This window comes from Elaeis guineensis, chromosome 5 (assembly GCF_000442705.2).
Source record: "Elaeis guineensis isolate ETL-2024a chromosome 5, EG11, whole genome shotgun sequence".
Lineage (NCBI taxonomy): Eukaryota > Viridiplantae > Streptophyta > Magnoliopsida > Arecales > Arecaceae > Elaeis > Elaeis guineensis.
The window spans coordinates 7,859,951-8,004,129 of record NC_025997.2 but is presented as its reverse complement, the minus strand read 5'-3'; the positions used below and the strand labels follow the sequence as shown (position 1 = coordinate 8,004,129).

Genomic DNA, 144,179 nt, shown 5'->3' with positions numbered 1-144,179 from the left:
TTTAGATCTGAAAATTATATAAAGTATTGTTGTTTCTGCCTGCTGAGTCGACTCATTTTGATTTGAGTCGACCCAGTGCCCTGGTTGGTCGGATCAGCTTCCTGCTAAGCTGACCCAGTTTACAAAGATAAAAAGTAAATGTTATTGTTTATCTTAATAAGCCGACTAAGTTCAAAACTTAGTCGACCCATTGTTGTGAGCCAGCTCAGTTTAGGGATGAGCTGACTCAATTTTCAGAACTAAATGTTCATGCATAAAATCAATATAAAGAAGTTTACAAATTGTAAAGGAGTTTACAAATTGAAATAGTTTTAATTAAAAATTTTAACCAATGTTAATGATACATTTAATTAAGAATTAAGAGATGAATCCTTAAATCTAGAATTGTAAATTTAAGATTTAATGATATTGCATAAAACATGAGGCATGGGTTAGCTCAGATCAGTTCCTTTTAATTGAGTTAGATCTAAGATTAGAATCAAAAATTTAATAGACTAAAAGAGTAGTTGATCAAATCTAACCAAAAATTGATTTAAATTAGGTCAAGGACACTCTAGATCAAATGCAATAGTTATAGTTGATCAAGTCCATATCTTTGATTAGACCAAAAGGACCTTTATTTTAGCTCAGCAGTTGAACCCAAGTCTATAAACTAATCGAATTGAAACTAATTAACTAATTGATATCTAAGATAAGTTTAGCAGTCTTGATCAATGATCATTAATTGAGAGCTACTCTCATAGATTAGGTGTATGGCGAGTTGATGGCATATCTCTCCTATCGATCTCACTTACCTGACCAACATAGTGAATTATGTTTTAATCAGATCGCTTAGTAGTTCGGATTGACCCACGCTAACTAAGAAATTAGTATGACTTATTTAGATATCTCTAGTTCGATTTGTCTTAGTCCTCTTTATGACTTGATGAAGTCAGTGAGAGTATTTACGACTTGTCAGGTTGATCAACTAGTCTCTAGTCCTCTCATGACTAAGTGAAGTCAGTGAAAAGATTTATGACTTGCAGGTCGATTTCTATCTTTTAAAATATATTGATTAAATCCTCTAAACTATTAGATCCTTAAAATGATAATGTTATGGAGATAACAGAGTCATAGCCTCCCATTAAGTTAAGTGATAATGGGTCCATTAGTTGGATGATCATTGGATGGCCCAAAGGCCTAATACTCATCTGCTATTAAAATTATCATTCATAATATGATGACTCAATCGAATCTCTCTGACGGTGGTCAGGATGATCGATCAAAGTCGGATCTGATCATTTGTTAGTTAGATTTCTGAGTATGATCATGTTAATAGTTTGACCTAACCAGACCTTTCAGTGGAGGACAAAGCCTACTGTTAGGAATCTGGGACAAAATCAATTACTAGAAGCTGTTTGGTGAAATAATTAGTTAAGAGCCTACCCATAGATGCACATGGATGAGCCGGCCAAAGTCAGGCTCGTATGTAGTCTGTGTGGATTCTAGTACCTATTAAGGAATTAAAATAATTTTTTGAATTGAAGGTAGAGGCTACCAATTCATATAAAATAGTGAGAGAATCTTTAGACTAAAGTCTAATTCTTTAGACTGAATCATTCATAAATATAGAGGTCTGTAACTAACTTATAGGACCCAACTTCGATAGTTGGTATCAAAAGTTATAAATAGTTCTAAAGTACGAATGGATCCTATATATGATTATGGATCCAACACCTTATATTCCCATACCCAACACATGTGATGAAATCAGAGACACTTATCAGAAATAGCTAAATGATCAAATCATGGTGCGGTATAATATGAGAGCAGTGATGAACGATGAATTTAGTTATAAATTTGAGAATGCTAGCCCAAGAAAATCCTTCAAATGTTGAAGGAGTTCTTTGGCACCTCTGAAAATGTATCTTATAGATCCTAGAGTAGGTTGATTTATTGATCAGATCATATGCATGTTAGATTAATACGATTAATCTAGTTACTTTATGCTGCAATCTATTTTAAAAAATTTTAAAAACATGTATGAAATCATCTATATTTTCCAACAACCATGCATCTCTCTATGGAAATAGAGAGATGTATCCGGATTCGATCCGGATCCGGATAAATTCTTAATCCAGATCCCGATCTCGATCCAATCCGGATCGTGATCAGGATACTGGATCGAATTTCAACCCAAATTTTGATCCAGATTCGATCCGAATCTCAGACCAGATCTGAGTCAAACCGAATCGGACCCGGATCGAAATCCAGACTGAATCTTGGATTCGGCTAATCCTAGTTAAAATATTAAATCATAATCACAATAAAATATAGGAACTAAATAAGTAAAAGCATTAAATCATAACAAGCAAAAGCATTAAATTATTTTTTTAAAAATAATATTTTATCATTATTTTAAAAATATTACTATTTTCATTATAAAAAATAATTTATTTTTAAATATTTTTAAATATTTTATTTTATTTTATTTATCATTATTAATTTTTAATACTTACTATTATTTTTATTATTTTTATTATTATTATTTTAAAAAATAATTTTTTATTTTTTTTTCCTTTCTTCTCCCGCACGCCACAACCCCCCCACCACCACCATCGCTCCCCGGCTTGTCACCACCGGCCCAACCCCCTATGGCGCCCCTCCGGCCCCCACCCCCCGCGGCCCCCCCTGTCCTCCGCCCCACCCTGTGTCACCCCCACCCCCTGGCCCACCCCGCTTGCGACCCCCACAGCCCCCCATCCTCCCTCCACCCCCTGGCCCACCCCGCTTGCGACCCCCACAGCCCCCCATCCTCCCTCCACCCCCTGGCCCACCCCGCTTGCGACCCCCATAGCCCCCCATCCTCCCTCCACCCTTGGCCCACTCCACTTGTGGCCCCCACCCTCCATCCTCTGCCCCACCTCGTGTCACCCCCACCCCCTTGGCTCGCTCCACTCGCGCCCCCCACTCCTGTGGCCCCCCACCCCCCCATCCTCCATCCCACCTCACATCACCCCCACCCCTTGGCCTACTCCGCTCATGCCGCCCACCACTCGCGGCCCCACCCCCTATCCTCCGCCCCACCTCGCGTCATCTCCACCCCCTGGCCAACTCCACTCGCACCCTCCACCCTCCGCAGGCCCCATCTATTGAAAAATATATCCTAAAGCCAATCATCTAGATTGTAAATAATTGTGCTCCATACATGTATATGAATTATAAAATGATAAATGTTATCCGACAAATTCATCATAAGGAATACATCTTCCTAAACAGAACTTATATGTTATGATGAAGTCCTTAAAGCTACTTTCAAAATGATACAGGAGGATTTATCGTGTGGTTCTTAAATCCTGCTCGTGACTAAATGATATAATTGTTATAAAAATGATAATTGTATCGAGTGTAGGTTATTGTGTACCATATTAATTGGTTGTCCTCTTAACCAAGATGTGTAGTGACACGGGTATGGCATATAGGTAAAATATAGGAGTACATTTCACTGAACATGACCAACTTCGAAGCACTCTACTATCAAGAGTTACTCTGATGGAGTATGGATATAAGTATCCCTCTAACCTAAGGCCACCTCGGTAACTTGCAAGTAACTTACTGTACTTTGATACCGGACTATCCGAATTTCTAATTCGATGATGGAAGGTTTTTAGGTACAGTCAAGTACTTATGAAATCTGAGTGCGAGTCAAGATGGGATTGATCGCTTCAAGTAAAATTAGAGATGATGCAATACTGTATTTCAATTTAGCAAAATTTTAGCCAAAGTAGTTCTAGTGAGGAGTCACAGAATTTTTGAGGTTGAGACACAATATGGATCACTCATCCAGAGTTGACAGTTTAACCTTAAGTCATCTTTGAGCATCGAGAATCAAAGAGATGAATTATACGATAACTATATCCACGTAGATTCTAGAGTGTTGCTAGGCAAACATTCAGCCTATCCGGATGTCGGGTCTTATTGTTAGATGGTTACATCCATTGGTATAAAAATTATTCTTGTACTACCGACTTAGGTTCGAACCTATGAGGTCACACACATAGACCTGTCTGATCAAATGGCTGATTGATGATTATAAATCATTGAAAGATTTAATTATCGATGTGATTGATGATTAATCCTATGCAAAGATTGTAATAAATTATTTACTAATTATTGATAAATTAAAAAAATAATTAATTAATAATTTGATTGTCAATTGGCTCAATTTGATTGAGCAATGGAGATTGGATCAGATCTAATTGAACTGGATTCAATTAGATTTACTTTGGATTGATTGGATCCAACTCTAATGGATAACAGAGCTTGTTGCAATTGATCTTAGAAATGCAAATCAAATTTTGAGTTCAATAGAATTCAGTTTAATTTGATTTAGGTTTGATTAGATCAAATCCTATTGGATAATAAGCTTGATTGGATCAAGCCCTATTGATCAAAAGCTTCTCTGATATCCAATAAGATGAGAAGAATAAATTTCTAGATTCATGAAGTTTTAATCTAACTAATTCTCTAATTGGATTAGGATCTAATTGATTTCATAATTGGGCTAGGACCTAATTAGTTAGTTTGTTATAACCAATTCCCAAGTTAGTTAGGATTGGATTCAAGAATTAGTTGAAGTTGGACCAAGAATCATGAGTCCTATTTGGAATAGGACTTAACCAACTCATAACCATCCATGTGCTATATATTCTCTACACCGCACTCCCTTTCACCGTGAGAACCCACACCCCAATGGACCCAATCGTTAATCCTCAAGTCCTCTAAATATATGCCATAAGTTTTTTATTTTCTATAAATTTCATGAAGCCTAAAAGCTAAATTAATTAATCCTTTATTGGATCTGCATCATCAACGCTACGTTGGTTCTAGTTGGACTTACTCAAGACTGTATTTAGATAACCCCAGACACACTTCTACCAATCTCCACCTAATCCAAAAATTTGTTCTTGCGACTGCACCAAACAAGAAACTTCCATGGTGACATTGATGGATTCCTATAAATTAAAAGTGGTTGACATCCTTTTTTTTTTTTTTTTTTTTTTTTTTTTTTTTTTTTTTTTTGTTTCCTGTGGAAGCTGATGGGTGCAATCATAGGTGGTATCTCGTCGACAAGCGTGCTGCAATAATGCCCGGCCCCTTTTGTCATGTACAATAAACTACTGGTGTGGCCCTTTTGGAGTAGTCTCAACAAGTCCACACCAAATGAAACGGAAGGATTCCCACGGTCAAAAGCCAGGGCCTCCGTATTGCATGCACCAGGTGCAATTGGACCGCGCAAATCCCACGGTGAATAACACGCCACGCAACCACTTGTATTTCATCGATTCCCGATTGCGCTTTTTTCACCGTGCATATGCTCCGGAATTTGCTTTGGTTCACTTGCACCTGGTGCATGCAATAATTTCTCAAAGCCAGGGGCTTAGCTTGTTTCCGCGGGACCGCAGCTTCCCACAGAGCATCCCATCCACCGCGTCAATCGCAGGTGCCAGCCCCAGAAAAAAGAAAGATAGAATTTGGCATACTAACAGCTGGTGACTCAGCTGAGTGGCACCCATCTTTTCTTTTCTTAGGTTCAAATTGGGAGGTGAGAAGGATGCAGATCATCGGGAAAAATAAAAAATGCAGAAAAAAAAAAAGTTTGGCGTGTCCTGCACGCGGATAAGTGGTGGATCCACGGGGAGGTGAAAAGGACATGAGTTGAGTCACATCCTCAAGTCAACGGGTTTACAGAGGGCACGTATTTGTCATTTTTCAAAAAATAATTATTTTATAAATTTTATATTTTTAATAAAATTTTTATTTTTATTTTAAATTTTTAAATAATAATTTTATTATAATTAGATCATCAAATTTTTAAATATTATAAATTTTTTTTATCTTCTATTTTCATCCAACGATCATGAATAAAATGATCACGTGCTGTCATGCGACATATGATGGAAGCTGAATATGGCATGAAATAATTAATATAAAATTATTGTAAATTTTTTTTTCTCTCTTTTTCCTTCTAGTTAGGATTTAGGCTTTCTAAAATCCCACAGCCTCCTACATCACTATTAGTATTTCTATCTCTATCATCATTAACTCCAAAATCCCACGACCCTGAACGACGACGATTGACGGAGCTGCTGACAGCTAATGCCGACATATTTGCTTGGTCGACAGCAGATATGTCGGGCATCCCCTCAGAGATAATAACCCACCGACTCAACATCGACCCGACGATGAGGCCGGTGAGGCAGAAGAAAAGGTCCTTCGCTCTAGAGAGACAGAGGGCCATCGACGAAGAGGTGGACAAGCTACTCGAAGCAGGCTTCATCCGAGAATCCACGTATCCCGATTGGCTCGCCTACGTTGTCATGGTCAAGAAAGCCAACGGGAAGTGGAGGATTTGCATCGACTATACCGACCTGATCCGAGCCTGCCCAAAAGATAGCTTTCCACTTCCAAAGATCGACCAGCTGGTGGACGCGACGTCCGGATTTTGACTGCTCAGCTTCGTGGACGCCTTCGCCGGATACAACCAGATCCGGATGGCGCCTGAAGACGAGGAGCATACCGCCTTCGTGACTCCCAAGGGCCTCTACTGTTATCGGGTGATGCCCTTCGGACTGAAGAACGCCGGCGCCACCTACCAACGACTTGTCAATAAGGTCTTTAAAGATCAGATCGGACGCAACATGGAGGTATACGTGGACGACATGCTGGTGAAAAGTGCGCAGATCCCGGATCATGTTCGGGATCTCGAGGAGACCTTCCGCACTTTACGACGACATCGAATGAAGCTCAATCCGACCAAGTGCGCTTTTGGGGTGACCTCAGGGAAGTTCCTCGGATTCCTCGTTTCTTAGAGAGGGATTGAGGCCAACCCTGAGAAAATAAAGGCGATCCTCGACATGCGTCATCCGAACACCAAGAAGGAGGTCCAACAGCTGAACGAAAAAATCGTCGCTCTCAGCCGGTTCATTTCTCGATCAGCTGAAAGGTGCCTCCCGTTTTTCAAAACTTTGCGGCAGGCAAATGGTTTTTCTTGACCGGATGAGTGCCAACGGGCCTTCGAAGATCTGAAGAAGTACTTGGCCTCCCCGTCGCTACTCGTAAAGCCGCAGGTCGGGGAGACCTTGTATCTCTACTTGGCCACATCTTCTGAGGCGGTCAGTTCGGTGCTCGTCCGAGAAAACGAGAACCGAACCCATCAGCCTATCTACTATACCAGCAAGGTGCTCCACGGCGCCGAAGCCAGATATTCGGAGATGGAAAAGATGATTTTCACCCTGACCGTCTCCGCACAACGACTCCGTCCATACTTCCAGGCTCATGCCATAGTGGTTCTCACCAACCAGCCCCTGAGGGCGATATTGCGCCAACCGGACACGTCGGGACGACTGGCAAAGTGGGCGACGAAGCTCAGCGAGTTCGACATTCAATACCGACCGTGGCCTGCCTTGAAGGCTCAGGTCCTGGCTGACTTCATCGCCGAGTGCCCGACGACCGACCAAGGGTCGGGAGCTGTGGACCCGGGACGAGACGCGATCTCCAAGCCAGATCTGTCTCCACCTGGGTACTGCACATCGACGGAGCTTCAAACGCTCAGGGGAGCGGGGCCGGGTTCCTGCTCACAAATTCGGATGGGGTGGTCACCGAGTACGCCCTCCGATTCAACTTCAAGGCCTCCAACAACCAAGCCGAGTACGAAGCACTCCTCGCTGGCTTGAGGATGGCGAGGGAACTGGGCGTCGATAGCCTCCGGGATTCTCCGATCTCAGCTGATCGTGGGGCAGGTCAAGGGCGAATTCGAGGCACGTGATCCGACCATGTCAAATACCTTCAGAAAGTGAAGACCTCGTAGCACGCCTCATGTATTTTGAAGTTTCCCACATCCCTAGATCGGAGAACGCCCGTGCCGACGCACTCTCCAGACTGGCGACTTCGGCTTTCGACTCTTTGGGTCGGATGTTCTGGAGAACCTTGAGCAGCCGAGTATCGATCGGGTCGATGAGTGCTACAACTAACGACCGAACCAAGCTGGATGACCGATCGTTCGGTATTTGACCGACGGGATCGACCCCGAGGATCCTGCGGAGGCCAAGCGGCTCCGATGGTCGGCCTCCCAATATGTAATCAGGACGGCCGACTCTACAAAAGTCGTTACTCCCATCCCCTTGGCCTTATAGTGCTTGGCGGAACCCGCTCACCCCGACGCCACCTATGCCTCTCCGAGAACGTGCACGAAGGATTGCGGAATCACTTGGGGGGCAAGTCCCTAGCCACAAAGTCCTGCGACAGGTTACTACTGGCCCACTATGAGAAGGACGCGGCCGATTGGTCCGGAGTGCGAACCTGTTCAGAAGTACGCCAACGGTGCAAACACCGATCGGCCAGCCAACATTCGCTCCTAGTTGTTGCTCCATTGCTGTCCCCGCCGCTCGTGGTGCGGTCTGACATTCTCGGTCCTTTTCCCTCCTGCATCGGGGTCAAGAAAATCATAGTCCTGTTCGCTCGAGTCGACTACTTCACTCAATATGGTGAGCCCGAACCCTTAGCCGCCCGAATCACGAGCGAAAGATGGAGACTTTGTCCAAAGATCCATCATCTTCAGGTTCGGGTTGCCGCATACTATCATCACCGACAACGGGCGGCAATTCGACAACCAAGACTTCAGGATTTCTGCGCAAGGTTCTACATCACGACCGACTGACTCAGTCGGGCACCCACAGTCCAACGGCGAAGTCGAGGTGACCAACCGCGGACCTTACTCCACGGACTCAAAACCCGACTAAATGAAGCCAAAGGCCTCTGGTCGACGAGCTAGGCTCCGTCCTGTGGGCTTACCGAACGACCCCCGCATTCCGACCGGAGAGTCGCCTTCAGCTTGCCTACGGGATGGAGGCGATGATCCCACTCGAGGTTGGACTGCCGTCTTCAAGGGTCGAGCGGTATCAAGAGCCGCGACAACTCCGATTGTCGGAGGGCCGACCTAGACCTTCTTCCGAACTGTGAAACGAGGCTCAAATTCGCATGGCTTCGTACCCCAGAAAGTAGCTCGGTATTACAATGCCAAGGTCAGAACCAAAAGCTCTTCAGGCCTGGCGACTTGGTCCTGAGGAAGGCAGAGGTCTCGAAGCCCCTGGACCAAGGGAAGTTGGCTCCAAACTGGGAAGGGCCCTACAAGGTAGCAGACACCTATGGTCCGAGAGCCTACCGACTGGAGACCCTTGAAGGGAAACCATTCTCCGAACATGGAACGCCAACAACCTGAAATTGTTACTACCAATGAACTTTATACTTGTCCAGTCGGAATACAAAATCCGGTTTTGAAATCTCGGAGTTTTAACTCTTCGACTAACGATCGGCGCTCACCAAGGTCAAGCGCCGACATGCCGACTTGGACTTGGTATCCCGCCTGAAACCGACGACCCTATCGTCGGTAACGCATCGGACTCTTACGAGACCGATATATCTATATGGACGGGAGCTACACTCCTTCGACCTTCGACACACATCGACTCTACGAGGACCGATATATCTTATATGGATGGCAGCTACACTCTTCGACCTTCGACGACACATCGGACTCTTACGAGGACCGATGCATCTATATGACGGGAGTTGACACTCCTTCTACGGGTCGAACTTTCGGGCCAGACCATCGGCTGACATGCCGGTCGAGCCCCGACCAAAAGAAGGCGAAATGCCTACGCGACCGACGTCGCGACTCCCGATCGAGCTACAGTCGGTCGAAGGGTATTCGGCATGCCACCGTCTATCGTACAATACGACCTCAGTCGCATTCACGATTCACCGACCGGGCTACGGCCGGTCGGAAGATATTCGGCTTACCACCGTATATCGCGAGTCACAGTACAGATACCCGATACAAGGGTATCGGGGTCCGACTTATCGGTGCTCCCTCGACTGAATGCGCCGGACGACATTCGACTGAAGGCGTCGGAAGGGACCCGGCTTCCGACTCAACGAATGCGCCCGACTTACAGCCGGAGGAAGGACTCCCGACATAATACTTCGACCATCAAGGGCCGATCTTAAGTCGGGACTTGGCCTACCTTCGTGGCGGCGTGGGTTGCCGAACGTCCTAACCGACCTATATAAATGGCAACTCACATGTTCGGATGCATTCCACAACTCATGAAAGAAAGGAAAACAGACAGAGGGAAAAGTTAAGTTTAAAAACTGATTTCATTCAAAGTCAAAAGAAGTTTACAAGGTCAGGCCGAAGCCCGATTACAAGTGTTCTAAAAAAGGAAAAGACAAAAGAAACCAAAAGTCGGCAAGGCCGCGATCATCCTTCCGAGTCGACCTCCTCGACCGACGGAAGATCGGGGATAACCGGTGTATCAACCACGATCGGCGCTGGGTCAACGACCGAAGCAGGACCGTCGGTCGGCGGGGGGCTGGCAGTCGGTGCCACTTGCTCTGAGGTGGCTTCCTCCGCCACGGCGATGCCTCCCGATGGAGGGTCGGCCATCTCCTCAATGGCTTGCTCCTCGGCCCCCGACGGGACGATACTGCTGAGGTCCAGCTTCGGGTACAAGGCATGGACCGCATCCCCGACCGTCCTCGTACCCCACCCGGTACGACGCGAAGCCGGACTCCAGCATTTCCTCTCGTACTGGTCGGTGGCACGGAAGTCGTCCACCGCCCGGCTTGCCGACTCCTTCGCCGACCTTGCTTCCTCTTCCGCCCGGCCGAGCGCGTCCTTTGCCGACTCTGCTTCTGCCTTCGCTATGTCGGCGTCGGCCTGGGCGATTGACAGATCCTCCTCAGCTTTGGCGAGCTTCTCCAGGCTGACCCGAAGCTGCTCGCGCTCGCCTTCGAGTTCGGCGGCAACACCATCCCGCTCGCACCGCAGACGGTGCACGGTCCGGCCCTTGCGTTTAGCTTCTTTTTTGGCCGACCTTAGCTCGGACCCGAGGCGGGAGACTTCGTCCACCAACTTGGCCTCCCGGTCGGCCGACTGCTTTAGGTGGTCGACCAACATTGCCCGGTCGGCTTCGGCCGCCGCCGACCTTCCTTCCAAGCCGCCCGGACGTTCCCGAACCTCCGGTATCGAGCTTCAAGCTCCGACATGGTGTAGATCAGCTGCTGACGCAAGCGTTTCATCAGGAAAACAAAGTTACGAAAATTCTAAGGAAAAAGGAGGCGAAACAAGACTTACCTCGACCATGGTCGGGTAGAACGAAGACAACATCTCGGTCACTTGCCGAGACCTTAACGCCTCTACGTCGGCCGGGAGGAGGATTCCCTGGCACAGCCTCCTCGCCAGTTGTGGTTGGCCAACGCCGACGCCCCTTCGGGGAACTGTGCGCTAGGCGGCACAGTGCGACTCCCCGACCTTGTGTCATCCGCGGGTCCATCGGGCCTTCCTCGATCGGCCGCCCCGACCGACGGAACCGGCAGAGAGGGGATGCTCGAGGTTGAACCGGCACCCCCCGTTGCGGCCACAGACACCGCCGGATGATGTTCGATTTCCCGAACGTCATCTGGCGCCACTCCCGCCGGTGAGGCCGCCGATGTTCCTTCGACCGCTTCTTCCACCGGCCTCTCCTCCGGATGCGCTGCCGGAGCCGCGAGAGCTATCACCGGCTCCGATTGATCGGTCGCCGACGCTTCGACGGTCGGCGCCGCTGGAGTGGGCTTCTTCGGAGGACGCGAAGGTCCTGCCCCGATACCGGCCTCTTCCTTGCTGCGTACTGCCGGATCTCGGCGTCGGTCGGCCGCATCCTTGGAGGTGTCCCTGCGATACCGACAGATATGTTAATCAAAGAGCCGGACAAAGGGCCGAATGAGAAGAAGACCGGGGGATCGGGCGATACCTAGTCAGGGGACCAAGCTCAGGCCGGCATCATAGAGAGCTTGTTCGGTAACAAGCTCCCTCTGCTTCGGAACCGATATGTCTTTAAGTCGGTGGAAGTCCTCCCGGTCGTCCGCCTCCACCCGGCTGTTGTCGTTTGCTTCGGTTCGGGGCACACCCCAGTGGGAAGGGAAGCCCCAAGGAGAAGGAGATGAGATGAAGAAAAACTGGTTCTTCCATCCATGGATGGACGATGGAAGACCAGTGATGAAGGAAAGACCCTTCCGGGGGTTGAAGAGCCACCACCCTCAGGCTTTAGGGTGGGGTCGGAGCACAAAAAATGCTCGGAAGAGCGAAATACGAGGGTTGGTCGGCAAAAGCTGACACAACAGCGCGAAGCTGATTATCAGTCGGACGGAGTTCGGCGCCAGTTGCGCCGGACAGAGTCCATAGTAATCCAGCAGATTTCGGACGAACTCCGGAACCGGGAGCCGAAGACCCGCGCGAAGATCTTCGACATACAGCGCCAGCTGGCCCGACGGAGGATTGTTAACCCGACCGCCGGCCCCTGGGGCAGAAAGTTGAAACTGCTCCGGGATGCGATACTGCTCCCGAAGCCGATCAACGTTCGGCCCCGAAAGTGAGGAAACCTCAACTTCCGGAGTCGACCGGGAGTCGTCGGTCGGATTTCCCGATCGAGCTCCCCGAGATGGATTTCTGGCCATCACACCAGAACCGAACAAGAAGAAGAAGAAGCAAAAAGGAAGAAGAAGCGAAGAGGAAGGAGAAGAAGAGGAAGAAGAAAGGGAAGACCACGAACCGGAAATAAAACTTTTGAAGAGCGGGAGGAAAGATGACTGCCGGCGACGACGGAGATATCGCCCGGACAGAGTCTCTGCAGCAAAAACGTCAACAATGGGGCCCTGGGTCCAGATGGTCCTATATATATAGGGCCGTCCGACGGCCGAGATACCCCCGCACTGATCGAGGTCTCACAGATGTGCGACACGTGGCGGCTTCCGGACCCTCCTTTCGGCCCGATGATTCGGTGCGCCCATCTCGGGACGGCCGCACTGCCTCCATTTAATGCGAGGGGCACCGGCCCAACCACCTCCGACACATGGCGAAAGGGGCTGCGGTTCCAAATTAAAGCACCCACGGTGATTCGCGTTCCCGATGGGATGCCTGACAGCGCACCGCGCTCCCAGAATCGGTGCTGGGCGACGGTCTGCGTTCCCTAGAAGGCGTCGGATATCCGGTCGCCTGACACCAAATCGTCCGACATTCGACCTCCTGACGACGACGAGACGGGACGTCTGACGACGACAAAACGGGACGTCAGACGACGACAAGATGTGACACCCGACGCCGACGTGACATCTGACACCGACGTGACATCTGACACCGACTAGACGTCTGACGCCAGCGAATCGCTCGGCATTCATGAGACGCCTGACATCGTATCAACCCGCGGTACGGTCGGAATTTGGCATACGACGAATCCACTCCTTTTCGCCCGGGGTTGCTGCCCAAATAAAGGCATCGGCCAGCTCACCGTCCGACTCAGGAGTGGAGGGGGCAACTATTGGGGAAAACCCACCGACCGACCGACCAACGGCCGGAAGGACCGACCGACCGACCGACCGACTGACGGCCGGAGGGACCGACCGACCGACAGCCGGAGCGACCGACCGACGGGCGCCATCACCGGCCAATTAGCGGTCCTTAACCGACTGAGGATGTGTCGGTCGGGCATACTTTTTCCGACCGACTGAACCTGGAAGTCTGATGGCCGACTCACGTAAGACTCACTGACCAACAGAGAGGCCCGAATCTCCACCCGACGCCACTCAGCTGGCCGCCGACCTAGGGTCGGTCGGCTCCTCCGATCGCCGTACAGCCGCCAGAGCTTGTCAGTCCTGACAGCAACATGCGGCACTGCCACCTAGGGGCGTTGTCCCGCCTAGGGTATTGTCAACCCTAGTGATTTGACAGCCCCACGGCGATATGACATTTTACGGCAACTCTAACAGTCTACAGTGAGTTGACAATTCCTCAATTGTCTGCGCCATTAATGACGGCGCCATACCATGCTCCACTATATAAATCGGGGAAAGCAACAGTGCAAGGGACCTCCACTTCTCGACTTCGAAACCACAGGCTCGCCCCTCTCTCTTTCTCTCTCGATTGAGCTCTATGTCTTCATTTCACTGTTGTCCACTCACCTCTCTGACTTGACCGTCGGAGGGTCCCCGCTGGAGCCGCCTCCGGTCAGTGTGGACTTCTCCTTTTGCAGGCGCTCGTTCTCCGGCGATCAGGCGACGAGGCGATTGGCCGCAACAGGACCCAATCGTTAATCCTCAAGTCCTCTAAATATATGCCATAAGTTTTTTGTTTTCTATAAATTTCATGAAGCCTAAAAGCTAAATTAATTAATCATTTATTGAATCTGCATCATCAACGCTACGTTGGTTCTAGTTGGACTTACTCAAGACTGTATTTAGATAACCCCAGACACACTTCTACCAATCTCCACCTAATCCAAAAATTTGTTCTTGCGACTGCACCAAACAAGAAACTTCCATGGTGACATTGATGGATTCCTATAAATTAAAAGTGGTTGACATCCTTTTTTTTTTTTTTTTTTTTTTTGTTTCCTGTGGAAGCTGATGGGTGCAATCATAGGTGGCATCTCGTCGACAAGCGTGCTGCAATAATGCCCGGCCCCTTTTGTCATGTACAATAAACTACTGGTGTGGCCCTTTTGGAGTAGTCTCAACAAGTCCACACCAAATGAAACGGAAGGATTCCCACGGTCAAAAGCCAGGGCGCACCAGGTGCAATTGGACCGCGCAAATCCCACGGTGAATAACACGCCACGCGACCACTTGTATTTCATCGATTCCCGATTGCGCTTTTTTCACCGTGCATATGCTCCGGAATTTGCTTTGGTTCACTTGCACCTGGTGCATGCAATAATTTCTCAAAGCCAGGGGCTTAGCTTGTTTCCGCGGGACCGCAGCTTCCCACAGAGCATCCCATCCACCGCGTCAATCGCAGGTGCCAGCCCCAGAAAAAGAAAGATAGAATTTGGCATACTAACAGCTGGTGACTCAGCTGAGTGGCACCCATCTTTTCTTTTCTTAGGTTCAAATTGGGAGGTGAGAAGGATGCAGATCATCGGGTGATTTTTTTTAAATCTATTCTGTAAATCAATCTAAGTGGTCATAGTATGAATGTGATCGTTACTAGTTTCATGAGCTTTAAGTCTTTCACTAAGGTGTTTCCAATCTCTAAAACCATAACTTGCTAATTGACTTCTACTACTATTATCATTTGATTTAAATAGCTTACAACAAAAACAAAACAATTTGTCTAACTCTTTTGAATATGCTAACCATTTTCGATCATGTTGCTCTCCATTTGGTAAAGTTCGATCATAATGTGTTAAAGAAAAATGTCTATTATATTGGTCAAGAGGGAAGTTTATATTAATATCTCTTTTAGAACTATTTTTAATTAATAAATCTTTAGAATTTGTATCAAGACTATCCCATATCCTAGGATCATAAATGTCAAAAGTATTTGATTCACTTGATTTTTTATTCATTAAATTTTTATCACCACTAATGAGATCATCTGTGCTATTAGTATTATCATTATTAATAATAGTATTATCATTATCTAATTCATAAATAACATTTGTATTTTTATTGACAAATTCACTAGCAATATTATTTGAATTCTCAACTATATCACTTTTTTTACTTATAATAAATTTATCAAGACCTCCTTTTAATGATTGAGTCAATTGTTCTTGTTTTCTTTTTTTCTTAAGTTTTTCATGACCCGAAGGATATTTTCTAGGTATCATTTTGATAAATAAAATAATAAATATTAACTAAAATTAGCAATCAATAAATTTAAAGTTTAGAACAATAGAACCTGATTTAAAGCTTTTTGATAGAACAATAGAACTTGCTTGAAGGCTTTGTTGATGGAACAAAATTTGAGCAAAAGCTACTGTAATTGTAATAAAAATTTAAACCTAAAAAATAAAACATGACAATTAATCAATTATTTTAAGAATAAGATATAGTAAAAATAATAAGAAAATGAAGTGAAACCACAAGCTATCTAAAAAAATAAGATGGATATAAAGACCATAATTATATTTATTTAAAAAAACAAGTCCTAGATGTACAAAATTAAATATATTCCATCATATGCAAGAATACTGACCTATTGATTGAGACTCTCATATAGACGGACCAAATTTCATATACCTAAACCAATTGGATTATAATTAATAAATCCATGTAATTATATTATGTGAACCAATTTTTTTTTTATTGTGTGGACTGTGGACCATCTTTTTTTTTCCTTCTTCTTCTTCCATAGTAAAATAGAGGACTCATCCTCTCTCTTTTTTAACAGAATAGTGTGGATCATCTTTTTTCTTTTTTTTTTATTGTGTGAACTGTGGATCATTTTTTCTTTTCTCTTTTTTTTTTTCCTTTTTCTTCTATGGTAAAATTTTTTTTTTACGGAATAGAGGACTCATCCCTCGTTCCTGAGGTAAGGCCGTAAGGGAGATCCTCCTCTCCGGCCAATACCGCCCACAACTAAAGGAGCGGTCTCCGACGATCGGATGATGACAACCACAGGCTCTAGTGATTTTTTTTTTAATTTTAAATTTGTTACATATGTATAGAGAATGGTCAGAGAAAAAGTTTATCTGGAAGACTCAATGAGCTGAGAACAAGAGAAGCTGAGAGTACAACATATTCAAAGATCTAAAAAAAAAATAAAAAAATTTATATATAAAGCATCAAAAAATCCAATTCAGCCAACAGTGGTCGAATAGTTTTTTTTTTCTTCTTTTTCCACGATAAAACAAGAACTCTTTCTCTCTGTTTTTTTTTTTTAACGAAACAGAGAACTCATCCCTGTTCCTGAGGCAAGGCCACAACCCACAAGGGAGATCCTCCTCCCCGGCCAACACCGCCCACAACTAAAGGGGCAGTCTTCGACGACCGGATGACGACAACCACAAGCTCCGGTGACCGGCGACAGCCTAACGGTGCCGGAAAGATAAAAAAAATTAAAAAACAGGGAACTTGTTGAACTAGGATTTCAAGAATTTTTCTGATAATAAATCGGCAAAAAATCAAGTTTAAAATTCATAGCAGATTGAAAGAGGAGGATTGAAGAGATTTACTTGACTTTTTGACGGATTTTGATCTGATTTTTGATGTCCAAAATAAGGAAGAATCACCGATGGACAGCAGAATAGGATGAAAAGATCGGAGACGGAGGAGGAGGCGGAGAAGAGGAGCTACAGGTTGTGAGAGGGAGAAGATGTTTGGTTTATCCAGAAAAGCCGTTGGGGTGCTGGGATTCGGGAGAAGGAGAAGACGTTTGGTTTACCCAGACAAAAAAAAAAAAAAAATAGGGACCTGGGGCGGTCGCCCGCTTTGACCCGCCCCAGGGCCGGCAGTGGGTAGCGACATCGAACAATGTGGTCCTGTGCCTAAAACGGCTGAACCGTTGGCCTCTGGCCTCGTAGATGACGTTGCCAGTCCAGAGATAAGTTGCAATGAAGGATCTACGCCTCACACCGCGGATCTTCTTCGCAAAGTTGAGCTGAACAGGGTGGGAGGCACAGAATTGTGCGCTGATGACGGCCAATGGCGAACTGCTGCCGCTTGATGTATCCATTTCCCAACAAAAATGGAAACTCTATCTTCTTCTTTAATTTTCTTTTCTCCTCTCTCTTCTCTCTTCTCTCTTCTCTCTTCTCAATGTTCTGGTTCTTGGATATCTTGTCCATTTATATACAGTTCTTTTTGTCTCCTCGTTATGGTCGACCTTCCTTGGGCTTGCAATTCAAACCATAGAATACAAGGAGGCTTGTTGAACCATCTGATTCACAAGAAAAACATGTAACGCGGTGCAAAATTCCGTGTTAACTGAATAACCGTCAAAGTACGGAATCCTTTACGGTATTCAAAAAAATATCTGTCAATGATATTTGATATGTTCAGCTCATTGAATCCGTCAAGATAGAATTAAAAGAATTTGTTACGATAATATTCTTAAGTTGACGATGATATCTTTTTCCTTATTGTGATAATATCATGTAGATATTTCTATATGACAATAACTATTCTCTTCTTAGAATTTTCAACTAAAACATTAGAAAATCTAAAGTGCTTAGAATATCTTGTTGTTTCCATCCATGATTTTAACTTAAACATTGAAATCCTGCAGAATTGCTTGTTATAATTTCCTCTAAATTATTGAAGAAATCATGATTTATTTATCATATTTTCTCTGTGATGGACTTGATTTCCTGGATGTTCAAATCATACAAATGTTAATGATACACAAACAAGTTTTATGGATTACTTAAAAATAAATTGCAGTTTGCTCAAAAATAATCATGGAGTAATGATGCTATATAGCATTGCTGATGATGATGATTTTTCACTAGTATTTAATTTTCTCACCTCTCTCATATTTGCCTTTTTTTTAGATATATAGATTGAAATATATACTCAATTCCTTGCATCATTAGCTAACCCAATCTCCATCTGGTCCAACAAAATATGCTAATCTAGTCAACTACAATCCTGATCATCGTTAACGAATATTATTTCTGCCAAAAAAATTAAAAGAATATTAAACATCCCACTTTGTTTTCTTTCGGCTCAGTTTGAGTGTCAAACTAATTATTCCCTTGCATGGACTGCTGTTATTCCATGAAGTTAAGTTTTGTCACGTGAAATCTCCTCTCCAAGTTTTCAGCGATAGTCATTATCAAAGGTTTGGGTTGTATATTTCGAATAAAAGAATGATTGATCTTCTTCCATAGCACCAACTGTTGGATCACATATTATACAAATTTTAAAGCACTTCAATTTGTTTCAATCATCTATCTTAGTCCAATATATTGTACAAATTTCAAAGCACTTCAATTTGTTTCTGTTGGGTGGATGTCTGGCCAAGACACCACCTCCCAAGATCCTTTCAGTACCACGCGATGCAGCAGGAAGAAAGAAGAAACAAAACAGAAGAAAAAACAATCAAAATACGTGGATCAGCCACAAAAGGGCTCGCCTCCACGGGGCATGCAAACTTCACTATAAAAAAGAAATTTTACAAGAGGAGACCTCACCCTCAACCCTTGTACACCCAATTCTCTCTCACATGAAGTTTCCCTCACAAAAGCTCTCTCTCTCTTGGAGACCCCCCTGAACCCCTGAAGAGCCTGGCGACCGCTGTCCAGGAGCCTCCTGCTCCTTCTCTCACAGCGCCCTCGCCCCCCTCTCTCTCTCCTCTGGTTCGTACGGCGGCGAGAAACCGAACCGCCGTTCTCTGCTGTGTCTCAGGCCTTTTAAAGCCTTAAACATAGGTTAGAGGGTGATTAGGAATCCTTAATCAAGCCAAATCACGTCCCAAGCCGTCCGATCAACACCGGGAGCTCTCTGGACCCTTAGATCGCGCTCCAGTCCACGGAATAGGGCCGTGGACCGCGAGAATCGAGTGGGAAACGTCCACGCGGTCCACAGGCCGCGCCGTGGACCACCCGGTCCACGGTGGACCGGGGATGGGCCAGCAGGCTGCTGGGTCGCGCGTCCCGCACGGGCCTGGGCCTGGGTCGCGCGTCCCGCGCGGGCCTGGGCCTGGGACGCGCGTCCCGCGCGGGCCTGGGTCCCGCGTCCCGCCCGGGCCTGGGTCCCGCGTCCCACGCGGGCCAGCGGGCCTGGGACGCGCGTCCCGCGCGCCGCCGCCTGCGGCCGCGCCGCTGCCGCCCGCCGCCGGTCGCCGGCGGTCCTCCGCCGCCTCGATTTTCGTGCTATCTTCGAAAGCTCGTATCTTCTCCATCCGAGCTCCGATTCAGGTGATCTTGGTCTCGTTGGACTCCGTTTTTCGCCGCGAACCTCGCTGTGGGCTCAATGTGGGCTGAATCTCGAGGCGTCAAATCCTAACAATCTCCACCTCGACTCGATATTCGGCCTCCTCCAAACTCCGAGAGCTTCTAGATCTCCTCGCCCCCATGCCCTGGGGCAATCGCCTGCTGATCATGGATGGGCAAACATGGGAGTCGAGCCAGGCTGCTCGATCCCATCTCCGTCGTATGCTGTGCTCCTCCTGACCTGAGACCTGCTCGGGGCATCATCCTGCGGCAATAGGAATCTTACCTTGCGACGTCGCCTCTCGTCCTCCCGAGTCTCTTGTCTCGTGCCCGATCCGCCTCCTGGAGCTCCACCTCGCTCTGGGCTCCACCTGGCTCCCGATGCTCCACCTCGCACTGGGCTCCCTGCCAGGTAATAGTGTCCTCTGCTCTCCTTCTTCCCCTCCAGCACAATCCTATCGCCGCGTAGCACCCTCAGGATTCCTCCACCAGCTACCGTCCTGTAGCCTCTCGAATCCAGTCTGCTAAGTGAGATAAGATTCCGCCTGAAATCGGGTATGTATCGGACCTCCCCCAATCTCCTCACTGCACCATCATGTGTCCTCCAGCTGACCGTCCCAATGCCTCTGATCGCACAGCTCGATCCATCCGGCAGATATACAGTGCTCTCACTGTTCTCCAGGGAGTCAAACTGCTCCTCTCTGCAACACACATGATAGGGGCATGTAGAATCTAATATCCACTGCTGGGAAGAAGTAGATACCTCGTCAGATATCTCTAGGACATCTCCATCTGAATCACTGCCGGCCGTCGCTACAGCAGCCACCGTCCGATTTTTCAGTTGAGGGCAATCTCTGGCTAGATGCCCCAACTCCTCACACCGGTAACACCTGGTTTTGCTCAAGTCCCTCCTGGACTTAGACCGCCCTCGATGCGATCTCCTGTCGCTCCGTCTACCGCCTCCTGCACCTCCAGAAGCCACCAAAGCTGAGCTATCGCCACCTGAGCTCGAAGCTGGGTTCTCCCTCCTGAGAACCTCGTTCTGGAGTATCGCCGCGGTGACCTCGTCCATCTTGATAGTGCTCTTCCCCACTAGAAGAGCAGTCACCAAGGACTCGTACGAAGAAGGAAGCGATGCCAGCAAAACCAGCGCCCTGGTCTTCTCCTCAACGTTCTCGCCAACGCTGAGAAGGTCGGTGAGGATCTTCTGGAAGTGGCTCAGATGCTCCTGCACGCTCTGTCTCTCAGTCATCCGCAGTTGGTAAAACTGCCTCCAGAGGAAAAGAGTGTTGGTGAGAGACTTCGCCATGTACAACTCCTCGAGCTTCGACCACAGCACCGTCGGGGAAGTCTCGCTCAGCACATGGATCACCACCTCATCCGCCAGGTACATGCGGATGGTACTCACCGCCTGCATCTGTAGCCGTTTCCAATCCCGCACCTCCATGGTGGTCGGTTTCTCATCGCACAAGAGAGCTTCGATCAACCCCTGTTGGATGAGCACGTCCTTCACCCTTGCCTGCCACAAGGAGAAATTGCTCTTACCATCAAACTTGTTGATCTCCATCCTGATTGTTCCTGTTTTCTCCATCTTCAGTCTTGCTCACCACCACTGCAATCTGCGTCCTTGTACCGCCTTGCTCTGATACCACTTGTTGGGTGGATGTCTGGCCAAGACACCACCTCCCAAGATCCTTTCAGTACCACGCGATGCAGCAGGAAGAAAGAAGAAACAAAACAGAAGAAAAAACAATCAAAATACGTGGATCAGCCACAAAAGGGCTCGCCTCCATGGGGCATGCAAACTTCACTATAAAAAAGAAATTTTACAAGAGGAGACCTCACCTTCAACCCTTGTACACCCAATTCTCTCTCACATGAAGTTTCCCTCACAAAAGCTCTCTCTCTCTTGGAGACCCCCCTGAACCCCTGAAGAGCCTGGCGACCGCTGTCCAGGAGCCTCCTGCTCCTTCTCTCACAGCGCCCTCGCCCCCCTCTCTCTCTCCTCTGGTTCGTACGGCGGCGAGAAACCGAACCGCCGTTCTCTGCTGTGTCTCAGGCCTTTTAAAGCCTTAAACATAGGTTAGAGGGTGATTAGGAATCCTTAATCAAGCCAAATCACGTCCCAAGCCGTCCGATCAACACCGGGAGCTCTCTGGACCCTTAGATCGCGCTCCAGTCCACGGAATAGGGCCGTGGACCGCGAGAATCGAGTGGGAAACGTCCACGCGGTCCACAGGCCGCGCCGTGGACCACCCGGTCCACGGTGGACCGGGGATGGGCCAGCAGGCTGCTGGGTCGCGCGTCCCGCACGGGCCTGGGCCTGGGTCGCGCGTCCCGCGCGGGCCTGGGCCTGGGACGCGCGTCCCGCGCGGGCCTGGGTCCCGCGTCCCGCCCGGGCCTGGGTCCCGCGTCCCACGCGGGCCAGCGGGCCTGGGACGCGCGTCCCGCGCGCCGCCGCCTGCGGCCGCGCCGCTGCCGCCCGCCGCCGGTCGCCGGCGGTCCTCCGCCGCCTCGATTTTCGTGCTATCTTCGAAAGCTCGTATCTTCTCCATCCGAGCTCCGATTCAGGTGATCTTGGTCTCGTTGGACTCCGTTTTTCGCCGCGAACCTCGCTGTGGGCTCAATGTGGGCTGAATCTCGAGGCGTCAAATCCTAACAGTTTCAATCATCTATCTTAGTTGCTATTGAGCAATCCAATGGTTGCCGTCATGGAAGAAGGGGAAACGTTTTTTTGCGCAAAAAATCCAATCCGAATCCATGAGGGTCTAAACTCTGATAAACTTCTGAGGGCTAGCTATGATTTGAAGTTGGAATAGCCAGCGCCTTGACCCGTTCAAAAGAGGTTGGCAACAACCATTTCGATCGTGGTGAGTGTTTGCCTTCCATCAGTTGCTGTCAACTTGTACTTTTCTTAGATTCCTTCAGGAGGTGTTTATCCGTGCACCCTTAGCTATCTGAACGAGATAACCCGCAACGCGTCAATATACTCTCTCTTCGTACAATATTCCAAGATGGAAAAGGTAATGTAAATCAAACAATTCGCACGGGTACTTCAAAAAACATTTGGGAAGCTATGTAACAGGGAGTGAAAAATAGTGCATAATTAACATTTTAATTCACATCGTGCGCAAACAAAATAAACAAATAGTATACATCTATTTGGTTTCCATGCTCGGCTCTGATTGGATGTTGGGATTAGTTATCCATCGATAACGCATGCGTTGTGGAAGTAGAGGTGTGAAGGGAGGCGTTTGGTGATAGCAGACTGGATCCATGTTTGCCTTGGATATGTCAACATGGCTGTCATCTTTAATATATTTCAAATTTAAATTTTGAATTTCAAATAATACTATAATAGTTTATAAAATTACATGATACATTAACATGATCATCATTTTTGGTACATTTTAAATTTGAATTCAAATTTCAAACGCCTGGCATATCTTGTAAGTGAGGCAGATATGAATCAAATCGGCTATCATTAAAGAATAAATAGCACAAGAAAGAATATAATCAGACTGATTTAAGAAAATCATCAAACTTGATGTAAATCACTAATTTGATCATTACAAGTTAGACTAAATAGGGGCTAAGAACGGCATTCACCATATCGAAAACTGAATCGTAGACTAAATTTTCAAAAGCTATAACTTGACCATTGATGTCTAGTGAGATGAACTTTTTTCTAAATCAAATAATTTTTTATATGTTTCGATCTAGCTCCATCCTTAAAGGATACAATACAACTAGTGATCAGGATCAAAATCCATCTTTTGGATTAAGAATGTGCACCATTCAGGCCATAATGGTTGCAGGGCTCGAAGGCACCAATATAGCAAGGCTGCATATGGGCAACAAGAAGCAAAACAAAGAGAGAAAGTTTGCTGGGAAACTAGTCATTCAATCACCTAGGCTTGCACGCTGAGTAGACCAAGCAATGGACAAAGGGTGTGGTTGGTCCAAAATATCTACTCACACTATGGATTCAGCGAAAAATAGGCAAGGGTGAAACACGGAGAGAGAAACAATTGAGTTGCTTTATTGTTGATGTTTGATTGGACTAGTTTTTACCATTACTAGTTGATGCTAATGTTGAGGCTTGGGTCTAGATGACCGAGAAGTTGATGGTGAAGATGAGAGCCACAATAGTGATGACAAAAGAAACCCTAAAAATTGATGCCATCTTGACCAAGTAGTCAAGAAAAAAAATCAACTAATTGGCCATCGATCTCTTTATCTTGCTCAACAAAGAGAAGAAACCCTATACCACATAGAGGAGAGGAAAGGGAAATAGTGATGGTAGAATAAGCGAGAGCGGCGACTAAGGTTAAAGCCTTAAAGGCTTCATAAACAATCTCACACACACACACACATCGGGGTGTGATCTACTAGCTATTGATATTTTATCAGGTGACTCAAAAATGTTGGGATTAAAATGGTTGAAGGGGGCTAGTTCTATTTAGTCCTATATCGACTATTTATATATTACTTTCTCACTTCAAAAGAAAGATCCTCACAAGTTCTACCATCAAGATTAGTCTACATGCAAACCATATATATATATATATATATATATATATATATATATATATATATATATATATATATATATATATATATATTAGACTAGCTCGCTTATTCCAAGTTGAATAGTATATATGTGGGTTAATTCTGTTTAAGTTGATTTGAACTTAAACCGAAACTAAATCAATTTTTCTAGTTTCAAAATATTCCAAAAGGAAAGCGGAAAAACCCAATCCAAATCATTGGTTTTGTGGTTTGATCAGTTTTTTTGTGCCTCCTTGTTTGGACTCAGAAACGAACTAGTCAAATCAAAATTTTTTTTTTCAAACACAGCTCCCAGTCTATGAAAAATTAGACAGAGCAACTATAAACAAAATATGTATAGAAATCCATATCTACTTCTTATAAAATTTTATTTTTTTTATTTATTTCTATTAATTATATTTATTTTGAGAAAAATAGATTTATTTGAATTAAGAGAAGAATCCAATTCAAATTGTGTAAGGATCAACCTAACTATTATAAATAAAAACTGTCACGCCCCGAACCCAACACCCGGGTCGGATACGTGATGGCCACACACTCCTTAGAGCAAGCCCTAAAGAATATGCAAGGCCAAATTAAATCATTACAACCTTATCAACCATAATATTTAATTTCAATAATAATTCATAAAACTTTGCATAATTACAATTTAAATTTCTTCAATCCTCTGATCAGGTACTATGATACTCTATCTATCCATCTGCTCACCCATAAATCTAAGCCATAGCCAATCATTAACGTCCTGTATCTCTGAGAAGAAAAGAAAGATAAAGGGGTGTGAGCTTTACAGCCCAGTAAGAATTTCTATATCACACCAATATAATAATATAATCTGAAAATAAAAATAAACAATAACACATAAAAGTCGATGTTCACTGTCCAAAATACTGCAAACATTTATAGATTATCTGTTTTATCAAAAGAGATGCATCATCATATGTTAAATAAGTGAAACAATTTTATTCAACGATTGTTTCATGTCTTATCTTTCTATTTTTTCTATTATCACATCGTCTTTAATCCTTTTCTTTTTGGCTTTAGCTTTAGCTTTGGCTTCGGCTTTGGCTTTGGACTACCAGGATCATGCGACGATCTTTTATTCGGATCGATTTCTGTGATCTTCCTCGGATCGAAATATTCATGATCTTTCTCGGATCAAAGTGGCCATGATCTTTCTCGGATCAAATCATTCATGATCTTTCTCGGATCAGATTCTTCATGATCTTTCTCGGATCATATTCTTCCACACATAAGCCTGTGGGGGCTGTCCCAGGCATAAGCTCCTGGCAAGCTATTCCACATGACAAGGCCAGTCCAAACCATATTTCTCTTTCTTTTTATTTTCATGAAATTAAAATATTTGACTTCATTAATCAATTCAAATTTTGCAATGTAATAAATATGTCATACCCATATAATCATGCCATCAATTGCTGATACATATGTATTGATATAACATATTCATGCTCAAAATCACATACATAATAATGTCTCAGATATAACAAATTCATCGATCTCAAATCCAACGATGCAAAATCAAGGAGATAAAACCAACGGTAAAATAACATATATAATGATGATCATGTACAGGGATTCTTACCTTTATCGGTGACTGATCCAAGCACAAAAATCAATGTTCTTCTTTGATTTATGAATTCTTTAACAAAATATTTCACTCGATATCATTTGCAAACAATCATCTCTTCATAACCCTGATCAAGTATAAAGATCATATATGGAGAAAATTACCGATAATCGATCCTAATAACACAGATTGAGGACCTCTCTTAGGATTAACCAAAATTAGGACTTGTCTATGTATCTGGATCTTCCACTGATCCATAAGACTTTCAGAGAGAGAAAATTCATGAAGAGAGAGAAAATTCTAGAGAGAAAAAGTAGAGATAGAAAGTGGAGAGAGAAACCTTCGTATCCTTTCGATGAGGCAATCATGGTCGAGATCATCAGAGGTCCTATCAGGATGCCTCAATATGAATCAAGTGTTACAAATTTCAAATAGAATCGGACTGGGATCACCTCTACCGCACGAATTTCGAAGCATCTCAAATCATCATATTTTTATTTCAAATTTATCCTAGGATCTGTGATGTAATCAGAGAGAGAGTAGAAAGATTCTAGAGAGATAAAATCCACAAAAAGAGAGAAAGATCTAGAGAGAGAAAATAGAGAGAGAAATTGGAGAGAGAAGGTAGAGAGAGGAGAGAGAAAAATTTTTTTCTCTCTTCTTCTTCTTTTTTATTTTATTTTATTTTTATTTTTTTTCTCTTTTTCCTTTTTTTCTTTTTTTTTTCTTTTTTTCCTTTTTCTTTTCTTTTTCTTTTTCCTTTTTCTTTTCTTTTCTTTTCTTCTTCTTCTTCCTTCTTCTTTTCTTTTCTTCCCGTGGCTTATTTTTGACCGAAACAGGGGATCTTTGATCCCCTCCTTGGTTGGCCTGCCGGCAGCGCAGCCGGTGCGGTGATGGTCGGCAGCCAAAGGAGAGATGATCCGACGGCAAGAGGCGGCCAAACCGGTGGTCGGCGGTGACCACCGGCGATGGAAAACGGCAAAAATAAAGATTTTTTTTGCAACAAAATCCGACGACTCTGGTCACCGGCAAGCGTGCACATCGGCACGGAAAGGAAGGGGAAGGAGAGAGGAAGGGGAGGAGGCTTACCTCCGTCGTCGGCGAAGCTTTTCCGGTGAGAAATTGGACATCACAGTGATGGATCTCCGTGAAGAATTTCCGACGATTGCCGCCGTTTTGCCCCGAGATTTTTGATGGAAAGGAGAGAGGAGGGATCTCCTCCTTAAATAGGGCCGGAGGGAGCTTGTCTCTGACTCCGATTGGGAGCCGGTGAACGGAGGAAGAAGACTCCCTCTGGGAGTCTTCTCCCCTGTTTCTTTCCTTTTTTTTTTTTTTGGTTTGGGCTGTGGCTGATTTTGGGCCGGGGTGTTACATTCTCCTCCCCTTCAAATAATTTCATCCTCGAAATTAAGTTATATTGTTTGAAATATATTTCAAAGTATACATTCTTCATGTCATTCTCAAGCTTACGATAATGTCTTATATATTATTTATTTCTCATGATCTTCCAATAAATTTTATATGTAGATTCTCATCTTAAAAAAAATCTCAATCTTCTATATCAGTTTAAGTAACAATATTAATTTTTTTAAAAAAATATGAGATCTATATTAGGACTTTCTAAGTTTGAACTAATACCAGAATTATCAAGCTATTAATAAACTTGAGATATCTAAAATTTTTTGGCATTATCTACAATGAAACAACCTACTGACAAAAATTATCAGGCTATGATGATCAGATTAGATCAAAATTTATAGTATCCTTTCATTATCAATAAAATCTTTCCTTATTTACAATAATATATTTCATCATAATATCTTTTGATTTTAAAAATTAATATTTTTAATTAATTTAATCCACCACACTTTTGCTGCACACTCTGATATTAATTTATCTAATTATATAAGTCTATCAAAGATAAAAATATCCTCATATATTATATAATCCAGGATAGATCTAACCTTCAAATTTCATATAAGGCTCAGGGCAAAATTTTAAGTTTCTTTATCTTTACTATCTTCGGGTATAGCATATAAAAATTAAGTCTTGATCCACTTTCTATGTTTGAAATCATTACATAAGTTTCATCACTCTTCAAAAATCCAACATATCTAGAATCAATTGGAGTTAACCTTAGATTTATCTTACAATCATTTAGATAATTTCTAAATCAATCTTCCTTTTTAAAAGAATTAATTCTAACTTGACAACTAAAAGAACTCAAGCCAACATCCTTATGAGTAGAATCAACTTGATTATTTCTTATAGAGCTCTCTTTATCACAACCCTTAATATTAATCGATAAATCCATAGAAAATCTTGTCCCTTGTATAAGTCATTCAAAATTTAGCACCAGCAAGATATCTTAATTTAATTTAAAAATCCGAACTTTGACTTGAATAATTAATACACTTCACCATCTTCAATAATCATAAAAAAAATCTAATCCAAAGATAGTAATATGAATTATTAAAGATTTCATCATAACCTGTATATCATACTCTGACAAAATAAATTTTCTTCTTTAATTTAACAACAATATCAAAATACTTTTGATCCACTTAGAAAAGTAAGCTTTTGACTTGAGGTTCAATGCAACTTGAAAGATCAAAGAATCCTATTCAGAATATGATATTTTGAATAACCAAAGATTTCACCAAGATGTGTATCTCATATTCTCATAATAAAAATTCAAGTATATTTTTCATCTAAGATTGAGTTTCATATATGACCTTTTATAGGTTTAGTGCTCAAAAATATTTCTCTCTCATATGATGTAATTTCTTCTTAGACCATACCCTAATTAACTTTCTTTGATAAGTCCAAAATTCATAATGCTCAGACAATTATCATCAAAATTAAAAAAATATCATGATCTTCAATCATATAAGTTTTACATTCCAAAATCCTCTAGTATACTCAACATAACTTATCAATACCTCCCACTTCATTCCAAAGTCAACTCTTTTCATACTTAGGTCAACCTTACCAATTGAAATTTGAGATATAACTCGTCAATTCTATTATAGATATCATATGCCACTTATACATAAATTTTATCTTAATATCTATTGATTCGAAATCTAAATATTGAATCTTCTCTTTTATACCTATCATGTTCCTCATGATCATAACCTAAGTTCAGATATTACTAAAATTATAATTCTGAATAATTATAACTTTAAACTCAAATACCACTTAAATCATATTCTCTAATGATCATAACCTACATTGTAATATCATTCTATTACATCTTTAATGATCATAATCTTAAACTCTGATATTATCAATCATACTCTATTGATTATAATCCCAAAGTTTTGATATCACTTATATGACAATCCCTAGTAATCTTAAACCTTCTGTCATATCCTAATCACTTGTATCATTGTCTCCAAATGAACATAACCTAAGCTCTAAGCTCAGATATCACTCTGTCACATCCTATTGATCTTACATAAAGTTTTGATATCACTTCATAATCTTAGTGATCTTAAACTTAAGCTCTGATATTATTCTATCTCATCCTATCCATTTATATCGTAATCTCCAATGATCATAACCTAAACTCTAATATCACTCTGTAATATTCTAATCACTTATATCATAATCCCTAATGATCATAACCTATGCTCTGATACCATTCTGTCAAGCCCCGAACCCAACACCCGGGTTGGATACGTGATTGCCGCATACTTCTTAGAGCAAGTCCTAAAGAATATGCAAGGCCAAATTAAATCATTACAATCTTATCAACCATAATATTTAATTTCAATAATAATTCATAAAACTTTGTATAATTACAATTTAAATTTCTTCAATCCTCTGATCAGGTACTATGATACTCTATCTATCCATCTGCTCACCCATAAATCTAAGCCATAGCCAATCATTAACGTCCTGTATCTCTGAGAAGAAAAGAAAGATAAAGGGGTGTGAACTTTACAGCCCAGTAAGAATTTCCATATCATACCAATATAATAATATAATTTGAAAATAAAAATAAGCAATAACACATAAAAGTCGATGTTCACTATCCAAAATACTGCAAATATTTATAGATTATCTATTTTATCAAAAGAGATGCATCATCATATGTTAAATAAGTAAAACAATTTTATTCAACGATTGTTTCATGTCTTATCTTTCTATTTTTTTCTATTATCACATCGTCTTTAATCCTTTTCTTTTTGGCTTTAGCTTTAGCTTTGGCTTCGGCTTTGGCTTTGGACTACCAGGATCATGCGACGATCTTTTATTCGGATCGATTTCTGTGATCTTCCTCGGATCAAAATATTCATGATCTTTCTCGGATCAAAGTGACCATGATCTTTCTCGGATCAAATCATTCATGATCTTTCTCAGATCAGATTCTTCATGATCTTTCTCGGATCATATTCTTCCACACATAAGCCTGTGGGGGCTGTCCCAGGCATAAGCTCCTGGCAAGCTATTCCACATGACAAGGCCAGTCCAAACCATATTTCTCTTTCTTTTCATTTTCATGAAATTAAAATATTTGACTTCATTAATCAATTCAAATTTTGCAATATAATAAATATGTCATACCCATATAATCATGCCATCAATTGCTGATACATATGTATTGATATAACATATTCATGCTCAAAATCACATAAATAATAATGTCTCAGATATAACAAATTCATCGATCTCAAATCCAACGATGCAAAATCAAGGAGATAAAACCAACGGTAAAATAACATATATAATGATGATCATGTACAGGGATTCTTACTTTTATCGGTGACTGATCCAAGCACAAAAATCAATATTCTTCTTTGATTTATGAATTCTTTAACAAAATATTCCACTCGATATCATTTGCAAACAATCATCTCTTCGTAACCTTGATCAAGTATAAAGATCATATATGGAGAAAATTACCGATAATCGATCCTAATAACACAGATTGAGGACCTCTCTTAGGATTAACCAAAAATAGGACTTGTCTATGTATCTGGATCTTCCACTGATCCATAAGACTTTCAGAGAGAGAAAATTCATGAAGAGAGAGAAAATTCTAGAGAGAGAAAGTAGAGAGAGAAAGTGGAGAGAGAAACCTTCGTATCCTTTCGATGAGGCAATCATGGTCGAGATCATCAGAGGTCCTATCAGGATGCCTCAATATGAATCAAGTGTTACAAATTTCAAATAGAATCGGACTGGGATCACCTCTACCGCACGAATTTCGGAGCAATCTTAAATCATCATATTTTTATTTCAAATTTATCCTAGGATCTGTGATGTAATCAGAGAGAGAGTAGAAAGATTCTAGAGAGATAAAATCCACAAAAAGAGAGAAAGATCTAGAGAGAGAAAATAGAGAGAGAATCTAGAGAGAGAAATTGGAGAGGAAAAGTAGAGAGAGGAGAGAGAGAAAATTTTTTCTCTCTTCTTCTTTTATTTTATTTTATTTTATTTTTATTTTTTTTCTCTTTTTTTTTCTTTTCTTTTTCTTTTTTTCCTTTTTCTTTTCTTTTTCTTTTTCTTTTTTCTTTTCTTTTCTTTTCTTCTTCTTCCTTCTTCTTTTCTTTTCTTCCCGTGGCTTATTTTTGACCGAAACAGGGGATCTTTGATCCCCTCCTTGGTTGGCCGGCCGGCGGCACAGCCGGTGCGGGGATGGTCGGCAGCCAAAGGAGAGATGATCCGACGGCAAGAGACGGCCAAACCGGTGGTCAGCGGTGACCACCGGTGACGGAAAACGGCAAAAATAAAGATTTTTTTTACAACAAAATCCGACGACTCCGGTCGCCGGCAAGCGTGCACATCGGCACGGGAAGGAAGGGGAAGGAGAGAGGAAGGGGAGGAGGCTTACCTCCGTCGCCGGCGAAGCTTTTCCGGCGAGAAATTGGACGTCACAGTGATGGGTCTTCATGAGGAATTTCCGACGATTGCCGCCGTTTTGCCCCGAGATTTTTGATGAAAAGGAGAGAGGATGGATCTCCTCCTTAAATAGGGCCGGAGGGAGCTTGTCTCCAACTCCGATTGGGAGCCGGTGAATGGAGGAAGAAGACTCCCTTCGGGAGTCTTCTCACCTGTTTCTTTCCTTTTTCTTTTTTTTTTTTTTTTGGTTTGGGCTGTGGCTGATTTTGGGCCGGGGTGTTACAAAAACCATGTATCTCAATTTATGAATTATTAATTAAAGAAAAGAGGATGTGAGCCCTATTTTTGCCAATCTTTTCTACTTTTTTCATAATTTTAAACGGTTCAAGTTTAGTGGGTTGATACAATTCTCTCTTCTCTCCGATTAGATTAGTGTCTCCTTCATCTTTTCTCTCGTGAAATCTTTTTTTTTTTTTTGGGTAACATCTCGAGGAATACTTTGACCTCAAAAGTTTAAGCAGGGATAATGGATCAGCGCTTTCTCATGATCCCTTGCATTTTTCCCCTCCATTGCTTTCGGCGTACTCCTTTCTCACCACCTTGAGTATATACAGCAAAAAGCTTAATCGGGCATCCAGTTGGTGTTTTCCGCTAGGCAGCAGAGCTTCCTGCCTTCTTCTATTAGAGTGAAAGAGGTTGTATGAATGCATTAAAAAAATAAAAGAAGAGCTAAAATTGCCAGGCAGGGGCTTCATGTGTCATTAGTTCGAGGGCCTAAGCAAGGTTTAAAGAAAGGCTTAGTACAGAAGTAGACGTTTAAGGCTAGGGTAGGTTAAGGTCGTTATTTAAGTAATGTTCAGTGGAGAGGACCCATCCTTAATATTATCCATGCATACCTTTTAGGTACTTTCAGCATGAGGAACAAACAAACTGAAGTAACAAATCGGGAAAGTGGCAACTGAGCTTGTATCATTTCATCTGGTTGGCATCTCTTCTCCTAGCATAAAGATATTAGGAATGGTGGCAAGTCCGTATTAGGAAGAGTATTCCATTGGACTTGGAATGTAAGGGAGCCTTAGGAGCTAAAGGAGTTAGCGATAGTTTCACTGATAATTTCACCGATTGCGCCTTCAATTTCATCTCCAATGTCAATATCTTCATGGTGATATATCCCATGAAGAATCACAATGAGCGCAGCAATGAAGCAATAGTCGGTATTTGGATTGATGTGCACTCCACAAATGTCCTCTCTTTGTGGCAAATTTATAGCCTCGTGTTTCTTGCTCATCTGCATTTTAGGACAAAAACCTTTTATTCGAATCAAGTCATGCCTTAAAATCTAAGGTTATTTTGAACCTCATTGTCAAGAAAAGAAAAAAAAAAAAAGAAAAACAAATCAACCGGGTCCTGACACCATGATAATCATGGGCCTTTCTACAACCTAAAGTGGGCAAAGCATGATCATTTATGTGGCCCAAATTGAACAAATTTTTAAGGACCCATACATATGTTTAGCCCTATATCAATTATATATTGAGCAAATGTTGGATACTCATATAAATCATGGAATCTAAATAATATTTTTCAACGAACTTTTTCGAATGAGATCCTATGTTGTTACAATAGTATTAAAGCAAACCTAACCAACAGTTCATATGGACTAAGAAATATTACAGTGTGAGCCTATTTGGATTGATCATAAGTTGATTATGGTATTTGTCAGTAGATTGGTGGTATTTATAATTGGATTTGAATAGATTTATATCTTTAGTATGATGAGGATACCTATACTTAAATGAAAAATATACATGAGGATCCATGTGGGTATGTATTTAACCCGATGTGATGTATTAGATAATATCTTCGATACTTGTATATAGTCAAAAAGTCTAAATAACATCTTGTAGCTTGTCATTTTGGATAAGATCCTGGGTTGTTGTAAAATTGATTACCTTAAGAGCCAAAATTGGATTGTTTTGCAACTAATGAGCAACTCAAATGCTTATTAATGGATAAAGAACAAATATCAGAGATTGGTGGTTAAGTTGGAGAAAGAAGCAGCATCTTAAGAGTTTGTCAAATGCTTCTTCTTTTGTAGCCCTCTTATGTAATGTTAGTGTTTACCATCATTGTTAGATGACTCTTTTGGATTGCATTTTATCTCCTTGCTGGGCGGATGCGCTTTTTTTTTTTCACCAACACTTCCTCAACGAATTTCCGTGGCGCCTCTGCCCCTCCTTTTCAATATATGCATGTATGAACTAATGAGCAGCTCAAGTGCCTAATTTGGTCCTAGGGATCATTTATCTATTAGGCTAGTATTGCATCTTTTTGATAATTAATTGAGTCTTATTGGACTAGAAAAACACCTTTTGACCAAGTAGTTAGCAGGGGTGCTCCTGCGAACCCCTGTATTGTGCATACAGAAGTTGGTCTCCCTAGATTCTATTCTGTTTGGTAGTAAGATATATTGTGATCCACATTACAATATCATCGAAACTCCTTTCGGTAGGTTGGAACAATTTCAATTTTATCCATCAAGAATTATCGATCATCAAGATGATGCTCGACGAGTCTCACAATCTATCAATAACACCTAGCAGTATATAGTGGTAATCCAGCAGAATGAAATATTAAAGCTCTAGGTGCAGCTATCATGTAGCTCGATTCTTCTGTCATGAGTTCCGACGAGATGCAGATCAAAGATAACTCGTCAAACTTATTCGTCCGTCATATGTCAGATTCAACTGACTTGAGTCCATATGAAATCTTATTGATACTCCCTTCCATCATGCACTTACCATGGTCATGGAAAGGACTCAATCTCATAAACTACATAAAACCTCTCCCTATCTACCAAGATTAATAGATCCCATCTTGATGTACATTCTATTCCTACAATGGACCTACTGTAGCCAACATACACTGTAAGATTCCGAATAGCTAGATAACCAAATGATTGTGCAGTCAAACTACAGCAACTCCACTATGAATAGTCGAGGCACCACAAGTCAAAGAACTATCTACATCACTGCAACTTCGAGCAAGTCACCAATAAGTAGGTAGCCATCCTAGTGACTTCTCGTATTGATCATGCTCAGTACTCTTGATCTCCATCAAGCATCTGCACTCTCACTTCAGTGTCCTCACATTATCGACTCGAGACTCGTTTACCATGAAAGAAAATAATTTGTGCACCGATCTATCTAGATCAATCATCATCCTTATGACGATCTATTGATTTTAAGTATTTAGGAATTAACCACTAATAACATATACCTCAAATTCTCAACTCTTGAGAATACATATCATCATCTGTTAATTTTTTAGATGATTCATGGACACAACTAAAACATAACATGAATGAAAAAATAATCTAAATTTTATTTATTTTAAAATTTAATTATAAAATTATGCCTTTAGAATATGTACATGTGTCAACCAATGTAGCTTTTAGGATATACATCTAACAGATGTGACACTACATGTATCTCTGGAGGAGCTCACCTATGTGAAGGTATCTATATTTAGCCATGGCTAGGGACATAAACAATATCTAAAAACTCTCAAAAATAACCAGGATACCTGCACACAGCCATTAGTGTGTAAACTTATGACATGAGCTTCTGTATTATGTGTGTAATAGTAAAAATTTGAGTCCAAAAAATGTAGTTTAAGATTTAGTCCACTCAATTTTCTTTAAGTTGATACTATTAATACTAAGTGAAGTTAAGTCATAAAAGATACTTCACCTATTGCACAGTATATATATCAGTAGAAAATTATTTTATATTGTTAAATTTTTAATTTTTAATTATTTTAAAAATATTGAGTTTTGAGGGAGATTATTGGTATCTTAAAGAGAATTGAAAACTCAAAATTTTCTTCAACAAATTTCAATCAAGCCGCTAAGCTTTGAGTTGCTTAGTCCCATGATGGATAGAGAAAAATTTGAGAAGGGGTTTATATTGAAAACCTTTTTCTCGGGCTTTGTGAAGTTCAGGGCCAAACCATATGCACGACCTAGCTTGGCTCGGATTGCACAACACTCGCATCTATGGTGGGGCCTACATTTTATTTTTCATCTATTTAGTTTTTTCCTTTTAATGACTATCACCATTGTTTCTTATTTAATTCAAGATAAATATCATATTTTAACATCGATTTTTTGCCCATTGAGTTTTTATTTGTTGGTTTTCTACCCGTTGGCTTTATACTCGTTAGCTAGCTAATTTTGTGATTAATATTTTTATAATGTTGGATTAGTCCAAAGAGTTAGTTCTTAACCCTATAAATTAGGCCCTTGGTTGGGGGTCAGAACAAGCAAGAAAAAACCTCTCTCCTCTCTTCTTTTCTACCTTCTTCTTCCAACCTTCTTCTAAGTTCTCTATTTTTTTGATCTTTCATTTACCGGATTGAAACTCTATCATCCTCTTCATGGTTGTGCCCGTAGTGGAGATCACCAATTGTATCTTGGGATGGAGTTTTTGAGTTTGATCCCCCACGAGAATCAAAAAATGCTGTAGGATAGTGCACTGCAAACCTCCGATTTATAAATTTTTAGCTAAATTTAATATTAATTTTATGATAGATTTTGAGTTTTAGTTTAATTGAATCGCAATCAGCTCTCGTGGAGAATGGATTATATTGCGTCTTTCTAACACCATCCTGCAATCATGGACATCCATGATTTATATAATGGCTTGTAGTTGTTAAGATTGTATTGTGATTGCAATGTGTTGTCGCATTTATAACATAGGACCTATACAGTCATGGTCTGTTGAGGACACAACCTATCCAATTGTACTTCAAGTAGAGAGAATCCTGACCCATTTAAATGAATCGGTCATGAGTAGGTGGAACTTGGAGTGGTAGAAACATGCTATTGCACTCTATTAGTCACATTCATTTGCAGGAGGGAAGCCTTCAATGGCTTGCAAGCTTCCCTAGATCTTAGGTTGTCAATTACAATCTCTTTCTTAAATTAAACAAACATCAAGGGTAACGTATGCCTAGTTTTCATCAAAAAAAAGAATGCATGACTGGTTGACGGCAAATTTATGTCGTGCGAAACTTACGTCCAATTCAGGTGGGCAAAGCTCAGGGAAAATTCAAGAGCAAAGGATGTGCAATTTGTAGTGACTATTCACAAGTTGAGCAGCTACCAAAAAATGGAAAGACAAAAAAAAAAAAGAAGAGAAAAACATTAGTGGGTGAGCCACCATTTATTCACAAACTCAAATTTTGTTCACAGGATGAAAATTACACACAAAAATAACATTAATATTATCCATGCATATCTTTTAAGTACTTTCAGCATGAGGAACAAACAAACTGAAGTAACAGGTCGGGAAAGTGCCAACTAGACTTATATCATCTGGTTGGCACCTCTTTCACTCGCACAGAGATATCAGGAATGATGGCAAGTCCATACCAGGAAAAGTAGTACATCTGAATAGAATGTAAAGGAGCCTTAGTTGCCTAATTGTGCCAGCTGACTGATCGTGCCAGCTACAATTTCAATAGCATCTTTAATGTTAAAATCTTCATCGTCACTGTCATCATGTATCGCATGAAGAAATGCAAATAGTGCAGCAATGAAACAATAATCGGTGTTTGGATTGATGTGCACTCCAAAAATGCCCTCTCCCTGTGGCAAATTTATAGCCTCGTGTTTCTTGCTCATCTGCATTGCCAGAAGTTTGATGGTTAGGAAAAAAAAAATTTATTCGAATCAAGTCATATCTCAAAATCTCAAACATATATAAGGTTATTTTGAACCTTACTGTCAAAAAACGAGAAAAGAAAAAAAAAAAAAAAGAAAAAAGAAAAGAAAAGAGAAATCAACTGGATCCCAACACCATGCTAATCGTAGGCCTTCTACAACGTCCTAAATTGGGCCAAGCATGATCAATTACATAGCCCAAGTTGAACAAGTTTTTAAAGACCCATGCATATGTTTAGCCTATATTAACTATATATTGGAGAAATCTAGGAGAATTATATAATAAAAAAAATCTAAATAATATCTTTTAGCTAATCCTTTTAGATGAAGTCTTAGGTTATTACAATAGTATTTTACTACAATAGTATCGAAGCAGACCTAACTAATGGTTCATGTCGAATAGGGAATATTACAATGTAGGCTTGGGTGGACCACAGATTGACAGTGGCATTTGCCATTAGATTTATAGTACTCGTGATTCGGTTTGAATTGATTATATCTTTAGCCTGACAAAGATGCCAAAACTTCAATAAAAAATACATGTGAGGATCCATATAAGCGTGTGTTTAGTTCTATATTTACTTTGCAATAGATAGATCTTAGATATTTATATATGATCAAAAGTCCAAATAACACATTGTAGCTTGCTTTTTTTTTTTATAAGGTCTCGGGTGATTGTAAAATTGATTATCTTTTTCGATATACATAAGATCGATTACCTTGAAGACCAAAATTAGCCCCTTTTGCAACTAATGAACACGCGAATGCTTGTTATTAGAGAAAGAACAACAATCAGAGATCAGTAGTTAAGTTGGAGAAAGAAGTGGCATATTAAGAGTTTGTCTTCTACTATATTGCCCTCTTATATAACTTTAGTGCTCACTATCGTTGTTAGAATACTCTTTTGGATTGCCTCGTATCTCCTACCTAGATGGATGTTCATTCTGTACCAACACCTAAAAAATTTCGGTGGAGCCTTTGCCCCTCCTTTTCAATACTTGCATGTATGAACGAATGAGCAGCTCAAGGCGGAGTCCTAGCCCCTCCTTTCCAATATATGCATGTATGAACTAATGAGCATCTCAAGTGCCTAATTTTGTCCTGGGGATCATTTATCTATGAGGCTGGTACTCCATCTTTTTGATAATTGAGTCTTATTGGACAAGTAAAAGACCTTTTGGCCTAGCAGTTAGCATGGGTGCTCCTGCGAACCCCTATATTGTGCATACGGGAGTTGGTCTCCCTAATCGCCTATCAAATTGCAGTTAGTGGGACAGCCATGTTTGGACTATGGGTGCATTAGCTGGATTAATAATACTCTTTTTCATTTCATACTCAATGAAATAGATGACGAGTTTCTCCTTTTCCCATGAAGAAATTAATTAATAGAACCTGAATGATTTTTTTTTAAAAAAAATGCGCTAATTCATCTTTAAGATTTTTCACCTGGGCTAAAACCATTTGAGAATCTCCCTTGTATACAGTGCACCTCCTCTTGCGGTAGCTCCCCGTGATCTTAAAATCACATACTTTTTCTTCTTTATTGCCTGCCAGGAACACATCAAACTTAGACTTGGTTTGGAACATTGAACTCTTCTTAACACTGAACAATAAATCCCTGTCCTCTGAACTATCGCCAATAAACGCTCCCCAGCGCTCGTGAGCAGTCAGTGTCTGCATGATGAGAAAACGTTTAGCCTCTCATAATCAATACCATGGAACTAAAAAGAAAGGAAACAGAGGCAAAGGTAAGTAGAACAAAGCCTGGCCTTCTCTCGCATAGAAATGAGAGGGTTGTCGTCGGCGTCATGCAACATCCGCTTTCTTCCAAGACCCTGTGTAGGGCCATCCGCACTCCATAAGATAAACTTTCCGTGTATATCGGTAACGGTGACGTGGTTATCCTTCAGCCAAGGAGCCCTTGTAGTGAAGGCAAGATCTATGGGGTGAGGAGCACAGAACTGAGGGCCGACAATGGTGCCCGTCTGGGCTAATTCAGCGCATGATGTACCAGTTCTGAGGCTCATCTTCAGTGTGTACTCTCCTAGCTTGGATTAACGTTTGCAGTCAAGTGGTGCAAGTCAATGGAGCACATAGGTAGATATAACCTGGAGAGGATTGACCTTTCTTCATTTCATAAGGTACGAATTTGATTGATTATTAAACTACTTGTCAAGGTTTGGTTGGCAGATGTATCATTTTCCATCTCTTTATTTATTTTTGTTTGTTTATGAGGAGGAGAGGAGACCTACTGATCTATATATATATATATATATATATATAGGACTTATTTGGCTCACAGAAATAATTTTCCATATTTCATATAAGTTTTTCTTTTGTGTAAAATTTGGGAATCTTATTTCTAGTAAGAAGCAACGTTCCATCTATCTTCTTTGACAACTCCAATCAAATTTGAAATATTTCTAATAAAATTTGAGAATTTTATTCCTGAGAAAAAGCTTTAACCAAATAAGATGAATTTTTTTTCATTTTTTGTTGACCATACCTTTTTCCCTCCACTTTGTATGAACCAAATAAATCCTTGGTTTAGTGGATTAGCATAGTGGGAGATAGCAACTACCATAGTGATTTAGCGCATGAGAGATATCAACTACCATGATTCTCTCCATCATGGGGTGATAGCAACTACCATGGTTCTCTCCATCGTGGCTTCTGGTTCCAAGAATCAGATAATGAGATTAGAAGTTAGAAAAGAATGCTTTATCCAACCGCTGATAACCGTTGTGTCAAAGGCTCTCTTTTTCTCAGACCAAAAAAAAAATGCTCCACTTTATATGTGCTACTTATATATTCTTTCTTTTCCTTACTATTTATTTCATTTTTTGTTGCACATTAACTTATGAAATATTAAAGTAGCAAAACATGAAAATATATATCTTAAAGTATAAGAGCATATTTGTTTCAAAAGATATTAGAAATTTTATAAAAATAAAATTAAAATTTGATATAAGAACAATATTGATAAGCTTTAGTAAGTATCATAGCATTACAATATGTATCAAAATATTAAGTACAACGAGCATATAAAATATCACAAAAAGATTCATCAAAATTAATTCATTAAAATATATAAGAGCATCAAGTACTTTCAGTTTTAACTAACTTATTTGTAAATTAATTCAATATATATCAAACTATCTATAATATTTTTTAATCAATATAAAAGTGGTGGTTCTAATATTACTAATATCAATGACTTTTTCTTAACCATTGCCATCAAATATTACCATCTCTCTATCTTTAGTTTCAAGGATGATGAGTTGAGATTCATTTCCCATTATGTACCTCAAGCATCTATTGTCTAATTACCATCTCTTCTTTAATACATAGGATACTAGGCATACCTATAAAATAATTATTTTTTCAATTTTGATATCCGAACTTTCTTGGATCCTTTGGGGTGAGTAGACATACTTCCTTCTGGAATCCAAATCTTTTCAATTATGGTATAATATATTTTCTTGATATTACAATCATAAGCTTTATGGCCTAATCCATTGCATTTGAAATAAGTTATTGAAGAATTTTCAGAAGAAGCTTTGATAAACATATTGTTCAAAAATTTTTATTTTCTTAAAAAATTAAATTCAATTTAATTTTTATTGAAAATAAATTTTTATCATTCAAATTCATTTGTAGTTTTCCAAACCTGAAGTGACTTTATCTACTATAAGTTTTATTTTCTTAAAGAATTAAATTCAATTCAAGTTTTATTGAAAATAAATTTTTATCATTCAAAATCATTTATAGTTTTTCAAACCCAAAGTGACTTTATCTACTATAGGTCTTAGTTTATTAACTTCCTCTTTTAGCTTAATATTTTTTTTTATCAAATCATTCTTTTTATTTCGAAATCTTTCTTTTTCTTTGGTAGGAATCTAATTTTCTCTTTTAAACTTTTTATTTTTATATCGTATCTTTTTTAAATTATTTATTAATTCATAAAATATATCTTATAATTCTTCAAAAGTAAATTCAGATTGATTTTCAAGACATACTTTACCTCTTTGTGCCATAAAGCATAACTTATTTATTTTTTCTTCCTTGATATTTAAATCTTTGTTGTCGCTTTAGATTTTTCTTTTCTTCTTCTTTTCTTTCTTAGCTCCCTCTTAATCAAAGCTTTATTTTCTCTTATTTCTTTCTTTCTTGCTTGCTTCTTCTTATTCTCGATCTTCAGAAAGTTTTTAAATTTTTGATGATTAATGATAAATCTTCATCTTCATCATCGAATTTTTAAATTTTCATATTATCTTTTTAATTTGAAGACTTGAATGACAATATTTTTTTCTCTTATTATTATTTTCTTCTTCTTAATTCATTATAGTTTGCTCATCGAGAGAATCCATGAGCTCTTCTTTGGATAGTCAATACATCCTGTTGGTGCAAAAATCCGCTGGCGCCGGATGAGCTGGAGTCGGGGAAGTCGCGGTCGCCGCCGGGACCTGCAAAGGAAGTCTAAATCGGAGGTGGGGTTGCTCCGGCAAGATCCTCCGACGCTCAAGTCAGTTCTCTACCTCAACAAGAATGGAGCGCTCGAATGGAGAATTTAGCAGAGTTTTGAGATAAAAAATGAGCTTATAGAATAACGTATCTGAGTCCTCCCTTTTATAGGCGGAGGAGGTAACGGACCGATGGTGACACTTGTAACTGCCTCGTAGTGGGCTGCCTAGGGGTCAGGCGGAATATGCGGCGAAGAGTAGTGGAGTGGACTCGTGACCATTGCTGGAGTGTGCCACGTGGAAGGGAGAATCGTGTGATATCCGTCGCAGGAGGTGGAGCGGAGTTGGGGCCGTTTGTCGTGGCCTGCCAGGCAGTAATGGAGCTGCGCGGGGTCTGCCGCAGAGAGTGGAGCAGAGTTATGGCCGTTGATACAGCCTGCCAGAGGATAATGGGGCCGCGTAGGATCTGCCGCAATGGGTGGAGCAGAATTATGGCCGTTGATACAGCCTGTCGGATAATGATGGGGCTGCGTAGGATCTGCCGCAAAGAGTGGAGCAGGATCATAGCCGTGATTGTGGCCTGGGAGTGCTGATCTGCTGGCTGACGTTCGGCAGCGGCCGGACTCTGGCCTCCGTAGGAGTCCGGATGAAGTCTTCCTGCAATCAAGGTTAAATGCGAAGTCCGGCTCCCGTAGGAGTCCGGACAGTGCTTACCAGCGGTCGAAGTTGAGGACGGAGCCCGGCTCCCGTAGGAGTCCGGGCGGAGTCTTCCTGCTGTTGGTGTTGTCGGCGGAGTCTGGCTCCCGTAGGAGTCCGGATGAAGTCTGTTTTCATCTGTTGGAGTCGAGGTCGAAGCGCGGCTCCCGTAGGAGTCCGGGCGGAGTCTATCTGCAATCAGGGTTAAAGGCGAAGCCCGGCTCCCGTAGGAGTCCGGACTGTACTTACCAGTGGTTGAAGTTGAGGACGGAGCCCGGCTCCCATAGGAGTCTGGGCGGAGTCTTCCTGCTGTTGGTGTTGTCGGCGGAGTCCGGCTCCCGTAGGAGTCCGGATGAAGTCTGTCTTCATCTGTTGGAGTCGAGGTCGAAGCCCGGCTCCCGTAGGAGTCCGGATGAAGTCTTCCTGCAATCAAGGTTAAATGCGAAGTCCGGCTCCCGTAGGAGTCCGGACAGTGCTTACCAGTGGTCGAAGTTGAGGACGGAGTCCGACTCCCGTAGGAGTCCGGGCGGAGTCTTCCTGCTGTTGGTGTTGTCGGCGGAGTCCGGCTCCCGTAGGAGTCCGGATGAAGTCTGTCTTCATCTGTTGGAGTCGAGGTCGAAGCCCGGCTCCCGTAGGAGTCCGGGCGGAGTCTTCCTGCTGTCGATTATGCTGAGGATTTCGGCTGTGGGTATTTTTATACCCAACACCTCCTTTGCCTCTTGAATAGCTATCACTTTGGCTTTCCAAGATCTAGATAAAGATCTTAGAATCTTTCTTACAAAATCAGTATTAATGTAAGATTTTTTTAATAAATTCAGATCATTGATAATGCTTGTAAATATTGAAACTATATTAGAAATATATTCAAAAAATTTTATTTTAAATATTTCATATTCATGTGCTAGCATACTAATTTCTAATTCTTTTATTTTATTAGTACTGTGATAATCCGGCCCAATAGGGCCCAAAACCAGTTCACAAACCCCACCAGAGAAAAAAAAAAAGAAAAAACAGAGCAGGAAGACTCCCGATCGGAGTCTTCCTTTTCCCCGATCAAGAATCGGAGTCCTAGGGCCATTGAAAGACCCTAGGACGAGCTCTATAAGAACCCTTCCCCTCTCCTCTATGGGTAGACCCTGCAGCCACCGATGATTGTCGGAGATTTTTCTCCGATTTTCCCGTTGAAGCCGCGGCCTCCTATTCTTGTGCTCGCCGGAAATCAGAGGCCGAAGACGCCGTCGGAGCTCAGGTAAGGCTCCAACCTTTCTTCCTCTCCTTCTTCCGTTTCCCCTCTGGCCCAAACATCATTGTCGGTCGCCGACTTTGTCGGAAAATCCACAAAGAGCCAAGATCATGTTTTGCTCTGTTCGGTCGAGCCATCTCCCTCCCTTTTTCGGCCACCAGCGCCGCCGTCCATGGCACCGCACCCCTAGGTCTGGACCCCACCTCTCTACCTATCTTCCCCGAAGGTCATGGCCGCCGGTGATCGGCCAATGACCGGAGAAAATTCAAGGAAAGGGGCGGTCTCCTGTTTTTTCCATTTTTTTCTAACTTCCCACCGGCCGAACCTCGCCGCCGGCCATCTCCGGCTCCATCGCCGTCGGTCGCCGCTGCCGGACCACCGGTCGTGCCGCCACAGCCCGCCGGACCACGGGCAACGTCCCTCTAGTCCTCCCCTGTTCCGGCCAAAGAAGGCCACGGGGGGAAAAAGAAAAAGAAAAGAGAAGGAAAAAGAAAAAGAAAAGGAAAGGAAAAGAAAAAAAAAGAAAAAAGAAAAAGAAAAAGAAAAGAAAAAGGAAAAAGAAAAAAAAAGAAAGAAAAAAAAAAGAAAAGCAAAAAAAATACAAAATAGAAAAATAATAATAATAATAATAATAATAATAATAATAAGAAAAGAGAAAATTTTCCTCTCTTCCCTCTTTTTCTCTCTCTCTCTCTCTATTGTCTCTCTCTAAAAAGAAAAAGAAAAAGAAAAAAAATATATATATATATATGTGAGAGAAAATTTTTCTCATCTCTCTCTAAAGTCTTTCTCTCTCTAGAATTGGACTTTCTCTCTCTACCTTCTCTCTATATTTTCTCTCTCTAGATTTTCTTTTTATTTTCTCTCTCTAGACCTTTCTCTCTCATTATGGATTTCGTCTCTCTAGGATCATTCTCTCTCTCTAATTACATCACAGACCCTAGGATAAACTTGAGATGAAAATATGATGATTTGGGACTGCTCCAAAATTCGTGCAGTAGATCGGATCCCGATCCGATTCTTTTTCGAAATTGATAATATCAATCATGGTCAATCTATATTAAGTCACCTTGATATGATCTCTGATGATCTCAATCATGATTGCCATTTTTAAAGGATACGAAGATTCTCTCTCCACTTTCTCTCTCTACTTTCTCTCTCATGACCGACTTTCTCTCTCTAAAAAAAAAGATCTATGAATCCTGTATCGAGTCATGCCTTCATCTTTTAGAAGCTTATATTGACTCTAACAAGATGATCTGAAGCTGCTTTGATATCCGTGCTGTATGACAACCTTATCTGATCGTATCAAAGATCTTTCAAATTTATTATTAAAGAATCCTATTGATTGATCTTGACTTTAATTCGATCTGTGCTTCATGATTTCTTGATCAAGTCACTTTAATCTGACCCTCAGATCAGAGACCCTGAATTGTCCTGATATCTGGATGGACCTACACATCCGGACAATAATCCTCTTTCCTTATGATTTAATCTTATTATATTTATGAAATAGAAATTGATGATGATTTGATATTTTAAATAGGATTAGCTGATTCTTTTAACAAAGTCTGAAGATCTAAGATGAACGAGGTAAGTAGATCTTATGCTCCTTATTTATTTTTAAATGATCATATTTTTATGCAAAGAATTACTATTGATAAAATCAAAATTTTTCATAAAATAAGGATCGGCATATGTGATATGAAAAAGCATGTTTTATTATGAGCATTGATTTCATGAATATGTCTTATGAAAATAAGTATGATTATGAAGCATGAATTTCATTGTTTTTCCATCTATGTATATGTATGCTTTAAGAAAAGATATAATGATTTCAAAGGCTCTCAGATGGCTATGAATGAATTCCTTTGGGAAGGTCGACATCCGGAGCTAGCATCCACACGAAAAATGGCCCTGCCAGCGGGTATAAAGTTGGCACATGAATTAAGAACTCTGTCGATTAAGAAACATGGCCCTGTCACGGGTATAATAGTGACCTTAGCAAGAATGTCTGTGAGCAATGTTTTGAAACATGACATGAATACATGATGAAAATGATTTACGATTCATGATTGTGAAATATACATGATTTATGCATGCATGATGAGTTTATAACTTGTTTTGTTATACGTTCTATGAAATACTTTATTTTGTATTACCTGCTATTTTCTAAATATTGCATTATCATGAAAAACTTATGCTTGATCCGATAAGGAAGTGCAAGTTCTACTTACTGGGCTAGTGTAGCTCATATTCTTTTTGTTTTCTTTTTGTTTGAACAGAAAAATAAGGTTAGGATCGGCAAAAAGGAATCCAAGCTTGAAGATCGGCATAGCAAGCTGAAAAAAAAAATTAGGCAACAGAAGTTTAATTTATTTTATAATCATGGATTTGTAGTTATTTATGAATGTTGAGATTCGGGTTAGTACTTACTTTTGGATTTAGATGCTCTGAATCAATATTGGTTCGATTATTTGATGAATAATAGAATTGAATCTTTTTATTTGATGAATTTTAGATGATTATGATGAATTGGCTTCGTGTTATCGTGGGTTCCATCTTTCGGTAGCATGGCCGTGTTATGTCCCGGATTTGGGGCGTGACAAGTACCTTCATAAATTATTTTCAATATATTCTAGATTTCTTTAGCAGAAGAATATGTATATATTCTATTAAATTGATATTCATAAAGGGCATAATAAAGTATATTCATTGCATTTGCATTCAATTGAGCTAATTTTTTTTATTATTCTATTCATTTTTATATTTAGAAATTTAAACTTTATTTATAATTTTAGTGAATGTGTAGAGACCGTGTACTATAATATTTTACAAAGCATAGTATTATGCTTAAATAAAAATTTTTATTTTAATTTTTCAATAAATATAATCAAATTCATAAAAAAGAGATGGTTTTACAAGTGAGTATCTTTCATCAAAAAATATTTTAAGAATTACCGTTGATCTTGAGCTCTAGATGGTTAAGTCTATAAAAGATTAAAGAACACCTGCTCTAATATCAATTATTACTCAAATAGACAAGTCAAGAGGGGAAGAGGGTGAACTAGATTTTTTTAAAATTTTTATAATCTTAAATCAAGTACATGCTTAATTAAAGTAAACTAAGTAAGTGTACAGTAGAAGTAATAAATATGTATAGCAAAATAAATGATAAATCAATGCATAATATAAGAACTAAAGTAAGCAACATAAACATAATAATTTATAGTAGTTTAATATAAACCCGATATTTATGTCTGCTCTTTAAGTCTTCATATTTGAAAATTCTATTATAATTCTCTTGATTATAGTATGATTGTTTTATCCAGACTCACAATCGATCTAATCAATTATTTTAGTAAGCTCACAATCAATCCAATTGATTTTACATAAAAAATTAATCAAAATCCTTCCAAATAAGTCACTGCTAGACTTAATTAATACAAAATCAAATTATAGGCTTGGATAAGTCTATGTCATAAATTTCTATCCCAAAAAACTTATAAAAAAATAATATATATAATAAAAATTAGAAAAAATAAGTAAGAGCATTAAAAAAATAAAATTTATTGAAGCTCGGTTAAAGTTAATGATGAATACTTGTTGAAACTTGAATTTCTTTTCTTCGATCAATGAAAGACTTCTTTGAAAGTTATTATGAATATACTCAAGATAGCTTACTCAATAAATGTTCTTAAATCCTCTTCTTTTGACTTGCTCAAGAATATTCAATGTTTTCACCAAGAACTTGAGTTTTTCTCTTTTTTCATCTTGGATCCACTCTCGTAGCTCTTGATTATATTTGGAGGTATTTAAATCTTCTAAAAAATTAGACTAGCCATTTTTAGCCATTGGGAACCAAAAACGAGACGTTAAGCCTGTAGTTTGTTTATGACAGACTCCATACTAAGGATAGTTGTCTCAAGCACTAGTTAGTAGGCATGGGATGCACCAAAGCAAAGCATCGCTTATTTTATTCCCTCAAAAATAGTATTAGTTTTTTATCTTAATGAATAGAAATATCCGTTGCTCAAATGGAATGGGTCATCATGAGGAAAAGATGGAGATAGAGGGAGCCATCATAGAGAGGTGAGGTCGTGGAGGTCGATGTGGAGGAGGAAGATGACATCAAAGGCCTTATGGGTGGGATTGGAGGAGGAGAAGGCAATAAGAAGGAAGAGAAAGAGGGGATGGCTTATGGGCAACTTGTAAAAGGAGGGTGAGGAGGGAAGGGAGAAGAGGAGAGAGGATGGCTTATGGACGGCTTAGAGGAGAGAGAGGATGGCTTATGGATGGCTTGGAGGAGAAGGATGAGGAGAAAAGAGAGGAGATGCTCGTAAACGGCTTGGAGGAGGATGAGGAGGAAAAGAGGGGAAGAGAGGGGATGGCTCATGGGCACAGTATGGAGAAAGAGAAAGATGAAGTGAAAAAATAAATGAGAAGGAAGGGGATAAGGAGATGAATGGATCACTGATGAAGAACGATTGAAAATGAAAAAAGCCACCATAAAGAGAAAGGGCTCATGGGCAAGCTTAGAGGAAGAAGAGAAAAAATGGATGGAGGGAAGAGGATGAGGGACAAGAGAGGTCGTCGATGAGGGATAGATGGAGGTGGAGGGAGCCATCATGGAGGAGAAGAAATAGATGAGGAGAGGAGGGAGAAAGAGAGATGCCAACAACAGAGGAGGAGAAGATCAATCGGAGAGAAGAGAGGAAGGAGGTGGAGATAAAGGTATTTTTATCATTTTATAAAATAATAGTATCATGTAATGGTCACATGACATCATTCCATTAACAGAGATAGACGATTAGACTATATTGAAGCATATTGATAATTAGAAGGATCGGTTTGATACTTTTTAAAGCATAGAAAGTGTAAGTGAAATTGGACTAAAGTTGAAGGAATCGAATGTTTCTATAATTTTTTTTAAGGCTCAAACTCTACCATTTTTATGATAGAATTACTTATTTCATGAATTAATAATAAACTCATAGCCTATCCCGAACTACTTTGGGATTAGAGCTTAGTTGAGTTGAATGCTCTACAGGTGCACGCCATGCATGTTAAGTTAAAAACATCAAAATATATTCATAGATTCCAATTCACATCAATATTATGAGTTCAAAACGAATGTACTTATCTATCTGTACCTTATAAATTGTGGGCTGCACACCAAAATGCTTACCACCATAAGTTGACAAAGGAGCAGAAGCAGCGCCAAGCACGACTTTGTTGCTGATTTGGACGATGCCGTGGCACCAGTGATTGTATCACTCGTTGCCTCCATCCTTGGCCACATTACAAAACAAACGAGCATAATGGATTAAAAGAGATCACTGTGGTTTATCACATCAGGAAAACAACTCGCGCCAAGTCCTGATCACCCTAGAAGAACGATGAGTCATTCTGGCCATACTCTTTCTCTGGTTTAATTTGGTCTGCTCCTCCTTGTTCACAACCAGGGTGTTTGGATGACTTTTTTCGACCCACTATGCTTTCAGCTTACCTAAGGTTGGGTCTAAGTTCATGTTACATATGAAACAGTGATGTCTAGTCGATTGAGAGGTACTTGAGTCCATTTATACAAGTGATGTCACGACCATTGTAGTAACGGCCAATTTGCGATATTTTTTTCCTGTTTAATTTCATGCGCTAAAAGTACTGGCTGTGAGTGCGGATCCTTTGCGATTTTGATAAGCAGCAATTGCTAGGAAGTTGGTTTACATGAAAGGATCTTGCACTGACTCTTTATGGACCTATCAATGTTTACTAGAAAATTAAAGTTTATTAGTCTTCCTGATTCCTTTGCTGACACCAGCTTTTTTATAAACAGCTTGTTTTTACCCCTAAAAACTAACAGGAAATTCAAATTTTGTGGCAGTCAATTTGTTGACCTTACCTTCATATTACTATGAAATCAAGTTAAAGAAAATACTACAAAATCAATTTTTTTATATTGGCGACTAGTTTGCTCAACTTAGAGTTTACCAGTCTAGGGCACGTGTATTGCCTGTATGACATATATCTGACCAAAATAAACAATTTAAAAAAAACATATTATATGGTGCACGGTTAGCTTTAATACAAGCAACAATTCATTCATATACCTTTTTGGATTGTAAAACAAAATGATTAAAGATCAACTTTTTACCTCATCAATATCTATGTCTAGTATTATGATGATAAAAGTTTGTGCATGTAAATGGATGACGTGTTTCGTTATGTACATAGCATGCCGACAACCATTAGAACTTATATAATGGCCGTAAATTGATGGTCATTTAAGGAAACACCATTTTCTCACAAGTAGAAGCATTTCACCTTTTTTTCCTTCTTCATTTTTTTTTTTTTTTGATGTAGAAGCTAGGGGACAACTCCCTTAATTACAGACATTAAAACTGCATCCCAGTAGAATCAGCATCCGTGAGAAGATTAAGAGCAGCAGGATAATTAGAATCCAAGACTTCATCCAGTCTATTTAATACGATGTAGAAATTAGCCAGTAGGTTTGCTGGTTGGTTTCCTTCTCACAGCATATGAATGCATGCAAAGTAGAGCATGGTAACTTTAACTAGAATGCTCTGAAGAATGGGGGTGCTGATAATGCGCAAATCCAATCCAAGATTTCGCCCAATCTATTTGATAAGATGATATAGCAGCACGTAGATATGTACTAGCCTAAAGGTGAAAGCAGACCAGCCACGGGCCAAAGAATACAGTGCTTCATTCATCTAAACTCCTGCAAAGGCAACAAAAGACTCCAACCTTCACAAATGTCCTCCTTTCAGTATTCAAGCAGAAGATTAACTAACATGGAACCATTCTTGCCAATTGACACCCACTAAAAAGCATCAAATTGAAGCCACTCAAACTTCTATGACCACACTACATTAATAATCAGGAATACTACAGATTAATTAACCATTGTAGTCTTATACAGTACACTTCAATTGTTTGCAAGATTTTTTTTAAAAAGAAAAAAATCCAGCATGTTAGATTTCATAAGTCATTTCACGATAGAACCATCGCTGTTATAATTTCAGGTGAGCCACATGCATGACTGTCACCTTCATGATTTCTTTCATATATATGTGTGTGTGTGTCTCTGTGTATCACCCTCATAATTTTTGATTTTTCAGTCAAAATGATGAGATCCCTCAAGTCACACAACATGGTTGCTAAATCACCTGACCCTCCAAATTCAACAAGTGTATGTCTGATGCTAATAAAAACACTACTTAGGAAGATTCAAGTTACTGCACATATTGAAGCTCTATTGGCAAACCAAATAAACCAACCAGATGCAGCAGCGCAACCACAGCAATAAATCCAACACTCATAAAAAGGACAGTATTAGGAGACATCTTATCGCCTGTGGCAACATCAGTGTAGAACTGGAGCATTGTGCTTGCACCTTCACCGGCAGATGACCGCCGCCTTCGCAAGCTTGCAGCTGCAGCTGCACTCCCCCTGGGTGGTGAGCAATGGCAGGCATCTTGTTTCTATCTTTAACCTAAAAGGAAAAAGGAACATAAATGATACTCAAGATAACAAACAGAGGTATAATCTAATTTTCAATTACAAAGGCTGATGCGATTGCATGGTACAAGACCAAAAAAAAGAAGTGCTTTGTTGGGCAGGGTGCGGCAGAAGAGTTTGATGATATGCTGCACTGTATTTTGGGTAAAGTTTTTCACATAATAGGCTTAACCAAGGAATTACGGTTGTCTTACAAATCTATGCCACAGAATTTATTACCTTGAGACCACTGCATTCAGAATAATATTCTCATCGTTGATGAATAAGTTGGAGGAAGTGCTACATCATCTTTCAGCAAAACCATTTTCTTCAAAAATAAACAAGAGAAGACCAATTCCACAAGAACTTGATTGTCTGCAAATCAACTTCAATACAGCATTGAATGTTAATTTGTTTATCACTACCTTATGAACAACCATAAGGTATGGCTGACCCTAACAAGGCCTCTTTGAAAAGGAAAACCAAGGAATGTTCATCCTAATCAATCCACTACCGCTTATAATCTCACTTTTATGAATGCTAATAACATAATCAGTCTGATGTCTTCCACAAGTGAAACCATCATAGATCAATCAACCTGAAAAAGGGTACCAACCAAACCAGAACTGAATGGATCAAATCTAGATATAAATCTAAGGTCCAACATGTCAACTCCTTTAATGACTTCACCAGATGATAGATGCAACAAAAAGGCCATCAACTAATTTACCAATTGCAATATACTTACAACACTACACCAAGGATCAACTTGAAGTTATTATCTCCTCCATCTTGTCAAAAATGTCCTAACAGACAAAACTAGGGGGATCAAAATGGTTATTTTGCTTGTCATATGGTATGAATCAATAAAAATTGCCATTGGGAGAGTCAGGCTAGGACTGAGGAACTCTATTTTGGGGGAAAGTGGGGGAGGGATGGTGAGAAAAGAAGGAAGAGTATATTAACAAATATGGCCAAGAGATGAATATAAACTTATGCACAGGTGTCGCCATCTGTCAAAACATTGTGAGTAAATTTTGCAAGTGGTTTTGGTGCATTGAGCATTCAGAGGTTGATTGGTGCATGAATAAAGTAGCCACGAACATGAAGAAAAATGAATGGATGGTAAGAAGATTGAGAGAATTTGATGAAAGTATAGGGGCGCAACCAAGTTTGGCCAGGTCTATGAAAGGGAGAAGTTTTGGACCTCAGATTTATCACCATTTAATTGGATATGGATTATGGAGTCTTTGAATGAGCAGGATTCTAGGGGAAGCACATAATTTGTTGTAGTTATTAACAAACTGCTTTAAAAGAATTAGAAGCAAATGAGCAGAGCCACAAAGAACATGTCACACTATGATATCCTTTCCAAATATGGAAATCATAAGAGAACGGACTGATTATTTATTATGTTTTTTCCCTTTGGAATAAAGTTTCATGTTGAAGTGACCCATGGTGGATAGAGCATGCATTAATAAAGGAGCTTTTTTTTTTTTTTTTTTTTTTGTGTGTGTGTGTGTGGGGTTTCGGTCGGGATTAAAGCATTCACACCCTCCCCCCACTTCTCTCCCTATTTCTCCCTCTCTGACTCACACTCTCTTCCCCTCTGCTTCTCTTTCTTTGGCTCTTCCTATTTCAGTACATCCCAGAACGGCATGATACGGATTCCTACTGTGTCGAACTGATCATTGACCGGCATGTCTTCCGGTATCGATTTGGTGAAGCGGCATGGGAGGGAGGATGCGCCTCTGAGAACTATGGCTATGGCTTCGCCTCTGGGGTGAGTTATGTTATCATAATTGAAAACATTAAAAATAAGAGGTTGAAATCAGTTGAACATTAAGAATAGTTTTATGCAGAATCAGCTGAACCAAAATCAAGAAACATCATCAATAGATCGGAGGTAGATAACTAAGTTCTGTGTCTTCCCAATTCTAAATGCTTCAAAACAACCTACTCAAGCCTAACCTCTTTACAGTATATGATCATATTAATATCTATCTATATCCCTCTAGCTTTTACTAAAAAATTATATTACTTTTTCCGATCTCCTAACATATGCAAGAGAAGATATTTCCACCCTAATATTTTATGCTCTAACGCTCCACAAACCAGCAAGAATGAAACCATAGATTTATGCTGCTAAACATGCATGTTGTGAATTCATTCACTTTGAAAGACACAAGGCATAATGAGCATAAGGTAATCAGAATGGTATCAGGAAAATGAATGGCAACCATACGTCATCTCACCTTCTTTATTAACTAGTTGGAGCATGCACTAACTCCAATTTCAGGTCCTCGTTGTCCTAAAAATTAAATCAGATTGTCTAATCAACCACTAACTTCTTTCAAATTAATGCATCAGCTTTCTCAATTCAAGCAAGCATAGGCACTTTCAAGAAGTGGAGATACAAAACAGCATACTGTCTTGAGAAAGAGAAATATTAAATTTATTGATTTTACCCTCTTTAAACTTCTATCATCAACTGTTAGGCATAAATTGAAATCTCCACAGGTTACCGGGGGGATGCCTTAACCCCCATATCTTTCTCCAACTTCTGGAGCAAAGAACATGGCTTCAAACAATTTTATCCTATTTGTTGCTTGGAGATGTATGCGCTTTTACAGAGCTCACGTTGGAATCAGCTCTATATTTAGTTAACTTTGACTCGAGAATGAAAGATGCAATATTACTTTGGAGATAGATAGAAGCATGTCAATTTCAAATATGTTGCTTATCTACATTTTAACTTAGAACTTGTATAGGAAATTCTTGTTGTCGCATTAAACAATGTAAGTCAACTAGGGAAAGTCATATATAAAATAATATTGATCCGAGTTGCCCTCTAATATTGAAAGGCGTAGCTCTATTACTGCTTTTGCAGCATCAAGAACAGGGAAAAGATCTCAAGTTTGGATCTGCTGCAGTGGATCAAAGTACCAGGAAATCTTGGAATACATGATCCCCGTTAGCATATGCCAATCGATAAAGCATCAAGAAAGCCAAAAATTTTAAAAAAAAAAAATACAGACCGCAGCAAGAAAACAGCAGAGGTCAAGGAGCAGCAAATCAAGGATTGTTGAAGCGATTCAGCATAACTACGCTATAAATATCTTAAAAATAACCCATTCAAATCAGATATCGGTGGGACTCGAAATTTAGGGCAAGATTATCCACGCACCAAACCCTCATAAAATCCTAATTTGAACAAAAGAGAATAGAGATAAATCTGTTCGATCCTCCGCATGGAGGGGCAGCAGAAAAGATCGAGATTGGTGGCGGTGATATCAAGAACATACCTTGGGTTCTTCTCCGGCTACTACTTGCAATGGGAATATCGCCCAACTCGACGAGAAGCCAATCTTCGTCGGTATTTGATGCTCTCGGAATTAATAAACGATTTGCTGCTCTACAACCCCATCCGGCATTCCGGCCACGGTCCCGTTCAACAACGTAACTATGCAAGCCTCCACCTGAACATGATCTGACTCGCTCCTGATAAGAATTAGTTGGACTGTGATTTAGGTTAGACTTGTATGAACTACGAAACATATCAAACTGATTTCAAACCGTCTGGCTGGGATTGAGAGAAGCAAATTCAAACCTTATTATAATATATACCATGCAAGTCTCCACTTGACTTCAAATAAGGAGGGTTTGGTCTATATGCAGCTATAGCTAAAAATCTCCAATATATTTGTTGACGGGGATTTGAAGACTGTTATTAGTTGATTCCCTAAATTGCCGGTTTACCTTGATGGCTCCCAATCTACCTTAAATGACTTAACATTGATGATCTCTAAGTTTGGGTCATTCAAAAATGATCGACGGTTAACCTTAAATGCTACTGATCGACATATTTATGTCAATACCATATAATCATGACACTTTATCCAAAAAAAAAAAATTCAAATTAAAAATAAAATTATATATATGTTCTCTTAAATATTAAAATTTACATAAATATCCTTTCAAAATTGATATGTGTATGTATGCCCTCATAAAATATCTTTTTTTGCATATGTATCCATATTATCTAACACCGTTAAAAATTAATAATTTAAAATTAAAATGATTAAAATATATTTATAGATAGATGTGCAAAAAGAATAATTTATAGAGATATATATGTAAATAGTAATTTTATGATGATATTCACGTAAATTTAAATATTTGAAAGGATTTACACGAAAAAAATTCAATTAAAATTTTTTGTGTGTATATCTTTCTAAACATTCAAATTTACATAAATATTCCTATAAAATTACTATTTGCATATATATCTTTATAAATTTTCTTTTTGCACATCTATCTGTAAAAATATTTTAGTTATTTAAATTTTAAATTATTAATTTTTTAATAATATTAAATAATATGGGTATATATATAAAAAAAATAAGAAAAAAAAGATATACATATAAAATAAATATTTTATTAAAATATATGTATAAATATTAATTTTAAAAAAATATTCATGTAAATTTGAATGTTTAGAAAGATATGTATGAAAAAAATTTTAAATTTTAATATATATTTTTTTGCTACGGCCATCAATTTTTTTTTTAAAATTTACTTGACTGATTTAGGAGACTGGAATTAATGTTGCAGACAGTCACTCGGCCAAATCAACTAAACATAGCAGTGGGCTGGCGGGTGATATTTAGCTTTTTCCTTTCTGAATCGGAACCTAATTCATCTTTTTATGATTGGGCTCCTAACCTAATTTAGATCTTGGTTTCGATCAATTGGCCCCACCCACATAGTTGTAAACTTTAAAACTGGATCAAGTTTGTATTTGGTTGGTTGGGTTCGTAGCCAGGTTAGATGGACAGGTTGAGCTCGGGTTGATGTAGGACGGAAAGCTGACGCTTGAGACAACGATTTTTCTAGGCGTCGGGACCGAGGCCGCAAACGTCGCCGCCGGAGTTGAAAAAAACCCAAATATTTACCGACCGAGCCCTTTAGAACACGCTTTGGTCTTCTCTTCTTCTCCCTCGCGAAGGGTTCCGTTGGAGATCATGAATGCGTCTATCTCCCCGTCGGCGTGGCAGATCCCGGTCGACTTCATGATTACCAAGGCCCCTCTCGGCCTCACCGGAGCCGGCGACCTGACGGTGTACGATGCAAACGGGAATCTTGTATTCCGAATCAAACGATGTTCCCGCCCCTCTCCCCACCGGATCAAAACCCTCTTCGACGCGATGGGCAATCCCTTGATCACCGTCGTCCACCACAACGTAAGCCTCTCTTTTCCCTTGTCTTTTATAAATGGGAAGATTTTTTTTTTTTGATGTTGAAGGGAAATCTCTTAACTAAACTAAGCAAACATTTCAAGATCGTAATTTTAATCTAGTTCACGTCTAAACTATAATTTATCTGAAATGTTCGATATTTTCTTTTGGATATATTAGAAACTTCTCCAGCAGATTTTTCGATCATCTCCGTGATCCGAAACCCTAAAAAATTAATTGAGACTGATCTAGTTTTTGGAGAAAATCTACCAACCAGGATCGAAGTTCTTGGCTTCTACTCCAGGCCCCACACACACTCTTCTGGAGACAAGGAGGGATGCCTCTTCGCTATGTGGACGCCTATCAAAACCCTCCAAATATAAAACCTGTGCATATATCCAATAGCATGACACCTATAGCATATAACCTGAATCTACTAGACTATTTATATAAATATAAGAAAATCTAATACCAATAAGGAACAAAGTCCTCCTCTATCTAGACTATTTAGCACTGCCTGATGCTGTCAACCAGTCCTGCTTCATCTTGGACTCTACTACTTTATCTAGAACTCTATGCTATTCCAACTCAAATCCGACTCCATTTTATGCCAACTAGAGTAACACTGAGTAGAAAACTGGGAATAATAGAAGGTTAACCAAACAGGTTATAATCCTTGTATGACTTGCAATGACTCTTTATCACTTTTGAGCACTTTAATGTTTCCTTCAATGAGATTCAATTGGAGCCAAGCTCATATTACTGTTTATGAGAAATGTAGGCGTGCCAAGAACTTCAAATCATGTTGGTAACAGTTTAATGTTTGACTCCTCAAGCATAAATCCAGCATAATTCTTTTGATATCATCATGAGTTGAATTTGTCACCAATTTGGCATTCATCATTTTATTTTGTTGCTTAATTTTTTTCCCTTTTTTGGAGAACCATTTTGTTGCTGAACCTTAATTCCACAATATTATAGGTATTTGTATGCATCAATTGGCCCTCATTAATTGGCTGTCACACTTTCTTTGATCACATTGGCTGTCCCTCTTTATGCATTTAGGTATTATTTTGGCCACAGGAAGAGGTTTGAAGTCTCACAACCAAGAAGAAAAACCATTGTAGTTTTCTTTCAGAAACATTTGAAGGAATCTTTCATCTTTCCTGTGTCTGGCGATCCATTATCAGGCAGAAAAAAAAAGGGGGAAAGAAAAAGATTATTAGTGTAACCAACATGAGTGCTGGCTGTACATAATCCAGAAGAAATATCAAATATATAATGAAAAATGAAAGAAAAGGGATGTTGCCAACTAATGAAGTTGGTAGAGTCTCTTTGTGTTCATACAAGAGACCTGAGGCCTGGGTTTGATGCGACCCACAGCCCTCAGGTCAGGTTTGAGAAAATCACAGAGGACCTGACAGGATAGGGTGCGCAGAGGTTTTTTACACGAAAGAAAGAAGGGGGAGAGCGGTAGCAGGAAAGGGATAGTCCATGGGGCCATGCATGCACAATCCCCATGGGATGAATTAAAAGATCTCTCAGGTCTTTTTTTTCATCTTGTGGGGATCGGGCCCCATGATGCCCCAGTGCTTCCTTCTTCTCCCCCACTCTCGACCTTCATTCTTCTCCAGCCCATCCTACTGGAGCCAGTGAGACTTGTCTGGATTCTCCCAAACAGATCCTTGGTCTAATATTTGTCTGGGTTTGGACCATCGTAGTACCCCTGCCACCCAAAAAAAAGGAAATAATGGAAATGAAACAACAAAGTTATCATCAGTCAGTATCATGAGTGTAATCCTCATGGAGACATGTATTACTTCCTGTTTGACAGCATAGCAGCAAATTAATTTGGTGATTCTCTATTTGAATGCTAGAACATACATAAAAGAACCTGTATAATGAAACCATATTCAACAAAATACTTGCTGTACAAGATTAGGATGGTAACTCATAAATGTTTGGAGACTTCGTTATTCATGGAGACCTGATTATTATCTGCATCCACAAAATGGGAATGCCATTTCATTGTTGTAAGTTCAAAATTGGCGTGCCTATCCAGATAAAGCTTTACTATGTTTTTCTTAAATATATTTTTACTCAGCTTCATGTCAAACATCTTGAGCATATTTTTCTTGTAGGATGGCTGGCAAGCCTTCAGAGGGAACAACTATGAATGGAAGGATTTGATTTTTACAGTGGAAAAGACATTGTATTCTCCATTTAAAACTGAGCTAGAAGTAGTCTTGCTGGGCAGAAATCAAGGAGATCTAAAACCAAGTTTTAGACTAAAAGGCAACCCATTTCGGAGATCATGCACCATATTCACGGGAGATTCCATTTTTGCTCAGGTAATGAGGAAGGAATGCAGCATCTTGGCTTTAACTCCCATCATCTATGACATGAATGGTATTCCAGATTTATGTGTTTGTACATTATGTTACCCTGGACCCAAATAATTTCTGTCCTGGTATGGAAGCCAATAGATATCCATTGATTCATCACCTGGATTAGATTTCGTTTGACTCGAAACTAATTTGTGCTGTTTCGGAGATTGGCTTCAATTACCAAGGAAATAATAGATCTAATTCCCATACCCTGCATTTTCAAATTGAAACAAGAACTGTGAGATTAATATTGCATTAAATTTGAAAGGGGTAAAATAGTAAGGCAGTAGCTAAATGCTCATATTTTGTGCAGACAAGCCTTTGTTACAAGCTTCAGAAGGTCATCTATTCACGGCGCAAGTTTCGACTCACTGTTTATCCGAGAAACGATCCTGTTCTGGTCATGGCTATGCTTGTAGCTTTTTTCTGGAGGTAGTTGACAGAGAGAATGGCCACAAGTTTGATGCAGTTGTACAATAAACATCTCTGATCACTGCCTATGTAGCATCCAGCATCGGGTGAATAGTAATGTACCAATTCTTCTCGTGAAACTAAAGTTTACCATTGATTTATACTGCAATAACAAGGCTGTAAAATCCTCATGGATTACATGTATATATTGAAAATATTTCAGTTGTCACATGCTCTAAAGCATCTTGTTTCAGATTTTGGCCCTCTTATTCAATCCAGAGCAAGTGGGCCTTCGCTAACTTGCAGAAATTTGATCTGAAACATATACAAATGTGTAGATTTATCACTGCAGTACTGAATTCCTTCATACATTGGTGATGGATGAAAATGAGTATTTGTGTATAAAACATTCAGTTCACCGGGCATGGTCGCTAGAACGAGCTGATGCATAAACCACAAGCCAGCACTGCGAATCTAAGTTTATACAATGATGTAAAACGTACACAGAAGCAACCTTCTAGCAAGAAGACATCTATCACTGCCTTTAAAGCAATTAATTGATTGCTCTACAGGACCTGATGGACCCCGGATCCCACAAAGTGCCTCATGACAGCTAGGGAATGTCATTTTGGTTAAACCTGGGTGTCTTTATTTCTACATCTCTCCAGAACTATTCTGTATACTTTGGCAGGTTTGAGGTCAGAGGTCGGGAGAAGGCGTCAATACCGATAGTAGTGTTGTTGCTGTTCGGGAGCTTGTGTTTTTGGCATGTACCTATAAACCTGTTTGATGTATTACACGTGTCCTTTGATGGCAACATTTCATTGGACAATTCTAGTCACTGTATCTGAGATCTATTTTGTTACATTCACTGAAGCCGGGCTATATACAGCCTTCATTTTCGGAACAAGAGTCTAAAAATCTACCACAGAGCTATCAGTTGGTGAGGTGGTCTTATCTTTCCAGCCTGGGCCACCATGCAATAAAAGCAATTAATTAGTTTCATTACCTTCCTTCAACTGGGACCTCTCCAATAATTTTCTCAAGAAAGAAGGAAAAAAAAAAAAAAGAATCCAACAATGCTCTTGGAGTGCCCTAAAAGGAAAAAAAAAGGTAAAGCGATTATCCAATCCAACAATTCTTGCAGAAATTTACCGGGGAAATATATTGGAACCTGTGATCTGGTGTCCAATTCTTGAAATAGATCTGACTTTGCCCCTATACAGTTTCACTTTTCTACTGCATTTTGATATTAAGTGGATCGCAGAGATGGTAATGATCAACTCGAGACAGGAGTCGAATAGTGCATGCTTGACATTTTGTCTCTGTCAGCAGAAATATGCATAGTATGTAGATGTGTATTACATTATCAATATTTAGGTTTATGTTTTAGAGCAAAAGGTTGGTGTTCCCAGCACATCATTTTACAGAATATTAGAAACAAAAACTTAGGGAGCTAGAAGGGTCTTAAGTCAAGATTACAATCTCCTGCTATTATTTTCTTCTTAAAGCTTTGGAGAAAATGATCTGTAGAAATAGGAGTGAGTTGTTTTCAGAGAGTTCTCAATCAAGCCAATTGTCCACCAGCTTTTGTGGTCATTACATTTGTTCCATCTTTAGTGGTTGAGGTCTATGGATAGCTGTGTCCCCAAGGAACCAAGAAAGTAGCCTAACCCTCAAGTCAATCCTTAAAACTCTTAACTTTGGACTTTCTACAAGTACATATTTGATATGCTCTCAGGACAAATCCTATAGACAAGATTTCACGAATCTCTCCTGTCCAACTTCTTTGATAATGAAGTAATTTCTTCCGTGCAAACTTTATTTTGGAGAGAATCTTTTTGACATCAGGAAACTTCTTTATGTGAAATATTACTATCACCATCACTAAAACGTCTGCAATATATCACATCTAATCCTTTTCTTGCTTTAGGCTAGGATGCATATACTATAACTTGCAGTTCTACATTATGAGAGCTACAAGCTTTAAAAATTATCATCTTTATATTTATGCATATGTTCTTGGATAATAGAAATTTGTCTTAAATCCTAAACTTTTGATGAATCAAATATATTTGAACCCATTTTTCTGAATGGCAACTTTCAGTTTTGAAATACAAAGATGGAAGATATCCATTTCCTCAAGAAAAGATGGAAGATACCTATAGAACCAATAATGGTGATCAGTGAACTACCCAAAGGTTAAAAACTCAAAGAGAATGGACTCTAGATCCATATAATTAAAGAGTTAAATGCACCAACCATGATCTGCAAAATTTTGATTTGCAAATTTGTGTTATAATATGGTAGGTATCACTTGACAAAGCTGGTTATTGCACTATTACAATCTCCTTCTTTTCGATGCATGCACTACTGTAATTTTGTATAAGCTAGATTGTTTGTAAAGCATTGATCAAGAAGAGATGAGGGACAAGCATTGTAAAAATAACTAATAACAAACAAAAAGTTCACAATTTTCTCAAAAATAATAGAAAAGTCAAACTCTTAACCCTGGAATGGGATTATTGTTGGAGACATCAAATACTAAGGTATCAAGCCAAAAATAAAGTTACAGCCTTCTTTTCTAAATACCATTCTTGCATGGCCAGTTTGAGCATCCAAACAGCTTCTGAAACATATTCTAGAGCTTAGCCATTTGGATGCCAAAAAGACTACCCTATTAGTGCAACTGAAGATTTCCTCTAACATGTCTTGGTAGTTTTAGAAATACCAATCAGAAGGCCATACCGGTATTAAAGCTTTGGAACATTCTCTAGTTAAAAAAAAAAGGGGGGGTTTTCCTCTCAAAAAAAGAAAATATGGCATGTAAATGACAGTGAGGAAGGGCGTGTTATATAGTGAATCAATGTTGATATCTGCAGTATACGGACAAACATCCTATAAGAATCTACAGAAAACACCTGTAGGAAATTTTGAGGAAGATATGTTCATTTTGGCAGAAATTTCTCAAAGCTGGTATACATGTTCACTAACCTTGCTTGGGCTCCTCAAGAAGCTAGCTTATAAGCACATCTCATTATGATGGCTGCCCGCTAGATGCTGCACATGATTGAGTGATTGGTTTAGAAAGTGAGTAGCAAGTAAATGAATGATGCAATGACATTTCATGCTTAGATACCATGATCTGAAGGGTGGGGGTCATGGGGAGGGGAGGGGGGTGGTGGGGAAAGGGAGGGAGGGAGGAAGAGAGAGAGAGAGAGAGAGAGAGAGAGAGAGAGAGAGATCCCCCTTGTAAAGCTGTGATTCCATTTAGCTGAAACTCTTGGAACAGACAAACCAACCAACCAACCTTCAGACCTACAAAATTAAAGGAGCACGTTGGCAAAAAAGAGTTTAGGGTTCAGGAATTAATATTTCTTGTGATATCACAGCTTCTAGAACAAAAATCTAAAATTTTTATTTTCCTACAATGGACTTATTTCTGTGGAACTATCACTAAATAAACATCTTGTAGATAGACATGTGATGTGATTAAAACAATTGATGACATTTTGAAATTTGTAATGAACTGTGGCAACAAGACATAACAATCGAAGAAGGAAAACCATAGTACTGGATACTGTTCTTCCTTGTGCTCTTTTATGCGGTTATATTCTTCACTTGGCTTCCAACTTCTGGATCTAAGCAGACAGTGTTAGCACCTGTGTAGGTATCAGAGATCATTGGGAAAAATACTTCACCAACCTCTCTTCATTTCTAGTGCCAGAGACAGTACATGCTCAGAAGCATTTCATGAACTTATGTGCATTATTTTGATGAATTGGAAAACAAGGTATAGGATTTTGTCTGATAAAAAAGGTTGAGAATTATCCTAATATTGATTGACTTTGCTAAGTTTTAAGGTTAAAGTTTGAAAATATCTCACCTGCTTCCAATCAAAAAAGATAAAAAGATAAAAAAAGAAAAACAAAATATCTCACCTGCAGAGCCCGAGACTGAAGAAGCAAAGGACTCAATGATCCAGACGGCTATTAAACCGACAGCCAATTCACCTTTGCTCATAGCCAGTAGGTAGCTTGTATCATCCACGCTATGCTCTGTATAAATTAGATGAGTTTGGCTAGGTGGAGAAGCGAGGCACATGAAGAACTAGCCGAATCCTCTCTTCTATAAGAGGATGTGATGGGTAGTAATGCACGTGCCCTGCTTCTCCACCTTGCACAACCCATCTTTCTCGACCTGCAACTAGAGATAGCAATCCGCTCTTTCATTTATATATAGGTGGATCAGACATTGATCTGATTCCAACTTTTCCACTCTTTTCTACATCATTTTTTTAGCTTGTTATTTTAATAAAGCAAGTGCCATAAAGGGTGGGAGAGGTGGCATGGAAGACACCAACCTCTATCACAAATAGGGTCCATGACAACAATGTAGTGCCAAAGACATGGGCGACAACTTAGGGGCTATTTTGGCCACTTAACCAAAACTAAGCGCTATTGATTAGAACAGTCAATTGAGGGTGGGACTTGGGAGGAGTTGGCATGAAGACGGTAACAACACTAGTATGGTAGGTCCAAGCCAGCGAAGATGTACGTTGATGATAACTTCAAGAGGACCATGTTGATCATTTTATCATTTAATATATTGTAGCAGAATAATAGACATGTCCATCTTCTTACTGAAAAAAAAAAAACGCTATTGCAGCAGTTTCTTTCTTTCTTTCTTCCTTTCTTTCCCTTTTTTTTTTTTTTTAGAATTACAGTGGGAATACCACCTTCCAAGTTGAACTTCAGAACTCTTCTCGGATGAGAGGATTGCCAACCGTCCAAGATATGCTTCCATATAAAACTAATTTGATAAATTGTTTGCAGCGATACAGTTTCTGGGGTTGTACCTTATCTCAAACTGTCAAAAGATATGCTTCCATATATGTCCTTCCTTATGTTGCATCCTATAGATGTGTTAAAGAGAAGCTAATGCATATCATCACCATCATCATCAACGTTGGGCTCTTTTGTGGTCGTGTTTGGTGTTGGTCCATAACCAAATAAAACCTCTATCCCATTCCAAAAGGCGGTATATGTGGCAAGAAGGAAAGTTCAGTCGGCAATCTTCAGTCCATGCAACGGGTATGCTCTCTTGTTTTCTAGTGATCAGCAGCTCCCAGCTTTGAGTACAAGCTGACTTGGTGGCGATGCCTGGTTGTTTTCGAACACAGTGACAGAAGCAAGCAATGCATCCCACATTAGATGAATAAAGCGCAAGAAATTTTTGGACCACTGTTAATAATGTCCTGGTGTGACAGTGGTCCCAATTACGAACCCATCTGCCATGATTTCAGATCGGCAAAGTGAAGGAGACCCACCACTGGACACGCGGGCTGACCTGAGAGATCGAAAGCTAGCTGCTGCCTAACGAGTAATTCACCTCAGTCTGGACCACTTCTAAATGAGTTGTCCCTAATTTCCCTTCAATTGCTCCAAGTTCCTTCTTATGAAGAGTATAGAGTTCTACCTCTTGATTTACAGACAAAGATGATAAGAATTCTCATGAACAGGTCAAAAAAAGCAGGTTGGATACGACATCAGGTGTTCTTTTCGGTTAAGTTTCCAATTCAGAATACTGAAGTTGATGTTATGCATCGCAGTTTCCATATGTTTGTTGTCACATCTGACTGAGGAATGTGGTTGAGCTCTTATCCTTTACCTTTGGACCCTGTGGCTAGGAAGGTTAGTTCTGTGTCTTCGAACTGCCACAGAATCCTCTTTTGCAGCATCATGATGAATTCCATTGTCATCGTTACTGAAGGAATATGTTGTTAGGTGTCATTGCATCGACGGATAGAAGCTTGGTAAAAAGTGTGGCACTCCCACTTTCCTTCTGAAAGAATTAATTCACTGAGAATTTATAACTAAGATAAGGCGGTTGGAGCTGTTTTTCTTGTTCTCTCCCGGTTCCAATAGATAGAAGGCTCTTGATGCATTAGCTTTTCTTTAGTGTGAGAACCAAAGTCCCAGGTCCTTGCTTATATTTTCCCATCAAAAATTTTTTTTTTTGGACAAAATTTTCTCATCAAACTTACCCAACAATAGAGTAGCAATCTCTTTAGTTGGTCTTCTCCAATCACTAATTGAGTGTTCAGTGTATTGGATGACCTCCAACTGATCAGAAGTTGACTCTCCTAGAAGATGCTTTCCAACTAAAGAGGTGAGAAAGCTTTTATTTGGGCATGAGTAGATTTCCAAGTAGTAGATCTTCATCATTGCAAGAAGATTCTCATAATGAGGCATCTTTAGAATCATCGGTGGACAATTAGACCTCCCAGCTTAAATAAATGCAAGATATAGAACAGAGCAAAGAATGTTTCTGTGAGTTAATCCATGTAACCAATGTTGGTAGGTGCTGGTGGACGCGATGATTTTATTGGGACAATGCAGGTGGTCTATTTGATTTAGCGTCAATTGTAACTTGCAATCACGTTGCCTCGAAATGGATTTTTACGTGGGGGATTGACTCCATTCTGAAAAAGTGTTATGGGACTACGTAAAATGATGATTAAATTATTTGAAGCGGCAGTTAGCCATGGAATTAGTGGCGTGCAAGGTGTTAATTTTGGTGACGCCAATTTGGTGCAGGTAATCATTACCTGAGAAAGAGAGGCAGGAAGGCTGGTACCAAAAGATGGTGCTAACCTCTTTTGTGTAATGCGTTTGTCACATAATCCAATATCAATGAACCAGGGCCTAGAAGATTGGATTTCAAGTCAAAATGAGAGGCTCTTAATGAAGAATGTTCGATCTGTCAACATCTTTCGCATCGGCGTTGCTCCACCGTCCCTGTTTTCTCCAATCCTCTATCTCTTTTTTGAAATCAAAGTATACTAGATTTTTCTCAGAAAACTGTAATATATTGGAGAATCCAAGCATAAAATTGTCAGAGGTTACAACTAAATTATTTAAAGAATGTTTGTGATACTGTGTAAGATACTACAGAAATAAGAGGGGAGGAGGAAGAAAAAGAAAATTCTGAGCATGGACCTGTGCCCAGTTTTTTTCGAAGGTACCACAGCTTAGCTTCTAAATATAAGTTCTGAGCACTGATTTTTACTCTTGTATAGCATATTGGATTATCCAGAATTCCAAGATACACCCACTATATTTAATTACTCAAAGTTTCTTTTGAATGCCAATTGAGCTTGAGTCCAATGGTTGGCACTTACTATCTCCATTAGTTGCAACCAAAAGCGACTGGGACAAATCGGCGAGGTCGGGACAAATCAAGTTCAATTTTGCTAGAATGGCTAGTATAGAATGACCTTGACGGCAAAACTGTGGAAGTACTTGGAAGGTTTGATGCAAAACTATATCTAAACTTGCCAGCTCACAGAGAAAACCAATTAGAGACTAGTTGCTAGTGGTTTCGCTAAGTTTCTGCCATATTCAAGTCAAGATAATTTGTTGGACCACAATCTTTTAAAGGTTGTCCAGTATAATTACACCGGTTATTTTGCAAACTTGAATGATTGAGGTCTGTGGCATATAGGCAGAGTACTGGAATGGGAGAATTCTCAATATATAGCAAATTAAACCATTGTATCTTTCATCCCAATGAGGGCTGTGTGATTATTAATATTGTGTAATCAGTTAGCAACAACATAGAAAGGCTTCCTTATTGAGCTTATTGCAGAATGTGATGAAAGATCACCATCAAGGAGGGACATCACGACAAATTCTCATGGCATGTGTAGCTACAAGCTCACAGAGCCCCTCTTCTCTCTCTTCTTTTCTTTTCATTTCTTCAGTGAGAAAGCCCGGTTTCTTCTTCTTCTTCATTGATACATAGTAGTCAAGGCTTGAAATTCTTCTTCATCTCTGGTGGGCAAGGCTTTAGATTTGAAAACAAAGAGATTTCAGGTGTTCTTTGACTTATTTCCCCACTTTGGAAAAATGAAATGAATAGTTATGTCACATTCCTGTGCTGAATTAATATAAAAAGCTGAACTTGTAGTTGATCTGGACTGAACAGAAAAATGATAATACATAAATTGATTGACCACAATGTTTGATGAAATTACACTTACATAATGAAAGTAGAGTGCTAGCATAAAACCCAATCATGCTTGTTGAATTGGAGCAACTAACACAAATGCTGAAGTCACGGCAGTCTTTTGGAAAATTTTAATGTACTTATGTAAATTTTCCAAACTACGTAAAAAACTACAGATAAGAAAGCTAAACCTTGTGAACCTAATGCATGGATCAAAAGGAAGCTAAGTTTAGTTTCTAGAACAATGAGATGCTAAAACAAAGCTAATTGTGGTAAACTATTTGGCTCTATGGAACACAAATGCTGCAATTTGTTTTGGACTCATACACGACTGGTATTAGCAAATGTGATGCACATCATCCAGTCAATTCTTGAGGAGCACATGATCCCATAAATCATCATTCCGCATAGAAGATATTAATATACTTCGAATTTCAGTTTATCTACTTACTCTTGTTTCCACAGAAAGGAAGTGAGACCAGATGTCATGAAAAGTAGTGGTAAGAAAGTGCATGGGAAAAAGCATAGATGACAACTTAATTTTATCAATTATCTTGATAAATACATTTTCACCTTAGGCTAAAGAACTATATTAATCAAGATTTACATACTAGAGATGAGAATATTTTGTGTGAGGGTGGAAACATCTGGAGTGCATAGCAATAATAGAAAGCTTTTTTGTAACAAAAAAAAGCAAAAGTGATGACACAATAGGAGCTGCATTCGAAGAGCATCTTCATGGTGGATGATTTTGCTATAGTTACTAGTTGGATTAGAGATGATACGAAGTAGTTGGGAGCTTACCCATTGCTCTATAATATCTAAGACTCTTTCTGTCATTTTTCTACGATGATTGTTTGACATGTCTATCGAAAGACGAACAGCATCACGGATTGAGTAGCTTCGTTTGTTGCTGATTATATCAGAGATTGATTCTTGCACTTTGAAGATATATGTCCATAAATACTTCACGATATATTGTACTTTGATTTTTTGGACCGTACTTATATTAAAATAATGTAATCGTCCGCTTGTATCAAAAAAAAAAAAAAAAAAAAAAGATTTATACGTGAACCTACCAGCAAATCTGTCTGTTGCAGTAAATTTCTCTGAAATTGTCTCCATATTGCCGAAATCAGATCTTTTTTGGTATTTTATCGCGGAAATCAGTTCAAACTTAACAATGCATATTATACAATAACACCGCATAATATTTATGTCCTATGAGGGGTTTTGTGTAAACATGGTTTTATCGCTTGCTCAGGAGCCCAAGCAAAGCACCAAAGCTAAACTTTCCCTTTGAAAATTGAAATAGGAATTTTTTCACAGAAGACCCCTTGCAACCGTCTGTCACGTTCATACGGAGAAGCCGAAATATTATATATATTTATGCCCTAAGGTGGAATTTAATTATTTAAATAGAAGAGTCCCGGAAAACAAGTTGCCGACAATAGTATAAGCTTAAGAGTTTTACAGATAACCCCTCGTAGCCTCCCGCATTAGACTGGTAGATTATTCACGCGTAATTACCCAGCTCCCCGCTTCGGCGTCTGGGACACGAGGACGTCGTGAAGGCTTTCGCTATTAGAGTGTTGAAGAAGATTTGAGTTTCTGAGAACGGAGTTCGGAGACGCTGATCCCGTTTGGAGAGCTCTAGATCGATCTCGGTATCACGGTTTCCGAGTGATCGAGGCACCTTCTCGCGTTCTCTCGAATCCCTGGTCCCAGAGGAAGAACCCTAGGATGAGCTCCAGGCCCCCAAATCTCACCTTCAAGCTCGTTCTCCTCGGTGACGGTAACTTGGATCTCTCCTCTTCGCCATTTTTTTTTCATTCCGAACCGGCTCATATGCATCCACTGATCCATTTCCTGGAACAATCATGTCTGCTTTCCTACTTCTCGGAGATTTTGTATCTTTTCTTGTAAATATGTTGCTAATTGTACAGGAGGATTGAATTCAATTAGGGTTTCCTCGTGCTATAGTTTGATTTTTGAAGTGATGAAGAATTGGGTGGAAAAAATAGAAATTTGATAGGTTTTGATGAGTTTATTGGGGATTTATTCTAACAACTCACTCGAGGTGAGATCTATGGCAAGGATGTTACCTTATCTTGGTCGGGTTTGGTAAATATGAACGTTTAATTGGTCGGAGGAAGTTGATGGCAAGTTTCTTGATAAAGTTTATTGAGTTGGTAAACGATTGGTGCATTGACATGGTGGAGATGCCTTAATTTGCACTCTATTGGATATTGGGGGACGTACATCCCATCACCGGTTGTTATTAGCCATCAATGGTTTCACATGCAAGTTGGTATGGCACTGAAGCATGTAAACTTTGCATATTATTTACTCAAGGGTTGCAAGCTGCATTGCTAAGAAATTCTGTAGATGATCAATATTATTTATTAGAGGATACATATCATATCATAATATTGTTTCTGTCCCCAGCTTCAAATTCATATCTGCATTAGTGTGAAAATATTGATTTTTCTTGCTAAAAATTATTGCTTTTTAAAAGAAATTAAATTTGGTATGCTTTCCCGTTTTATTTTTTAGAAGTCTTTTCGGGTCTACATGATTTGATTTAATGAGCAATCAGTTTACAGCAAAAAATTAATAATTTACTTTTCTATCTTTTGATTCATTTCCACTATATATTTTTTCACTCACCATTCAGTCTAGAGAAGTTAGGATAGTGTTGAGATTCCTTGTGTTCACTGATTAATCTATGGTTTGGCAAACTGCCTTGAATCATCCAATTTGGAGCATGTTGAACTATGCTGGTAGTCAACTAGGACGATTTCGGTGTAGGAAAAGAGAAACTGGCAAGGAGGTGGAGAAGGAGAAGGAGAAGGAAAGAGAGGAAGAGAGAGAGAGGGAAGGAGAGGTAGAGAGAGCCTTGGGAAGCTGTTGGAGGGCAACTGAGTTCGTCATGCCACTATGGAGCTCGGTGAAGACGGAGGGAGGGAAGGTGAGGGAGAGGGAGTGGAGGCCCCAGAGGCGGCTGCACCACCGCTGAGGCCGGTGAAGGCCGAAAGAGGGGCTCCACCCTCCTTTCGATCGAAACATAGGCTTGGAGCCTAGTTTCGTAATTTTTTTGGATTTATCGCATGAAGTCAGAGGTTTTCACCTTCAATCGAAAATCCCCCAAAAAATGAAGAAATAGTGAAATAAACATGATAAATCCAAAAAAGTTATGAGACAAGGGTTGAAGTTTCTATTTTAATCGGGAGGAGAGCGGAGTCCCTCCTCTGGCCTTCATCGGTCTCGATGGCAACCTCGGTGGCGGTGTGCCACCTCGCTGGCCCTTCAGAAGCTGTTGGAGGCCTTCGGAGGGCCTCCTTTCCCTCTCCATATCTTTTCCTCTGAAAAACAGTTTGGCTACCCTCTCTTCTTTTGCCTCTCCTTCCCTCCCTTCCTCTCTCCTTTCCTCTCCCATTCTTTCTCCACCCTCTCTGTGTCATTTGGGTCCGGTACGGAATGACATAAGGGGTATCAAATTGTATTGCTGGCCGACCGGTTTGGACTTTAGTATCGGCACAGTGAACCTTGATTAACCTTTACTTAAAATTGTCAAACTATTATGCAAAGGTTTTATATCCAAAATTTGCCAATTTTCTTTGAGTTCTATGTAACTGATAATGGGGTTTTCTTATTTGTTTTCTCCAGGTCGAGTTGGGAAAACCTCTCTTGTATTGCGATATGTAAATAATAGTTTCTCTGAGAAACAGCAAGCTACAGTGCAGGCTTCTTATTTAACAAAACGCCTTGTTATTGAAGGTGTGCCTATTACCTTGTCTATATGGGTGCGTTGTCTTCTCTTTTTATCCTTGTATTGGTTGATTTCTGTGACCCCCTTTCCCTATAATGATTGGAAATTAAAATCTGATTTCAGTTTCTTTGAGCTGATTGCTCATGCTTATATTAAGATCAGTGACATAATTTTTTGACTGTATCTTATTCCAGCTCATATCGAACATAACTTCTCAGAGAATATCCTATACTATATATTGAATGTAAGGCATGAATAAAGATAAAGAATCATGTGATCATTTGGATTGTTTATCACTTTTCAGTTGTGAATGAGGTTGTTTGTTGTAAATCCTTTTCTACATAGCTTCATCAAAGTAGTTGCACATAGAAGTGTCTTTTTTCAACCAAATGTTGGCAGTCCTTCATTGGTGAAGATGGAGGAAGATGTAGCTCTACCCTATTAAACCTGATCCTTTGGATCGGCACATAGAGAACGAAAATTTCATGGACCTTAGAAGGTACAAGAGCAGTTAAAAAAAAAAAAAAACCTTACTAGCCAAAACATAACATGTAAGCTGCAAACCTACATGAAATTACAATGAACTGCAAATTGTTAATGAAGGGTGCTCTTTTTTCACTTATATGCTATTCCCAGCATTTAAGGAAAAAGTGGTATATGTAGCAATAGATATCTCACCTTATAAATGATTATTATAATGTGTTGTGATTGCCGATCAGACATAGCAACATATAAATGGATCTGGGTGCTTGATATTTATATGTTATCAGTATTTCAATGATTACTTTGATTCAAATTTTACTGCTTTTTTGGAATCCTTCCTGCACTACTTATGTTGATAGATGCAAAGAATTATATACGGGCCTCCGTTAGTTAGAGTTTAATCATTTGGATCACAATCTTGGGTTTTTTCACTCTTCTACCATGTTTTAGTCTAACTATTCTGATAAATTATGGTTGTTGAATATTTGCTCAAATTGTGATTTGATTATTATTATGTTACTGTCTAGATTCTCATCATACAAAGTCATTAACTTTACACTCATTTAGATAATTTGGCAGTCAAGACCTGGCCATATGCTTGTGGGTGGAATAATGAATAATGTAATGCATAACCAATAACGTAACTCATCGAACTTATCTTAACTGAATGATTTTTGGCTCTATGTATCCTTTCCACATTAGCTTTTTTTTTGGTTTTTTGGTGGGGTGTGAGGGGTGGGGTTAGCATTTCAACCCATGTTTATGCCAATCTTTCCTTGCTTTTTCTTCTTAATCTTCTTGCTTCTGATATCATATCTGATCTTAGCACTTAATATTAAGAATTTCTATCTTTCGTACATCCACTTCTGAATTTTTGTGACATTTGAAAGCAAATGGCTTTTTGCATCAGATTTTGGACTTTGGTTTGTCCTTAGTGTTAGTGGTTGTTATTTTAAAATGAAAGCAATCAATCTTTAAACTTATGCTAGTGTGGATGTGTGTGTGTGTGTGTGTGTGCAGACTTCAATGTTGAATCATTTTCTTCATGCAGGATACTGCCGGACAGGAGCGATTTCATGCATTAGGTCCTATATACTATCGAGATGCAGATGGTCTGTATCCCATCTCATCTAGTCATCTTCTATCTTATTGATGTAGTTATTGCATTTGTAAGGACCTCAAACTTATGTGTGTGATTTTTGATGATTATGAATGACTAAGACAATGTCCTTTAATTTATGACTGCAGCAGCTCTTTTGGTATATGACATCACAGACAATGATACTTTTGTTCGAGTCAGGAAATGGGTTAAAGAACTTCAACAGATGGCTTCCAAGAATATAATCATGACAATAGCTGCAAATAAAAGTGATTTGGTTAGGTCAAAGAAGTTTGATATTCAAGAAGCTGAAAGGTCAGTGAGAAGTGGAAATTCATATTGCTCCTTTATAGTACAACAGATACAAGATCATATAGCTTTTCTGTACGTTTGGTATTCTATGTTAATACTCGACTTGCTATATGAGATGGGCATCATTAGACTTGATATATTAGCATACGTAAGGTTTTAAATCCCTAGGACGGATGTCCCCATTTCTCCATGGAATGGGGATGCTCGCTTGCTTGCCCTATCCCACCCGCCATCCTAGTAGATACCTTCCATCACTCTCCCCTTCTTTCCTTTTCTTCTTGTTTTTCTTTTTCTTTTTTTGTTTATTCTTTTTCTTTTTTCTTTCCTTCCTTTCTTCATTCTTTCCTAACTTTCTTATTCTTCTTCCTTATTTCCTTTATTTCTTTCCTTTTTCTTCTTCTTTCCTTCCTTTTTTTTCTTCTTTCCTTCCTTTCTTTTTTTCCTCTTTCTTCTTCTTTCCCCATGTGGATGCATTTCAGAGTTTTGCCCTTGTCCCGGTCCCATTTCTTCACAAGAATGGGGCAGGATGGCTAGGATTCCTCTTGTCCCTTCAAGATTTAAATTACGGATGCAAACGAGTCAAGCTGCTCATAAGCTACTCAAATTTGCTCGAGTTTAAGCTCAGCTCGACTTGGCTACTATTGAGCTATAGTAGCTCAAATAGTTTTTCAAGTCGAGTTCGAGTAGCAAGATACTCGGTTTGAAAGCTTGCAATCCTATTCGAGCTTATATTTATTCTTAGTAATATTTATTTTATTTATAAAATATATATATTAATATATAGACACGTATATTATGAGTAGGCTAAGGCTCCAATTACAGTTCGAACTCGAGCTCGAGCATAGCTTGATTGATATTTGAGTCCAATCGAGACGAGTTGATCTCGAGTACTGCCTTTTTTCAGCGAGTTGAGCTTGAGCTTGAGATATTAAAGCTCAATCGATCTTGGGTTAAGTTTCAAGCTTTAGCATTTTGATTTGAGTTGAGCTCGAGCCTCAAGCTACTCGACTCAGCTCGATTGCACCCCTAGTTTAAATCATTGATGTTAAGAGCACTATTTGGCGCATAAATCTTAAGTATACTCAAAATTATTGGGCTTCAGTGTTTTACATGTTGCAGCAAGCAGACATTCACACAGGTCAAGTTGTGTATGATATGTTGTAATAAAGTCATCATTCATTTTTGTTGCTGATTTGCTTCTCTTGTAAAAAAAATTGTTAGGATATAATTTTAATAAAGATCCCTCTCCCTCTCCCTCTCCCTCTCTCTCTCTCTCTCCCCCCCCCCTCCTGCCCCTTCCCCCTCTTTCTAACACATGATTCTTCTACTGGCTGCAATTGGAAATCAGATTTGTAAAATCAGCCTCAAACAGATTTGATGAGGCTTCATGCAATTATATTTAAAGTGCTATCAGATGCACTGGGGCTGTTCTCCTTGAGGTTTCGAGGTGCTGTTCTTCCCAGATAATCCCCTCCACCACCACTAAAAAAAATGTTATTTCCGCTTGTAATAGATTTTGACCATGATTTGCCTTGTTCAACCATGGACTAGAATTACCTAAAACAGCTGCTATCAGCTTTATAACAAGAAATTGTGTAAATAACTGTGAAATAATGGTGTCATTATCTGATTATGACACTGTTCACAAAATAAAACATTAATTTCTGATTGGACATGGAAATTGGAATATAATATGTATTGTTGCATTTGAAATGTGAAAATATCAGATAATGACTGTTATTCTTATTTTACAACTTTATTTAATATATGCAGATACATATGTATATGTATGTATGTATGTGTGTGTGTATGCATGCATGCATGCACACATACGTACATACATATATATATATATATATATATATATATATAGAGAGAGAGAGAGAGAGAGAGAGAGAGAGAGAGAGAGCGCACTAGACTTGGCTACACTCGAGTGGATCTCCATGCAGATCCAATTAGGTTTAAATTGGACAATGGGAGCCACATCGATAATCTTAGCCATTGGATGTGTTCTGTTATCTTTAACTTATTGACATATCGAAAATTACATGATTTGGAGTTGTCTAGCCTATGTATCAAGTGAAAAAAAAAATGTATATAATTTAGTATTATTTAGACTGTCAATTTTTGGACCATTTGGTATATAGACTAGGCATTTCCAAATCACATAATTTTTGGTATGTAAGCTATCTGAAGGTAGTAGATCACATTCAATGACTTGAATCATTGATTTGGGACTTCGATCATCCAATCTAGACCTAACCAGATTTTAATAGAGATCCTCTCGGGTGTAGCCCTCTCTCTCTCTCTATATATATGTGTGTGCGCGCGCGCGCGCACACGTGTGTGTAATGGGGATCTATAAAAATTTTGTGTCTGCTATTATAATATACATTAGCTTGAATCATGGATTTTCGGCATTCGATCAGTTGCTAAATGCATATTGTCTCCATAAAGATTCCAGCATTTGTTTGCATGTGTATAAGGAGACTTAGAATGACCCTTTCAACTCACCTGGTGGGAAATATGGTGTTTAACCATAAAATCTGATGTTACTATATTGCAACCAAAACTTACAGAAATCTTAGGATATGGTTTTCTCCTTGTATAGAAATAGAAGTCTGTAGTTTGCAATACACCACCAGTGTTGGTGAATGATTAGAATGGAAAAATTATTAGAAACATTGGCATTATTTTCAAGGAGGGAGACTGATCATCAACTCATTTTATCACCTCTGTTAACTATGTATGATTCTTTTATCTGTCAAATTTGCCAATCGATCAGTGTCAGGTGGCAAAAATTTAGACCTTGCTGCAAATTAATCATCAAGTTGATCTGTAGAAGCGACACTGCAGCCATCTTGAGAGGTTTTTGGCCTGGATGCTCAGGAGAATTATTGAAGCATATAATTCTTGTTAATTTCAGCTCTTTAAACTGGAGTATTCAAAGGAGTATATATACAAAACTTCAGGATTAGGTTTTATATGCAAGTGCTAGATGTCTTTAGTATGGATTGGTACCCATGGCTAAGTTGCATGCAGTTGGAGGGACTTAGAGCTGCATGATGTGAATTCTCAGCTCATCCTATCTGACTTGGAAGTGACCTCAATGACTGCAATGCATTGTATCAACTGATTCATTTGATTGGCCTATCTTATAACCTTCTTCTTTGTGATATTTGTCATATTATTGTTCATTAGAGAGTTTCCACGTCACCTGAATTTACCAGATGAAAATCAGTCAGTGGATTGGCTGGCTTGAAGGGGCTCCTTGTTGAATGCTGTTTTCTGTGGTGTTGCAGTCCGACAGTTTGATATTGCTTCTCTTCCACGGACTTCTATTGATGTGTTTTCTTGTACATCTTGAGGCTTTGCCTTCCATGATAAAAAGGGAGAATTATGATTTTTGTTCGAGCCCCTTCCAGCCTATGCTTTTGTATTCTTACTATGGTGCACCTGGTTTTTCTTGTTGTTTGGATCCCAAAAATTCAAATTCATTTGCTGTTCCTCTTCAGTTATTTTTAGATTCTAACAGTCTATATTTATCTCTTTAGTTTATTTGGTTGTCCCTTATCTGCATCAAAGGTTTTATTGTCAAATTGCATGATGAGTTCGTATTTAATTTGAGTTTGCCTCAGAGCTAAACGATGTCAATATAGTTCATCTGGATACCACTAAATAAAGTTTCTTTTGCACAATTTGTATATAGTGGTCATGTGCTTTAAAATTCAAAGTATAAAGACTTCATCTTCCTTTAAAATACCTTAGTGAACTAGTTCGCTTATGTCCCTTGCAGTTATGCAGCAGCAATTGGATCAAAACTTTTCCTCACATCTGCCAAATCTGGGACTGGAGTAGAGGAAGCCTTCCTTGATATTGCAACACGTGAGTTTCAGTTTTGGCAAGAACTTGATGTTTGTGGTACAAACATAATTTTGGAAAAATGTTACATACACATTTTCCAGCTGATGAGAAAATTTGGAAAAAGGATCTCACATATATTTATGTTCTTAAGTTTAATTCACTGTCATATTGAAGATACATCTTGACATTATCAAGCTATTTTGAGCATTATTTATTTTTTTTCTGGTAATCTGTCTTCCTTATTGCTTAAATTTTTGCTATCTGTGGATAGAGCTACTAGAGAATAGAAAAAGGCCTAACCAGTCAATCATTCTCATTTTCATGACATTTGTCTGGATGACGAGATTTTTCTGTACATTAGGCAGCCTGGGATCTGAAGTGCTTCACACAAAAATTGATGGTTGAATTCTCTTCTCGATAACCATTTTAAACCATTTTGTGCTCGTCAGCTGATTCCACATATAGCCAATTTGGGAAAACATCGGTGCTAGGTTATGTAGTACTGATATTTGGTGTTTCGTTGGTCAGAAAGAACAGTCCATTCTGAATGAAATGAAACATTCCATCTGAACTTTTCAACCTTGTCTGCAAAGAAACCTTATCTCATATGAAACTATGAATAGGTGGGCAATCATCTATCCTGAAGGATCATCTACCAGGAGCCACAGATCAGCAATTTTTGTAGTTTCGAGTAAAATTAATAGATTTAAAGCAGACATAGGATTTATTGTATAGGAACAGTTAAAGAAATTCAACTTGTGAGATTTAGGGTGTGTTATTCACCTAGGAGTGTTGGGTTGTTCAGATTTTCCATGAGAAATGGATTATCAGGCAACCATGTTTCACATTTTGTGACAATGATTTTGACCATGCATCGTTATCAAAGTTCAATGTTCAAAAAGTAGTCTCCTGTTCTGAGATTTTATCTATGACATTTTCCTTTTCTAAGTCACCAAATGGAACAGTATCTGTGTTCCTTGACTGTTGCTCCACTCACTTTCTGCAGAGAAGTACTGTACCCTCATCTGTGTCACTCTTGCAGGATTATTGCAAAACAAGAAAAACAGTGTTGAGGGCTTGTCACCTGCTCCGCCGAGAAAAGGGATTGTTATTGTAGATGAACCTGAGAAAGAACCCCCACCAAAGTGCTGTTCATAACATTGATTTGCAATAATTCATCAGATTATTTACAGGTATACCAGTGGATGCAAAATGCTTCTAGTTTCGTTAGTCTGATTATCAAAACTGTTACTGCATGGCAGACATGCCAGCGGTTCTATTAATTCGCAACATTTTGGAGTGGTTGTGCGGTAGTGAATCCAAGTCCATCATCTGTCTGTAATTGCTTGATGATGCTGAAAATGGCATAAGATGCCTTTGTTATTTAAACAGTTAATTGGGATATCTAAAAGAGTTTTGTTTCCCAAATGATGACTCACCAGTCATCATCAAAATCGTTTTTTCTGCATCATCATCTCCCAAAATTTCAGGCATGGATACAATTCCTTTCAGTTATCACATGCATCCAAACATCCATAAAATTTCCTTTCTTGCTGCAAGATTCAGAACATGATACCAAACTTCCCAAGATGAGAAAGTTACCCAAAAGTCTAGAGTAGTTGTCGATTCATAAATATGACCATCATAAGTTATGTAGAAAATAATAGCTTGGACAGAGTGATTTTGTTAATGCTCCTATTTCTTGCAGGTAGATGGTCATCTTTCATATGGTGATGCAGTATTTAGAATGCAATTAACACTGCACATCACAAAGAGAGAAATATCAATTTGAAGAGCAATCATTGGACTGGTGTAGAATGGCAGCAGTTCTCAAAGTAGCCACAGATTTTTCAGTTTACTGTCTTAGAGGTTTATCATCATCAAAAGGGCTTATATTGAAATTTATCCATCTGTATATACATTGCAATGTGCAAACACATATATTGGGATGTATATGTAGATCACTTTAGCTTTTCTATTTTCTTGTTGGTATTGAGCTTACTTTAATATTCCCTTGGCTCTCATAGTGGAGCTACCATCGCCACCACAATCTCTACCACACCATAATTTTCAATGCCCTATCCAACTGTGCTTGTCATTTTATTGGTACTATCTTGCTGCCATTGTCATTACTATCATTATTATGGTTATTATTATCATATTTATATTATTAAAAATAATTTATTATTATCTAATATGCTTAATTTTAAAATAAAATAAAAATAATATATTTATTTTTATTGTTGAAAATAAGAAAAATAAAAAAAGATATTAGGTGATGTTTTGGCTTTTTTTTTTAGCCGTCTATCGCATAATGGATGTTTTAGCTTTTTTTTTTTTTTAACGATCATCGTGTTTAGATTGCTTTGGTACCTATAGGGTTAAAAAAAGTTGGGTAGATCTGGTTGAATTCAATCATCGTAGACGAATTGTTGAGAGATATTGTAATTTTTAGTTGTGCAGTTATCTTAGCGTTGCAATATCTCGGCAACCTTAGTTAATAAGATGTCAGGGCCGAATCACTATATTGCATAATGCTTGTAGAAGCTCAAACAAAGTTTACAAGGATAAAACTGATACGTAGAAAAAACAGAAAGAAAAAACAGAAAGCAAACATCAGAAACACGAGGGAAAATAAAGAGCCTCATCTCACTAAACAGGAAAAACTAGTAGCGTCTGGGATCGAAGATCTGCATAGCATCTTTGAATGTGTAAATTGGAAAGTAACGTGGGACGAAAAAGAGGGATTTGAGGTGGGATCCGAACGGATGCTGGTAATAATTTGCAGCAAGTTTAACAGACACTGGTAACTGGCTTCAGCTATTGTTCATCGATCGTGATTGGCAAACCATTTCGAGTTAAGGTGGCTCGGCATCTGAAATAGATCAACTCCTGATGTGAATTAAGACCACCATCCGTGACAAGCTGCTCCGTCCTGATTTGCACGGTCCGTGGACGAGTGACCGCGCGTGCCATCCTTCTCGTGATGCACCGCGTGCGGTCACCGCCTCTAAATGTCACGCGCGCCCTGGGCTAGCGGCCGGACCAAAATGGGCAGTCAGCTAATTGCATCGCTGCATATTTCACTGGGCCGGGCTTCCTCGCGTCTTGAAGTACCCTTTTTCTGCTCTTTTTCGTCTTTCCTCCGGACCCCATCGTTTCTTCCTCCCGTCCCCCTCTCTCTCGTCAAGAAGAGAAGCCAGCCCGACTATTCTAGGGTTTCGGCCATTGGGCGCAGTTCGCATAGAAGAGCTTGGAGCCGAGAATGGGGAAACAAAAGGGAGAAGGTGGGAGGAGCAAGAACCGGCCTTCTAGCAGCAGGTTTGATTCTCTCTTCCTTGAGTTCTGTGTGTTAGGTTTCTTGATTCGTCGTTTAGGCTTCTTGAATTCTCTCTCGAGGATTATTTTTTTTTGAAATGTTTGTTTCTTTCTTTCTTCTTTTTGTTCTTGAAATTTTCAGCTTAGCTGCTTCGCTGTTGCCTGCCGGCGTTTCAAGCGTTGGATTCGGAGGTTATCTTGGAAGATCTCGGATCGAGTCATCTTCACCGGCTGAGGAATCGACGCCTTTTTGGGTATCGTTGGTCTTGATCTTAAGTTGCACTGAAAATATATGTCTGATTTGATAATGATATAGATAGTAAGCTGTTAGTTTCTCTTGCTCTGTATTTGAGATATAATTGATCAGAGTGGCTAATATTGTTCTAGAATTTCTGAATTCATGGGATTTTAATGGTGGTTTGAACGCTGAGCTGTTGTGTTTGAAAAAGGGTTATGTAAGAATAAGGAAGAAGGGGCAGTAGATATAAAAAGATCCTTTTCCTTTTCTTTCCTTTTTCTTTTTCTTAAAGAAAGTTATGTCAACGTACAAATATAGCACTGATGAATTCTCCTCACAAAACCTGCTGCACCTTTTTCCCAGTGTGGTGAAAGAAGGCCCATGTGTAGTAGGCTTTAGATAATCTAGGCAGCAAAAACCAACACAACATGCTCTGCTAAACTGGTTAGTCATCTGTAACAACATTTATTAGCACAAAGGTACATACTCAAACTTGAAACTCCATGCTTGTGTGCAAAATCATCTGTTCTATGTAATTGATATGGTGAGCATTGAGAGTGACAAAAGAATGGTACTTTATTGAGAAAACCTCCCATGTTACGATCACCGAAAATTTTAATCAGGAATTAATATTGGTATGCAAATGCATACTTCTGGGAAGTTGATTTTTATTAAAAGAATTTCAATTCACACATTCGAAGTCCACAGACCTCATCATTTCTTAGTTCTTTTTCATTGCCTGTCTGTACTAAATGCTCCACGTTGCAAAAATTTGGGTTGCATTAGTGCAAATTGGGTATGAAAAGCAACTAGCAGAGTTTTACTTGGAAAAGGAATAGAAAATCAATCTAGTCAAAGCTTCAAAAGCTCAAATTGGATGATCTAACAAATCAATAATTGTGAAAGACAGTACTTCAGTATCATTTTTTGAACTATATCTTTAAGTACACTTTTGTATTTCCATGTGATTTATATGCTAAATTAATATATTAAGAAGAGAAAGGGCACGCTTTTTAGTGGTCATAAAGGAAAAGGCTGTTACCTAAATGGAAGACATGGTTTTTGATAGGACTGGATGGTATGTATTAGTCTTTACTAGGAACCAGCATAAGTTAGATATTTGCTGTTGGCAACAATTGTTATATGTGGGCCTCATTATGATATCTCTTTTCTTTAATTAGGAAAAAAAAACTGAGGAAAATGGATCTTAGTTTATCATGATCTTGTGTGATACCATTTGGATTAAGGAAAAAAGAGATACAGAATCATTTGGACAAAAATAGAATGGTTACCATGGAAAAGTTTTTAATTATGTATGGAATAGTAGAGGAATGGAGTATAAGCTAGGATCACAACTTGGAAACTAAAAGCGACATGCATTAGCAGAACTAAATTTATCGTATATTATGAGGAGAAATTAGAGGATTTTTTGGGCAAATTTGGGAGTAGCATAATTAATAAAAGAATAAAGCATCATTAGTTTTTTAAAGAGCATAAGTTAAATATATTAAATGATCCTTAATTCTGAATTCAAATTGTAGTTGCAATTGTTTACCGCTACTTCAAAGAAGATTGTCTTTGCCCATGAATTTGTTATCCATATGGTTATATTGTATGTCCTTTTAGTACTACTTGAACGTTCTCGACATCCATATGCACTTCAACACATTTTGTGTGACAGTATCATCTTATTAACGAAGAACTTGTGTTTCTAATTATATGTTGTTGCTGATAAATAATTTGGGATAAGTCATTCAATGTTTCACTTCATTTGACTTAAGTTTTTATTTTGATTCATTTCATCATGTTGTCTAAATTGGAAGTTATTTTTGACTTCTATTCCAACTGTTTTAAAACCATTTCATGTAAGTCATCATTCACCCCTTTAATGTAAAGCTACTGTATGAAGGATGTGGATAGTGAAGTTGCACAACACTTAAAGAGGCTGGGTAGAAAGGATCCTACAACAAAGGTAAAAAAAAAAATGTTATTTCTTGGTACTGATATTTCATATATTCCATACTTACCCTGGTTGCTAATATTTTTTTGATGCTTCACTTTTCCTTGATTGTAATGTTCAGATGTGGATCCCCATTAGTAATCATTTGGTGGCATTTTTCCAATACTATATAGAGTTATAGACATTCTTATTTCAAAACTTACTCAACTAAAATAATGGGTTGACTTGAGTATCATGTTTCGTTTGAGTACTATTCTTTACTAAAACAATGGGTTGACTATCATGTTTCATTTAAGTACTATTCTTTTGGTAGATGATGTGCCGATGTAGCTAATGAAGTTAAACTAACATCAGGAAATGAAAGATGAGGAACGGAGTTAAAAAATTTGTATCAATGGGGAACTGGATAATAGATTGGTTATAAGAAGTGGCGAGGCTTGAAGAATGTAAGGTCATGCAGAATATTCTATGGTATAGTCAAGGATTAAAATATTGTATAGTGAGCCTATGCTAGAAAGGCGCTAGTTTGGTATTCTTATTGTGCTATGCCATGTCAATTCTTGGTGTGCGGTGGCAGGGAAAGACATAAAGGTATGCAAAAAGTTTCATAATTGGTAATTGGCCTGCTAGGGAACTGCATAATTCTAGTCCTTTTAAGTATAAATCAATGTACCTTTTAACAACGAACAAATATGAACATAAAAAATCTACAGAAAATAGGAATTATCATTCAATTGGCTGTAGGCCCAAAATGTGAGAAAATGGATGATTGGTCACCCAAACTGTACAGGTTGAATATAACAGAAGTATGTATAGACACAAGCATTTGTCATTCTTTTCTTTCATATATTCTAATTATGCAAAACTTTAATTTGCATCTTGGGTGTTTTTATTAATTCCATCCCCTTTGTTTCTGGAAGAAATCTTGTTGGAAACTTGCCAATTAGGATTTCTGGATCCCTCTTAAGAATCTGTATGATGCTGTTTTCTACCATAAAATGTATTAGGACTTTTATGTTATATAAATCCTTTGGTATTTGGTCATATGGTGACATTTCTCTGTTGATAAACTTCATTGAAGGTTTAAATTAAAAAGATATTGAAGAATTTGAATTTGTAGAAAAATTTCATTTATCTTCCCCAAAAATCAATACTATGCTTTTTCTGCCACAAGATGTATTTGGACTATTATTTTATTTAAATTCTTTGGTCTTTGGTAAATGGGGATGTTTCTTTGATGTTAAAGTTCATTGAAGCTATGAGTTAAATAGATATTGAACATTTTCAATTTATAGAAAAAGTTCAATTATCTTCCTTAATTTAGGCAACAAGACTATAATTAGTTCTGACATTTTGTTGCTAATTAATTATAACAATAAGGCTTTTCCCAGCTCGGAAGCCCTTTTAATTCTTAAGGCTTCATTGTTAGGTGCCCACACCCAACATCCACACTGTCCACTGCTAGCCATGTTCCTAGCTCATATCTGCAATCAGTTTTAATGAGGAATATGATATCTTGAGGAGGAGCACCTTGTTTCATGAATTAGTCGGGATCCTAGAAATGGGTATGTTGCAAAGAATCTTGTGGTAATTTCTTAAAAGCAGATGGCCCTTAATATTAGAACTAGGGAAAACTTTGAATGTATGAAACCTATATTGAATATATGGAATAATGGCTTGTGGTTGTAGTTGGCCTTTCCACAAAGTTATGTGAATTTGTTTTCATTCTTTTGGGTAACTTCTGACCGTCCAGTGGCCTTTGCAGCATATTCGGATGATTTATTACATAATGCTTCTATACTTAGAAGAAATGATAGAAAAAAGGTTATTGATAAGGCAACACTTCCACTTTCCTTTCCCTCTTAGAGGAACAGTATGCTGTACCATATCGTCAAGCTTGAGTGTATATGCTTAAGTAGACATATTTTGTTATGTTAGTTTTTCTAGTAGCTGTATTTTATTATAACACATGGGTCATTTTCTTGGTACAGCTTAAAGCTTTAACAGCATTATCTATGCTCTTTAAGCAGAAGTCTGCTGAGGAAATAGTACAAATTGTTCCACAATGGGTAACATTTTCTGCCTCTGATGTATTCACTTTCTTCTTGTCAGATGCTTTGAACTATTAATAATTTAATCGAACAATTTATGTGCGTATCTCTTTTTTCTTGTTCCTTTTTTTTTTTGCAAGTGTAACATTGTCACAGCGGCCACCTCCCCCAATTTTTCTTTTTTGTCAAATGAACAGTTTGTGTAAAGTCAGGGATGACATTGCAACTTTTAAAAAGTTGGGGACTCAAATAATTTTTAGCCAAACCTCAGGGACTAATTTAGTAATTAAGCCTTTTTTGAGTTTTCATGCTGATCATTCTTTGCTTAGAGAATAAGCTGTTTGCTACATATTGGATCTTCATGAAAGTAAATTCGCTGCTTGGTTGTCAAATATGTATAACTGTGCTTATGGTGAATGTTTTACATTTTTTCTTCTTTTAGGCATTTGAGTACAAGAGACTCTTGCATGACTACAATAGAGAGGTCCGTCGAGCTACTCATGATACCATGGCTAATCTTGTCACTGCCATCAGGTCTTTCACATTGTCACATCGTGCTTGTTTCATGCTTAAGATCAAACAGCATTAATCATTTGTCTCTGTTTTATGAAAAATGTTTTCTTATTATTGATATGACATGTTAAATTTCATGTGATAAAATTCTGGAAATTTTGGTCTATTTGTTGTTAAGACATGTGGCTTGACAAGCCCCTCTCCCCACTAAAAAAAAAAAGAAGAAGAAAGAAAAGAAAAGCACACACGCACATGCACACACAGACACACAAAAGGGACTTTTATATAGTTCCCTTGGGAATATTCTAAAAAAATTTACAGGCGTTTCGTTGGTGGACATGCATAAAGGTGTGGGTGCAGGAGCAGATTCCATTGTGAGTGCAGGGAAGAAGGTCTCTTTTTTTTAAAAAAAAAAAAAAAAAGGAGAAAAAGGAAGCAGGTGCGGTGATGAGTTTCTGGGGAGTCCGAAGCAGGTATGGCACCGTAAGCAGAAAATTCCTGCTAGCAATGGCCTACCTAGGTTAAGGGGGCATCATTCCCATATTTCTCACCAACCTCAGGTGTCCAATCAACATCTAGCTTATAATCAGTACAAGTTTTATGTGAGCCTGATGTCAGCTGCCCATTTCTTATTTATGTAGGTTTCCTTCCCTTAGTGGACTTGGCCCAGAACAATTCTGAACATTAGGGAAGATAATGAAAAACCACATAAACAAAAGGGAAGATAAAAAAACCACCTGAACAAACCAATCAAAGGGACTCTACTTATCCAAACTGAATATAGCAGCTTAAGCCAAGCCCGTCACAAGCAGTGTCACTGCTTGGTCAGTTGGGGTGGGGGGTGGGTTAGTGTTGTGCAATACCCCTGTTGCAGGAACAGGCTGTTGTCATTTGAAAGTAAAGAAAATGATGGCCTTACTCTATTGACAAAATGCTTGGAAAGAAGAGTGTATCTCTCTCTCTCAATATCAATATATTATCAGCACTGATTTCTTTTATATTCTTAGCTGGAGTCTTGTGAAAAATTTTTTAGTTCTTCATGGCTTTGTACTATTTTTCTATTCAATGAACTTTCATTTTTACAAACAAGGAAAAAGCTGTTTTCCAACAATTTGAGTTAAATGCCATTTGCATGGACTTTGGTCTTCTTCACTTTGCAGTATATTAGTTTCTATTTTCATGCTTGAGAACAGAACAAGAAATTTGCACTAGGCATTCTTTCCGAAGTGTCCTGGTAAGTTACTCAATTGTGGTTTCCATTATGTCCAATTTGACCACTCATATCAGATTTGATATCGAGCAAAAGCTTTTCTTCGTCACTAGTCAGAAGTATATAACATTCACAGGGACTTTCATTGTTGTCCAAAAGTTTACCTATCTATGAAGAATCAAGAAGCTATGCTGGAAAGATGATAGGATATCATATAGATGTTCCAGATTGACCATTATAATGAGCATTAACATTTCCTAAGATTCAGATAGACCCTAATATCAAGGCTTTTGTTACTGTTGCCCCTACCTCGGACGTACTTTCTGTTAACCTGATTGAGAACATCACAGTTAACTTATCAAGTTTATTTTTTTATTACTTAAGCATATATATGCTATGGGACCTCTTCAGTCTTCATGTTGGTGAGGTGACTTGGCGGGCTTCATGTGGAACTGTTAATCAGTTGTTGTGCTCATATAGTCCCTTGGTGCTGTGGCTTGTTGGCTGAAGCTGTAGATGTAACCAAATGAAGACTACGAACCAAATGAAGACTACCTGTCACTTCAACACGGCATGCATGACTTTTGTCAGCTAGTCTACTAAGCAAATGCAGAATTTCAAAATCCTAGCAAAGCTAGTCTTATAATTTATTACTGATATTTGGAACATTTTTTTTCTGTAAAACCTTTGTTAAGTACTTATCAGTAATCCTTCTTTTCATTGCTTTTTTATGTTCCTGGTCTAGCAGTCAGTTTTTTTTCTTTATTAGGCTTCTGTTATGCCTTCTATTATTCCTGGATGATCTCATGATACTGACAAAATTGCTGAGTGCTTGTTAATTGTTATTGTTGTCAATGTTGCCTGTGAAAGAACAATATTTATGCCTACTTCCTCTAATAGTTTTGATTAAAAAAACACTTATTCAGGAGAGGCTTGGCTCCGCATCTCAAGTCTTTGATGGGTCCTTGGTGGTTTTCTCAGTTTGATCCAAATCCCGAGGTTTCCCAAGCTGCTAGGCGATCCTTAGAGGTTTGTAATTCATACTTTCTGAAGGGAGGGTTTATGACACAGCGCCAGTTGGTGTCAAAGGCATTCCATTGAGAAAGATGTTTTCCAGCTGCATACGTTAGCTTGTATTAGGATCATATTTCATTCATGTAAATTTACAGAATACACATTGATGATATTATTCTGTTCACTTCATAAAGTCATCGTAGAGTTATAACAAATTTGTATGTTAGGCCATGTGAATTCTGTCAAGAGGATTAAGTTAGGCGACTAGGGCCATTGCATGATTTCTATATAGATTAACTGAAAAAGGGGACAAATAAAGTAGTCCTTTATCCTGTTTGATTAAAATAAGGTCTTGGCTTGTTACTATGTTTATTTTTCTGGTTTATGATTAGTTGTAAGCTGGTTGTCCAAATCTTGATAACAGGCAGCATTTCCAGCAGCAGAAAGAAGATTGGATGCCTTGATGCTATGTGTAAATGAGATCTTCCTATACCTAGATGAAAATTTGAAGCTTACACCGCAAGCAATGTCTGATAAGGCAACACCGATAGATGAGTTGGAAGATATGCACCATCGTGTATGTGTTGACATTCCTACTGGACATTTTTATTTTTCATTGGCTACTAAATTTAATAATGAGTTTGATATTTTTGCTTTTATTTGATAATTTCAACTCCTTAATTATAGTTTGAATTTTGAAATCCTTTATTCGATCAAAGTTGCTCTTTGTTGGAGAGGGTCCAACTGGAAGATGTCAAACATCATCTACAGTTTAAGCTTCATTTTTTATCCTAATATTAGCTACATGTTACTTTGGTCTCTTGTCGGGAATGGAGCAAGTTACATCTCCTAATATTAGCTAGAAGGTCCTGTAGTATGTTCCCTTATTTTATGTATAAAATTATCCTACATACTAGTACTCATGGTTCGCTGACGCGGCCCAAATCAAACAATTCAGGGCGTGCTGAACTGTATCGGTGGCTAATTGGTGCAATTTGGACGTTCAATTTGGAACGCCAGTGAAAATAGAGGGAGGGGGAAGAGAGAGAGGAAGAGAGAGAGAGGAGTGGAGGGAAGGAGAGGAAAAGGCCAGCGGTGGCCTGTTAAGGTATCCGGAGCTCCACGGTTCTTTACGAGATGCGAGAAGGGAGAGGGGGGAAAGGAGAGAAGAGGAGTGAGGGGAAGATGGCGGGGAGGCCGTCAGAGGGCCGCCAAGTGGCCGTTGGAGGGCCCAAATCCACCACACGGTTACCGTGGGTTGGAAAGAAGGGCGTTCCCCTATTGCATCATGTTTTTTAAAAAATATGATAAAAAAATATGATAAATAGTGAAGCCAGCAATGAACCTCCTTGCCGCCTTTCCCTTACTCGTTTTCTCTCCCTTCCCCTCTATCTCTATTTCTCTTTGCTCTCATTTTCTCTGCCGTTGGATGGCCTTAACAGCCTCCCCGCCGCCTTCTCTGTACTCCTCTTCTCTCCCTTCCCCCCCTCTCTTTATCTCTCTCTGCTCTCATTTTCTCTTGCGGAGAACTGCGGAGCCTGGGAGACCTCAGCGGCCCTCCGGTGGCCACCGCCGGCATTTCCGCCAGTCTTCCTTTCCTTCCCTCCCACCCCCTCCCTCCCCATTCTCTCTCTCTTTTTTCCTCCCTAGTTCGTCCTTAATTTTCAAGTCAGTTCGGGCTCAGTACGGAGGTGCACCAACTTATACCACCAACTGGGTGACATGGGGTCTGGTTCTGAGTCAGTAATCCTTATTGGTAACATTCCATGTGCATCCTGCAAATTGTTATCGAGGAGCTTTTTTTGTGGATGCCTGTATGGTGTACACACATTTATCCATAATTGTCTGATCACAAGCTTGTGTTGGTGTTGGTTTTAGCATGGAGCATATGATGTACAAGTCTATGTTGTGCTCGTTCATAGGTGAGGAATGGTGTGCAGTTGCATGCTTGCTGGTGCCTGTCTGCCTACATGAAACTATATTTCTCTGCCTGTGTCTATATTCATATATGACATATATGTATAAGTGTAGGTGTCTGGTATATCTATGCTGCATGTACGTGTGGTGGGTCACTGTATTTAAACATATGTTCACATGCATGTGATGTTCATAGTGTACTTATTATGCATGTATGATTGTGTGTTTATGAGGGAGAATGGCATGCATGCAGGGCGTATGAAGGAGAATCTTCATGGCTTCCACTTTGTATGTCTTTTATGCGCAAGGCTTGCATGCATCCTCATAATTTTCTGTCTGTATGCATGTACATGTATATAGAAACGTTCTAGAGAGATTGGTGGTTAGTACTAGGTGGCTAATGATGCTTTTGACTCATAATTTAGACTCTTTTTTTTTTTTTTTTTTTTTGTGTGTGTGTGTGTGTGTGTCCAATTGTATGCCTCTATATGTCTGTCTCTGTCTGCATATAAATATGTAAGGATCAATATTGTTGTGGTAGCATGAAAATTTTCATTTAGCATCCCTAGTTTATCATTCTCATCATATCTTCTATTTTAGTTGTTCATTCAAACAAATATGGCTAATTTGGGAGGTTTTTGGAATTAAGATTCTTTGTGTTACTGTAAGTTTAGTTCCATGGCTTGAATTGTTTGAGCAATTAAAGGCTGAAAATAAATCTACGCTCATCATTCAAGAGTCCAGCTAGAGGATAGTGCCATTGTGTTATGGCATCATGTTTGCCAATATTTTTTGTGGCACTCATGATCTTATGTTCTCTGTTTTTATTGTCCATTGAAAATAGAGATAGCTGATTTTAGGATCTGATATTTAAGTCCTTCTGTCATTGTTGCCTGGACACTCGCATCTAGTTCCAGAAAGTCCATGTTGGATAATATTGGATACTTGGTACTTACAAAGTTCTTTAGTAGCCACTTTTAATATTGGAAGAGAGTTGAACTCTTCCAAAATGAATTTGATTTTCTAATTTGATGGTAGGAGTGAGTAGTTGTTCTTTTTCAAGATTTGTTAAGGGTGTAGGTATTGAAACAAATTTGCAAAGTATTATTTTTCAAATATCCTTAAGTTAATTGGAAAGTTTGAATGAGAAACATGTATATTGAAAGATCTTGATAAACAATATCTTTTTAATATTTAACTGGATGATGTTTACTGGTATAAATACATGATTTAGTTAAATTTATATGTTATCTTATGTATCCACATATCTCTCTTTTTCCCTCTTGCCAAGTCGGACACGTGGTTACGTGTCCAAAGCCAGTTCTTAGGTCCATGTCTGTGCAACATTCTGTTGTATCCTTTATAGGAGACAATCTTTTCCTTTTGCATATTTTATCTAGTTGTAATTTGACTTCATTATTCATTTTTTATTATGTTATTTACCTCAGTAATTACAATCTGATATCTCTTTGCTTCAGGTGCACTGGTAAAATTTTGAGTTTCCTGTTGATGAAATATTCTTCATCTCTTTCATACTTTTTTTTGGTTTTTTCACAGGTAATTTCATCATCACTGTTAGCAGTGGCAACTCTTGTTGATATTTTGCTGGGAGTAAAATTAGAGAGCCATGATGATGAAAATGTTAACCCCGAACAAAAACTTGTTTCCAAAGCTAGGAGGGCCACAATTTTTTCAGCTGAAAATATGTTTTCTGTGCATAAATATTTTCTTGAATTCCTCAAGTCCAAAAATCCTGCTATTCGTTCATCTTCATATTCGGTTCTGACAAGTTTCATAAAACACATACCTCATGCTTTTAATGAAGGAAATATGAAGATGCTTTCTCCTGCCATACTTGGCGCTTTCCAAGAAAAGGATGCATCGTGCCATTCATCCATGTGGGATATGATATTGCTTTTCTCTAGAAAATTTTCTGGCGGCTGGTCCCACTGTAATGTCCAAAAAGTTGTCCTAAATAGACTTTGGCACTTTTTACGAAATGGGTGCTATGGGTCACAAAAGATTTCCTACCCAGCCATGATCTTATTCTTGGAATCTATTCCTCCTGAAGCAGTGGTTTGGGAGCAATTTATCTTCGACTTCTTCCATAACCTGTGGGCTGGAAGAAACCAGTTGCACTCGTCAGCTGCGGATACTTTGGCTTTATTCAATGCAGTCAAAGAATGTTTTCTTTGGGAGTTATATGATGCTTCAAGGTGCAATTCTATCTGAATTTTATGGGTTGGTTATGCAATCTCATCAACCTGTTGTCTTGGTGACCCTTTTGACAGAAGCAACTTTCTGACGCATTGCTTTCAAACTGTTTATGCAGATATTCTGCAGCAGGAGACCGATTGAATCATCTTCCAGTCAAACTTGTAAATGAGATTCTTGTAGGATTACTATGGCATGATTATCTTTCATTGGTCAGCTTAAAAACTCGAGATGAAAAACTCGAGAAATGTGATGGCCTAGCTGAAGATGGCAGTCGATTATCCCATGAAAGATCACAGCATATGCTCAATGCTTGTTATCCTACAACGTATGTCCAAGAACTGGGGAAATGCATTATAGGAATTCTGTCTGACATGTCATTGAAAGAAAGTGATTTGCTCAATCTTTTCTGTACATCATTTCAAAAGGATTGTTTGGAGGTAATTCAGGAAGGGGACCGCTTACTGAAATTTCACGAGAACTTGGATCGGATTGTGAATTTTTTTAGGCTACTGGATCAACATGCATTGCAGAAGGGTCAAACATGGCCCTTGCATTGTTTAGCCAGACCATTGGTAACTAAGTCTTTCCCCGTGATGAAATCTATGGTAAGCTCCAAAATCAAACATGCATCAACAGAGTGATTTCTTGTCTTTTGCCTTTAGATTTGGTAATGTTTTATTCTGGGCTTATACTTTGCTTTGTATGGACTTTGTTAAACATTGAAGCTTATCTTGGTTAATTGATCACGTTGTGTGCTATAACACATGGCTTGCTTTAACCAGTATCTAGGAAACATCGATACTTTTGTTTCGTGAAGAAATTGCCATAGTTAACTCACCAACCAATTGAACTATAAATGACAAACTTTATTTTGAAAATGGACTGCAATCTCTGAAAATATTGAAAGATCTTCAGCTTCTGACAGATGGATTTTTCTTTCACTGCCCTTTTCCATATTGGTAGAAACGAATTATTGATGTTCTTAAAAAAAAAGAAGAGGATATGTTAAAGATCGCATATATGTAGGGCTTACTTTTTTTTTTTTTTTGACTTTTTAATTATGTTAAAACATAAAACAGTTATTTTTTTTGGACAGTATAAGAGATGCTTTGGATTGTCCATATTCTTCTGCTTCCTTCTTTGTGATTTTATTACCAGCATTTTCTACATATTAAGTGATTACTTATTGTTTTCCTTATTGTCATCATCTTTATCCTCATCATAATGCTATGTTTGTAATTAATTGTATTTTGCTATATGTTACTTCTCAGTTACCATGTAAAAGGGCCAATTATATGATTGTATGAACGATAAGACATTACCATCATGCTTGAATTATTAAAAATTAAGCGGCAATATTGCTTATCTTAAAGACATTGTTTATCCACATAAACCACTTGAAATCTACAAGCACAGTTCTTGTTATGGTGTGACTCAGGTTGATAGTAAAAAATTATGATATTACTTCATAAACATTCTGGTTTGTTGGCCAAGGATCTAGACTATCGTATTAGTGTAATTTGTCATGCAAAACATAGTATGGTATTATAGACTGGTTATTTTTTTTATTTTCCTTCCCTAAGCAAACTAAATTAATTTAAGTACTAATTGTGAATAGATGTTTTCATTATTGTTAATTAATCTCATTCTATAATGGAATTAACCAGATCAAATGTTCCCCCAAGAAATGTCCCTGCACCAGAATCCATAGAATTAAGAACAACCTGGTAATATGTCAATCCTGATGGTGATGTAGCCACCAAAGATTTAAATATCACACCATATAAACCAACAGAGGATTTGGTCCAGATCTAATGAAACCTGGCTTGCAGCTGTGGTGAGAGGAAGGAGACAGATAGATAATAGAAGAAGAGAAGAATGGGAAGACAGACGAAAGGCCTTTTAATGGACTGAAATAACCTGCTTTTCCCTCCTTGACCTGGACTCTTTTAAAAGGAATCAAAATAGTCCTAAACAACCAGCTAAATCTAGACTCCTAAATTAAGTAACAAACCAACTGATAACGGCCAAATAGATAGATAGATGGATAGATAGATAGACAGATAGAGAAACAGATGGACGGACGGACACAGAGAGAGAGAGAGAGAGATGAAAGGTCTTTTAATGGACTGAAATAACCTGCTTTTCCCTCCTTGGCCAGGACTATTTTAAAAGGAAACAAAATAGTCCTAAACAACCAGCTAAATCTAGACTCCTAAATTAAGCAACAAACCAATTGATAATGGCCAATTAAATCTTAATAAGATACTGACAATTCATACCACAATTTGATTGACAAAAGAACTTCAAGGCCCCTAGACAAATGACCCAGAAACAGAAATATGAAATGAAAATGTTGAAAATAGAAAATGAATCTCTAAAAAACTGAACATAAATCCTATGAATCTCTAAAAAACTGAACATAAATTCTATCACTGAAGTCCTGAAATGCCCAATTGCATCACTGTGGTGGGGCTTTCTTTAGTTTGTGAAACCTTGCTTTTGTCCTCTTGCTATTGTAAGGTGATTTTAATGACTACGTGTAAGAAGCCTCTTTGGATTACACATTTAGCATTTCCTCTGCCACCTGTCCAAAGATCATCAATTGCCTCATAGATTTTTTCCTTTCCTCCTGAAAATGCACAGCAGGTCCATGTTGTTGATGATGGCTTTTGGTTCACTTTAACCCAACCTTCATTAGTCTCCTTCTGTATACGTGGTCATCACGGGCATCAAAACCACCAGAAGGAAGGATGTGCTTTATCTCCTCTACAAGGTTGTCAGCCTAGGTGGCTAGGTGAGCACCTAGAGTTGAAATCACCAGAATTTACTAAAACCAATCTAAGAGTATGTATAATCAAAATGTCACAAATTTAATAATCCTAGCTTTTGGATTTAAGCCCTTTATCTCGTAGACTTCTCTAAACCCTCTTCTTGCCACCCATGATGGAGAGGAGGGCTCAGTGTTAAGAGAGGGCAGCTCGATGGATGTTCGTTTTCAAAGGAGGGAAGGTCCAAGATGGATGGTTATGATCTTAAAGTAGTCTTAAAGCTTTGATATATGCACTTTAGGATGAATTAATATACTCTAAATTACTAAATAATAAATATTCTTAATAAGATGCATGTTGAAGATGGCAGAAATTTAAAGTGCTAATAAAATTAGAAATAGGCATCTGCATGGTAACAAAGCAGCTGAGGGAAGGCTAAATGCCTGTCTTACCTAGTGGCTTGGAAGGTATTAGGCACTTAGGCAGGATAAATCAGACACCTAGATGACTTTCTGTGGCCATATTGCTCCTTTAAATCATTGATAAAAAGACTAACCTTAATGGATGTTAAGGAATCCTAAATCAAGATGAGAATCCTAAATCAAGATGAAGTTTTTGAAAATAATCCGGCCTTGTTGTTCAGGACTTCAAACTTGTTGAATATATATGTGTAACCCAGAACATTTAGGGACATCCAAACACATTATTGCCTCACAATCTTTGCCCAAATAATGATTGCCTTTCTAAGGAGCCTGCTACAGAACTTCATATGATCAGTTATAGGATGTTGAGGTGCTAGCATAAATGCAATTAACCAAGCAAATATCTGTTGACAATAAAAAACCATTTAATACCACCATAGAAATGAGAAACAACTTCTATTTCGATCCTCACTTCATAGGGATTTACCTTTTCTCGATCAATCCTCTCTTGTTCTATTGCTCTTCCAATCTCAAACACTAGGTTATGAAAAGCATCTAGATGAACTCCATATGGTTATCCTTTATAAACCTTTCAAGTCACTAAAAGTCTTGCATATGCCTTTTTGTGGCCAAACTGTTACTGACAACTTTATCTAGGCATTGATCACGCGGTTCACCGTCACGGTATCGAACCCTATACCGGTAAAATTCTGCTGTAATATCGGTATGCGGTTTAGTATGGTACGATAGTGTCAATACATTTTGAGACAGTGTAATGGTATGAGACCAGTACGGTATGATATGCTCTTTACCGGATGGTATGAGGCGGTACGGCATTCCATGGTTGATCATGACTTCCATTTGCTTCAATCCCAGCTTCCTCAAATTTCTATTGTGGCCATGGCTATTGTAGATGGTAGTGTAACCATGGCAGATTCAATTTCTCTCCTTCAAGACATTGATATAGAAATCTTAATGATGATAAGTTGATCCCCAATCAAAATCAAACTTGCAAAAGTTATTCAGGCCTATCATCCAAGGCTAAATGTTTCTTATGTATTTATGTAAGTCACAAGCAATCTGAGTTGTTTGAGAGCACAAAACCTGCGTTATTAGCTCAAGCTTTTGCATCTAATTGTCATTTGTCCCTTTTAAGGAGCTATCTGCAAAGGGGATATCTCTAGGCTCTAAAATCTATGGATATCTCTAGGCTCTAAGATCTATTTCACTAATGGGGTACGTGATACAATATCTCTCCACTTACTAAGAATGGTCATGCATCATCAATGATAGAACAGAGGAAGGACTCTTAACATGCTTTTTGAGTGAAATAGTGGTTAGCCACCACAAATTTCATTAACAATGAAATGGAAGTAAGCTGTAATGACTTTCTTTCAGTCTGTCAATCCTCACTTGTGTCTTGCTACTCCAAGATAGTGTCAATCACTAGCCTGTAAGAAGTCTCTTCGATGTAGAGTTCTGCAGAATTTCCATCATGAACCTTCCAAGAATTAACTGATGATCCCCCTCTACTTTGTAATTGCTCATAGTGGGTGGCTTAGACAATGCTTGGGTAGATAAGATCGTATTTTGTCTGTATTCCCTGGCATTGGTGTCCTTAGATTCCTGGTTCCTGACCTCACTAGCACAAATGCATAGGGTCTTTTTTATAGAAACAAATCTAAGTAGGTTTCTAGACCAGTTTCATCTAAGATCGAATTATAAAAAGAAAAAAAAGATGTGCTGCACAAAAAATGAAAAACTTAATGCAAGACTCAAGCTGAAATGGGATTTCTCTTTTCTTTTTAGGATTTCAGCTTTTCTTTTCTTCCACTATGAGTGTGGGACCGTGAGAACATGAGGAACAAACTTAATTGTAGAAAGGCACTTAATTGAGTATCAGATGAAGAAAAAAATGTTCATTCTATCAGATACTAATAGAGAATCATTCTTGCTTGTAATGTTGTGAAGTGCATTATATCTATTGTAGGTGATTGATTATTCAATTTGTACATCTGAGGAAATGGGTGATGTTAAACTTTTTAATGAACTTATTGTTGTAAATTTATAATTTATTTATTTCCCAAGCCATAGCTGCATCAGGAATTAAATTTAGTTAATCGGTTGTTTTTCTATTTGTGCATTACGTACTTGTTGCTTCGAGTGTAGTTAATCTAAATATATTTTTGTCGCATTACATGATGCTATATCCTTTGTGGAACTATAAATCATGTGTCTAGCAGCCATGAAGTTGCTGTATTTACCCATCATAGACAAATGTAATGGATGTTGGTTTAACGCTTCTTAACTGCAGGACTCCCCAGATGTTGTCAGTCTTTTGTCTGTATTAGTTGAAATATTTGGACCTGTAACAATATTCTCATACGGTGGTCAAACAACTGATGAACGTGATGTTGAGTCAAAAATGAAGGATTTTCTACAAATGTTCAATGATGATTTTATTCCTTGGTGTTTTCATGGTTATAGTCATTCCAGCAATTCAAAACTTGATTTATTGATTGCTTTAGTTCAAGATGAATGTTTCTGCGAACAATGGTGTTCGATCCTTACCTATGCTACAAAACTTGAAGATTTTTCTGTATCTGAGTCCTCAGACAATTTCAATCATATCGAATTGTTGGCAATTCTCATTGAGAAGGTGAGACAAAGAATCAGTAGCAAGAAGCTGGGACATTTGCAGAAAAATGGCTCTCTCCCAGAAAACTGGCGGCACAACCTGTTAGATTCAGTAGCAACTTTTGTTGCCTGTCATTCTGTTTCAGAAGTTGGCCATGCAAAATTTCTACGGTAATACATTGTATACAATAGCTGCTGACTTCTACAACAAAAATTGTAGGAAATCTCCTTCATAATGCATTGGTAATTTAGGTTTCTTTGCTCATGCTAGGAAATATTTCATGGACTATTCTCCATTAGCTAGAAAATCCAGTAGTTTGGACTTGGTTTTTTGAGCATGCTAAACCATGCTGGATATTTTGACAATTGAGTATGCCTCATCCTGCACCTTTTGTCCAGCAACTGTGGTAGAAAGATTATTGATGTTCTTGATGAATTTCTACAGGAAAAGTGTTTCTCTAGCAAATTGTGTTGATAATTTAGAGAATGCTTACCAACTGACACATTAAGCATCTGCAATTTGAACACCTTTAATTGAAACTTCAACTTCCAGCAAGAAGTCAATGAAGAGTTGAGATCCAGTTGTTACAATACCACTGACATTTGAATTTAAACCTGTTTTAAATTATTCTGTCTAGGGCATCAGGTACATACTCGTAATATCTAAAGTGAGGGAATAAGATAATTAAAGCATTCTAGAGTCTAGACAAGGAATGCTGGTTATGGTTATGGCTTTTATTTTTCCGCTCATTCACATGTAGTATTCACGGATTGGTTTTATGACCCTTAGGTCCCTTACTCTAGTTTTTTTCCTCACTGCAGACTGTTGAGAGAGAAGGCATGTTTAATTTTCATGACTGACAAGAAAAATTGGATGGGAAAATGATAGTCATGTGGAATTCCTCAATTTAATATACTGCTCCACATGAGTTGCCACCTTGTAACAGCTACACTTATCTTTATTAGACTTTGCTTGTTACTGGGTGATCAAATGACCAATTTAGTAAAATATATGTTCAGCTGACAGAAACAAGTCACCTTGATTTTTTTCATTCTGTAGTTTGTACCAAGGAATTGCATGATTGATAACAGCATCCAGTTTTCTATGATGATATAATGTTCATTCCTTCTAGCACTTGAACTATTGTTTGTTCTTATGTGATGCAGTTCCTGTTCATATTTCTACTTCATGTGATTGTATCTTTCTGCAGTGCTGTACTTGGAGGTGCAATTGAAGATGATCAGATCTGCTTTCTTTCTAAAGAAGCACAAACGATAATATTCAAGGGAATTTTGAAAAATCTGTCATTGATCCTTAGTACATCGCCTTTTCACTGGGCAAAGTTTTCATGCTCTTTGTTGCTGTCTGATGGATCCATGGACTTCTCACATATACAGGAACCATCTTCCATTATCCAGTTTGAGAGAGCTCGATTTGCTTTTGAAGTTCTCGAGGGTAGCATATTTTGCTTGAAGCTACTTGATGAGGATTGCACTTTGATTTCTTCCATTTTGGCAGCTTTATTCATCATTGACTGGGAATGTAGTATGACATCACATTTAGGTGATGATAGTTCAGAAAGTTGTAAACATGATGCCGATGCCAAGACATCTGTATCAGCATCCAGAGATGTGGTAAATAATAACTCAGAAGAGCAGGCTAGTGCTAAGTTGGCTCTTGGAAGCAGTATGCATGCTTTTCGCCGTAAGATAAGTACCTCTTTCTGGAGAAGCCTCAGCTCAAGCATCACATCAAGGTTGGGAAACATTTTAGTTCAGACCATAAAATGTGCTGTATTTGAAACAACTGATTTAAGTGTAAATTCAGTGTCTGCTTTGTGCTCTGAATGGTTTTTGAGTATGTTGGAAGTCATCTGTCATGGTCATACAGAGTTGCAAATGTTGTTGGACCAGATGTTATCTGAGAGCAGATCCTGGCCCTTGTGGGTTGCTCCTCTTTTCCACGATGGAACTAGGACGGCCGACATGCAAGTCAAGACAGTTGATATGAGCACTAATGTAAGAATCCCTAATTTTATTTTCAGCTTTATCATCATTATCATCATTGTTATTGTTATTATTACTACAAGTCTACAACTATTATCATTGCTATTGCCATCATCATCATGTTATGTTATCACATCATTTGCCTAATATTCTGGATTTCATAATAAATACTTAAAATACATCATGTTTTTTGTTAGTGCTGTTCAACTTCAGATTATTAATTTTTAGCTGAAAGAATGTTTGTTTTATGGTGAATATTTTAGATTTTCATTTTGTTAAACTGAGTCAAATCAGAGTGAACCTTTTTTATCAGCTCACAACAACTTTCATAATGGAAAATAAATTGAAATTTTGATTCCCATGGAGTGTTTAGTGAACAACTGGTTGACGACATGTGGATTAAGTTAAACATAAAAGAAAACAACAACAACAACAGAAGAGGTGTCCTAGCTATGCTGGGAAAACTTTAGCTTAGTCGCACTTATCCAACTTTAGTTGAAAAGTTGCAACAGGTATCAAGTGTCAAGATGGATGTGAGACAAATATTCGAGAAACCCAAGATGCCAGCATGTCCATAGTCCATATTTTAGACCATACTTTATATATGTGTGTTTATGTATATATGGAAGTATATGTATAATGTTTAATAAGCTGGTTTATGTTTTCATAAAGTTTTTATGACATTTACTACATGATGATTATACTCTTTCTATCATTATTTGGTGGTATTTAATTTTCAATCTCTATTTAGTAACATGGACTGTCCAAGTTTCCTATGTGGTCCTCCATGTTAGGGGGCAGGGGAAAAAATTATACCTGTCCTAGTGACTTTTCGTTCTTTTACCTTATATCCCTCCCAACTCACCTTTCCTTGCTCAATTTCATAACAAAAACGCCCTTTAACTTTTTCTTATTTGTTCCATAGGAAATTTTCCTGATAAGCTAAAGACCTGAAAGCATTTTCTGGAAAGTGTATGTTGACACACCAAACACCTTGATGCCAATCAGAATTTTGTAGTATTGAAAAACTAAATCTAGCTACACATCCCATGATGAGCATCAATGACCAGTCGACAGTCTCCAAGGCATGTTCCTATAACAGCTGAATATAACCTGCCAATGAGAAACATGTATGAGACAGATTTCAATTGCTCATGGAAGATGGAAATGATGAAAGAGTTGTGAGCTTTTTGTGGTTATCTTAAATGGATCTTCATTTTCTTAATTGAACTTTGTTGAGGTTACAGACTTCATATATTATGCTTTCATTGTTGTCACACTGCGTGCGCTGTAATGAAGATACACCTTACAGAAGATACAATTATGACAAGTCAATTCATGTAGAAATTCTTTAGGTTTTGATTTTTTTTGTTTTTTTTTGGCTGTCAGAAGAGCACACTTTTAACTGCTGATGGCATTTTTCTTCCTTATTTTGGGATTTGGACGCTTATTCTGTATCAGCATATTTTTTTCTCCGATCATGTAAGCAGTGCTTTTCATTGCATTTGAGTGCATTCTTGCTTAGACGTAGCAATAGTTCTTGATAATGGGTTTCTAGGTATCATATTCACAATTGGTTCATGGCTACTGTTTTCTCTTAAATATCTGTTTATCCACCTTTTGATTATGCTTCTGCAAGAAAGCATCTATATACTTTTCTATGACCTGAGAAATATCATTACTCGATGGTCGATAGTTACTGCATTTTTAGTTTAGTGATTAGGGTCCACATCCACCTTTTAGTAAAGATACCTTGATGTTGACGCATTACATTTTTATGATAATTTGCAGGACCTGAGGCATCATCAATTTATTGCTTTTGTTGACAAGATTATTTCAAGTCTTGGAGTGGGCAAAGTGATTGCTGGTGTTCCGGAAATGCATATTTCTACAGCATCACCTACCAGTGAACTTGTTTCATGCTTTTCTTCTTGCTCGCGAGCATGGCTTGCAGCTGAGCTACTTTGCACATGGAACTGGAAAGCAGGCTGTGCTTCAGACTCATTCTTACCTTCTCTGAGCAAATATGCAGAAAGTGAAACATCCTCTTCTGTGATAAATGTAGTGTCTTCTGTAGTCAACATATTGCTTGATGGTGCTCTTGTGCACGGAGCTTTTAGCCAATGGATCTCATTTAATGCATGGACTGTTTCAGATGATGACATTGAGAATATTCAGGATCCCTTCCTGCGTGCCCTAATTTCCTTGCTATCAACACTATTCATCAAAGACAAAATTTGGGGAAAGAGTGAAGCTGATGTGTTCTTTGAACATGTATTAGGCAAACTTTTTATTACTACAACTGTAAATAGACCCTGTCTAAGAATTCTTCCTTTTGTTCTTGGTGTTATTATTCGGCCATTACTAGAGAGCTCTGAGTTTAATGAAGCTAAAAAAGATGTTTCACTGGTTACTGCAAGGGATGATTTAGTGAGTAAGAATATCTTGAGTTGGCTTGAGACAGCTCTATCATTCCCTTCTTTGGGCTCGGGGCAAACAGGACAGCAAGGTGAGCTCATCTTCTTTTCATTGTAGTTTAAATTAGATTATATACACTGTTGTCATGTATTAGTAAAATCCTTTTGCTTCCTGTTGCAGATCTGGAAGAATGGATTCAAGTTGTCATATCTTGTTATCCTTTAAGTGTAGTAGGAAGTATTGGAAAATTCAAAGTTGAGCTGCTGAGGGATATTGGCTATCCGGAGAGACACTTATTGTTGAGTTTGTTCCGAAGGCAGCGATGCTGCTATGATGCTTGTACAACTTCTAATCAGATGTCTTCTGCTGCATCATCCAATGAAGGTTCATTTACTTTGATGTTAGTACAGATGATTCAAGCAAAGCTAACAGCAGTTTCAGTTGGGTATTGTTGGCAGGAGTTTGATGAAGATGACTGGAACTTTGTGTTAGATAAATCACATAAATGGATTGAATCATCTGTTTGTCTAATGGAGGAAATAGCAGAGAATATAGATGATGCTGTAATAAACTGTCCAGCAACAGAGGACTTGGAACTAATAAAAAGGAAGCTTGAAATAGCAGTTCAGGCTTTAGATCCATTACAAATGCATATTTCCCATACTGCTGTGATTATATTATGTCTGCTCTTCCAGCTTGATGAACTCCATGTAGCAGATAATGTTGAAGTTTTGCAGTCAATAAGATTGGGGAAGTGGGCCTATATTAAAGATCGGACAGTGGCAAGTATTCTTCGGCTTTTTTTTGCAGCTGGTGTTGCTGAAGCCATTGCTAGTTCATGCGGTGGAGAGGCTTCATCAATTGTAGCCTCAAGTCGGCTTGCTTATTCACAATTTTGGGGGCTAGTTGCATCATTCGTTATCAATTCACCTGATCATGTTAAAAATGCAGCAGTGCAGTCCATGGAACTATGGGCTCTTAGCAAGGGCTCAGTTAGCTCGTTGTATGCAATTCTTTTTTCCTCCAGACCAATCTATTCTTTACAATTTGCTGCTTATAGTTTACTTTCTTCAGAACCTATAAGTCATCTGTCGCTTGTTAAAGAGGGTTGCCTGGATGGAAATGCAATTGCAAACCAAGAGTCTGACTTGTCGCATAGTGTTGAATCATCTGTGGAAGAGTCTTTCTGTCTGAGGGATGAGATCGCATGCGTGATCCAGAAACCAGCTGCTGAACTTTTTGAAATGGATTTAGTAGCACAAGACAGGGTAAAACATTTGATCTTTTGTTTTATACTTATCAGCATTTTCCTTCCTCCTTTGTCTTGATATACCAGCATTTTTCCATGTGCAGGTAAATGTCTTTCTTGCCTGGGCTCTATTGTTGTCTTATCTACATTCGCTGCCATCTTCTTCCACAGCAAGGGAAAGATTGATTCAGTATATACAAGACTCTGTTAGTTCAACAATAATAGATTGCATTTTCCAACATGTTCCTATGAAGTTGGGTGCAAGTAACGTAAAGAAAAAGGATGTTGAGCTTGCAGTTGAAACATCTAAGGCTGCAAATGCCGCTAAGCATGCCATAAGTACGTGCTCTTTATTTGTATATGTAGAGTCACTTTGGCCTGTTGGGACCGAGCGGATGGCTTCACTTTCTGGTGCAATATATGGAATGATTATTCGACTTCTACCTTCTTATGTGCGCAATTGGTTTACTAGCTTGCGTGACCGTTCTTTTTCATCTGCCGTTGAGTATTTCACAAAAGCATGGTGTAGTCCTCCACTTCTTTTAGACGAGTTATCTCAGGTACCTGGTCTTGACCAACAATTTGTTCTAAAGCAGACTAATATATTCTAAAAAATACTCTGTTTCAGCAACATGTAACAGACTTATTTCTTCTGCATTGAATGCATCCAATATTAACAAATGTTGATATGATTCTCAAAAGTTTGAATGGGATATGCAAAATGCTTAATGGTTATCTAGAGAGGAAAGTAAAAGGAAAAAAAAATATCTCCTAACTAAAAGTTTTTGCATGATGCAATTTTCCCCATGAAGAGACTATAAAAAAATCAAAGCCCTTATAACAGTGCTCTTATCTTACAAGTTTGAAAACTTGCAAGTGTTATATCTTAAGCATAAAGAATGTCAAGTAAGATCTAGAAATATGCTTTTAGCGAAGGGGAGCCCTAAAGGCATTGGATGGAACTGAAAAAACAGGTTATTATTAACTTATATTATAAAATCATTGACAATTGAGAAGCCCCACTTAATGAAAGAATTTTAGATGACTCAAGGATCACATATAGGGCAAATTGAGGGAAGGATGGCTTAGATGATTTGACATGTATAATGTAGACCATGAGTTGCACCAGTACGAATGAGTGATTTGATATCTCGACCCTAAATAGCACAGAACGGAGGAAAAGGATTCATGCTGCCAACCCCAACTAGTTGGGGAATAAGGCTTAGTTGAGTAGAGTTCAAGGTTCACATGTAATAAAATCTTGATTGTGGAAAAACCTCCTATGTTAAAATTGATAAAAGTGGGGCTGACTCCCTGATGTCATCCTGCTTTGTGAACTCGAAAGAGAGATGCTTATGATTGCCTTACCAGCAAGTCTTGGCTCTGATATTGGAGTTACTAAGTGTCATCTAGCATGAAATTCCAGCCAATCTGCATATTTTTCTCCAATCTTTAGGGAATGATTGAAATAGAAAAAGAAAATGGTGGAGAGGTCTTATTTTCTAAAAGCCTTCAGGGATGGGTTAGATGAGTGGCCAAAGTCCAACGTTTTTATAGAAACAGATTCTGTTAACTTTTGTAGGAGCTCTAGTGGAAGTTGCTTGTGCTCACTTATTAGAACAGATTGAGATCTGTTTGGCTGTTGTATTCCATTGCATATAGTTTGTGCAATTTATGTAGGCTGTTTCTTCCTTCTTACTGTGAGAGGTTTGGTCTAAATATTTTTTTTGTATCATTTTTCCTTCTTTTATGTATCATTTGGGGGAAGGGGCAGTTGATAATTTAGTGTCTTCTCTCCTTTTTTTTTTTTTTTTTTTTTTTTTGCTGTTCTTTAGTATGTAATCTTTGTTGGCTTGTAACAAAATTATATGTATTTTATCCTTTTTTCCAAAGAACTGTAAGCTCGTTATTTTATGTGACAGTTGTCTGATATATTAAAGGATATATGATGCATTTATTGTTGATTTAATGGAATCAAGGACCGAGACCTTTATTTTAAGCTATATATTTCCAGGAAACATCATCAATGTGAGACAGATATTCTTTAACATACTTAGGATAGACATAAAGCTATGTCTTTCTTAAGAACTCAAATATAGATCCTTGCAGCATATGTTTTCAAGGGCATCTTTCTAGCTAAGCTCACTTCGAAACTCTGCCAATAATATTGCAAACATCTTTCTCAACCATCAAAGCAAAACTAATATTCTGATTTGAATGTCAACCTGGCAGGCTAGCTCTTGTTTAGTATAATGAGATAAGGATGATGCTATCGTGTTTACCACTAAGTTCCTTTTCATGATGTATGTGTTTGTGGTTTTTGTACACTGGTACATCCTAAAACTAAATTGTAGATTAAGGACTGAAATTTAGTGGTGGATTTAAAAATTGTGAATTTATGGTATTCTTGTTTTGGAGACATAGGAATACACCATTTCTTGTGGACCTCTCTTTGTTTATCAACAGCAATTCTTGTAAATTAGAAGTTCAATGTGTTATCTAGAAAAATTTCTGAATGGCGCTGTAAAGGAATATTTATTCAAAAACTACATTGGTAGATGACTAACATGCTTTTCTAGAAATGTTTGAGCCTCATTAGTTTTAAATATTTATCCAAGCAGGTAAAAGAGACTGTTACTGCTGATGAGAACTTCTCAGTGAGTGTGAATAGAACAGCATATGAAATTATTGCTACCTATAAAAAGGAGGAGACAGGAATGGATCTTGTAATTTGCCTTCCCAGTTGTTACCCATTGCGTCCTGTGGATGTTGAGTGCACAAGAAGTCTGGGCATCAGTGAAGTGAAGCAACGAAAATGGTTGCTATCCCTAACGGCATTTGTTCGCAATCAGGTTATTTAATATCCATTTTTGTGCTTGTTTATGCATACTTCATGCTACTTAAAATGTAGTTCTAGCCATCGCTTTTCATTATCTATTATTTCCATTCATTAGGTGATGTGATGATCCTTTTTGACTCAAGGTGACAAGGATGGCAAAAAGTAAACAGATTCACGTACTTTTCTATGTGGCTTATGTGCTAGAGTTTTTTTTTTTTTTTCTAAGATTTTTTTTTTAAAAAAAAAAGAAGAAGAATTGGACCTTGATTTCCATGTGTGCGTACTCATTGGTTCATTTATATTCCTTGGTTGCCTTACTGTTTGCTTGTTCTTTGATTATGCAATTGTTAAAAAGCAGTTTGTTTGCTTACACTTTCCAAGGTCAGTTTTGGTGTCAACTGGCTGTGGCAGTTGGACATTAAACTATTCTTTGATCTGGGGGTCTCCTTTGGAGATGATCCTCTTATTTTATCAAGAGAACCTCTTGTAAGTTGTTTATATCTGCTAAATTATCAAAAAGAATGAAGGACTTCTTAGTACACAAACACTGGAGAAGTTAAAGCTTCATCATAAGGTTCCTGATGTGGCATCCATTAGAAAATTACAGTATGATAATGTTTTAGTACAACGTTGCCTCTTTTATGTTATTCCTGCCTTTTTCAAGTTTAGGAGTCATGTAATCTTATTGTATTGAGCGCACTATGTATTAAGAGTTAAGCTAGGCATAAGTTTTAGTGTCTAGACAACATTGCCTCTTATTTTAGTGCATTTAGTTGTGTTTGACAATTTAAAAAGCAGAAATGAGAAGGAACATGGTACATGTCATCAATTTTGCAGATATGCCGGTGTGCGAAATGATCATGGTTTTTGTAAGTTATAAGACAAATTAAACAGTACTAACCTGCCACCCACCCCTGCATGCCAGTAAAAACAGAAAAGAAAGAAGAAAAGAGGAAGGAAGAAAGAAAACAAAACATGGAGGAGAAAAAAGAAACAAGAAGGGGTTGCAGCTGCAGAGCTTGGAACAGCATCTGTCAAAATAATTTCTTCCCAATGCCTATGTAAACATGTTGGCCTGTTGAGCCCTCTACATATTATATGGTTTACTACATGTTTTATCCAATAAGGTGACTGGCAACCTCAACATATTTTGCAGGAGTTTCATTTCCTTCTAATTATTGTTCAATTTCAACTGGTCTTGGGATCTATGTTCAGTAGAGAAAGCAACCGCAAGAGTTGAAAATAGGGCTGCATATCTTTGGATATGTATAGATATTGCACTTATACATTGCTTATTGTCATGGCCAATTACCTCCAACATTTGATGTATTTTGATCTATAATCAACATGGAGAGCCTATCCAATCAGAATAAGAACCTTTAGTATGAAATGTTGTATTTGTCAAAAAAGTGTTGCAATTCCACCATGTCATCTTTTGTTTCTATTGAAGTGGTTCCTAGATGGCTTTATGCTTTGCCAATCAAAGTTTTAAATCTCGTGGGATGGGGCTATCTCGACTTTTCCATGGAACGGGATGCGCTACTGTCGTGGCATCCCGATACTTGGGATAGAGGATAGCTCAAGACATCCTGATCAAGATGTTGGGACGCTAGTGGGATGGTCCTGTCTCAACACATGAAATTATACTCTCATCCCATTATCCTGTGGGACATCCTGCTAGGATCTGAATCCTTGTTGCCAACAACTAAAATCTAGCATTCAGAATTTATAAACTTCTTTGGCCTTGTTTTGGCAACTTCAAGGTTATTCTTTTCCCATTCTTCTGAGATATGTGGAATTTGTGAAGATCTCCAAGCTGTATGGATTCCACAAATTAGATGCATGTCTTGCTGACATAGATGTTTTCTAAAAGATGCATTTGCACTTAATAACTGATCATGACAGTCAAAATAAAATGGTAGCTGCATCGGATGCGCTAAAACTGTATACATAGTCATGAAATGACTTTTGCCCCTATACCAGCTATTCATCATCTCAGTGAATTATTATGTTGATGTTGGGTTGCCATTCCACTTAGTTGAAGTACTGCTTTTAGCTTTAATGTTGTATTTTCATTCATGTGGTTGTAATTGTTATTGTTGTGATTGTGGTTGTGGTTGTTGTTCCTATTGTCAAGGCACTTTTTCTGTTGGTTTAATAGTTATCCATCTTGTACTCTTGTAACGCTTTTTATTAATTGCTGTTATGGTCAGTAAATTCTTATGTCCCTTGAATCTTTTCTTGTATTCATGCTTATAAATAAGGGGACATTTTTTTTCTGGTCTTTTGTCAAATATGTTAAATCAATTTCCGGGCAGACGAGTTTTTAAGTTGATTTCTTATTTTGTGCAGAATGGTGCGATAGCTGAGGCAATTCGCATCTGGAAGAGTAATTTTGACAAAGAGTTTGAAGGTGTTGAGGAATGCCCTATCTGTTACAGCATCATCCACACAACTAATCATAGTCTTCCCCGGCTGGCTTGCAAAACTTGTAAGCACAAGTTCCACTCTGCTTGCCTGTACAAGTGGTTCTCAACGTCTCACAAGTCGACATGCCCACTGTGTCAGACACCATTTTGATCTGTTATTTTTTATCTACTCGAAAACAATATTGGGACCATTAGCACAAGGTATTTAGATCTAAATCTCCAAGTATTGGGCAGAGCAGGAAGGAATTGTGGAGCTGCATCATGCTGCAGTAGACGACAAGAGTGTTTTGAATTTCAAAAGAATCGAAGTTTTTAAGCTCTAAAATATTGGAGATTTGTAGCGTGGCGGTACCTTGTTCCTTTAAGCAGACAAGCTGTAGGGATTGATCTGCTATCGACATGGGCATAATTCATATACCTGGTAACGAGTTATGTAAATTGTATTTGGTGAAAAATTGTCGTCTTAAATTGTAAATTATTAAATATCAGGAGGACTTGTAAGTTATTAAATATCAAAAAGAGGGAGAAGGATCGCCTCGGGGTACCTCAACTGATTCTAAATAGACATCTCATGCTTCTAGAATAGATTTTATCTGATGAATAACTTTATCGTCTTATTTTTTTCTGAAGAAGAAGAAAATGAATTTTGTACATTCTTTGGATATGCAGTTAAGGCTCTTTAAAATTGCTATGTTTTTTTCTCACTCGCAAGTAGTTGTTCTGCATCTTTTTCCACTGTAACTTACCGCCCTCTAGAAAATATGGCTCTCTGCGAGAGGGAAACGAAGGTGCATCATATGTTCTCCTTGATGTTTTATCTTATATGATTTGTTCGAACTAGTTGGGTGTCGATGGGGTAGAATTGTGTTTGTTTTGTGTTTACATTATGCGGGTCTCTAGAGCTAACTGCTGCTTTGTATTTAGCCAAAGTAGCCGACCATACGTTGAAAGCTAAAATACTTATGAGATGGTAATTTATGGCACCTTTTGGGAGATGGTGGAAGCCGCCCAGAGTATTTCAGAATAGCATGCCTGCCACGGATTGATCCATCTTGTGTTTCTCGCAAACCGGAGAGGATGCGGTGTTGGTCCTTGGCAGTGCCATGTAACTATGTAAGAAGCCGGCTGATCATATAGATGTTTGTTGTGAATCCCTGCCGATGGCACTGTTGTTTGGATATCGAAAGGGGACCACAAGAATTGGGCCTGGGCGAGTGGTGCCGCCGACAATGGAGGAGTCGACGAAGGTGCGGCCAATGTAGTAGGAGCGGATGAAGGCCTTCTGGAAAGGGATGTCGGAAGGCTCGGCGAAACCGAGGGCAGCGGAGAATCTGCAGTCAGGGATGAAGATGATGACATCTGCATTGGGTGCAGGGAACTAGGCGGCGAGTGTGGCACCAAAGGAGTAGCGGGACATGTGTACGGCGTGGCCGAAGACGACGGAGTTGGGGAAGGCGAAGTAGATGTGCCCAAGATGCAAGCTTTGCGGATCTTGGAACCCACCGAGCCTCCTCAACTTCGCCACCACAGCCGAGTGCCGACATTCTCCTCTTCGTCCATTCCCCTCCTCTTCTTCCTCCTTCACAATGTCCCCTTCCATTTCCACATCAGCAGAGTCATCTCTCTCCGTAACATGGTGGGTGAGACAAAATTTTCTGAGATTGGGATGGAAATCGAGAGAGAGAGGGTGGATGCTTGCCAAAACGTCGTGGAAAAGGATGAGATCTTGCCTGACAAGGTGGGCTAGGGGCATTTGCGGTTGTTATGGCCAATCCCCTCGTCGTCTGGTCATCGGGAACGAGCACCTGCAAGAGAAGTCCACACTGACCGGAAATGCCTTCGGCGGGAACCCTCTGACGGTTAAGTCAGAGAGGAGACTAGGCAATAGTAGAAAAGAAACAGGGACTCAGCGGGAGAGGGTGAGAAAGAGAGAGAGCTCAGGAGCTTCGAAAAATCTCCTCCAACACTGTTGCCTTCTCCATTTTATAGTAGAGCACGGCGTGGTCCCGTCATTAATGGCGCAGACAACCGGGGAGTTGTCAAATCGTCGGAGGCTGTCAAAGTTGCCGCGGGCTGACAAGTCGTCGTGGACTGTCAAATCACTGGGACTGATCTGTGTCCTTGGCAGGACAATGCCCCTAGGGCGGTCACATCGCATGTCCTTGTCAGGACAGCAGCCCATAGCAGTCGTACGGTGTTTGGGGGAGCTGATCGACCATACGTCGGCATTCGGCTGCGGGACGTGGGGTGAAGATCCGAGGACACCGTCGGCTGGTTTGGCGCATTGCGAGAGTCGGACGTCGGCTGCCACCCCCGCCCGACAGTGGGTCGGTAATCTGGGCTCCGTCGCTCGGTTAGTCGGGAACAGGATGGGTCTGCCCGATCGGCACACCTTCGGTCGGATAATGTCAGCGACTACTATCGGCAGTCGTTGGTCGGTGCGGTCGGTAGAGTCGGACATCGGTCGGACAGGCTTGAGGGTGAATCGACGTAAAAGGGGTTGGTCGGTATATCCCAATAGTTGCCCCCCCCCACTCCTGAGTCGGATGTCGTGCTGGCCAGCGTTCCCGCGTGGGCAACGATTTCGGACGAAAGGAGTGGATACCATCACATCATGCTCCGATTCTGGCGACCGTACCAATGATCGGTTCGGCGTCAGATGTCCCATTGGTGTCAGACGTCCCATTAGCGTCAGACGTCTCATTGGTGTCAGATGTCCCATTGGGGACAGGAACCGCCGTTTCCGCCGTCTCCTCGGGAACGCAAACCGCCGTCGGTTAGTAAATCCTGAGACGTGATTTTTTCACCATGTGGCAGGGGGCCATTGGGCCGAACCCATTCAGGCGGATGGAGGCGACGTGGCTCGATCTGGGGTAGGTACGTCGAATCATCGAACCGAGAGAAGGTCCAGATGCTGCCACGTATCAAAATCTGGGAGACCCTCATCGGGCGTGCTCTCATCCCGGCCGTCGAGGGGCACTATATATAGAGTCACATGTATCCAAAACTCCACTTTTCACAGCCCTGCTGCCAAGACTCTGGTCGAGTGGTCCCCTGGTTCCAAGTTCCAGGTAGCTGTGCTTGTCTCCTTCCTCGAGAAGCTTTCCTCAAAATTTTTGCCTCATATTTTTTGCTTCCTTCGCTTTCTTTGGACCTTCTTTTTTCTTCTTCTTCTTCTTCTTCTTCCGACCTTGGTTCTAGCATCATGGCCAGAACCTCTCCGCGAGGAAGTCAGTCGAGAAATCCGACCAACGACTCACGGTGACCCCGGAGGTGGAGGTTTCTTCACTTTCGGGGGCAAACATCGAACAGCTCAGGGAGCAATACAGTATCCCAGAGTAGTTTGAGCTCTTTGCCCCTGGGGCTGAGGGTAGGGTTAACAACCGGCCTTCAGGCCAGGTGGCCTTCTATGTCGAGGATCTTCGGACAGATCTTCGCTTTTTGATTTTGGAGTTCGTTCGAAACATCTTGGATTACTACGGGCTCTGTCCGGCGCAACTGGCGCCGAACTCAGTTCGGTTGGTAATCAATTTCACCTTGTTGTGTCGGCTTTTGCCGACCCATCCTTGTATTTCCCTCTTCCGGGCATTCTTTGTCCTCCGACCCCACCCGAAGGCCCGAGGGTGGTGGTTCTTCAACCTCCGGAAGGGTCTCTCGTTTATCACTGGTCTTCCATTGTCAATCCACGAATGGAAGAACCAATTTTTTTTTGCTTCTTCTCCGCTTCCTTGGAGGTTCCCTTCCCGCTGGGGGGACCCCCGAACTCAACCGAATGAGAACAGTCGGGTGGAGGACGGGGACTGAGAGGACTTCCACCGACTGAAGGATATCTCGGTGCTGAAGCAGAGGGAGCTCGTCACCGAGCAAGCTCTGTACGACGCCGGCCTAAGCTCGGTTCCTCGTTTAGGTACATCTCGGTCTGTCATTTTTTGTCTTTTTTCTCTATCATTGGACTGGTGCTGATCCTCTGTTAAAATTGCAGATATGCCGCCGAGGGTGAGGCTGACGGATGCCGACATTCGGCAATATGCGGTGAGGAAGAGGCCGGCTATCGGGGCCGGGCCCTCGCGGCCTCCTAAGAGGCCCCAGACAGCATCGCCGACCGACCCCGCAGTGACGGGAGCACAGCTGACTCCAAACGTGCATCAGGCCATGAGCCGGTTATTGCACTGTCGGTGCTGACGATGCCTCCCGAAGCATCATTCGAGGAACAGGCGGCCGAGGGAGCAGCCGAAGATGTGTCGGCTGCACAGCTCACAGAAGAGGTTCGGGCCGAAACACGCGAGCCCGAACGACCTGCGTCAGCGGCCGTCGTGGCTTCGGGAGGGACCCAGTGGAGCTCGAGCCTCCCATCTTTTCCTGACTTCAGGGCCTGGGCGGCCGAATGAGGGAAGGCTCAGATGGCGCCAGGTGATGACAAATGGTCGGCAGGCCGTGCCGCATCATCCGACGTCCAACTTCCCGAAGGAGCGTCGGCCCTGGCCAACCATGATTTGGCCAGGATATTATGTCAGGCAACCATTCTCCCGGCCGATCGGGAGATCATGAAGAATCGGTGGGTGTCCGACATGCTTTCTTCCTTCTACCCGACCATGATCCAGCTGAGCTTCTCTCCTTCACTTTTCATTCTCATCGTTGTCTTCTATCAGTTCGGTCTTCTGACGATCGGCCAGTTATTTGCAGCTGATCTACAATATGTCCGAGCTGGAGGTCGGGTATTGGAGGTTCGGTGATTTTTGGGCAGTCTGGAAGAATAGGGCCGAGGCCGAGAAGGCGACAGTGGTCGAGCAGCTGAAGCAGTCGGTCAACCGTGAGGCCCGACTTGAGGAGGAGATTTCCCGTCTTACCGATGTCCTGGCTGCTTCGGGGGTCGAACTACAGTCGGCTCGCAAGGAAGTCAAACGAAAGTCCTGTACCGCTCGCCGGCTGCGGTGCGAGTGGGATGGTTGCGTCGGTGAGCTCAAAGCCGAGCGTGAGCAACTCCGGGTGAGTCTGGGGAATCTCGCCAAGGCCGAGGAGAATTTGTCCACCGCTCAAGCCGATGCAGACATAGCGAGGGCAGAGACGGAGTCGGCGAGAGAGGCTCTAGGTCGGGCGGTGGAGGACTTCCACGGCTCCGACAAATATCGCGAGGAGCTCCTGGAGAGTGGCTTCGCTTCGTACCGAGTGGGGTACGAGGACGTCCGGGAGGCAGTCCGGGGCCTGTATCCGGAGCTTGATCTCAGCAACGTCGTTTCCCTAGGGTCGGAGGGCCAAGCCGCGGAAGAGGTGGCCGACCCGTTGTCGGGAGATCACACTGCCGTGGAGGAAGTCGTTCCGGATCAGGTTACCGAAGGTGAGGCGGCTCCGACCCCCGATGCTACTCCGGCCCGAGCAGCCACACCAATCACCCCCGAACTTCTCCCGGTAGAAGAAGTTGACTCCGACGAGTAGTCGGAGCATCTTTTATTTTCTGTTTTTATCTAGTGTACTTATAATCGGGGCTTCGGCCCAATTTTGTAAACTCAGTTCACACTTGAATGAAATTGAGAACTTTCCAACTTTTTCCTTTTATGCACCCTGGAGTGTATCTTGGAATGTATGTTTCGCCGAAACGCCCCCGAGCGTATAAGTCGTAGACCCGACGTACCTTGTTAGGACGTTCGGTAGGATCTCGGGTAGTAAGCTGAGACAGTCAATAGCGCGCGCCACGATAAAAGCAGAGTGAGCTCCGACTATAGATCGACGTCCTGACTGTCATACGATCCGATAGTCGAGAGTCTAAGGCGAGCGTCCATTGCCCAGACCTGAGTCGGGCATGTTTGTCGAGTCGGGTGTGTTTGTCGAGTCGGGTGTCGACCGACCTCGGGCGTAGCTCGTTGACCCGATCATCCCGTAGAGTCTGAATAGTGTCTGACGCATTCGGTTAAGATGACGATGACAAGTCGATCATCCGTTGCCCGATTCTTTGTCGGGCGTATACGTCGCGACGTGTGATAAACGGTGGTAAGCCAAATACCCTTCGACCGATCGTGACCTGATCGGTATGTCGCGAACGCGACGTTGGTCGCATCGATGTTTTGCCTTTCTTGGCCGAAGCCAAGTCGGCAAGTTAGCTGGTCGTCTTGCTCGAGAGCTGACTGTGGAAGGAGCGTGGCTTCAACTTAGGAGGGTTTCACCGCCATCGCCGGCCTTCCACCAACGTAGATATATCGATTCTCGTAAGAGTCCGACGCATCGTCGGCGATCGGGCCGCAGATTTCCAACGAAACGTTGAGCCCAAGTCGGGGCGTCGGGGCTCGTACTACTGGTGAGCGCCGGCCCACAATCGGAGAGCCGAAATTCTAGACTCCGGAGCTTTGAAACTGAGTTTGTATTCCGAACAAGGGCACACAGAGTTTACTGATAGTACAATCTCAGGTTGTCGGCATTCCAAGTCTAGGGAACGGCCATTCCTTCTAGAGTCTCCAGTCGGTAGGCTCCCGGCCTGTAGGTGTCCGCTATCTTGTAGGATCCTTCCCAGTTTAGAGATAATTTTTCTTGATCCAGAGGCTTCGAAACCTCCGCCTTCCTTAAGACCAGATCTCCGGGCCTGAAAAACTTCGGCTTAACCTTAGCATTGTAGTATCGGGCCACTCTTTTTCGGTAGGAAGCCATGTGGAGTTGAGCCTCGTGTCGGAGTTTGGGTAGGAGGTCCAAGTCGGCTCTCCGACACTCGGAGTTGCCCGGCTCGCAGTACTGCTCAACTCTAGTCGATGGTAGCCCGATCTCGAGTGGAATCATCGCTTCCATCCCATAGGCCAAGCTGAAAGGAGATTCTCCGGTCAGAGCACGGGGTGTCGTCCGGTACGCCCACAGGACGAAATTCAATTCCTCGACCCAGAGGCCTTTGGCTTCATTCAGTCGGGTCTTCAGTCCATGCAGAATGGTTCGGTTGGTTACTTCAACCTCGCCGTTGGACTGTGGATGTCCGATCGAGGTGAGCCTATGGGCGATATGAAATCTCGCACAGAACTTTCGAAAGTCTCGATTGTCGAATTGTCGTCCATTATCGGTGATAATAGTGTGCAGTAGTCCGAACCTGAAGATGATGGACTTCTGGATGAAGTCTTCCATCTTTCGTTCGGTGACTTGCGTCAGAGGTTCGGCTTCCACCCACTTAGTGAAGAGTCGATTGCGACGACTATGAACTTCCTTTGGCCAGACGCCGGAGGGAAAGGACCGAGTATGTCGATTCCCCACCAGGCGAAGGGCCACGGGGCAACAATGGGAGTGATTTGGTTGGCAGGTTGGTGTTATATGTTAGCGTACCTCTGACATGGCTCACACCTCTGAACCAACTCAGCCGCATCCTTTTTCATGGTGGGCCAGTAGTAACCCTGCTGTAGGACTTTGTAGGCCAAGGACTTGCCCCCCAAGTGATTTTCGCAAATCCCTTCATGCACCTCTCTGAGCGTGTAGTCCGTGTTAGTCGGTCCCAGGCACCTTAGCAAGGGAAGGGAGAACGATCTTTTGTAGAGTCGGCCGTCCATCATTACATATTGGGAGGCCATCCATCGGAGTTGTTTGGCTTTCGTGGGGTCTTCAGGGCTAGTTTCGTCGGTCAGATACTGAACGATCGGATCCATCCAGGTCGGCTCGGTCGTCAGTTGCAGCACCTCCTCGGTCCTATCGATGCTCGGTTGCTCGAGACTCTCCACAAGTGTCCGGCCCAAAGTATCGTAGGCAGACGTCGCAAGCCTGGAGAATGCGTCGGCCCGAGCATTCTCTGACCTGAAAATGTGGAAGATCTCAAAATACTTGAGGTGTGCCGCGAGATCTCTCACCTTCTGAAAATATTTTGCCATGGTCGGGTCCCGCATCTCGAATTCACCTTTAACTTATCTTACGATCAGCTGAGAGTCGGAAAAGACTCTAAGGCTGTCGATCCCGAGCTCCTTCACTACTCTCAAGCCAGCGAGTAGCGTCTCATACTCGGCTTGATTATTGGAGACTTTGAAGTCGAATCGAAGGGCATACTCGGTAACCACTCCCTCCGAGTTGGTGAGCAGGAACCCGGCCCCGCTCCCTCGAGCATTGGAAGCTCCGTCGATGTGCAACACCCATGTAGACCCGGGGTCAGGTTCGGAGATTGCAGCCTCTTTGGAGCTCCCGCCTTCCGATCCTTGGTCGGTTGTCGGGCACTCCGCAATAAAGTCAGCCAAAACCTGGGCTTTCAAGGCAGGTTGCGGTCGGTACTGAATGTTGAGCTCACTCAGCCTCACCGTCCATTTCGCCAGTCGTCCTGATGTGTCGGGGCGATGCAAGATCGTCCTCAAGGGCTGGTCGGTGAGGACCACGATAGCGTGCGCTTGAAAATACGGACGGAGTCGTTGTGCAGACACGATCAAGGTGAATATCATTTTCTCCATCTTTGAATACCGAGCTTCAGCTTCATGGAGCACTTTGCTGGTGTAGTATATGGGCTGGTGAATTCGGCTCTCGTTCTCCCGGACGAGCACCGAGCTAACCACCTCTGGGGAGGTTGCCAAGTAGAGGTATAGTGTTTCTCCAACTTCTGGCTTTACAAGCAGTGGTGGGGAGGTCAGATATCTCTTCAGATCCTCGAAGGCCTGCCGGCACTCGTCCGGCCAAGAGAAGTCCTTCGTCTGCCTCAGGGTTTTGAAGAACGGGAGGCATCTCTCAGCCGACCGAGAGATGAATCGACTGAGCGCGATGATCCTTCCGTTAAGCTGCTGTACCTTTTTTTTGGTATCCGGGTGCCGCATGTCGACGATCGCCTTTATCTTCTCAGGGTTGGCCTCAATTCCTCATTGAAAAATGAGAAACCCGAGGAACTTTCCCGAAGTCACTCCGAAGGCGCACTTAGTCGGATTCAGCCTCATCCGATGTCGTCGAAGAGTGCGAAAAATTTTTTTGAGATCTTGGACATGATCTAAAGTCTGCGCGCTCTTCACCAGCATGTCGTCTACGTACACCTTCATGTTGCACCCGATTTGATCTTTGAAGACCTTATTGACGAGTCGCTGGTAGGTGGCTCTGATATTTTTCAGTCCGAAGGGCATTACTCTGTAGCAGTAAAGGCCCTTAGCGATCATGAAGGCTGTGTGCTCCTCGTCTTCGGGTGCCATCCGGATCTGATTGTATCCAGCAAAGGCATCCATGAAGCTGAGCAGTCGATGGTCGGACGTCGCGTTTACCAGCTGGTCGATTTTCGAAAGTGGAAAGCTATCCTTTGGGCAGGCATGATTCAAATCGGTATAGTCGATGCAGATCCTCCACCTCCCGTTGGCTTTTTTCACCATGACAACATTGGCGAGCCAATCGGGATACGTGGTTTCTCTGATAAAACCCGTCTCGAGTAGCTTGTCCACTTCCTCGTCGATGGTCTTCTATCTTTCGAGAGCAAAATACCACTTCTTCTGCCTCACCGGCCTCATTCCAGGGTCAATGTTGAGTCGGTGAGTCATCGTCTCCGAAAGGATGCCGGACATATCCGTCACCGACCAAGCGAATACGTCGGTATTGGCCTTCAACAGCTCTATTAGCTGCCGCTGCTCAGGATCAGATAATTGGGATCCGACCCAGACCACTTGTTCGGGATTCTCCGCTATTGGGACGAAAACCAGCTATTCGGCCGGTTCGCCCCGTTCTTCCTCTCCTCATTGGTCCAACTTGTCGGCCGTCAGGGAGTCCTTCGCTTCATTGCTTTGAGCAAAGATTTGAAAGCATCGCCGAGCGAGCTGTTGATCCCCGCGCATCTCTCCGACTCCATTTTTGATCGAAAATCGAACCAGCAGATGGTAGGTCGAGACTATCGCTCTGAGGGTATTTAGTCTGGGTCTTCCAAATATGACGTTGTAGGCTGAAGGTACTTGGACGACTGCAAAGGTTAGGTGGATGGTGCTTTATCGTGGTTCGATTTCAGCTGTCATGGGGAGAATAATTTCTCCTTCCACTGTGACAGCATCTCCAGCGAAACCTACTAGGGGTGCAGAGACTCTCTCGAGCCGATTAACCGACAGTCGCATTCGGGAGAAGATCAAGTAGAAAAAAATATTAGTCGAACTTCCATTATCAACAAGGATCCTTCTTACATCATAATTTGCTATTGTTGTCGAGACAACAACTGCGTCGTCATGGGGAGTTTGGATTTCTCGAGCATCTTTATCTGTAAAAGTAATTACATCATCTTGGCGCAGCTTCTTCGTTGACTCCCCTCCAGCGGTCGTCCCCTGGTCCAGTCGTTTTGAGATCATGTTGATGACCCCGGTCGTAGGCTGGTTGTTTGCTGTCTCTTTAGTCGGTTGGGGTCGTCGGTCGGGGATGGGTCGAGTTGGTGGGTTCTTTCGAAATTTTTTGAGATACCCTTGGCGTATGAGGGCCTCGATTTCATCCTTGAGTTGGATGCACTGTTCAGTGTTGTAGCCGTGGCCCCGATGAAATCAGTAGTATTTTCGTCGGTCGAGGTCTTTTGCCTTCAAAGGCGGAGGCCGTCGCAGATATTTCTCTCCTTCGATCTCCATCAAAATCTGCGCACGAGGAGCAGAGAGAGGAGAATATGAGTCATACCTGTGACGCATCAGTCTTGGACTCTGCCGTCGGGGCGATCTCGGGCTCTGTCGCTGGGGTGAGACCTGTTTGTCGGTCGGGGGCCCGCTAGGCTCGACAAGAGCCCGACCTTTCCTTCGCTTCTCCTTCGGGCCCTTGGTCTCAGTCAGGCACCGGTCAGAAGCTCCTTCATCTGCGCGCATGTATTTATACGCGCTCCAGTAGTTTGGTATATGTTCGGGGGAGGGTCTTGTCCAAGGAGTATGTAAATCGAAACCTCTTCAGCCCCCTCTTCATGGTCGAGATGGTCATGTCTTTGTTAAGGTCCCGAACCTCAAGCATGGCTGTGTTGAATCGCGTCACAAAGTGTCGGAGCATCTCATTTTCTCCCTGCTTGAGGGAGAAAAGGCTGTCCGAGGTTCGTGACGGCTTCCAGCTGGTGCTGAAATGGACCACGAAAGCATACTCGAGCTGCCCGAAGGAGTGGATGCTCCCTGAGTGGAGGCCGGAGTATCAGGTCCTGGTAGCTTTGCGAAGTGTGACGGGAAAGCCGATGCAGAGGAAGGTATCGGTTGCCCCTTGGATCGTCATGAGAGCCTTGTAGCTCTTCAGATGATCAACTGGATCGGTGGAGCCGTCGTAAAGCTCCACATGAGGCATCTTGAATCGACTAGGAATCGGCTCGTCGAGGATGAGTCAGAAGAGAGGTTGGGTGGTCTGAAAGTCGACTTCGTTCGAAGACTTCTATCTGTCCACCTGGAGTTGGGCAAGCCGACGGTTGATTTCTTCGAACCTACGTTCGTAGTCGTCGATCCGTCAGTGTTGGGAGACCCCAGGGGTTGAGTCTCCCGATGAATTTGAGAGAGAGGCGGACGGTGTCCTCGGTCGCTTCTCCTTCCTCGCTCGCTTCAGCTGGGAAGGAGAGGGTCGCTGAGATCGGTGGGTGTCACGCTGTGGCCGCCTCTCTTTTTTTCGATGGGAGTGCTGAGACGGCTGCTCCTGGGGTGGAGACGGAGACTGACGCGGGCGCCGGCGGTTGCTCCTGGACGGCATCGGGTGCGTCGCCGGTTGCCCCGCCGACGAGTGTGGCAACCGGGTTGGTTGTTGTTGAAGGCTCTTGACTGCATCCGTCAGCACAGTCATCTGCCGCACGATCGCCGCGATCTGTGCCTCCGTGGTCACCACAGGATGCGGAGAGCTGGGTTCCGTTATGGAGGGTGGAGGAGAGGCCTCTTCCCAATGGAAAGAGTGCCTCGCCGATCCGGTGGCTCTTGATCGCTAAGCCCTGGTTCTTGTCATCTCGAAAAGATTTTTCAAGCTCTGTGTAGGTCGTGATCCCCCCTACCTGGCGCGCCAAACCTATTGCGGCCAATCCCCTCGTCGCTTGGTCGTCGGGAACGAGCACCTGCAAGAGAAGTCCACACTGACCGGAGATGCCTTCGGTGGGGACCCTCCGACGGTCAAATCAGAGAGGAGACTAGGCAACAGTAGAAAAGAAACAGGGGCTCAGCGGGAGAGGGTGAGAGAGAGAGAGCTCAGAGGCTTCGAAAAACCTCCTCCAACACTGTTGCCCTCCCCGTTTTATAGTAGAGCACGACGTGGTTCCGCCATTAATGGCGCAGACAACCGGGGAGTTGTCAAATTGCCGGAGGCTGTCAGAGTTGCGCGGGCTGACAAGTCACCATGGGCTGTCAAATCACTGGAGCTGACCTGTGTCCTTGGCAGGACGATGCCCCCAGGGCGGTCACATCGCATGTCCTTGTCAGGACAGCAGTCCATAGCAGTCGTACGACATTTGGGGGAGCTGACCGACCATACGTCGGCATTCGGCTGCGGGACATGGGGTGAAGATTCGGGGACATCGTCGGCTGGTTTGGTGCATTGCGGGAGTCGGACGTCGGCTGCCACCCCCGTCCGACAGTGGGTCGGTAATCTAGGCTCTGTCACTCGGCTAGTCGGAAATAGGACAGGTCTGTCCGACCGACATACCTTCGGTCGGATAATGTCAGCGGCTACTGTCGGCAGTCGTCGGTCGGTGTGGTCGGTAGAGTCGGACATCGGTCGAACAGGCTCGAGGGTGAGTCGGCATAAAAGATGTCGGTCGGTATATCCCAACAGCGGTTATGGCCTAATTCGTAATCCACCGACTCTTGTTTTGCGAAGGTCAATTCCATCACAAGCTAACGGCGTCATGGACCAAACTACTGCCAGCTAGAAATTCAAAAGCGCAGGTGTAAACATTTTGAGGACGAGGGTGTGTTGAAATGGGTGAAAGTCGGAGAGGGTGTGAGTGTGCATTCTCTTCCATACCTGTATATACACGATAACGGTTTAATTATTAAATTAGTCTCTGAGGATTGATCTCAAATTTATTTGAGACCCCGTCTTTTAAAAGTTGTAATCTCATCTATTACACAATAATAGCGTTTCAATTGAGCCACTACCGTCAATTCAACGTTGTTAACTCAAACAGTATTGTATGGATGACATATATTTTATGACGGGGCAAAAAGATGCCACGTCAATTATGGATTAAGCCAATAAAAACTCGCCACATCACCCTCTAAACCTATCTCCTAATCTATTTCTAACTCTGATTGGAAGAATTAAATATTAATCTCAACCAAGCCCTATCTCTTCTTATTACCCCAATCTCTCTCATCTCCATATGCTTCTCTTTTCAACCACACATTGAGAACCAACATGCCTTTGGCCACCCGTTATCTCTCTCCGACCGAACATCGAGCACCGGCACATCTCTCTCGGACATACATCGAGCATCACCGGCCACCTAAGTGTTAGTCCCAAGCAGTGCCATCTCCGATCATGCATTTCTCTCCAGCTGCTTATCGAGCATCATCCGATCGAGTGAGGGCACAATTTCAGCCCTTTGTCGCTTTATGCTATGTTTCACCGGTGCCGAATGTACAAGTGATGCAGAGGTTGAGACCCATTTTATTAATAATGCTGAGTGGAGCGATATCCAATCTACAAATGCAGTCGATCGATGATATAAGATGAGGCGGCCTTTGAAATAGAACAAAGCAGCTTGCACATTATTGTTGGACCTACTGATGACTGACGTTGGTCCGCCAAAATGGAACCCCTCCCAGTCGTGATGTTCATGTTGAAGTTCTGCGGTGATACTAATCTGGTGGCATATAGAGTTCTTGTAATATGATGTGCTGAGGAAACTCTTTCAACACTTTATTTCTCTGTTGAGATAAATTTGTGAGAACCTGCTAGATGGTAGAAGTCAAAAATCCATTTGAAGAGAAAAAGAATTTGCTAGAGGTTAGGTTTGTTTAGAAGGACATTTTTTGATTTGAGATCTATGGTCATTGTATCAGATCATACAGGTGAATAAAGGTATTGTAGTCTTAGTTTATCATGATCGGGCGCTTCCACATGGTTTTTTCATTTCATGGCCTACTTGGACTTTGGCAGATTCCTGGACAAACTGTAGGAACTAAGGTTCACTAATTAAAATATATTGATCAAATATTACCATATGGAATCACCAGCATTGTACTTTCCAATGGTGTGTTGCTCATTATGGTTCGCATGTTGACATTAACATCAATATTTAACTCATTGGCTCATAGGAAGAATCATAGAAAGCGTGATGGTCAGCGAGTTCTGTCATTCGAGCATCTGAATGGAATTGTTCGTAGTGACAAATTATTGATGATATCATATTAAAAAATTTAACAGACCAACTAAAATTTTAACAACATAAACAACAAATCCACATGTAAAATGTCCAGCTCTAAAAGCACATGCTTGCTGCTCATTATAAATGCATGCACATGAACACAGAAGTTTGTTAGTGTTGCTTCTTTTCCACAGTTACATACAGCTGATAACCACAATAAGGTAAATATGGGCCAATGAAATCCAGCAAGCTAGAAAATAATTTGTATTCAGGATTCATGGCACCAATTCATTGTGCCTGTAATTGCTATGCATTGCTATGCATTTTGTAGTCCCACTTTCCTTGAACATCCAATGAGATCTGTACTAATTGGCAAATCCATGATGATAACCGAAAGAAACACAATAAAATAGCTCGTTTGATTCCTTGGATTTCTTTAAGTATCGAATATATATAGCATGTACATGCAAAAATAAGAAAAATATTTCAATAATAATTTTAGTCATAATTCAAATTCAAAATTTGAATAGAGAGAAAGTGCAAGAAAATAAGAAAATGATTATAACAATAATTTGAATTTAAAATTCAAAAATTGAATTTTGAATTGAGATGATTTATGGCATGTTATTATCTCTCCTCAAACTGCACATTCGGTTGAGTGTGAAGCTTGGACTATAAATATCGAATACGATTGGAGTGAAGATCTTTGGTGAAGATGTCAATGACTTGATCTGCAGAAGAGATGAATTTGATATCTAAAAGCTTACGACCTAGTAATTCTCAAACATAGTGATAGTTGATCTCAATATGCTTGATTTTTACCTGGAATATTGGATTGAAGATGAGAGAGGTGATGAAAATAATATCACACTAAATTAAAGAAACTGAATGGAAAAAATTTTCAATTCACATAATAAAGAGCATAATCATTGTAGTTCACGGTAGTTTGGGCAAGACATCAATACTCCACTTCAGTAGATGATCGAACGACTGTTGTTTACCTTTTAGCACTCCAAGAAATGGGATTAGATCTGAGAAAAATACAAAAAATATTTGTCTTCGCGTCTATCAATGGGGCTGCCGGCCCAATCTACATCTAAATATACAATCAAATTTAATGGGCCCAATCATATCTGAAATCCAAAAGTGATGGTGCCTTTGAGAAATCGAAATATGTGTTTGACTACTATCATATAAGCCTTCATTGGATTTTATAAAAATTGACAAACCTGGTTGACTGAGAAGGCTATATCTGGCTGTGCCAAGGTTACATATTGAAGGGCTTCAACAATAATTCGATAAATGAAGGATCATCAAGAGAAGAGTTATCCATGTGATCCAGTTCTTGGTAGAGCAAGGAATTGAATATGATTTGCATCTAAGTATGTTGGTGCATTGTAACAAGTCTAGAATATATTTTGATTGATGTAAGAAAATTTTCTTATTTATTCAATCCATTGGATGTCAAGAAAGTATAATAGTAAGTCCATATCTTTCATCTTAAATGAATCAACAAGTTCTATAATAAACTTGCGAAGAGCAATATTATTATTGCTGGTGAAAATAATATCATCAACATAAAGAAGAAGATATAATATAATACTATCATGATGATATATAAATAGTAAAAGATTGGATTGTAAAATAACGAACCTCAACTCCATAAGTTTTGAGCTAAATTTTTCATACCATACACGAGGAGTTTGACGGAGTTTGTAAATTGATTTACGCATCTGACAAATATGAGTAGATTTTGATAGATCAATATAGTCAGGGGGTTGAGACATGAATATTATTTTTTGAAGATTGCTACGTAAAAAAGCAAACTCTATATCAAGTTGATGGAGTGACCAGTTATGGGTCAAAACTATTGTGAGAATAGTTCTGATTGTAGTATGTTTAATCATAAAATCAAATATCTCAATAAAATCAACTCTGGATTATTGGTGAAAGTTTTTAGCAACCAAGCAAGCTTTATATTTGTTAACGGATCTATCTGAATTGTGTTCAATTTGAAACACCCACTTGCAACTAACAATGTTCATATTCGGCTGAATAGGGATAAGAGTCTAAGTTTACTAATTTTGAAAAGATGTAAATTCGAAATCTATAGCATGTCTCTACTTTAGATGTTTTGAGGTGGTGTATAACATGTTGGTTCAATAGGATAGGACATAGTAAGGATGATTGGAAAAGGACAGTGGCGGAGCCTGATATCAAATATTGGGAGGGCAAATTAATAATTTATTAATATCTTTTTAATAAAATATTTTATAATAAATCATAAAATAAAGATATATATAACTAAAATATTATAAAAATATTAATAAATATTTAATTTTATGTATAAACAAAGATGAGTATAAAATATTACCTTATGTCATCTGTAAAATAATTTTGATTATGTAAAAATCTCAATAATCTCTTCTACATTAAAGATTGAAGAATAAATAAATAATTAAAAAATAAATAAATAATTATTTTTTTAAAAAAAATTTATTATTTTCAATAAAAATTAATATATAAATTAATTATATGATCTTTTCTTAAATTGATGGATTCATAATGTGTGTAAGATTAAAATATTGAGGGAGCCACCATATATATAAATATATAGGTAATAAGTATTTTAAAATTTTTTGGAAAGACAGTGGCCCCCTCTGATCCTTCTTACGCTCCGCCACTAAGAAAGGGTGATGGATATGGTACAATATTTTACGTTTGGAGATATCGGATTGAGATTTGATGGTCATGGGATGGGTGTGCAGTGGGTTATTTTGTTGGTTGGTTTGAGAGAGGAATTTGGTGATGGTAAAGGAGATTTAGGAGAAGAAAGGTATGTAGAAGTGGTTTTGTGTTGAGGTGATTGGATAGGTTCAATTGAAATATTTGTATTGTCATGTGATATAATGGTTGAATTGGATATTATTACCATAGAAAATCTCAAGATTGACATATTGTACCTATAGAATGATCTAAGAATATATGATTATTGGTAGTTCAAATAGTATCGGTAGGTACAAAAGGTTGAGGTAACCATATAGAAAGGGAGTTAGGAATAGAAGCGGGGTTATGAGAAGTTGATTGAGATGATGATGTGATTAAAAAAAAAATCATGTTCATCAAAAATAACATGATGTGATGTATAGATTTTTTTCTTTTACTAAATCAAGACATCTATACCCATTATGAATAGTGCTATATTCTAAAAAATAATATTTGATGGATCAAAATTCTAGTTTACTAGACTTGTATGGTCACAATCAAGGAAAACATAAACAACCAAAAACTCGTAAATCGAAATAATTAAGAGATTTTTGAAAAAGCTTATCATATGGTAAAATTTTAAAATGAAAAACAATAAACATTCGATTTATTAAACATACTGCAATAGAAAAAGCTTCTAATCAATATTTTAAAAAAAGAGATGCATGAACAAGAAGTATAAGTCCGATTTCAACTATTTGATAGTGTTTTTTTTTCGATAATATTATTTTATTCTGAAGTATGGGGGCAAAAAAATTGATACATTATGCCATATAAAAATAAAAAATACTTGAGAGTTTTGCTCTTGAATTCATCAACCTCATCGGACGGAAGATTTAATCTTAGTGCTAAATAAATTTTTGACTCATACTTTAAAAGAGATAAAAATATTAAAGAAATCAGATTTATAATACATAGGAAACAACTACGAATAAGGTAAAAAATAATCAACAAATAATACATAACAAGAGAAACTGGAGCATGAAAGAGTAGGAGAAAATCTACAAATATCACAATATATTATTTCAAGAGGACATTGAGAAGCTAAAACAGATAGATAAAATAGTAATTTTTTATTTTTTTCTAATTGACAAGATGAACATGGAGTTTGTCTTGATTATTTGAAATTAAAAGAGAAGACAAAATAGAAGATTGTATAGCATGAGATGGATGGTCTCGAAAACTAGTTGATGACGACCCTCCATGGATTCACCTATATAAGCCATGATGGGTCACCCTAAGTTCTATTCCTTTCTCAATTCAGGAAGTTCGAAGTTGAAATGGTTGGACGGACAATCAGCTTCACATAGGATCGTCTCATAATTTATGCGTTTCCGATTGCTTTTGTTCTATCACTAGACAGAATGGCAAGACAAATAAAGGTCCATTATTCCTCATCTACAAATATCATAAATTTTATGCCTAATACTTCTCTTTCCATCCAGTTTTGTTGTTTGCTTTGGGACCTATTCCACCTTAAAGAGAACTTGAAACATTGGGGCTTTTGTTGCAGCAAAAAGTATTGGCTTGCCAGGAAAGAAGGAAGGCACGCTATCCTTGGAACCTGCTATTCATGGGACTTGAGTGAGTTTTTGCTTTATTGGGCCCCCTTAGAATCCTTTCTAGAACTTCCCCTTTTAGGGGGAAATTTCATTTTTCCAAGCCTTAAGAGTACGGTAGTTAGAGACCATTTGGCACTTCTCTTATTGGAAAGTGGGGGTTTTTCTTCATGCAATTTCTTATAAAGATGCGTGTTATGCATGGATGCTTTATTACAGAGCTCATTGTGGATACAAATTGGAAGACTTCTCCATTTCAACTTGAAACAGAAAAAATTTGATTATTGTAGTATTAAAGATAGAAGGAGCGTAGCGGCAAGAGATGCAGAGTAGGTGGGTAGGATAAAAATTCTATATTTTCGTCGGGATCTAAGATGGTGGTTAGCTATGGTATGAAAGTATCTGCTCAATAATCTTGCATGAACTCCTTCTCGGGAAGTAGATGTGTTGGGTGAATGTCTAGTCTGAACATCACCTTCCAAGACCTTTTCAGTATCACACGATGCAGCAGGAAGAAAGAAGAAACAAAACAAAAAGAAAAAACAATCAAAATACATGGATCAGCCACAAAAAGACTCGTCTCCATGGGGCATGCAAACTTCACTATGAAAAAGAAATTTTACAAGAGGAGATCTCACCCTCAACCCTTGTACACCCAATTCTCTCTCACTAGAAGTTCCCCTCACAAAAGCTCTCTCTCTCTTGGAAGACCCCCTGAACTCCTGAAGTGCTTGACGACCACTGTCCAGAAGCCTCCTGCTCCTTCTCTCTCAGTGCTTTTGCCTCTCTCTCTCCTCTCGGGTTCGTACGGCTCTGTACGGTGAGGAAACCCGAACCACACCTCTCTATGTTGTCACGGGCCTTTTTAAAGGCTTAAGCAGGGTTTAAAACCTAATTAGATTAGGTTTAAGAGTCCTAAACAAGCCAAATCAACCTCCTCAACCGTCGGATCGTCATCGAAAACTCCCTGGGCCGTCCGATCGCGATCGGTCCACAAAATAGTTTCGTGGACCGCGAGAAACGCGTGGAAAATGCCCACGCAGTCCACAGGCCCAGTCGTGGACCGTCCGGTCCATGGTGGACCGATGCAAAGGGCCAGCAGGCCGCCTGGGCCTGGGCCGGCCTGCGCACGGGCTGGGCCGCGTGCGCGCGGGCTGGGCCGCGTGCCTAGCTGGGCCATGCGCCCGCTTGGGCCGCCCGCCCGCCTGGGCCGCAGGCCTGGGTCGCGCGTCCCGCGAGCCTGGGTCGCGCGTCCCGCGTGCCGCCGCCTGCGGCCACACCGCTGTCGCCCGCCGCCGGCCGCCGGCGGTCCTCCGTCACCTCGAGTCTCATGCCGACTTCAAAAGCTCGTATCTCCACCATCCGAGCTCCGTTTCGGATGATCTTGGTCTCGTTGGACTCTGTTTTTCGCTGCGAACCTCGCTGTGGGCTCAATATGGGCTGAATCTTGAGGCATCAAATCCTAACAATCTCCACCTCGATTCGATATTCGACCTCCTTCAAACTCTAAGAGCTTCTAGATCTCCTCGCCCTCATACCCTGGGGCAATCGCCTGCTGATCATAGATGGGCAAACATGGAAGTCGAGCCAGGCTGCTTGATCCCATCTTCGTCGTATGCTGTGCTCATGATCTGAGACATGCTCGGGACATCGTCCTGCGGTAATAGGAATCTCACCTTGCGACGTCGCCTCTCGTCCTCCCGAGTCTCCTGTCTCGTGCCCGATCCGCCTCTTGGAGCTCCACCTCGCTCTGGGCTCCGCCTGGCTCCCGAAGCTCCACCTTGCATTGGGCTCCCTACCAGGTAATAATGTCCTCTGCTCCCCTTCTTCCCCTCCAGCACAATCTTATCGCCGCATAACACCCTCAGGATTCCTCCACCAGCTACCATCTTGTAGCCTCTCAAATTCAGTCTGCTAAGTGAGATAAGATTTCATCTGAAATCGGGTATGTATCAAACCTCCCTCAATCTCCTCACGCACCGTCATGTGTCCTCCAGCTAACCGTCCCAATACCTCTGATCGCACTGCTCGATCCATCCGACAGATATACAGTGCCTTCACTGTTCTTCAGGGAGTCAAACTGCTCTTCTCTACAACATACATGATAGGGGCATGCAGAATCTAATATCCACTGCTGGAAAGAAGTAGATACCTCATCAGATATCTCAAAGATATCTCCATCTAAATCACTGCCGGTCGTCACTACAGCAGCCACCGTTCGATTTTTGAGTTGAGGGCAGTCTCTGGCTAGATGTCCCAACTCCTCACACCGGTAATATCTGATTTTGCTTAAGTCCCTCCTGGACTTGGACCGCCCTCGTTACGATCTCCTGTCGCTCCGTCTACCGCCTCCTGCTCCTCCAGAAGCTACCAAAGCTGAGCTACCGCCACCTGAGCTCGAAGCTGGGTTCTCCCTCCTGAGAACCTCATTCTGGAGTATCGCCGCGGTGACCTTATCCATTTTGATGGTGCTTTTCCCCACTAGAAGAGCAGTCTCAATGATTCGTACGAAGGAGGAAGCGACGCCAGCAAAACCAGCGCCCTGATCTTCTCCTCAATATTCTCGCCAACACTGAGGAGGTCGGTGAGGATCTTCTGAAAGTGGCTGAGATGCTCCTGCACGCTCTGTCCCTCAGTCATCCGCAATTGGTAGAACTACCTCCAGAGAAAAAGAGTGTTGGTGAGAGACTTCGCCACGTACAACTCCTCGAGCTTCGATCACAGCACCATCGGGGAAGTCTAGCTCAGCACATGGATCACCAACTCATCCGTCAGGTATATGCGGATGGTACTCACCGCCTGCATCTATAGTCATTTTCAATCCCGCACCTCCATGGTGGTCGGCTTCTCATCGCACAAGAGAGCATCGATCAACTCCTGTTGGATGAGCACGTCCTTCATCCTTGCCTACCACAAGGAGAAATTGCTCTTACCATCAAATTTGTCGATCTCCATCTTGATTGTTCCTGTCTTCTCCATCTTCAGTCTTGCTCACCACCGCTGCAATCTGCATCCTTGTACCGTCTTGCTCTGATACCACTTGTTGGGTGGATGTCTGGCCTGGACACCACCTTCCAAGACCTTTTCAGTACCACGCGATGCAGCAGGAAGAAAGAAGAAACAAAATAAAAGAAAAAAATAATCAAAATACGTGGATCAGCCACAAAAGGGCTCGCCTCTACGGGGCATGCAAACTTCACTATGAAAAAAAAATTTTACAAGAGGAGACCTCACCCTTAACCCTTGTACACCCAATTCTCTCTCACTAGAAGTTTTCCTAACAAAAGCTCTCTCTCTTGGAAGACCCTCTGAACCCGTGAAGTGCCTGGCGACCGCTGTTCAGAAGCCTCCTGCTCCTTCTCTTTTAGTGCTTTCGCCTCTCTCTCCTCTCATATTCGTACGGCTCTGTACGGCGAGAAAACCCGAACCACACCTCTCTATGTTGTCACAGGCCTTTTTAAAGGCTTAAGCAGGGTTTAAAACCTAATTGGATTAGGTTTAAGAGTCCTAAACAAGCCAAATCAACCTCCTCAACCATCGGATCGTCACCGAAAACTTTCTTGGTCGTCCGATCATGACCGATCCACGGAATAGTTTCATGAACCGCAAGAAATGCGTGGGAAACGCCCACGCGGTCCACAGGCCCAGCCGTGGACCGCCCGGTCCACGGTGGACCGGTGCAAAGGGCCAGCAGGCCGCCTGGGCCTGGGCCGGCCCACGCACGCGGGCCTAGGCTGCGCACGCAAGCGGGCTGGGCTGTGCACCCGCCTGGGCCGTGTGCCTGCCTGGGCCGCGTGCCTGGCTGGGCCATGCGCCCGCTTGGGCCGCTCACCCGCCTGGGCCGTGGGCCTGGGTCGTGCGTCCCGCGAGCTTGGGTCACGCGTCTCGTGCACCACCACCTGTGGTAGCACCACTGCCGCCCGCCACCGGCCGCCGGCGGTCCTCCGCCACCTCGAGTCTCATGCCGGCTTCAAAAGCTCGTATCCACCGGCCGCCGGCGGTCTTCCACCGCTTCGAGTCTCGTGCTGGCTTCAAAAGCTCGTATCTCCTCCATCCGAGCTCCGTTTCGGGTGATCTTGGTCTCGTTGGACTCCATTTTTTATCGTGAACCTCACTGTAGACTCAATATAGATTGAATCTCAAGGCATCAAATCCTAACAGGATGAGTGCACTTCATGGACTTCTTTCTCCACCTGTGTAAGAACTTCTCAATGCTTTCATCGGGTTGGGCTTACACCAACTCACCTCAATCAACTTCCAAATCTTATGGGAAGAAGCGGCTATGAAAAGGCATGAGCCCACGTAAATATGGAGTTAGGTGGTAAGGTACTTGAAAAGTCTATTTAAAATTGTCAAGTAACAAATATTTCTTTAGCAAGATATGATTATGAGTTATTAAATAGTAAGATGAAAAAAAAATTTGCTATTTTAGGGACAATAGTCCCTAAGGGACCCAGCAAAATAGTTCAGTAATACGATGGAAGCCAAATAATGAGAATTGGCTCCGAACAGAAGGAATTTACGAACGATACGATTGGAGAAGTCCGTCTTGCAAAGCCAAGTGTGGAAAGACTACCGTCAGCTAAGACTCCTTTTCGGTTGCTGCTCATAGTCTTGACTGAGGGAGGGTTCTGAATGTCTAGAGAAGTGTTGAAAAAAGACTAGTACAGTATGGATGGAGGCTTTCGCAACCAAGGGTTCTGGGAGAGGTAACACGAAGTAGATGTGTTGCCGGTCTAGATTGATGCCTTTCCTTCTTTCCAGGATTAAGGATCTCCAAAAAAAATGACCTCAGGAACAGTCAATCAGAAATCTCGCTATGCCATCGAGGGGCTAGTGTGACCATTCATAGTAGATGATCAGGCGACATGCTAATTGGAGAAAGACTTTAATCCTTCGGTCACTTGTCACTTTAGTTATAAAACTTATGTTCATTTTCGAACCCCTTCGGTGACTTTTCGTTAGTTAGATTCAACAGTCGGTCAAACCTAAATCACTTACAATACATAATAATGGCATATTCAGATCTGAGTTGCCGCATTAATCATCTAAAACGTGAAAGGTCAACTTGGAATTTGCCGGCTCCTTCACGAGATGATGATGCCAAAGATCAGTGGAGATGCGAGAGCTAACATGGACTATGGTACAATATCGTTCCTGATTTTTGTCCTTGATAACAAAGCCAAATTCATCAAGCAAGAAATAGCAGTTATTCTCATGAAAAAATGGTTCACAAATAAGAGATTTGTAGAAGCTTGAGGATAATGAAGAATATTAAATAAATAAAATTTATTTTTATAATTAGTGATGAAAGATGAACCAACATGAGATATAGACAAATCTTGTCCATCACCAACTTAAATACTGTCAAAATTATCATATTTGGATGAAATAGATAACTTGTTGAGATTAGTGGTGATATGTTGAGTGGCACTAGTGTCAAAATACCAAGTATTATCATTGGTGAGTAAGGAATTGACAGTCATAGCTGCAAGTTTTTGTGGAGGATGGTGATCTTAATATGCATAATTTATATGATGATAGCAATCAATGGCAATGTGTCCAATAATCTTGTTACAGATTTGATAAATTGGTCGAGTAGACTATGAAGAGCAATCATGTGAGGAAAAAAAATGAGCATGCTTATTAGAAGATGGCAAGGTGCCATCACCTAAGGGGTAATCTTGTTACAGATTTGATAAATTGGTCTAGTAGACTATGAAGAGCGATCATGTGAGGAAAAAAAATGAGCATGCTTATTAGAAGGTGGCAAGGTGCCATCACCTAAGGGGTGATTGGGCCATCGACCATTGTTATGATGCTGATTATTCCCATGGTAAGTAGAACTATAGCTTGGATTGAATGCTTTAGTAAGTCTAGAGGCAATAAATGCAGCTGTAGATTGCATAGAGATTTTTTCTGTGAGACTAATTTCCTCATAAATCAATAAAGTATAGAGTTCTTTGAGAGAAAGAAGACATGTACGAGTATAAATCTGAATTAAAGAAAAGAATAAGCGATAAGATGGAGGAAGTTCATCTAGAATGGCAATCCACACGCAGCTAACATATCAACAAGAATTTTAAGTTGCTGGAGATAATCTTGCATAAAGGATGATCTCTTCTTAATGTGATGAAGCTGTCATTTTATAATCATGATGTAAAAAGGAGCAAGGGATGCAAAGTGACGATTGGATAATATAGCATTGATCCAAGAAAGAAGCATTTGATGATCATATTCATACCATAAAGCATAGATTGGATGCGTTGGGAAAGGTGGTGCACTACAAAAACAAGACTATTAGCAACGGCTAAATACTGTCATTAATAGTCGATGGATAGTCGATCTATTGATGCTAAAGATTCAACAAAAATAATCTTATCGCTAATTATTTTTATTAGCGATAGTGAGTTCACCGTCGCTAAACTCGCCGTCACTAATAAAGATAATTAGCAACAATATTAATGACAAAAAGCCATCACAAATAATTTTAATTTTTTTTCTTAATTAAAGTATTAAAAACTATTAGCGATGGTCATTGTTGTCGCTACTGTCATTACTAATAATTTTTTAATTTTTTTAATAAAAATTTTAAAAAACTATTAGCGATAGCAGATATCGTCGCTAATAGTTTTTAATTTTTTTAAAAAAATTATTATTAAATATTTTAAAATTTATTTTAATCATATTAACAAGCAATAATATTTTTTAAAATTTATTATAAATAAAATAATAGTTATTTAATATAATCATAAATATAAAATTAATTATATTATATTAAAAATATAAATTTTATAATTTTATAAATTTATACTACTTTATAAGTATCAAAATTATATATGTATCAAAAAAAAATCATGTAAGATCCTCGTCATTGTTCTTCTCATCCTCCTACTCCTGTACATCCTCTCCAGTAGCTGGTGGATGAGAATCAGATATCCCAGTATCCTATAATGAAAAAAATAAAATATTATTAATAAATTTTTATATGAAGGTGTATATATTGATACGGAGATGTATATTTTAATATACTACTTCGATTCTCGAACATATTATTTCTACATATTTTATTTGATGATACAGAGCTATAGACTCTCTTGACCCATCGATTGGATAGTTAGATTTAATTTTTACCTCCTAGATCTTCTTTCCGGACTCAAATCGAAACATGTGAAGCTTCTAAATATAAATATTTAAAATAAGTTAAAAAAAAATTTAATAAACTTACCTGCTCTGAGAGTTGGGCACTGCTCCATGTGACTATGGGGTCACTGGTGACCCCACATCGTTCGAACATCAGTGTAGCATATGTGCGGCCTAGAACATCTAATTCTGGTACCATCGGGTCAAAGCCAGTCCGATAATGACCCGATCTCCAACTCCTACCGTCATCCTCCTCATCTTTCTCCTACTCCTGTAGTCCTCTCCAGAGCTAATGAATGAGAGCCGGATATCCCAGTGTCCTGTAACAAAAAAAAAATAAAATATGATTAATAAGTTTCTACACGAAAGAGTGTATGTCGATATGGAAGCGTATATTTCGATATACTACTTTGATTCTCGAACATATTATTTTTACACATTTTATTCGATGATACGCAGCTATAAACACCTTCGACCCATCGCTTGGATAGTTAGATTGAATTTTTACCTTTTAAATATTCTTTCTAGACTCAAGCCGCTTTAAAAAGAACAATAGGGCATGTTTTACATAAAAAAAATTATAAAATAAAATATTAAGATGTATTAAGGATAAAATACATAAAAGATCGTAGGTCCATTGCCCGCCTGGAAGACCTAGGACAAGAAGAAGAACAAGGAAGAGAACCCAGCCAATCTTGAGAAAAAAATTTAGAAGCCAACTTGGGGAAAAGATCCCTCTCATATTGTCTTCTTCTCCTTTCTATCTAACGATGGCTACATATCGGTTGTCTGCGAAACAACAAACCTTCCAAAGCTACCTCATCTTATCGATAGAGGAGGAGAAGAAGGCATACAAAGAAGAGGAGAAGATGGGGGCGTGAGCTGGGGAACCGAGAGAGGACGCAGTGCAGGAAATCCAGTAGGTGCTTTTGAATTTGAAATAAGGATACAGATAGGATCAGACTAGCTTCGATTGAGAAGGCTTTGACGCGGTCCGATAAAGATGGATGCTGAAGAAAGAAAATGGTTGAAACTAGTCGCACTCACAGGAATAAGTATCGGTGTTGTCTGAAGCTTACCTGCTACTAAAATCAAAGATCGATCTATCCAAGTGTCTGCTGTTATGGAGATTAGGACCAGTTGGTGGACCGAAGTTGGGATCAGTCAAACTTTGATGTTCTGCTTAAAAAGATTATTGAAAATCAAGGATCGTCAAGGTTTGAAGTTAGGATTAGAGAAGTCTAGAGTTATGTACTGAATGATCTCTTTCAGACAATCCTCTCATGGTTCGAGAGAAACATATCTACCTCTTAAATTAGATATCTTCGTCTCCAACAGTGCTGTGGTATCAATCCTATATACTTCATTATATGCCTGTTTGCTGGTTCATGCCTTCGAGCTGAATGACAAATTATCCTCCAACACTAACTATATATTTCAATATTCTATGTAAAAAAATATTAAAAGTTTAATAATTAATAACAAATTTTTTAAAGTTCTTAAATTGTGATTTGATTGAGAGTTTGTAGTTCTATATAGTAATGGCATACTGATTATCTAGTTTTTACATTAATATGAAAATCAGAACTTCAATTAAGAGAGTTAGTTGTAGCCTATACCACAAAAAAGATAAAGATATAGAGGTTGCATCTATAAAGAAAGGAGCACATGATAAACAGACTAACGGCAATACTAAAAAGGGGTCGATGGAAAGATAGCATATCCAATAGCGAACATAAATGAAGACTTATAATATTCTAACTTTGAAAAGAGCAGATGATGCAGTATTACAATGAAAAAGTAGAAATAAAAACAGTAAGAGCATGAATTACTTACCAAAATCTCCTACTATTAATAGTAATACTGTTAGCTTGGAATAAATAAAAAATATGCAGGATATTATAAGATAGAGCATGAATTAGAGTTTGCAAATGGAATGCTCTCTCTATCTGGCATTCTACATAATGGTCCATAGAAGAAATCCTGTACTAGTGAATTATTAATATGATATGCCAAAGTCTTCTTCAAAACGTGAAAAAGATTAACTTCAACAATAAGCAATGATCCATAAACATAGAAAGGAGTAGGATACGATCTTCAGGTGATGTTAATAAGAGCATATGTCTCTATATCATCTACTGGAGGATAAGCAAGCCAGATTAAAATTGAACATAACATTTGGGAACCTAAGAAATGAAAGAATAATTGAGATGGTATTCATAAACCACACTAGCTGAAGTTCTAAAAGTCAGTAATATAGAAGCTACTGCAACTATATGTTGGTGATTCTTAGAACATATGAACTTGTTAGGCCTATATCGAGGCAAAGCAACTTAACCTAGCATCAACATTGAGGATGTACACAGGGTCTGGATGCAAGGAAGCCTCAGAGAGCATAAAAAAAATCATTTGTAAGAGCAAAATTAGCTACCTGGTCACTAACTTGATTTTCTTCTTGATTAACATGGAGAACATGACAATTAAGAAGAGCCTATATCCACTAGATGATTTCCTAAAATCATAAGAAGGGGAGGGGGGAGGAAAGAGGAAGGCGAGGGGAAGAAGGGGGAGGCGGGCTGGGGGCTTGGGGAGGCGGGCTGGGGGTTGGGGAGGTGGCCGGGGGGAGGCAGGCCTGGGAATCGGGGAGGTGAGCAGGGAGCTCAAGGAGGCGGGCTGGGGGCTCGGGGCTCGAGAAGGTGATTGGCAGCTTGAGGAAGTCGAATCTGATAGTGGGGGAAGGAGGAGGATCGAAGGCAGCCGAGGGGAGGCGGGCCAGAGACTCGAGGAGGCGGGATGGGGGCTTGGGGCTTAGGGAGGTGGCCGATGGCTCAAGGACGTCGGATCTGGTGGTGGGAGAAAGAAGGAGATCGGAGGAAGTCGGGGGGAGACGGGCTCAGGGCTCGAGGAGATGACCGGTGGCTTGGAAAAGTCGGATCCGACGACGGAGGAAAGAGAGGGACCAGAGACAGTCGGGGGGAGGCAGGCCGAGGGCTCAAAAAGGTAGGAAGCGGTCGGGGGCTTAGAAAGGCAGGAGGTGGCTTGGGAAGGTGGGAGGCGACCAGAGGCTCGGGGAGGTGGGATCCGACGATCGAGGGTTCGAAGAAGTTGGATCCAATGATCGGGGGCTCGAGGATGAGGAATCTGATGGTAGGGGAAACATAAAGACCAGAGGTGGGGTAAAGAGAGGGGCGGTGGAGGGATCGAAGGTGGAGGAAAATAATGGGGAAGAAAAAAAGTGAAAAATAGAAAATTGGATGGAACGGTGAAATAGGGATCGTATTAACTATGGCAAAACAATCGTTGCTAAAATAGCCATCGCAAATGTTATTAGCGACGGTAAAACACCGTCGCTAATGTTTTTAGTAATGGCAAAACACTGTCTCTAATAAAATTTTTTATTGCTAATAAGGTTACAGTAAAATTAAAAAATTTATCAGTTATTAATAACGGCATATATTCCATCTCTAAAGCCATCGCTAATACTTATTAATGATGATATTGCCATCGCTAATAGCCAATAAAGCCGTCGCTAATAATTTTTTGACTTTTAGCAATGAAAGATTTTTTTGTCATAATATTCTGTCAAGAAATATTAATGTTAGTGATGGCAAAAAATATAAAATTCTTGTAGTGGTAGAAACGAGCCATCAATGAAAAGCATAAGCTTATATCCTTATAGAATTGGTTCACTTCCAAAGAAGATAGTTACTACCTTCAAGATTGATTGGGATTATATTTGAGATATTGGAGATGCCAAAAGAAGTAGCAGGAGAGGATTCGAGTTCGAATGAAGAATATGATGTTGCTGATGTTGTTGAGATAAAAAGTTTTGATATAAAAAAAAGAGCTAGATTTGGACAAAAAAATTAGTGATGTCAAGTTATTGCTTTGATTCCATGAAAGAAACTCAATAAAATGGCCAAAAATCTAACTTGATTTCTTTAAGTATGTATTGAATGTTGGATGGATGTCTGGTCAGGACGCCACCTCCCAAGATCTTTTCAGTACCACACGATGCAGCAGGAAGAAAAGAAGAAACAAAATAAAAGAAAAACAATCAAAATACGTGGATCAGCCACAAAAGGGCTCGCCTCCACGGAGCATGCAAACTTCACTATGAAAAAAAAAATTTACAAGAGGAGACCTCACCCTCAACCCTTTTACATCCAATTCTCTCTCACCTAAAGTTTCCCTCACAAAAGCTCTCTCTCTTGAAGACCCCCTGTACCCCTGAAGTGCCTGGCGACCGCTGTCCAGGAGCCTCCTGCTCTTTCTCTCTCAGCGCTTCCATCTCTCTCTTCTCTTGGGTTCCGTACGGGCTTTGTACGGCGTGAAAAATTGAACCACCACTTCTCTCTGTTGTCACAGGCCTTTTTAAAGGCCTAAGCAGGGTTTAAAATCTAATTAGATTAGGTTTAAGAGTCTTAAACAAGCCAAATAAACCTTTTGAACCATCGGATTGTCACCGGAAACTCCCTGGGCCGTCCGATCGCGATCGGTCCACAGAATAGTGCCGTGGACCATGTGAAACGCGTGGGAAACGCCCACGCGGTCCACAGGCCCAGCCGTGGACCGCCCGATCCACGGTGGACCGGTGTAAAGGGCCAGCATGCCGCTGGCTTGGGTCGGTTCGCTCCCGTGCGCGGGCCCACACGCGCCTGGGCTGCGCGCCCGGCTGGGCCGTGCGCTCGCCTGGGCCGCGCGCCAGGCTGGGCCGCGCGCCCGCCTGGGCCATGGGCCTGGTTCGCACGTCCCGCGCGGCGCCGCCTGTGGCCGCACCGCTGCCACCCGCCACCGGTCGCCGGCGATCCTCCACCATCTCGAATCTCGTGCCGACTTCAAAAGCTCATATCTCCTCCATCCGAGCTCCGTTTCAGGTGATCTTGGTCTCGTTGAACTCTATTTTTCGCCACGAACCTCGCTGTGGGCTCAATGTGGGCTGAATCTCAAGGTGTCAAATCCTAACAATCTCCATCTCGACTCGATATTTGGCCTCCTCCAAACTCTGAGAGCTTCTGGATCTCCTCGCCCCCATGCCCTGGGGCAATCGCCTGCTGATCATGGATGGGCAAACATGGGAGTCGAGCCAGGCTGCTCGATTCCATCTCCATCGTATGCTGTGCTCCTCCTGACTTGAGACCTGCTCAGGGCATCGTCCTGCGGCAATAGGAATCTTACCTTGCGACGTCGCCTCTCGTCCTCCTGAGTCTCCTGTCTCGTGCCCGATCCACCTCCTGGAGCTCCATCTCGCTCTGGGCTCCGCTTGGCTCTCGAAGCTCCACCTCACACTGGGCTCTCCGTCAGGTAATAATATCCTCTGCACCCCTTCTTCCCCTCCAGCACAATCCTATCGCCGCGTAGCACCCTTAGGATTTCTCCACTAGCTACCGTCCTGTAGCCTCTCGAATCCACTCTGCTAAGTGAGATAAGATTCCGCCTGAAATCGGGTATGTATCGGACCTCCCTCAATCTCCTCACTGCACCATCATGTGTCCTCCAACTGACCGTCCCAATGCCTCTGATCGCACAGCTCGATCCATCCGGCAGATATACAGTGCCCTCACTGTTCTCTAGGGAGTCAAACTGCTGCTCTCTGCAACATATATGATAGGGGCATGCAGAATCTAATATCCACTGCTGAGAAGAAGTAGATACCTCGTCAGATATCTCCAGGACATCTCCATCTAAATCACTGCAGGCCATCGCTACAGCAACCACCGTCCGATTTTTAAGTTGAGGGCAATCTCTGGCTAGATGCTTCAACTCCTCACACTGGTAACACCTGATTTTGCTCAAGTCCCTCCTGGACTTAGACCGCCCTCGTTGTGATCTCCTATCGCTCCGTCTACCGCCTCCTACTCTTCCAAAAGCCACCAAAGCTGAGCTACCACCACCTGAGCTCGAAGCTGGGTTCTCCCTCCTGAGAACCTCGTTCTGGAGTATCGCCGCGGTGACCTCGTCTATCTTGATAGTGCTCTTCCCCACTAGAAGAGCAGTCACCAAGGACTCATACGAAGGGGGAAGCGACGCTAGCAAAACCAGTGCCCTGGTCTTCTCATCAACATTCTCACCAACGCTGAGGAGGTCGGTGAGGATCTTCTGGAAGTGGCTGAGATGCTCCTGTACGCTCTGTCCCTCAATCATCCGTAGTTGGTAGAACTGCCTCCAGAGGAAAAGTGTGTTGGTGAGAGACTTCGTCATGTACAACTCCTCGAGCTTCGACCACAGCACCGTCAGGGAAGTCTCATTCAGCACATGGATCACCATCTCATCTGCCAGGTACATGCGGATGGTACTCACCGCCTGCATCTGTAGTCGTTTCCAATCCCGCACCTCCATGGTGGTCGGCTTCTCATCGCACAAGAGAGTATCGATCAACCCCTGTTGGATAAGCACGTCCTTCACCTTTGTCTGCCACAAAGAGAAATTACTCTTACCATCGAACTTGTTGATTTCCATCTTGATTGTTCCTGTCTTATCCATCTTCAGTCTTGCTCACCACCACTGCAATCTGCGTCCTTATACCGCCTTGCTCTGATACCACTTGTTGGATGGATGTCTGGCCAGGACACCACCTCCCAAGATCTTTTCAGTACCACGCGATGCAGCAGGAAGAAAAGAAGAAATGAAACAAAAGAAAAATAATTAAAATATATGGATCAGCCACAAAAGGGCTCGTCTCCACGGGGCATGCAAACTTCACTATGAAAAAGAAATTTTACAAGAGGAGACCTCACCCTCAACCCTTGTACATCCAATTCTCTCTCACCTAAAGTTCTCCTCACAAAAGCCCTCTCTCTCTTGAAGACCCCCTGAATCCCAGAAGTGCCTGACGACCGCTGTCCAGGTGCCTCCTGCTCTTTCTCTCTCAGCGCTTCCGCCTCTCTCTTCTCTTGGGTTCCATACGGGCTTCGCACGGCGTGAAAAATTGAACCACCACTTCTCTCTGTTGTCACAGGCGCTTAAGCAAGGTTTAAAACCTAATTAGATTAGGTTTAAGAGTCCTAAACTAGCCAAATCAACCTCCTGAACCGTCGGATCGTCATCGAAAACTCCCTGGGCCATCCGATCGTGACCGGTCTACGGAATAGTGCAATGGACTGTGTGAAACGTGTGGGAAACGCCCACGCGGTCCACAGGCCCAGCCGTGGATCGGTCCACGGTGGACCGGTGCAAAGGGTCAGCAGGCCGCTGGCCTCGGTCGGCCCGCTCCCACATGCGGGCCCGCGCGTGCCTGGGCCGCGCGCCAGGCTGGGCCGCGGGCCTGGGTCGCGCATCCCACGCGGGCCTGGGTCGCGCATCCCACGCGGGCCTGGGTCGCGCATCCCGCGCGCCGCCGCCTGCGGCCGCGCCGCTGCCACCCGCCGCCGGTCGCCGGCGGTCCTCCATCGCCTCGAATCTCATGCCGACTTCAAAAGCGCGTATCTCCTCCATCCGAGCTCTGTTTCAGGTGATCTTGGTCTCGTTGAATTTCATTTTTCGTCATGAATCTTGCTATGGGCTCAATATGGGCTGAATCTCAAGGTGTCAAATTCTGACATTGAATATATATAGCATGTTCATGTGAAAATAAAACAAATATATGAGCAATAATTTCAGCAATAATTTAAATTTAAAATTTGAATTTGAATTTGAATTTGAATTTGAATAAAAAAAAAGTAGAAGAAAAATAAGAAAAGGATTACAACAACAATTTGAATTCAAAAATTAAATTTTGAATTAAAAAATTGAATTTTGAATTGAGATAAATTATAGCATGTTATTAATAACCTGTTTTACTCTTATTCATTCATTTGTATTAAAGATAATCTAAAGGATTAGATGTCGATATACTAATTCTTCAATGCTCTTTTATCTGTTGGGTGGATGTCTGGTCAGGACACCACCTCCCAAGACCATTTCAGTACCACGCGATGCAGCAGGAAGAAAGAAGAAACAAAACAAAACAATCAAAATACGTGGATCAGTCACAAAAGGGCTTGCCTCCGCGGGGCATGCAAACTTCACTATGAAAAAAAAAATTTACAAGAGGAGACCTCACCCTCAACTCTTGTACACCCAATTCTCTCTCACTAGAAGTTTTTCTCTCAAAAGCTCTCTCTCTCTTGGAAGACCCTCTGAACCCCTGAAGTGACCGGCGTCCGCTGTCCAGGAGCCTCCTGCTCCTTCTCTCACAGCATACGGCCTTCTCTCTCTCCTTTACGGGCCTCGATCTTCTCTGGTTTTCGTGCGAACACAACCCTCACCGATTTTCGTGAGATAAAACCAAGCCGCCTACTCTCTGTTTCACCGATCAGCCCTATTTAAAGGGCTTAAATCAAATTAGAGAGGGATCAGGAGTCCTAAGCAAAGCCAAATAACCTCCGGGACCGTCAGATCAAGATCGGGAGCCACCCACGCCATCCGATCATGCTCCGATCCATGAAATAGTACCATGGACTGTGAAAAATACCCACGCGGTCCATAGGCCCAGCCGTGGATCACCTGGTCCACAGTGGATCGGGTACAAGCCCAGGCAAGGCGCCTCGGTCTGGGCCGGCCCGCGCATGGGCTGGGCCGTGTGCCCGCCTGGGTCGCACACCCGGCTGGACCGCCTGCCCGCCTGGGCCACGCACCTGGGTCACGCATCCAGCGCATTGGCCCCGCCTGGGCCGCGCGCCGCCGCCGCTCCGCCGGTCGGCTGTCGGTGGTCCTCCGCCGCCTCGAGTCTCATGCCGACTTCAAAAGCTCGTATCTCCTCCATCCGAGCTCCATTTGGGGTGATCTTGGTCTCGTTGGACTCCATTTTTTATCGCAAACCTTGCTATGGGCTCAATATGGGCTGAATCTCAAGGTATCAAATCTTAATAATCTCCACCTCGACTCGATATTCGGCCTCCTTCAAACTCCGAGAGCTTTTGGATCTCCTCGCCCCCATGCCCTGGGGCAATCGCCTGCTGATTATGGATGGACAAATATGGGAGTCGAGCAAAGCTGCTCTATCCCATCTCTGTCGTATGCTGTGCTCCTCCTGACCTGAGACCTGCTTGGGGCATCGTCATGCGACAATAGGAATCTCACCTTGCGACGTCACCTCTCGTCCTCCTGAGTCTCCTGTCTCGTGCCCGATCCGCCTCCTAGAGCTCCACCTCACTTTGGGCTCCGCCTGGCTCCCGAAGCTCTACCTCGCACTGGACTTCCTGTCAAGTAATAATGTCCTCTGCTCCCCTTCTTCCCCTCCAGCATAATCCTATCGCTGCGTAGCATCCTCAAGATTCCTCCACCAGCTACCATCCTGTAGCCTCTCGAATCCAGTTTGCTAAGTGAGATAAGATTCCGCCTGAAATTGGGTATGTATCGGACCTCTCCCAATCTCCTCACTGCACCATCATGTGTCCTCTAGTTGACCATCCCAATGCCTCTGATCGCACAGCTCGATCCATCCGACAGATATACAGTGCTCTCACTGTTCTCCAAAGAGTCAAATTGCTCCTCTCTGCAACATACATGATAGGGGCATGCAGAATCTAATATCCACTACTGGAAAGAAGTAGATACCTCGTCAGATATCTCCAAGACATCTCCATTTGAATCGCTACCGGCTATCGCTACAGCAGCCACCATCCGATTTTTGAGTTGAGGGCAATCTCTGACTAGATGCCCCAACTCTTCACACTGGTAATACTTGGTTTTATTCAAGTCCCTCCTGGACTTGGACCGCCCTCGTTGCGATCTCCTGTCGCTCCGTCTACCACCTCCTGCTCCTCCAGAAGCCACCAAAGCTGAGCTACCGCCACCTGAGCTCGAAGCTGGGTTCTCCCTCATGATAACCTCGTTCTTGAGTATCGCCGCGGTAACCTCGTCCATCTTGATGGTGCTCTTTCCCACTAGAAAAGCCATCATCAAGGACTCGTACGAAGGGGGAAGCGACGCCAGCAAAACCAGCGCCCTGATCTTCTCCTCAACATTCTCACCAACACTGAGGAGATCGGTGAGGATCTTTTGGAAGTGGCTGAAATGCTGTTGCATGCTCTGTCCCTCAGCTATCTGCAGTTGGTAGAACTGCCTCTAGAGGAAAAGAGTGTTGGTGAGAGACTTTGCCATGTACAACTCCTCGAGCTTCGACCACAGCACCATCAGAGAAGTCTCGCTCAGCACATAGATCACCACCTCATCCGTTAGGTACATAAAGATGGTGCTCACCGCCTACATCTGTAGCCATTTTCAATCCCGCATCTCTATGGTGGTCGGCTTCTCATCGCACAAGAGAGCATCGATCAACCCCTGTTGGATGAGCACATCCTTCACCCTTGTCTGCCACAAGGAGAAATTGCTCTTACCATCAAACTTGTTGATCTCCATCTTGATTGTTCC

General features: G+C 40.7%; 4 protein-coding genes and 2 long non-coding RNA genes across 11 annotated transcripts; 3 read left to right on the top strand and 3 right to left on the bottom strand.

Moving 5' to 3' along the window:
* Positions 1 to 36,946: 36,946 nt before the first annotated feature.
* On the bottom strand, positions 36,947 to 39,657 carry LOC105044775 (protein LURP-one-related 10). The gene is made up of 3 exons (XM_010922781.4): positions 39,235 to 39,657; positions 38,912 to 39,139; positions 36,947 to 37,426 (listed from the first exon to the last, which is right to left on the bottom strand). The coding sequence occupies exons 1-3, from the start codon at positions 39,490 to 39,492 to the stop codon at positions 37,214 to 37,216; spliced, it is 699 nt and encodes a 232-aa protein (XP_010921083.1). The 5' UTR covers positions 39,493 to 39,657; the 3' UTR covers positions 36,947 to 37,213.
* An 11,142-nt stretch (positions 39,658 to 50,799) lies between these two features.
* Positions 50,800 to 55,084, bottom strand: LOC105044774 (uncharacterized). Its single transcript, XR_003800853.2, has 3 exons — positions 54,999 to 55,084; positions 54,694 to 54,889; positions 50,800 to 51,383 (listed from the first exon to the last, which is right to left on the bottom strand). It is a non-coding gene; the product is annotated as an uncharacterized lncRNA (long non-coding RNA).
* A 1,215-nt stretch (positions 55,085 to 56,299) lies between these two features.
* On the top strand, positions 56,300 to 59,676 carry LOC105044773 (protein LURP-one-related 7). Its single transcript, XM_010922780.4, has 3 exons — positions 56,300 to 56,631; positions 58,767 to 58,976; positions 59,326 to 59,676. The coding sequence occupies exons 1-3, from the start codon at positions 56,413 to 56,415 to the stop codon at positions 59,446 to 59,448; spliced, it is 552 nt and encodes a 183-aa protein (XP_010921082.1). The 5' UTR covers positions 56,300 to 56,412; the 3' UTR covers positions 59,449 to 59,676.
* On the bottom strand, positions 57,874 to 63,612 carry LOC114914187 (uncharacterized). 2 transcript variants are annotated; one of them, XR_003800852.2, is made up of 3 exons: positions 63,365 to 63,612; positions 62,418 to 62,741; positions 57,874 to 58,351 (listed from the first exon to the last, which is right to left on the bottom strand). It is a non-coding gene; the product is annotated as an uncharacterized lncRNA (long non-coding RNA). The 2 variants fall into 2 exon arrangements; XR_012141354.1 differs by lacking the exon at positions 57,874 to 58,351 and adding an exon at positions 59,810 to 62,299.
* Positions 63,613 to 68,885: 5,273 nt separating this feature from the next.
* On the top strand, positions 68,886 to 78,972 carry LOC105044772 (uncharacterized). 3 transcript variants are annotated; one of them, XM_073257313.1, is made up of 7 exons: positions 68,886 to 69,228; positions 71,103 to 71,239; positions 72,740 to 72,800; positions 72,940 to 73,102; positions 76,896 to 76,984; positions 78,006 to 78,156; positions 78,672 to 78,972. In XM_073257313.1, the coding sequence occupies exons 1-6, from the start codon at positions 69,177 to 69,179 to the stop codon at positions 78,119 to 78,121; spliced, it is 618 nt and encodes a 205-aa protein (XP_073113414.1). In that variant the 5' UTR covers positions 68,886 to 69,176; the 3' UTR covers positions 78,122 to 78,156; positions 78,672 to 78,972. The 3 variants fall into 3 exon arrangements, with proteins under 3 accessions (XP_073113414.1, XP_073113413.1, XP_010921080.1); XM_073257312.1 differs by having other exon boundaries at positions 68,887 to 69,228; positions 72,937 to 73,102; positions 78,676 to 78,972; XM_010922778.4 differs by having other exon boundaries at positions 68,890 to 69,228; positions 72,937 to 73,102.
* Positions 78,973 to 80,057: 1,085 nt separating this feature from the next.
* On the top strand, positions 80,058 to 108,841 carry LOC105044771 (E3 ubiquitin-protein ligase listerin). 3 transcript variants are annotated; one of them, XM_010922777.4, is made up of 16 exons: positions 80,058 to 80,284; positions 80,424 to 80,535; positions 82,429 to 82,491; positions 84,471 to 84,548; positions 84,973 to 85,064; positions 87,180 to 87,282; positions 87,692 to 87,844; positions 90,742 to 91,400; positions 91,517 to 92,006; positions 96,909 to 97,402; positions 98,443 to 99,250; positions 101,030 to 101,747; positions 101,837 to 102,924; positions 103,010 to 103,465; positions 105,527 to 105,757; positions 108,097 to 108,841. In XM_010922777.4, the coding sequence occupies exons 1-16, from the start codon at positions 80,229 to 80,231 to the stop codon at positions 108,322 to 108,324; spliced, it is 5,829 nt and encodes a 1,942-aa protein (XP_010921079.1). In that variant the 5' UTR covers positions 80,058 to 80,228; the 3' UTR covers positions 108,325 to 108,841. The 3 variants fall into 3 exon arrangements, with proteins under 3 accessions (XP_010921079.1, XP_029120318.1, XP_073113411.1); XM_029264485.2 differs by lacking the exon at positions 80,058 to 80,284 and having other exon boundaries at positions 80,435 to 80,535; positions 82,416 to 82,491; positions 108,097 to 108,777; XM_073257310.1 differs by lacking the exons at positions 80,058 to 80,284; positions 80,424 to 80,535; positions 84,973 to 85,064 and having other exon boundaries at positions 82,423 to 82,491; positions 108,097 to 108,777.
* The last annotated feature ends 35,338 nt before the right edge of the window (positions 108,842 to 144,179 follow it).

Bases quoted from the DNA above. Each gene is read 5' to 3' on its own strand.
- LOC105044775 (XM_010922781.4), bottom strand. From the start codon at position 39,492: ATGAGCCTCAGAACTGGTACATCATGCGCTGAATTAGCCCAGACGGGC. The intron at 39,140-39,234 runs GCCAGGCTTTGT...CTCATCATGCAG, and splicing joins TCATTTCTATGCGAGAGAAG to ACACTGACTGCTCACGAGCG. The intron at 37,427-38,911 runs GTGAAAAATCTT...CTGGCAATGCAG, and splicing joins CTCAAATGGTTTTAGCCCAG to ATGAGCAAGAAACACGAGGC.
- LOC105044773 (XM_010922780.4), top strand. From the start codon at position 56,413: ATGAATGCGTCTATCTCCCCGTCGGCGTGGCAGATCCCGGTCGACTTC. The intron at 56,632-58,766 runs GTAAGCCTCTCT...TTTTTCTTGTAG, and splicing joins TCACCGTCGTCCACCACAAC to GATGGCTGGCAAGCCTTCAG. The intron at 58,977-59,325 runs GTAATGAGGAAG...TATTTTGTGCAG, and splicing joins GAGATTCCATTTTTGCTCAG to ACAAGCCTTTGTTACAAGCT.
- LOC105044772 (XM_073257312.1), top strand. From the start codon at position 69,177: ATGAGCTCCAGGCCCCCAAATCTCACCTTCAAGCTCGTTCTCCTCGGT. The intron at 72,801-72,936 runs GTCTGTATCCCA...TTATGACTGCAG, and splicing joins ATACTATCGAGATGCAGATG to CAGCTCTTTTGGTATATGAC. The intron at 76,985-78,005 runs GTGAGTTTCAGT...TCACTCTTGCAG, and splicing joins CTTCCTTGATATTGCAACAC to GATTATTGCAAAACAAGAAA.
- LOC105044771 (XM_010922777.4), top strand. From the start codon at position 80,229: ATGGGGAAACAAAAGGGAGAAGGTGGGAGGAGCAAGAACCGGCCTTCT. The intron at 87,845-90,741 runs GTATGTGTTGAC...GTTTTTTCACAG, and splicing joins TGGAAGATATGCACCATCGT to GTAATTTCATCATCACTGTT. The intron at 103,466-105,526 runs GTACCTGGTCTT...TTATCCAAGCAG, and splicing joins TTTTAGACGAGTTATCTCAG to GTAAAAGAGACTGTTACTGC.